The sequence below is a fragment of the Heloderma suspectum genome, chromosome 5 (genome assembly GCF_057233095.1).
Source record: "Heloderma suspectum isolate Gila_16-S chromosome 5, 16-S_ref, whole genome shotgun sequence".
NCBI classification, from domain to species: Eukaryota; Metazoa; Chordata; class Lepidosauria; order Squamata; family Helodermatidae; genus Heloderma; species Heloderma suspectum.
This window is the reverse complement of record NC_139462.1, coordinates 45,642,278-45,751,709: the sequence shown is the minus strand read 5'-3', so window position 1 is coordinate 45,751,709 and position 109,432 is coordinate 45,642,278. Positions and strand designations below refer to the sequence as shown.

General features: G+C 42.7%; 2 protein-coding genes and 1 long non-coding RNA gene across 4 annotated transcripts; 2 read left to right on the top strand and 1 right to left on the bottom strand.

Moving 5' to 3' along the window:
• Positions 1-27,697: 27,697 nt before the first annotated feature.
• FABP2 (fatty acid binding protein 2) lies at positions 27,698-34,855 on the top strand. The gene is made up of 4 exons (XM_084855918.1): positions 27,698-27,825; positions 30,406-30,578; positions 30,683-30,790; positions 32,028-34,855. Exons 1-4 carry the CDS (start codon positions 27,759-27,761, stop codon positions 32,076-32,078), a joined length of 399 nt encoding a protein of 132 aa, XP_084712044.1. The 5' UTR covers positions 27,698-27,758; the 3' UTR covers positions 32,079-34,855.
• A 1,410-nt stretch (positions 34,856-36,265) lies between these two features.
• On the top strand, positions 36,266-47,965 carry LOC146343842 (uncharacterized). The gene is made up of 2 exons (XR_014792051.1): positions 36,266-36,750; positions 46,258-47,965. It is a non-coding gene; the product is annotated as an uncharacterized LOC146343842 (long non-coding RNA).
• USP53 (ubiquitin specific peptidase 53) lies at positions 47,345-99,871 on the bottom strand. 2 transcript variants are annotated; one of them, XM_084855914.1, is made up of 16 exons: positions 99,729-99,871; positions 82,702-83,359; positions 77,582-77,674; positions 77,246-77,380; positions 74,339-74,452; positions 74,155-74,237; positions 72,049-72,154; positions 70,974-71,120; positions 69,389-69,538; positions 68,801-68,972; positions 67,347-67,496; positions 59,446-59,589; positions 58,504-59,227; positions 56,391-56,467; positions 54,690-54,786; positions 47,345-51,984 (listed from the first exon to the last, which is right to left on the bottom strand). In XM_084855914.1, the coding sequence occupies exons 2-16, from the start codon at positions 82,843-82,845 to the stop codon at positions 50,985-50,987; spliced, it is 3,336 nt and encodes a 1,111-aa protein (XP_084712040.1). In that variant the 5' UTR covers positions 82,846-83,359; positions 99,729-99,871; the 3' UTR covers positions 47,345-50,984. The 2 variants fall into 2 exon arrangements, with proteins under 2 accessions (XP_084712040.1, XP_084712041.1); XM_084855915.1 differs by having other exon boundaries at positions 83,147-83,359; positions 99,729-99,830.
• Between the last annotated feature and the right edge of the window lie 9,561 nt (positions 99,872-109,432).

Genomic DNA, 109,432 nt, shown 5'->3' with positions numbered 1-109,432 from the left:
AGAAGTTCTGAACTGTATTTGACCTTATACAAACAGGCAAGAGGGTTTGTTTTTCTCCTCCTCACCCAACTCTTTGAGAAAACTGGGTTCACATGGTTGCAAAGGAAGTAGTCTAGGGTCATTCTGTTTATCAGATGCCATTATCCAGCAAGATGGTTAATGACAAGACAGGTAATTTTGGGTGGGGACATATTCATTCTACTCATTTATACCATCTTATGCATCTGTGCTCATGAGGAACTGATCACTTGCCTACTTCACACAAGGACAAACAACTTGAGCCTGGACTGACATATGAAGCTGTTCCCTGGAATGGAAAGGCAGAATAGTTAGATTTAAAAGGTTGCTCATAATGAGCAGTAGAATGGCCATACTCTTTGTATTGTAGCTGATTTCATGGATGAAATCAAAAGGACAAGAGGAAAAGAGCACGATTCTGTATGCATCTGTGAATACAGATTGAAGAACAAACCATGGATAAATCACAGCTTTTTTCTCTGGCTTGTCAGGGGAGAAACAAGTTAGAGGTCTGGGTATAGATGCAACACTAAACAACCCAGGAACTGAGCATCTTTGGGATATTTAGCCACCATGGCTTGTAGCAGGAGTAAACTGGCATAACAATCCCTGGGCTGTTACGACATGTGAACCGGGCCATAGAGTTGAATGTTAATGAGTAAACTCTAACACCATTTGCTAGATTCCCATATAAAATCACCCGACAGCCTTACCTCTATATTTAATGGGATTCCTCTGGACCTCTCCAGGGCTAGAAGACAGAAGAGGAGAACAGCAACTAGGAAATGCAGCCTCATTGTGTCTAGATCTTAGTCTTTCTGAAGCAGGGCTTCTTTGGGTTCTTAAGACCCTATTGTGATGTTGCCCAAGTCTAGGTTTCCTTCTTATACCCAAGAGAGAGCAATAAATGTTTTAAAGGTGACCAAATACTTCCTCCTCTTACACTAATCCTCCCCTCCATATGCCCATTAATGCATATTTCTCATCCGTTTTTCCTTGTCCTTATCTCTTTCCTCCTGTATTCTATTTTTTCCTGTCTTGGCATTCCTGGATCCTTGAGCAATACCAAGAATACCTAAGAGTAACAAAGCAGGAGCTCCTGATACACCCGCAAAGTATATTGACGTAGCAGTTCAAGAGTGGTGTTTGTGGGGGGAATGCTATAATCTTTCACCAATGTTTTGAACAATTTACATAAAGAGGACAAGTGGAATTAAATATTATATACACACACACACAAACACACACACATGATTGCATGTATAATGAAACAGATAGTATTCAATGTTATTTGGTAAAAAAAAATTATTTACGTTTTACTGAATTTTGAGCTGTTTGCAATGTGACAGACAGAACCAACAATTATTCATTTATCTTTTCAATCTTTATTGGATTTACTAAGAGAATGAGGAAGATAGCTTAGTTCTTTCAAATGTCAGAGATCTTTGATAAATATTTTATCACATTGTATTTCAGGGTTTTAATTTTTGTGAACTGCCCAGAGAGCTTTGACTAATGGGCAGTATAGAAATGTTAGAACTTAATGAAATGGATCCTAGTTAATGCTTTAGCTAGGATCCAAGGCAAACAAATGCTGTAGAATTGATGAGGCTTATTGAACTATTTAGCAGAAAGGGTTAAAGGTAAGGATGCTGGAGGAATTCAACACAGGCTGAAATGAGCTTGGATTTCTAAGAATCTGACCTGCTGAATCTGCTGTGGAGTGACCCCCTCAGGCTGTATGGAGTCTGTGGATTTTCAAATTTTTTTATACTTTCACAAAATTTTTATTTTTTTTTGTAGGAAAATATGCACGTTCTGCTGAAGAAAAGCTGAATGGAATGGGGGACAATACGCTAAATGGTACTAAGGTAAATTATGTAAGTTGTTATGAAACCTCATACGTATTTATTTCTTATTTTTCTGCACAATGAAAATTCTGTCAGTGACTGGACGACGGAACAAAAGGTGCCTGACAATCTGTGAGACACAGAGCAGATTTTACACAGTCTGTACATCCCTAGTTAAAGGTCACAGTTGAAAAGTTCTGTGTGAATCTTATGCAACACTTGTGAATGATGTTTTTGTTTCCATGAATGTTAGTGTGTTTCACTTTCTGTTTATGAGGTCTGTTGGAAGATCTACAATAGAGGAAGAAGGAAGCAATTAGGACAAAGAGGTTCAATGATTCCCATTTTCTTTGATACTGGCAGGTCGTTGGCTAGTTTGGTATGATGATACGGACATTTACTTTTTTCTTCTTAACACTTTTTATTATTTCTTATGTATTACAAAGATCCCAGATAAATACATATTGCATGCATAGCCGAAGTCATGATTCTTGAAATAAACCAAATGGTTCTTCTGCACCTGTAATAGGTCATGTAGAGCCAAACTCAGGTACATCATTTCTCCAGAAAAGTATAAATCCATGTCATTTTGTATAAAAAGGATCAGTGTTTACTCTGTCCTTTAAGCTTGATAAAACATCATTTTCACCCATTAATTCAACATCCCACCTTGTAATTAGCCAATCTGTGATCTCAGAAACCAGCTTCTGGCAATTATTTTAGTGTCCACTAACAAGAGTGAGGCTGCAATCCAATACTCACCCAGGAGTAAATCCCACTGAACTCAGTAGGGCCTTACTTCTGAGTAGACTTAGCTAGAATTGCACTGTAAATCTTCATCCTCTTTCCTAAGCGTCCCTTGACTTAAAAATGCTCCAATTTTCTCCTCTAGACTTCCCTTCTAAGGAAATCCACTGAACAACTAATTTTAACCGATAGGCATGATTATATGGATCTAGGGCCAGAGCTGGACAGAGGACTGTGGATGCATCATTGTCCCATTTGATGCATGGATTTGCCCCCATTAAGAGTATAATCTTGTTTTTAGAATAAGAAAATTAGGACTTCCAGCGGAGGAGTTAGGATACATACCTGAAGGCCAGACGGACACAGAAAGTGGCCAGGCATTGGAAATGGGTTTGTGGAGAATGGATGTACAGTGAGGATGTGGGACTGAAATATGTTACTTCAAGGGACCAGCCTTCAAAAACCAAATAGATGGCAGGACAGGGGCAGAAAATGGCTAGACACTGGATTTGGGTTTGGGAAGAATGGATGTACTCCATATTTGTATTCTGTATGGTATGCTAAGGTTGCAATCATATACACATTTATCTGGGAGTGAGTCCTACTGGAGGCAGTGGGACATATCTCAGGGATGGAGGAGAAGTTCATTCTGTTCACATTTTAATGCAAATTTACCTAATTTTGCACAGTTGAACTAATACATGAACTGAAACTCAGTTATCCTTCAAAATGTCTTTGAATTTTGCAGTGGAGCTCTCCAATCCAAAAATGGACAGAAAAATGCATATATTGGTGAAAATAACATTCAAAAATGCATTTTCCTAGGAAAATTGCATGCCAATAATGTGTATATCAGCATGTATGCATGCACATTTCCATTCAAGCTTTAAAAAATGGGACAAACCAAAGTTAAGATTGGAAAAAGGCGAAACTGAAAGGAATGGAGATTGATTCATCCATCCCTGACTTATTTCTGCGTAAGCAGACATATGATTGCACTTTAAAACAGGTAAATCGAGCACCATGCCTTTAGGGCAGATCTTGATGATCACCAGGATGGGCTCTTCACTGATAACCTTTTCAAAGAAATCCCAACTTACATCTCAGGTGTGTCAGCACATTTTGATTTTGCAGCTTACTTGCTGTGAGAAAATGAAGACCTATGGTTATATGGCTAACTCATAGAAATAGCACAAAGTTAAATATTACATCTTGGAATGTGAAGTATGTGGGTAGCTCTAACAGGAGGGAAGGCATTTTGGATAAGCTCAAATAAAAAATAAAAAAATCATTTTAGCTCTAATTCAAGGAAACACATATTCCAAGGTTAGGCAGAAAACAGATTTCAAAGTGCATGTGGCAGAAGTCTAATGTAATATGGCTTCTAAAAAAGCCAAAGATGTGATGATACTGCTCCATAAAAATTATAAAGCACAGTTTTCAAAATTGTGATGACCTAGTAGATTTCTTATTCTGGGCCCACAAATAGGACAACACTTAGTGCTTGCCAACATATGTGGACCAAATATTGACACACCCCAATACGTAGGAACATAGGAAGTTTCCTTATACCAGGAGCAGTATCCAATGTTTGGGCAAAAACTAGCCAAAACAAGCACTTCTAGAACAGGACAAGTCAGCTGATCTTCCTACCAGGAGCTGTGCTGACTTATCTCATTATTGAACAACTAGTTTGGGGTAGTTTTAGTTGCACTAGAAAGCACTAGTTCCCCCATGGAACTTGCTGCTGAGAGAGGCCAGGTGAGCTCCTCTCTACTGTCCTTTCATCAGCAGGCAAAGATGTTTGTATTCAAGCAGGTTTTTGCTGTGTAAGTGGGTCTGTTGGGTTGGGTGCTGTTTTTATTCTGTTATTTTTGTGTTTTTAATTGTGTTTAAATGTATTTGTTTTATTATTGTTTTATTTTTGTGAATTGCCCAGAGAGCTTTGGCTATTTGGATGGTAATCAAGTTTGAAATAATCAAGTTTTTATTTATCGATGATGGTAAGCCGCCTTGAGTGCCATTTTTTTTTATAGAAAGGCAGGGTACGAAACAAACAAACAAATCTGCTTAAGTGTCTGGTCCATAAGCATATACAAAGCAACCTCATATGTTAGGTGCTTTGCTTTTCCCAATAACAGGAAATGGAGTTTATTGAACTCATTGAGGTTGAAAGGTCCAGACAGGCTATCAGAAGGAAATCTGCCTCTAAGTGCCAAGTTGAAAGGGCAGCATGGAATGGAATGACTAATGCAAATGGGATTGCATCCCCACCAATTTGATGCTGTTTTGCATTATGGGAATGGGAATAGTTCCAGCTTTGTCATTGGAAGCCCAAGTGGTACCCATGCCATGTAGCACCTTTCCAGCTAAGGCTGATGTGCCAGCTGAGGCTCCTCTTGGAGAGCTATGACCTGGCCATAATTATCTATGCTTCTGGTAAGCGCCAGATCAGACTGCTGCAATGCATTGTATGGGGGCTGCCTTTAGAGACTTCTCAGAAATGTCAGCTACAAGATTTCTAAGTGAAATTGGCAAAGAGAACATCTCTCTCCAGTTCTTATACAACTCCACCATCTGCCAGTCCATTTCTGGGCACCATTCAAGTACTGGTGCTTACCTTTGAAACTGCTTGGGACCCAGGTATCTGAAGGACGGCCTCCTTTCACATGAACCTGCCAGTGCATCATCACAGCCCCCCCTCCCCCCAAATCTCTCTGCCTGAAGAGGTAGATCAGGAAGTGGCTGGAGAGAAAGCCTTTTCAGTCATGGTAACCAACATTCCATTCTTGAGCAAGGTGATGGACAAAGTGGTGGCATCTCAGCCTCTCCTTGAACTTTGTCCATGTCTTGTGGTACCCCAGTGTGGCCCAACCCACACAATTGGAACATTTTGTAGATGACTACAAAATGTGCTTGGTTTCGCTTTCCACTTTGTAATAAAGTGTGTGTGTGTGTGTGTGTGTGTGTGTAAAATAAAGCTTATTTGTTTACACTGTTCATACCTTATTTTTTTTTAAGTCTGTTCAACACACAATAGCCCACTAAAAATAAAATAAAAGTGTTTTTGTTATTATTGTGAACCATCATTATAGTTGAAACATAGTGTACAAATATGGACCCTTCATGGATCACTGCCTTGTTGTGGCGAAGGGGATTGCGTAACTCAGTGAAGCCATAAGCTATGCCGTGCAGGGCCACCCAAGACGGACAGGTCATGGCGGAGAGTTTTGACAAAATGTGGTCCACTGGAGGAGGAAATGGCAACCCACTCCAGTATTCTTGCCAAGAAAACCCCATGGAACGTATCACAAGGCTAAAAGATATGATGCCGGAAGATGAGCCTCTCAGGTCGGAAGGTGTCCAATATACTACTGGGGAAGAGCAGAGGGTATTTCCAAGTAGCACCAGAAAGAGTGAAGCGGCTGGCCCAAAGCCGAAAGGACACTCAGCTGTGAATGTGTCTGGTGGTGAAAAGAAAATCCGATGCTGTAAAGAACAATATTGTTTAGGAACCTGGAATGTAAGGTCACTGAATCAAGGTAGGCTGGAGGTGGTCAAACATGAGATGGCAAGATTGAACATCGACATCTTGGGAATCACCAAACTCAAATGGACAAGCATGGGCGAATTTAATTCAGGTGACCATTATATCTACTACTGTGGGCAGGAATCCCTTAGAAGAAATGGAGTAGCACTCATAGTCAATAAAAGGGTGGGAAAAGCAGTACTGGGGTACAATCTCAAAAACGATAGAATGATCTCAGTACGAATCCAAGGCAAACCATTCAACATCACAGTAATTCAAGTCTATCCCCCAACCACTGAAGCCGAAGAAGCTGAGGTTGATCGGTTCTATGAAGACCTACAACACCTTCTAGAACTAACACCAAAAAAAGATGTCCTTTTCATCATTGGGGATTGGAATGCTAAAGTAGGAAGTCAAGAAATAACTGGGATAACAGGCAAGCATGGCCTTGGTGTACAAAATGAAGCAGGACAAACGCTAATAGAGTTTTGCCAAGAGAACACGCTGATCATAGCAAACACTCTTTTCCAACAGCACAAGAGGTGACTCTACACATGGACATCACCAGATAGTCAATATCGAAATCAGATTGATTATGTCCTTTGCAGCCAAAGATGGAGAAGCTCTATACAGGCAGTAAAAACAAGACCTGGAGCTGACTGTGGCTCAGATCATGAGCTTCTTATTGCAAAATTTTGGCTTAAATTGAAGAACGTAGGGAAAACCACTAAACCATTCAGGTATGACCTAAATCATATCCTTTATGAATATACAGCAGAGGTGAGGAATAGATATCAGGGATAAGACCTGATAGACAGAGTGCCTGAGGAACTATGGACGGAGGTCCGTAACATAGTTCAGGAGGCAGCAACGAAATCCATCCCAAAGAAAAAGAAATGCAAGAAAGCAAAGTGGCTGTCTGATGAGGCTTTACAAGTAGCTCACGAAAGAAGGGAAGCAAAAAGCAAGGGAGAAAGGGGAAGATATATCCAACTGAATGCAGAGTTCCAGAGAATAGCAAGGAGAGACAAGAGGGCCTTCTTAAATGAACAATGCAAAGAAATCGAGGAAAACAACAGAATGGGAAAGACTAGAGATCTCTTCAAGAAAATTGGAGATCTCAAGGGAACGTTTTGTGCCAAGACGGGCATGATAAAGAACAAAGAAGGCAGGGACCTAACAGAAGCAGATAAGGTTAAGAAGAGGTGGAAAGAATACACAGAAGAACTATACAGGAAAGATCTTAATGTCCCCGATAGCCATGATAGTGCGGTCACTGAACTTGAGCCGGACACCCTAGAGAGTGAAGTCAAGTGGGCCTTAGGAAGCATTAGTAACAACAAAGCTAGCGGAGATGACAGTATTCCAGCTGAGCTATTTAAAATCCTAAAAGATGATGCTAGTAAAGTGCTGCACTCAATATGCCAACCAATTTGGACCACTCAACAGTGGCCACAAGACTGGAAAAGGTCAGTTTACATTCCAATTCCAAAGAAGGGCAACGCCAAAGAGTGTTCAAACTACCGCACAATTGCGCTCATTTCACATGCCAACAAGGTTATGCTCAAAATCCTACAAGCTAGGCTTCAGCAGCATGTGAACTGAGAACTACGGGAAGTACAAGCTGGGTTTCGAAGAGGCAGAGGAACTAGAGATCAAATCGCCAACATTTGCTGGATCATGGAGAAAGCAAGAGAATACCAGAAAAACGTCTATTTCTGCTTCATTGACTACGCTAAAGCCTTTGATTGTGTGGATCACAACAAACTGTGGCAAATTCTGAAAGAGATGGGAGTACCAGAGCACCTTACCTGTTTCCTGAGAAACCTGTATGAGGGTCAAGAAGCAACAGTAAGAATGAGACATGGAACTGGTTGGTTCCAAATTGGGAAAGGAGTACAACAAGGCTGCATATTGTCGCCCTGCTTATTTAACTTATATGCAGAGTACATCATGAGAAGCACCGGGTTGGATGAATCACAGGCCAGAATTAAGATTGCCGGGACAATTATCAACAACCTCAGATACGCAGACGATACCACCCTAATGGCAGAAAGTGAAGAGGATCTAAAGAGCCTCTTGTTGAGGGTGAAAGAGGAGAGTGCAAAAGCTGGTTTGAAACTCAACATTAAAAAAATGAAGATCATGGCATGTGGCCCCATCACTTCCTGGCATACAGAAGGGGAAGAAATGGAAGCAGTGACAGATTTTATTTTCTTTGGCTCCAAGATCTCTGCAGATGGTGACTGTAGCCATGAAATTAAAAGATGCTTGCTCCTTGGGAGGAAAGCTATGGCAAACCTAGACAGCATAGTAAGAAGCAGAGACATCACCCTGCCGACAAAGGCCCGTATAATCAAAGCTATGGTTTTCCCAGTAGTAATGTATGGCTGTGAGAGCTGGACTATAAGGAAGGCTGAGCGCCGAACAATTGATGCTTTCAAACTGTGGCGCTGGAGAAGACTCTTACGAGTCCCCTGGACTGCAAGGAGGTCAAATCAGTCCATCCTAAAGGAAATCAACCCTGAGTGCTCATTGGAAGGATAGATACTGAAGCTGAAGCTCAAATATTTTGGCCACCTAAACCTAATGCGAAGAGAAAACTCCCTGGAAAAGACCCTGATGCTGGGAAAGATGGAAGGCAAAAGCAGAAGGGGACAGCAGAGGATGAGATGGCTAGATAGCATCATCAGTGCAATGAATATGAACTTCAGCACACTCCGGGAGAGAGCGGAGGACAGGAAGGCCTGGCGTGCTATGGTCCATGGGGTCACGAAGAGTCGGACACGACTTAACGACTGAACAACAACATACAAATATGGTAAATACAAAGATTTTTATAATTATATGTTGACATCCATATTTGTTAAATTGGCATAGGGCTATGAGAGCCTAACTATATAGCTGAAATTAACTTTGTAAAATAACTACTTTCTTGGATGAATATAGTTTTATATTGTGGACCACAAGAGGGTGCTAAAATCAAAACTTCATGAAAGAGAGAGTATTATTTATTACAGTAGTAAAACTGGCAAATAGATCTCTTAAAAAACATGTGAGCGACTGTTTCCTTCCATGTACAGAGAAGTATCAGAGAAGTATAACACAATTATTCAGTAATAAATATTATCGTAAGGCTGCAATTTCATGCATACTTCCTTGGGATACGTTCCACTGAATGCAAAAGCAGTAGTTCTCTGAATAAATATGGGTAGGATTGGTCTGTAAAATGTATCGTCTTCAGCATTAATATTGATAGTACTCTTATTATGTCCAATGAAGGAATCTCCTATTAGGCTCCTATTAAGTTATGGTTTTTGTTGAACTTAAATAGTTCAAATGTCATGACACTGTTGACTCCCCGCCCCCACATCCAGGTACAAAAGCTATGGACAAGGTGTGACATCAGGGCAAATATTCCCACCTCAGAAATATTGCAGACCACCTCTGAATCCAAAGTGATTTTGGTCTGAAATGGTATGAAGCAAAGTGGGCACGGCCTGAGGTTTTGGACTTGCCTTCAAAACTTATACGGTGTTTTTGGTCCTAATTTGATACATTTCTGAACTTCCCCCAAGTTCTCCATAAAAGAAAAATGCTAGGCTGGGGTGAGGTGGGGGAGAGGAGGTGTAGTTTTGTGACTGACAGCTATAGTTTCTAATTGGGAAAGATTTTACCAGGGCTCTCTTGAATCACAGAGATTGGGGGGCAGGGGGACATTGAAGCAAAAGATCAGAAGGTGTTCAGTGTTGCTTTTCACTGTGCTTTGCAAGTTGACTCCCTTAAGGGAAGCAACACTTATAAGAGTTTGTGGAGTTGTTGGTGGCTGTGTTTTGCTTATATGACCTTTCCTTATTCCAGTCCAAAATAATCTATCCCTGAAATTCCATCCCTGACATCCTGCCTGTTCAGTTGCTGCAGTTATTACGAGATATTCTCCTGGTGATTCCTAAGATATCAGATGTCCTTTAGTATCACAGCACTGTCTCTCTGGAACTCCCTACCCATACAAATTTGACAGACACTGGTTTTTCTGGTTTTCAGCACCTACTAAAAACGTACTTGTTCCGTCAAGCTTTCCCAGAACAGTGATCTCATCTTCCTTGCTGTCATGCTGTTGCTTCTTCTACATTTTATACATTGTATTGTTTGTATATTGCTTAGAAATGTCTTTTTAATGTAAGCAATTCATAAATATTGGTAAATCAAATAGATAAGAAATAAACAGGAGACATGAGTAAAGACATTTTGTGCTATTTATTTTTTAAAAATCATTCACAGACTGATGTGGAAACTGGACAGAATAAACTTATGATTGAAAAAATACAAAACTTGCATGAACCAAAATAGGTGCATCCATCCTCCTCTGCGGCTGCGCTGGCTGTGCAGACTGCATAAGGAGAGTCTGGATCGTTGCTGGAGCAATCAAGTGACGTCTGGGATCATTTTGAGTTGGTAGCTACATTACTTGCATGCACTACAGCAGGGATGCTGGACCTCTTTCAGCCTGAGTGACAAATTCCATTTCAAAGAAGCTCTCAGGGGCTGCATTCCACTGGTGGATAGAGCTGAAGGCAAAAGGGGGCAGGGCCAAAGGCAAAAGGGGGCAGGGCCAAAGCCAAAGGGGAAAGTGTCCAAATACCAACCAGCATATTTTAACTTAAAGCTCTTATTGCCAGGAACTAAGCCTTATGAGAGGCATTTCAATCTCTTAGATTGGGGGAAAACTGAACAAAAGCTGGGAAACCAAATAATTGGTGGTTGGGGGGAAGGGAATGGTGCCAGGGGAAGGGGCCATGGCCTTCTGGAGAACATCAGAGAGCCAGCTTTGGCCCACAGGTGGGAGATTCTGCACCCCTGCACTACAAGAAGGACAAAAGCAGAGGCAAGATGGCACGGCGTTATACCAGGTCCAGTGTGCTGCAGCATTTGCACAGGCAGTTCAGCCCTGTCCTGCTGGGGGATAAGTCAGGCAGCATCATGGGCAAAAATGCAGGAGCATATCACACAGCGAGTGAGGAGTCTCCTTCTCAGCTCCCCCTGCCCCCCCCCCCGGCAAAAAGTAGCAGGAGCTTAGGCAGGCCCTCTAAGGGATGGGAGACGGGAGAAGTACGGTGGCACAAGGTTGCAATGGCAAGCCAGATCACCATGTGCATGGGTGAAATCCTGGTGGTGGACAACCAACACAGTGCTCCAGTTCTGATCACTGGGCCTGGCAAAGGTGTTTCAGTTTGTTGCTCCTGCCTCTCTCTCACTGTCTCCATAAATGCTCGCCCACCTCTCTGCCTGCTTCTCTGATCAAGCGACAGTGCCTGCCTGCTGGTAAAGGTGTATGCATGTATATCCCTTTCTATGCCTGCCTACTGTTAACCAAGGATTGGGTGTAGCAGCAGGGATTGGTTCTTCTTTGGAATGCTGGATGTTCAGATTCTGCTTCTACAACATGCCCACGTCTGTCTGAACTGGCTTTGCTTTCTCTGAGTCTTTGGTGCCAATCAATCAAAAACAAAACAAAGTCTCAAGTAGTGTCTTTAATTCATCATAACTTCTTAACCCCTGCACCTGTCCTTCTAAAACCTTTCTAAAACTTACCTAGGGAGACCTCTATATTTGGAGTTATGTTCATGCAAATTGCTAACAAAACCACAAAGGTGGTAGGGCATTACTTTCCCCCCAAATGCAAACTTTAAAGGCTCCTTGCAAAATAAATCAATCCTAAACCTATTTATCTGATATTTGCCAGACTTCATCTCCTCAGAAAGGGCTACTATGCCTGCAAATGTCATCCCATTCTGCCAAAAACAAAAATTAAAAGCATTTGTTGATTTCCCTCTTAAAAAAACAAAACTCAAATTTTGAAGGTGCCTAGCAGCACAAAAACTCTTTGACCTGTATTGTCTGAAAGTTGGCATGTATCATTGCCTGCCTGAACATTTCATCCGTTTCTGCCAGACTTCGAAAAGGTTATAGGTGTTCTTTCATGTTCTCATTCTGGTCAATGAGGGAGACCTCTGAGGATATAGAAATCAAACACTGCATTTATCTGATCAAGTGGACTCTAATCCACAAAACCCTATGCCACAATCAGGGCCTTTTAAGACATGGGCAGGCCCAGGGCAGAATGTTCATTTGAGGCCCCATTCATCCACTTTCTCACAGCACCTTGTGTCAGTATCATTGTTTCCCCTCCGTTGGAAAAAGGTCAGTATCATATAGGGAAGGTACGGGTGCCTGTTTAGGTCCGGAAATCTGTCGGATCGCCGGTGCCTGGGCCCCCCAAGCTGTGCCCCCCGAACTCTCCCGCTGCTCACTGGTCCCCGGACTGCCTTCCTGCATTCGGTAGGCAGCCCGCAACTTCCCCGGGCCCATCCGTCTCTGTCCCAATCGCCATGTTTTTTAAACAACAGCCTGTGCCCATAGACTTATACACAAAATAGCGCTGTGAAACTAGAGTAAATGGGCGACGCACAGCACTATTTTGCGAATAAGTCTATGGGCACGGGCTGCTGATCGCCATGTTTTTTGAAAACATGGCAATCAGGATAGAGATGGACAGGCCCGGGTAAGTTGCAGACGGCTTACCAAGCATTGGGGAGGGCTCGAGTGCAGCCTGGAGGGCCAGTGAACAGGGGCAGGGGCTGGGCGGGCAGGCATCCAGAGAACCCAGAGGAGGGTGCGCATCCATCCCTAGTATCATATAATGGGCAGTATCCATGGTGACTGTCTGCAAGCAGCCAGCCCCACCAATTCTGTTTCACAAGTGGTGCCCATCACTTGAGCAATGGAGATTTAGTGCTTCCAGGGGCAACCCGAAATGAGCAGTAATACTTGTTTCAGGAATGGGCAGGTCAGCAGAGATCAGATAAGGGAGCTCTGCCAGCCTGCCTCATTCCAGAAGCAAGTGCTCCCACTCATCTCAGGTTGCCTCCAGAAGCCCTAAATCTCTGTTGTACAAGCAGTGGGTGTCGCTTGCAGAACAGAATCAGCAGGGCTGGCCACTTGTGGTACAGAAGCGACCGTGGGCCCTGCTCATGGACAGGCAGAATGGGATACTCCCCTAATACTTTCAAAGAACAGCCATATTTGACATCAGAATGTTAAGGTTTTATGACTCAACGAAAACATTTACTCACAGGGATGTATGGTTTTGTAAAATCCGTTTTATCTGCGTTTTGGAGTTTGTCGCATGCCATTCATTCAATCATCCGCTCATTGATGGAATTAGATTTTTTTCCGATTTCCTGAAGTTGTGCAAATTCGCACTTGTGAAAATGCACAAATCCGCCCTAAAATGCACGGATTCCCCCAAAATGTGCGTTTTCATGCTTTAGCCTATAGAGGAAATGTGCATTTTCAGCTGGTGCTTTTTTATTTTACATATTTTTCTACAACTAAATTTGTGTAAAATTCCAGGAAGTTAAAAACAAAACAAAAACTGGTCCACAAGTCTGCAGAGTCCATGCAACTCAGGAAAAGTTGGTCCCCTGTAGAATCTATGGGTCAGATTCATAGACATCCGAACTCATATGATTCTGTTACAGATTTCTCCTATATCCCTACACACAATGACAAACTACATTCAGAATACTTCAAAAGTTATCTTGTCTTCGTTTTTCTACTTTTATTGTCAGAGAGGAGATTCTGAAAAGATATTCCTTTCAGAAGATCCCATTCTTTGGATAAAACAGATAATGATGACAATCTTGACTACAGCATTGTGGAACTTAACTTATTTTTTAAAATAAAGGCTAATTTGCATAATGCTCTTTCTCCTTCACAATTCGAAATTGGGAGAGTTAGATAAAGACGGAGAGCTATGGTAACATTCGGAAAAGCTTCAAACAGGTCCTCACTGTAAATGATCTTTAAACTGCTATGTGCAGTAGTCTCAGATCCTTCCCTCTACAGTATTCCAAGAAATGCATAAAATGTTTTCCATCAGAAGACATTTGGGTAACTTCTCACTAAAGTTTCTGCATCCCTTTTCAGTGTACCATGATTTGGGAAGAATAGTCCAGTTTTGTCAGGAGTCCAAAGAGATCCACAACTTCTGTGTAAGCACAGGAGCACTTCTCCAGTTCCATTTGAAGAATCTAAGACACTTTAGCATGTTTTCACCCTGAACTTATCTCTGCCAGTTAGTTTGCACTCCCTTTTCCATCTGGGAAAACTGATTTGTGTCTCAGAGCTGTGGATCTTCAATCTCAATATGTGGATTCCACTTGATTACTTTGCCTCTTTTTCAATGTCTTCAAAGTTGTTCTGCATGCCGTGGATAAATGAGATGAGAGAAGAAAGCCATTTCCCCCCAATACAACATCAAGGGGGTTTTCTTCATGGCAACAGAAGAAGATGGAAGGAGAAGCCAATCGTGGCTTACCCAACTTTCTCAAGGAGCCGGCTTTGCTCTGCACAGGGCTCCACACGCAAGTGTATCGCACCAGTAAAAGTTGATTCACAGAACATACTTCCAGGTGTGGGGGGGAGTTGGAGTGAATGTCATCTGAGGGTCAGGGGCTGCTCAATCAATAAGAGAGGCTCCCTGCCTCCAGGCTCTCCCCCTCTTTCACCTTTGATAAAATCCCAGGAGGTGTCCTCCTGTGTCGCTACATAAATCTCTCTCTCTCTCTCTCTCTCTCTCCACACACACACACACACACATTATTTACTCGATTAAAGAACAGAGGAACACAGCGTGCTCCTTCCTCTGAAACTGACGATGCTGGGAATAATCTCCTTCTCCCTCCCACCCCCCCGCTTTATTTACTCCCTTGAAGAACAATCACTAAAAGAACACAATGTTGTTTCTGCCCTGATCAGCTGATGATGCAATCAGTCAAAGCTTTGATGCGTCAAAGCTTCGACATTAAGGCTTCTAAATGAGTTATTTCAATTCATGGGGATCTAGTAACTCCAGGAGTGCGCATTTCGGGGAGAAGCCACAATGGGATTTACTTCTGAGTAGACACACATATGTTTGTGCTGGGAAAGACAGAGGGGAAACGAAAGGATGGAAAACCAGCCCGCTTTCTAACCTGATGCTGCACAGGATCCGGTGATCGAAGGTGGAAGTAGCTACTTCTGAATGGCAATAAATCAAACAACAGAGAATCGCAGCTTCAGGAAAGCGCTTTACAGCCTTTAGGGAATTAATGCTTTAAAATCTGCTGTTTCGGTTGAGGGGGGGTCTCTGTAAATGGTGGTGTGCGCATTCAGGGGACAAGCCTCATTGACCACAATTGGAGTTACTTCTGAGTAGACACTAATTGGTTTATACAGTTATGGGAAACACACAGGAAACACGCCGTGACCAGGGTCACAGTGAAAGGCACACCCCTGGGCAAGGCTAGCATGCCTGAGGTAACTGTGGGAGTTGGGGCACACAGCAACTATATCAAGGAGAATGTGACTTAAGAAAAAGAATCGGACTTTGAGCAATCGCAGAAAATCCAGTTTTCCCATGATAAGCTCCGGGGTGGCTGCTGGATGGCCACGATGTCATATGTCCCTAACAACCTCTAAACACAGTCAGCTTGGAGTAAATTGCTCATGGAGACACCCCCAGTGCCTTGGTTTTGTAGGATTTTTTTGACACAGTCAAATCTGTGAAGGACTTTATGCCAGAATGCTGCCATAAAAGATATTTCAAATGCTTTTAGGGTGTTTTTTTTTTTTTTTTACCAAAGAGTTTGCTTTTAACTTAACCACTACTTTCTCTTTGGAATAATTGACAATCTTTATTAAGGATTCCAAAATACAGTCATAAATGATGGCAAGAGTTTGTGTGGGAACTTTTCTGCAGGACCATCTTGTTTGTGACAGCTTTTTCAAGGTGATCTTTGGTGTATTCTTTTTTTTGGACCAGAAATCGATATTGTCTTTAAATATTTTCCATCTGTGGGTAGATCCTGAAGAGAAAGCATATGAAGCTAGGGCTGTGCACCGCTTTGTTCCGAAGCCCAAATAACAAGGTAAAGTGGGCTGATTCGCAGCTCTTTTTATGCCTTCTGAGCAGCTCAGACAAGCTGTCTCCAAAATGTATCAACTTCTGAAAGATCATGCGGAGGAGGAAAAGGAGGGGTGGGGAAGGTGAGAGGATGCGGAGGTGCCAAATGTATACATTTGAGAGAGATCTGGCCACTGGGAAGAGCAGAAGACGAGGAGGGAGGGGGAAGGGCGGAGGAGGAGTGAGTGAGCTTTGCTGTGAGCCAGCCTCCGTTTGCTCATTGTGAGAGAGGTGGTGTTAGTGGAGAGGAGGGGATTGTCTGAACGTTATTTGGCTAGAGCAGTGGTCTCCAAAGTGGGGTGCATGCACCCCGGGGGGGGCACAAGATGATCCATTGCGGTGCGTGAGCCTCCTGATAATTGAGCAGCCTCCCACTACCCTGACGAGCTGCCACTGTGTGCAATGATGGTGGTGGCGGCAGCAGCAGGATGGGACTAGAGCTGAGAGGGAAGCTTCATGGCATTTCTCTCTTGGCTCCAGTCCTATCTAGGGGTGAACGAAAGTCACTTACCTTTTCTCGCAGCTTTTTCGCGGTGGGGGGGAGCGCTTCGCTGCTCCCCCCGCGAAGTTCAGGCCGGGGGGGGGAGGCTTCCCACCTCGCCCGGCCGAAATTCAGGCCGGGGGGGGAGGCTTCCCGCCTCGCCCGGCCGAAATTCAGGCCGGGGAGGAGGCTTCCCGCCTCGCCCGGCCGAAATTCAGGCCGGGGAGGAGGCTTCCCGCCTCGCCCGGCCGCGAACATGAAAGTAAAAAAAAAAAAAAAAAAAACGTCCCCTGATAGGCTACGTGACGATTCACGTAGCCTATCACGGCTAGATCTGGAAAGTCAGCCGTGATAGGCTACATGAATCGTCACATAGCCTATCACGGGTGACTTTAAAAAAAAAAAAAAAAAGCGCGTACGCGAATGGCGGCCCCCATAGGGAGCCGCCATTCGCGTTCCTTATTTAGTTGCTGTAGTCTACGTCAATGTTTACGTAGACTACGGCGAAAATAAGGGCAACGCAAATAGCGTTGCCCTTATTTTCGCCGTAGTCTATGTAAACATTGACGTAGACTACAGCGACCAAATAAGGAACGGGAATGGCGGCTCCCTATGGGGGCCGCCATTATCCGTACACACTTTTTTTTTTTTAAAGTCACCCGTGATAGGCTACGTGACGATTCACGTAGCCTATCACGGCTGACTTTGCAAATCTTGCCGTGATAGGCTACGTGAATCGTCACGTAGCCTATCAGGGGACGTTTTTTTTTTTTCTTTCATTGCAATGGCGGGGGCGGCAGCCGGTCGAAAGACCGGCTGCCGCTCCCGCCCCGCTCGAACACCGGACGAACCGCCAGCCGGACCCGCCACCGGGAGGGACATTCAGGGAAGGTAAGTCCCGTCCCGGGGGGGGGCGGGGGGGCGGAGGATTTCTCCCCGAAACTTGTTCGGGGGGCCGAACACGTTGGCGCTCGGCCCCCCGAAGTTTCGGGGAGAAATTCTCCGCCATCCCTAGTCCTATCCTGCCTCTGCTGCGGCCACTGAGAGCAACTGCCCCAGTTTTTGACAGGCATGGCAGAGGAAGCCTTAACCTGTCCCACTCTCCTTTGGCAGAACGAAGCCGAGAAGAAAGTGTGTTCTATGACAGCTATGTTAATGCCTCCCCACCCTTCTGTTATAGGTTTACTGATCATTCTTATTGTTTGTTCATTTAAAAATCCAGAAAATTTCACTGTAGTTGCTTAACTCCCCCGCCCCCCCACATGCACCTTTTCAGTTCTGTCTCAACCATTAATTTGCCATTACTTTGATTCTGTCTAGATAAATAGACAGTACTTTCCTTGTTCTTGGCTCCTCTCCACCTCTCCTTCTCAATTCCTGTATTCCTTCTCTTCCCATTTTTTATCTCTTTTCCCTAAAAAAATAAAAATAAAAACTCTGTTAGGGTTATACTTAGTCCCTTCCACTTTTGCTTGTCGTTTAGTGTTTGCTTTTCTTTTGCTCATGTGTGTATGTTTGTATGTGTGTGTTCTTGCGCTGTGTGGACAAGCAAACAGTGTGTGTCAAGGGAGTACACACAGTCCACAATTCCAAAAACAGTGGGCAAAGCACTACACACATCAACAGCTATTATTTAAATAACATAATACTACACCGTGTGTTGCAAAGCAAGCCAGCCCAACATGAGGCATCTTCGGGGTCCTGGCAGGGGCAGAGGTGGGCGAGGTGCTGCTGTGCCCTCCTGGCAGGGTTGCTGTGTTGCTCCCTGCCTCTGTCAGCCCAGCAGACAACTGTGGCTGCTCTTCGTTCGAGCCAATGTGCCCACCTGGCAGGGTCGCTGTCTTTGTTTGCTTCCTGCCTACCAGCCAGTCTTTTCCGAGGCAATTCAGCCAAAGAGACCCCGAGGTTATTGACTGTGAATAGGAAAGCAGTACTATCTGCACTTCAAAGAATCCTGCAGCAGAGTTTAGGGCTAGTGACCTCCTCACTGCTTCAACACCTAACTTGATTATCCCTTTATGAACTTTAGTTTGAAGTTTCTGAGAACAGCACATTTTACCTGCACCTTGCACAAAACCTAGTGGGCCAAACTGTCTGAGGTTTGGCAGGTGGGATGCCCTACAGGATTCTGCAAGAAAGGAGTTGGCAACAGTGCAGCAGTGGCAATGTTCATGTGTCCCCCTACATGTGTGAGGGCCTCCTCATAGGGGAGTCCTGGAGTAATTCACCCCTGTGCCTCCCCCAACTTAAAATGGCCCTGCTGCCATAATAAATGTGTTAGCCTTTAAAAGTGCTACAGGACTTTCTGTTGCGTGTGCTGCAACAGACTGACATGGCTACTCTTCTGGAAGACTAATCCTTTTATTGATCAAAAGCTAGAGAAGCTAAATGTAAATATGGTTGCATTCATCCAGAATCTGTATTCCTCACCTTGCTCAGAATTGGATGGTAGTGGTGGTGGTTAGTATTTGAATGAAGATAAGTCTGTGTCCAATTATACAGGTATATGCTTAGAAAGATGGACTGATGTTTTAAAACTGTAGGAACAAATTCAGTTTTGATCCTACTCAGTTCAAGCATGGGCTCAGCCATTTCAAGTTAGGGTTCTTTTTCCTGTGGCAAATGATACGACTTTTCAGACCTTGAAAGAGAACCTGATCTCTGATCTTTGGATTGTCATTTAGTTTTTGTGGTGCAACTTTAGGCTATATGCTCTTGATTATCAGCGATGGCTTGATTAGATGTCTTTGTTAGTTAATAATTACTTCCCATTTGCCTAAATTAGATGGCAATAACTGGCGCTGTAGGGAAACCTTTCATCTGAAAATTATTCTTGGGCAATCAAGGACACGCAATCTCTATCTCAGTGAATATGCTCTCAAGATGTTCCTTTAGAAGTCATTGACCTCAAAATATTATCTGGGAACACAAATTGACAGTTAAAACATGGAGTCAAGAGAACCCCAGCAGCTCTTGCTGGACTGAAGCAATGCAGATTGGGAGTGTAACAACCCCGCCTTTTTTTGTGCCTTTAAGAGCCAGAATTATTTGTCTGTACCCAGAAACTGTCCATGCAATTATCTAAGAAGGATAGATAAGTGCTTCTAGATGGAAGGCTTCTAGAGCTACTAATCAAAAGGCGTTGTGCAGCTATTCCATCTTTCCTCCCTTAACATATTTTTTTTTAATAAAAAGACAAAAAGATGTAAGAAGTGTTGAGAAAACATGGGAGGATTACAAATGGAAGGTAATGATGTCTGGACCCCCTGTAAAAATTCTGTGAATGAGGCAAGGCAATTTCACCATGAAAGCTTTGTCTGGAAGCACCTACAGCTTCTCCCTCCAACCCACAGAGAATGTCCAATCCCTGGGCTGCTTTATAGCGGTATTGAAGTGCACTGATAACTGTTGGGGAATATGACACATTCGATATACCGCTTTTGTAGTGATTTTTATTCCACGTCATCCAAAATACCACAACAAATGTCACTGTGTGTCCTACGAGGTATAAATGTGCAAGAGGTATATAGCGTCACCAGAATGGAATCGTATCAATATGACACACGGTGTAGATCTGGCCCTGTTTGGCAGGAAAAAAAACAAGAGGAGATGGTTTCCATTCATACCTCTCCAAGCCACTTCCATGGGGCTAAATCCGGGTTTGGCATTGTGGTACCTGTGGATCGCAATTGCATTACATCCCCAGACATCTCCCTTGGTGCCCTCCAAGGTGCTATACACCTCCTAATCATTCATTCATTCATTTATTTATTATCATTATCATTATTAATAGCTTCATTTTCCTGGTGGCTAGGGATGTACGAAAGTCACTTACCTGGTCTCGCAGCTTGCTTCGCGGTGGGGGGGAGGCGCTTCGCTTCTCCCCCCGAAGTTCAGGCGAGGGGGGGGAGGCGTCCCTCTTTGCCCGGCCGAAATTCAGGCCGGGGAGAAGCGCCCCGTCTCCCCGGCCGCGAACTACAAAAGTAAAAAACAAAGAAACAAACAAAACACCCCGTGATAGGCTACGTAACGATTTACGCAGCCTATCACGGCTAGATTTGCAAAGTCAGCCGTGATAGGCTACGTAAATCATTACGTAGCCTATCACGGGTGACTTTGAAAAAAAAAAAGCACGTACGCAAATGGCGGCCCCCATGGGGCGCCGCCATTTGCGTTTCTTATTTGGTCCCTGTAGTCTACGTAAAGATTTACGTAGACTACGACGAAAATAAGGGCAACGCTATTTGCGTTGCCCTTATTTTTGCCGTAGTCTACGTAAATCTTTACGTAGACTACAGGGACCAAATAAGGAACGCAAATGGCGGCGCCGCATGGGGGCCGCCATTTGCGTACGCGCTTTTTTTCCCCCAAAGTCACCCGTGATAGGCTACGTAACGATTAACGTAGCCTATCACGGCTGACTTTGGAGATCTAGCCGTGATAGACTACGTTAATCGTTACGTAGCCTATCACGGGGTCTTTTTTTTTTTTTACTTCAGCTGTAATGGCGGCGGCGGCAGCCAGTCGAAAGACCGGCTGCCGCCCCCGCCGAAAGCCCGCCGAACCGCCGCCAGGACCCGCCGCCGGGAGGGACATTCGGCTACGGTAAGTCCCATCCCGGGGGTGTGGCAGGGGTGTGGCGGAGAATTTCACCGCTGATTTCGGGGGGCTGAATGCGTTGGCGCTCGGCCCCCCGAAGATTCGGGGAGAAATTCTCCGCCATCCCTACTGGTGGCTAGAATCACTTCCAAGTCAAACTCTGGTCTCCAGCCACCACCATCTTCATTTTGCAAGAATGCCTCTGAGTCCCACATGGGCCCAGAGATGTTCTTAGGAACTGAAGCTTGCCAGTAGCTGCAAGCCCAGCCACCCGGCAAAAGAATATACATATATATATATACACACACACACACACACACACACACATACACACACACACACACATACATACATGTATCTCTGCCGCTGTTGCCTTGTAAGCTGGGGGTGGGGCAGGGAAGGGTGGCAGGAAGCCAGTGGGAGGTTTGGGAAGCCAGTTGGGGAGCTTGGGGAAGGTTAGTTGGGGGGGGTAGGGAAAAGTAGTGAAAAGCCAGTGGTGGGAGTGGGGGTGATAGGGGGAAACCAGTGGGGGGAGGTTTGGGAAGTCACTGGGCAGACTAGGAAAGCCAGGGAAGGTTAGTGTGCCTGTATATCTGTGAATGGATGGTGGGTGCAGGTGCGAGTGTGAAAGTTTACGAGCGATCCAGAGAAAAGGAGCTAATTTGGGGGAGGGATCCTGAGAAAGTGTGTGTGTGTGTGTGTGTTTGTAGCATGGGGTACATGTATGTTTTTGTGTATGGGGTGAGTGCATCTTGTGTGCTGGGAGTGTAGGGTGTGTGTGCGTGAGAGACTTTTGGAACAGTGATCCGGAAAGACAGAGAAAACTGTGGCTTTAAAGAAGTGGTTTTGTATTCTGAGGCTCAGACCCCTACCTTTGTCTTGTATTCAGGTTCTTGGGTAAGATACTTGTCTTTTAGCGTTACCAGTTTGTCAGTGAAATGGGTGTTTTGTGACTGGCCACGCCAATCACAATAGCCATTTTGTGAATAGGCACCCCCCGCCCCATGGCAGCCATTTTAGTGATGTTGCCCATGACACTTTCTCAAAATTCCAAATGTGCCCACCAGCTCAAAATGGTTGGAGACCCTGGACTAAACTGTACACTAGACATTACCATCTGTATGGATACGAGACACCTCAGATATTCCCAAGAGAACTGTCAGGAGCGCTCCTGCTGCCTTCTGAAATCCTCAAGTAGCCAGAATCAACACACAGATAAAAGGGCTCTTTTCCAAGGCTTTATTTCCATTCAACCTAATGACGCTTACAGATGCTAATTGCCTGAGACTAAGTGGAAAACTCAAAGGAGCAGCCTACCAGGGGATTCTAAGCGTTAGGATGTCAGTTGGTCTCTGTTTGGAGAAAAGCGCGGCAACTCTCTGAACTTAAGGAGTAGGAGGGGAGTGTCCCCCCCTTTCCTGTGGGGCATTGGGGTGCAGCTGTTGTCATCGCCCCAAGCGGGCTAAGCACCTCCTCTCAGTGCCCACCTCCTCTCGCTTGTCTCTGCACCTGTGCCTCGCATCTAGAAGCTCAAGTTCTCCCTCCCTCCCCATGCCAGGATCACTGTCGCTCCCACGAATGTGAACGGGGGGGGGCTCTCCCTCCAGCTGCGCCTCTGAAAAACGAGCAGGTTCCTCTCCCATGGATTGTATCTCTTCCTCAGAATCAGAGCTGCTTTGGGACTCTGTGGGCTCAGATCCAACCCTGACACTACCCCTCCATCTGATTAGGCCAGGATTCCCTTTTTCTCACCCAGCACCCCCTGCCCTGAATCTCCAGAGATAAAAATAATCACTGTTTCAAAACTCTTTGTCTTTCCCTGGGATGCTTTCCACAAATGTGGGGATGGCTCCTGCTGTTTTGCATGTCAGCTGAAGCTATTTTGTAAGTCACTAAGCTTGCCTTAGATATTATGTAGTTCTGTTAGTGAATATAAGTTTTATTTCTTTTCTTGTCGCTTTGTACTTCTTCCATTCTCTTATAATGCTTTAAATACATCTGTTCTGTACCCTGATTTTGGGCTTCAGTTCTGAGTGGCAATATCTACCACTGTAGCATGGCACTCCCCATGCAATTCCACATTATTCAGTCTCTATGGGAAAGGATTGGCAGCCCTGCCCAGCTCAGTGGCACTTGCCTGGTCCCCTGCTCTTGCCATTGCTTCTGCTAGTCAGAGGAAGGGATGTTTGGGAGGTGGTGTGTGTGTGTGTGTGTTAAGGCATGTGTGTACCTTGTTAAAGGGGAGATCATAGCCAAGCTGGAGGGTGATGGAATGCAGAACGTTGGAAGAAAGAATGGCAAACTCAAAGGGCACTGAATGTTGAGCATGGATACCAGCTTCCACATCTCTTTGTTGGGCATTTTGATGGACATCTTGTTCATCCAACCATTTGATGCCCAGCAGCAGAAGGAAGGCATGGGCAACTCACACTATCTGGCACTGGCAATGCCAGTGACAATTGTAGGCATGGTTGGGTACCTGCTGAGGTCACGGGGCCCAGCAAGGGCACGCTGACAAGAGCCTCCTGGGGTTGCTTCTCCTCTTCACCATTGCAACTGCTTGTTCACCTGCATCTCGCTCTGTCCTAGACCATGGTGGTGGTGAAAAAGAGGATCAATAGATGCTACTGCACACTTGCTCACTGGCTCTCTGTCAAGCAAGCAAGCAAGCAAGCAAGTGGGAGCAATCATGAGAAAATGAGGAGCAATAGCAGCTGGTGACAATGGTGGTGAGAAGGCAGACTCACTGAGGGAGGAGGTCTATTGACAGTGTCTTGCACAAGGGCCTTCAAAAACCAGGAACTGTCTGTCTAGCAGGCTCACCTTTGGATTGGCTAGGGGCTCTCCCACCTGATCACAAGATCCTCAGGCAGCTTCACTCATGAATAACTAAGGCTTTAGTTTATTTTCACCCTCAAATCCTCCGTATCCCTCCACATTTCATTCTGTGGGGGATTTGTTGTAGTGCTGTGAAATGACAGAACTGAATGGCAGTGTTCCTGTTGGGAACCAGTTATGAAATGACCTTCTGATATATCATGTGGTTAAAAATCATTGCAAATTATCGAAATTTCCTACCAGAGGTGCCATGAGCTGTTTCTTAATTTCGGCAATTAGGGTAGCTACATCAATAGGCTGTGTCGAAGGAATGATTGATCATCATTTCTGCCATGATCCTCAAACTACTTATCTGAGTTAGTCGGCTGAAATGTAGGGAAGTGCTTATCTTATCTCCCTGAGAATATGGTTTGAGAACTGCAACTGAGGTGTACCAAAGTCCGATGTGGCATCCTGCCTGTGAAACAGCTCCAGGGCCAACATTTACCCAGCCAGGTTAACATAGCAACCTGCACCTCTTCCGGAGTAGAGGAGTAATTGTGACCTCATAGCTGTGGTAGGGAAGTGAGATGGGAATAGGGGAATTTGACTGCAAATATGAACTTAGAGCTGCTCTTCCCAAAGTTCCCTAGCTGTATGACATCCTATATTTCAACTGTACGATGTACCTTGGGAAACATGGTTAAGAACTGGCTATGAAACCAAAGTTAGGTTGTTAGGTAGGGGAAAAAACAACACATAACTGTGTATGTTTAAACTGGTGGCATATATTTTAAGTTCCTGATAGGTTTATAGATGTGCAAGAAAGGTTGCTCCTGAGAAAGTCAGAAACGACTTTCCACTAGAGCTAAAAATAAAACAAATTAGGGCGAAATCCTATGCATGTTTAGACAGAAAAAAGTCCTGTAACTCCCTACATGCATAGGATTGTGCCCTTAGATGTTTACAGTGCAATCCTACAAATATGTAGTCAGAAATCAGCCCCATTCGATTCAGTGGGACCTACCTGTGATCCCATACCCACTTACCTGGGAGTAAGTCAATGAGGCAAACAGAGGACAGGTGGCTGCTCTGGAGAGACCTGCCAGCCGCTCTCTTGTTGTGGCAAATGCCACAGAGGGAGAACAGCTGGTGGGGCTCTCCAGAGCAACCACTGGAGATGGCCGCAGTGGGTCTTCCTGGGGAGGCGGTGGGGGGAGTGCTGCAATTTGCTGCTCCTCCTGCTCCATCACTTGATGCGGGCACCTCCCAGTGCTTCCTGGGAGGGCTGGCCCTGCTTCTGAGTAGGCATATATAGGACGCACTGTGCTCAACTTGGGGTTCAAAAGTAGCAATTTATTGTATATGAGATATATGTATTGTATGATGATATATCATGATATATCTCATATATATATCTCATATATATATATATATATTTGTATATGAGATATATTGTATATGAGATAAATTGTATTTCTATTTACATTTTAACAATTATTTCTAAATGTTCATCTAGACATGTATAAATTGGCATATGCAAATGTTATGCAAATTAATGCATAATGTCTTCTGTTTTGGTGATGTGTAAATGACAACTGTAGTTCCAATGCTACTGTTCCACCATTTTTATTTGTATCCTGACCTTCCTCCAAGGGGTTCTGGGCAGCAGACATAGAATTTTCCCCATTGTTTCATAACAACTGTGAGGAACGTTAGTGAGTAATAGGCCCCAAACCTTCCACTCTAACCACTGTACCACACCACTACTCTCTTTCCCTGGCTGCTGAAGCAAGCAGAACTCCAGTTTTACCTGCAGTTTTACCTGCAGTTTTACCCCGCAGCAAAAAAAGAAAAGAAAAAGAAAAGAAGAACAAAGAAGTGGTTTGCTACTGAATTTTAGCAGCAAACTATTATGGAGCAGAAATATTAAGTTGATTGAATTGAATAACATATTAAGGCTAAAATTGGATTGATTGTGCCCTTCCTGCTTGGAAGCCTCCAAACTCGGAGGCTTCCGAGATTCCTGTGCCCTGCTGGGCTGAAGCTGTCAGGGCAGGAAGTGATGATCTTCAGCTCCCTGTCCTCTGTCTTTGGAGATTTTCACTAGATGGGCTTTTCAGCCCATCTAGTGAGGGTGCTTTGGAGGGGAAGAGAAGGATGCTAGTGGACGCTCAGGGTATCTCATATCCTGGCCTCTCTGGTCTCCTCCCCTCCCCACCCCACCCCACCCCACCCACCAGGATGCCCCTTTCCTCCTCCTCTGAGATTACTTTTCTGACTGTGGAGGGCAGCCGGCATGGATCTTTCTGCACCGACTGTGAGGAGGCAGGGCAGGGGGTTTGGATCTCTGACTCCAGAGTGCTGTCTCTGACCCTGGGAGGGTTTTCCAAGCAATCCTATAGTCCCTGGGACACTCTCCCAGGGACCGTAGGATTGCTCTCTACATCGATCAAGCTATCAACTTCATATGTTATTCTAAGCTGCCATATAAAAAGGTCAAGCAAAATGTGTCCTTTTCACTGTGCTGTAGTGGTTTGCCACTGAAATTTGGCAGCAAACTGCCAATTCTTTTGCTACCGCGAATTTCAGCAGAACGACAGCAGCAAGGGGGGGGGCATATGCGGTCCTCAGGACATGAGTTGCTCATGTGTTGCTTTACAGGCTGGTGGAAGAAAAGTGCAGAAGGCGGAACCTGCACCCTGTCCCATTTGTCTTGGGACTTTTAAAAGAATATGTGCAAGGTGTCTGGGTTACAATCTGACAACCACAGATTGTGTGGAGCAAACCTCCCTGAACATCTATTGCCTGAACAATTTTTAAAATACATGTGCCAGTAGTTTAAGAAATATGCTAATTACAATATTGCTCTTAAATCAGTCCTATATTGAGGCTCATGTTTGCCCTATGAACACAAGACTTACACACCCCTCAACAACACACAGGTTACTCAGCACAATGTGAACTTGTTTGACTTGGCTAACCTCCTTCAAAATTCAAATCAGATAACAACCCTGTATTTACCTCTTCAGAATTTCAGAACTGGAAAAGCAAAAGGCACAAACCTAAGGTGTGGGCAAAACATAATGAGTGGTTTCCAGAACAAATACAGCCAATAAATAGTTCTCCAGTTGTCTTTCCCAACCCTATTCTACACAATGGGACAGCGTCCAAATGCAAGCTGGATTTGCAAGGCAGAGCGGAGAAGGTTTGTGCTCTTTGCTTGGGCAAATATTTAATTTCTCTCAGTGATATAAGGACACTACAAAAAAAGCACTGATGCAAGTTTGCTTGCTAAAATAAGAATTTCAATTAAATCAAGGCACCGCCCTGAGTCTTTTATTCTTTCCTTCTCCCTCCCTCCCTCCCTCCCTCCCTCCCTCTTTCTTTCTTTCTTTCTTTCTTTCTTTCTTTCAACAACCAATTTAATAAGTTCTCCTAAGCTGCCCTATAAAAAGAGTTCATTTCAGCAAGCATAGAGACAAGAATTTTATAAGCTACATTTCTAATAGAGTGAAGAGTGAGAATCAATTGCAGCGACTTGACCTTACAGGGTCATGTGACTAATTGCACTTTAGTCAGCCACATCAGTGTGTGAATTGCTTTCAAGATAAGTGAAGGCATAAATCCCCCTTGGAAAGCTGAAGCCTACTTCAGGTTGTGCAGAGAAACCACCTCTGTTTTAAGCTCCCCCTCTTACAACGGACAGTCATGACGTTCAATGGCACCTGGAAGGTGGAGAAGAGTGAAAACTATGAGAAGTTCATGGAAACAATGGGTAAGATCTGAGTTTCTTTTACTTCCTGCAAGAATATTCTTTATCACTGCTATTCAAAAGGCTGTTACTGGATGTAGTTCCTGCCCATTTTTTTTCATGGTCTTAGTCTATGCCATAGCATGCTGTTAGTCCATGACATAGGAACTACATGGTCCACCTACTAAGTCCTAGTCTTTTGTTCTAAAGCATCTCTCTTTTGCCCTCCAAAGGGAGTTTTCTTCAAAATACCATGCCGGTAAATCCTGCATAACTTTTAGGGTTGTCTCTCCCTTTCTGTCAAGAGCAACTTCTAGAGTTACTCCTGTGTTGAGAAGCCTCTCCTAGCATAGGAGATGCAGTGATATGGAAATGCTTTGCCCATATAATTTTTTGTCTGTACAAGTGTTAAAGGTACAGAAATGGCTACAAACCCATATCGCTCTATCAAGCAGTTTAGAGCTCTAATAAAAGAACAAAAAGATTCTCCCTTCCCTTTTTTCATTACATGTTTATCCTGTCCTTGAGCCAAGGAGCTCAGGCTGTCATGCATGATGTCCCCTTCCCTACCCCAGCACACAAACGCTTTTATCCCCACAATAACCCTGTGAGGTAAATTAGCCTGAGAGATAGTGACTGGCCCAGAAACACCCTGTGAGCTTTATGGCTGAATAGGGATTTGAATCTGGATCTCCAAGCTCCTAGTCTGACATTGCCTAACCACCTCACTAACTCTCACTTTGGTGATGGTTACCTTCCATACTAGTCTTGCAAACCTTGGGGAGATGTTTCTGTGTTTCGAAATGCAACCTCTCCTAAGCCCACAGGCATTCTTGGGAAATGAAGGTGGTGGCGGTGGCTGGCCAAAACTTCACTTTCCTAAGCCCGTTTTCAGAGCCCCTTGAGCACAATATAAAAATCCACCAGTCCATGCTGCATTACGTTCCCCCTAGCAGAAACTACTTGGGTCCCAGTCTTTCTTTTGCTTTTCTAGGCATTTTAGCCCTTGCTTTCATCCTGCTGTTATAGGCCAGTCAAGGCATCTGTGGCTTTTTGCAGCTGTCTCCCAAAACTGGCTTACTGGCCCAAGCTACGTGGTTAGTTACACCTAGTCACTATCTACACATCAACTTTTGCCATGCCCAGGAATTTTGTGTGTGTGTAACTATACCCGTTGCCTGCGTTCAGAAGGATTTAGGGCAGATACGCTAATCCATTTCTGTAATCGATTTATGCTAATTAAGGCTGCAATCCTATACTCACCTCTGTCATTGAACTCAATGTGACTTACTTCTGAGTAGGCACATATAGGATTTCACTTTTACCCCTTTTCCTTGAAGAGAGTAAGGCAGAGGGACAGGAAGTTATCTACGCAAAGTGCCATGAAAGTAACAAAACAGGAAAGAGAAATGGTCAGGTAACGGAGGTGGAGATACAACAGCATTAGTATGTCCAATATTTTTCCTTGGCTTTAGTCTGTGGCAAGGTGCACATCACATAATTTACACACTGACTAAACATCCAACAACAGCAAGAGGATAAGACAAGAGATATATCTAAACTGGGCACGTTAGCACTGAATTTATGTATTTATTACTTTTTTATATTGCCCAATAGCTGAGACTCTCTGAGCAGTACACAATTCAAACCATAAAATACAATTTGAAAAAAACATAATATAAATCTTTTAAAAGTTTCAAAGTACCAGGTAAAATCAAGGTAAAACCCAACAGCAGCTACATCCCAGGGAAAGCTTGTGTGAAAAGGTGTGTTTTCAAGAGGTGTTTAAAAAATGTTACATTTTCTGCCTCCTGAAATGAACACACATGAAAACTATTTCAAAGTAGGGATGGCAGAGAAATCCGCCATGGACTCCAATGAGGCTGGATTCTTTAGAATTCGCCCCCCCGGAGTCCGTGGCGGAAAGGACTGCTTCCCCCCGCCACCCCGCGAAGTCCGGTCGGGACAGACCCTACCTGGCACCGGCTGGTCCGGGTCCGTCGTCTTTGGTCCGCAGCCATCTGCTGCTGGGCTGCGGACACAAATGGCATCCGGCGTAGTGGACACCATTTGCGTCCTTGCCCTTGACTGTGATAGGCTACGTAAATATTTACGTGATAGATATTTATGTAAATACGTAGCCAATCATGAAAAGAGCAGGGATGCAAATGGCGTCCGCTACGCCATTTGCGTCCCTGCTCTTTGCCGTGATAGGCTATGTAAATATTTACATAGCCTATCACAGCCAAGGGCAGGGACGCAAATGGCGTCTGCTACGCCAGACGCCATTTGCGTGGCAGAGGACGGAAGTCCGGCTGCGGATGGGCCTGGCCGGTGGCTCCGCGGACTTGCCGCAGAGCGGAGCTGGCCAGGGAGGATTCCGGGGGGAGGGACAGATCACCTACCCCCCCTGCGGACCCCTTCAGCGGACTGGTAAGTGGGTTTCGTGCACCCCTATTTCAAAGGTCAAAAGCAAGGGAGGATTGGATCCAACCTGTCCAATTCTAGCCTTCCACTAGTCAATTTGCATACGCTAAAAACGGGGTTTTTTTGGAAAAAAACCCTCTTCTGTGCGCCTCATTTGCTATCCCCTTACATTCCTAGGTATTAATTTTGTGAAGAGAAAGCTAGGAGCCCATGACAACCTGTCGCTCATAATCCAACAAGAAGGAAACAAGTTCACAATAAAAGAATCCAGCAATTTCCGCACCATAGAGATAGTGTTCAACCTGGGAGAGAATTTTGACTACAGCTTGGCTGATGGAACTGAACTCCATGTAAGAAACATGTTCTTCTGTGATGCAATCCCTGTATAGACCTGCTTTGGTTTGGGAGAGTTACATAGCCTCAACCATATTGAATGCCTGCCTTTATGTTTTAGGGGAACTGGGAGATGAAAGGAAGTCAGCTGGTAGGTACATTCCACCGGAAAGACAATGGGAAGGAACTTAAGGCACTGAGAGAAATTGTAGGAGATGAAATGGTTCAGGTAAGTTCATCTGGGCTAACTGGTGGGTCTTTTCATTGGTAATGTTACTTACTGTTAACAAAAAGTCATGTTAGCCTCTCAACAAGGAATGGAGGAAACATTCTCAAGTTCTGATCCTAAACATCTACTTCCAGTTGAAAGGGAGGAAATAGAGGGGGATTTCACTTTCCTCAGCAATGTAAAAGCATTGGAATGACAGCCTGAGGGAGCAATCACTTCTCTCCTCTAAAAGTTGAAAACTTGAAAAACTTTAACCTGTTAAAAATAAAGATATCTGTTCATGGCAAGTGAGTCCTGCTGCAAAATGTTGCCATGTGCAGTGGTCCTATTCAGGATTCCAGCCAGCCATGCCCTCTTCCAGAATACTCCATTACAGACACCCACAGAAACACCCACCAGTTTTCTGTTTTTCCCCTCAACAGCTAGTCATTCTGTGCCCCCTAAGCATGCCCAGTTCTCACTGGGCTCTTTTGGGAATTTACAACATTGTTCCCCCCTCCCCCATTTTCTTGGGTTCCCCCAAGCCCACTGATACTGTCTCTTGTGCAGGGATGGCCTACATAGGGATCCACAGTTGGGGAATTATGGGAGTTGTAATCCAGCACAATTGAAGGACATCATATTGCAGAAGCCTGGTATATAGGATACGCTTCCCCACTCAACAGTGCTCCAGAACATAAGATTCTCTTTTGCAAGGGGTTATTCTAGAGCCCCTTCCTGTGGCTATGAACTTTTTTACACAAGGCTGTTAATCTGCTGCATCTACTTTTGGCTTCATCACAGAATTGAGATGTACACTAGGAGTGTTTCCTTTTCTGCTACATAATCGCTAGGTGGCACTGTGGTATAGCAGAATAGCACAAATACACAAAAGGAAATTGTACTTTCTTTTGCTTTCACAATTAAATGCCGCATTTTCCCTACTCTAAAAAGGCTTGCGTTCAGTGAGACTCCCAGGTATGACTGCAGACTTATTGTGGCATGAGCTTTCATAGGCAAGAGCCAAAGATGATTAGGTAATAGTGATCCTGTTGCAACAGGATCTTGTGCTATCCATTTATATGTCTTGATTGAACAATAATCTTCCAGTTCGACCTAATCTATGCCTCCTTAGAAAGACCTGCCTCTCACTTCAAGAGATGTTGAATTTTCCAGGGGTGGTTTCATTCCACATTGTAAATGGAATCTCTGTAAACATCAGTGGCATTCTGACCTGTGTTTTGTTAAACCATTTCAGACTTACACCTATGAAGGAATTAAGGCTACACGAACCTTCAAGAAAGCTTGAACAACAGCCCAGAACTGGAATCTGATGGAAGAATTGCTGTACCTTGTTTATAGCAACTGTGTTTCCCACTAGGCCAAAGTAACTGTTCTAATATTCTTGTCTGTGTTCTATAGCTGAAATGCAATTAAGATCTATTCATCTTTTATGCCCATGTTGGTTTAGGGAAATGGTGTTGCTAAGGCTGCAAACAATATTTACCTTTTATAAATGGGGAAAAAATAAACATAGTTTCTACTCAGTTTTTCAGGAGACACATTTGTCTTTCATCATTATACTGTGTTGGTGTTGGATAAACTTAAAGAAAATAGATTGCTCCCTACACAATGCAAATCCTATCAGAACTGATTAACCTGATCCACACAGCATGGAACTAAAATTCAACTGGCTTAAGCTGCAATCCTATGCATGTTTAGACAGAAGAAAGTCCTACAACGCCTAGTATTCCCCAGCTAGCCATGCTGAGAGTTGTAGGACATTTTTCTATCTAAACATGCATGGGATTGCACCATTAGAAATAAACGGCATTACCCAGTCAAAGTTTTAAGCCCCATTGAGGTTAGTGTGAGACTGAAACATGTGCTTAACATTCCAGTTGAAATCAATGGGACTTAAAAGGTGCTTTATTTTGGTTGAATCATGGTATAAAGGTACAATCCTATGCATATTTAGACATAAAAAGTCCTATAACTCCCAGCCTTCTCCAGCCAATAATTCCTTTTCAAAAAGATTACATTTACATGCCAATAGCCTGCTTCACATAGAGATCATGTCTGATTACAGCTAGTTTTAGTTCAACTCCGTGAATGAGCCCTTTAAAAAAATATTGCTACGCCACCCCACTATGGAATTTGCTACCACAGAATCTAGTGATGGCCACCGATTTGGATGGCTTTAAAAGGGGGTTGGACAAATTTCAGGAGGAAAAGACTATCAGTGGCTACTAGTCCTGATGGCTACGTGCTACTTTCAGTACCAGAGGCAGCGAGCCTATGTACACCAGTTGCTGGGGAACATGGGTGGGAGGGTGCTGTTGCACTCATGCCCTGTTTGTGGGTTCCTGGTTGACAGCTGGTTGGCCACTGTGTGAACAGAATGCTGGACTAGATGGACCCTTGGTCTGATCCAGCATGGCTCGTCTTATGTTCTTAAGTACCACTTCCCTTTGATTATCCTGAATTTACCGCCAGTAAACACTCCAACAGATAGCTAGTCCACTGCTCCCACGTATTATTTAATGGCATGTCTAATTTGGCCTTAACTGTGAGCATCTCTACACCAGCCTAAAATCCCGCATTTAAAAGGAGGCTTTCTGCTTCCACTTTAAATGCAGGATCACGACAGACTCCCTTTACACACACTTCCTTCCCCCTCCCTACCTGTCCCATATGTTTCATTGATCTAGCTCTTCTTCTTGGGGCTTTTCCTTTTTCACAGAGGGAACTCAGGCGGAACACAAACGGCGTATTCGATAGCTCATTATCTCCGATCTATTTAAAAATGGAATAAAGGTCATTTAGGGTGCAATCCTATGCGTGTTTAGACAGAAAAAAGTCCCACAACTCCCAGAATGCCCCAGACAGCATGGCCCTTAGTGTGGGAGATGCCCTGGAGGTTGACGACATCATCTAAAGGGGCCGCAAACTTCTGTGAGTGAGCAATCTTAATAGCAGGATAAAAGCTCTGTGTGAAGAAGCCGCGTGTGCGTTTCAACTTTTGTCAGTGCAAATACAGACCATGGTCCCTATATTCCAGGTTGGAGGGGGCTGAAGCTGAGAGAGTGGCTTACAACAGATCTGCAGTGTAATTCACTCAGAATATTGCAGGTTGGGAATCAGACCGAAGGGCGTTTTTGTACTTTTTTTATTTTTCAAAAGAAAATACAAAAACACATTAATATTGATTCAAAATCCCTCCCCAATCCATCCCACGGGTCAGTTTCAGGATTTTTCTTCTCCCCTCCTTTATTTTCTATTTCTATTCCAGGGTAATATATTAATTCATCCTGTTTCATTCCTTTATTATCTTCTTCTTTTCATGAGTCCCACAAATTTCTATGAGCTTCTACCAAGGTTGTTCTGTTCGACTCTTTTCATAAAGTCTATATATTTTTGCCAATCCTTCTTGAAGGTGTCTCTTTTCTTTATTCCTCTGTGCACTGTTAGCATTTGTGTCAACTTTTCATTTGTTGCTATATCCCAGATTCTCTTTTTCCACAAAGGTATTGTCAGCATCTGGGCTGTCTTCCAGTTACTTGCAGTTAATTTCCTCGCAACTGAAAACAAGAAACTGATTAATATTTTTTTATTTAATCAGAATCCAACTGAAGTGGTTCACAATCAGCATAGTCCAGTGGTGGTATTAACATCTATTGAAGGCTGAAGAGTTGGGCTGAGGCCAAGACAGTAGCTTACAAAAGACTTGCAGTGTTGTCTAGTGCTGTCATCTCACATTGCAGGTTGGGGGATTCGTGCAACATCCCTGCAATGTAGTGCACTGTTATTATATCCTCCTACTGCAATTTAGCCACCATTGCTGAGAGAGAGTAGCTTACGATAACCCCGCAATGGTGTCCGTGGTTAATACTGCAGGTCAAAGGTGGGGCTGAGGCTGATTTGGATTCGGAGCCACCCCCCCCACACACACACAGATTGCAGCAAAGGTTAGTCTTCTTAAATTGCCCTTTCAGACCCCCTCCTTGGGCAAATCCAATGTCAATTGCATGCAGAAGCTTCGTGGTGCATTAAATTGCACACAGACAGGTTGCCCTCTTAAATGCTAAAAAAATAAAAATAAAGAATTTATTTACACACACACTAGGAAAAAGCCAAGCTACTAAGAGTGGAGGCAAGGTCTCCTGTCTTTGCCACTCCCTTCTGTATGGAGTGTGTGCGTGCATGTGCGTGCGCGGGGACTACTCGCCCAATTACAGATTCATCTTGGGATCTTTCTATTGGCAACTCTCACTTTTGCCCCCCAAAAGAGTGGTGGTGGAGCAGGGGAAAGAGTCTGCTGAAATCAGGGCATCTCTGTCTTTCTTGTGGCATTCTAATGTCTAACCAGTTTCACTATGGCATAAGCCAAGATTCAGACTTCCGGCTTGTGGGTCTAATCTGGTCCAGGGAGATTCCCCATCTCAACCCAGTGGCATGGGCAACCTCTGTGGGCCCCACCCTCTCCCCTCTCCAAGCCCTGCCTTCTGGCTGGGAGGGAACTGAGGTCTTGGGGAATACCGCCAACTGGAGATTGCAAAGGGATTCCCCTTAATTTGTGCTTGCTGAAACTCCTGCAAGGGCCAACTGAGTGCACTTTGCTCCTGCGTTTCTTTCCCCGCGTGAGGAATGAGAAACAGGAGTGAAACGTACTTGGCCATAAACGTTCGTGGATTAGAGCAGGGATGGACAGAAAGTCGATCTCCAGATGTTTTGGACGTCAACTCCCAGCATTCCTGACCAGTGACCACTGGCCATGCTAGCAGGGGCTCCGCCATGCCCCCTCTTTAATGAGCTTCCGCCGTGCATTAAAAACATGGTTGTTCAGGCCGGCATTTGGGGTGGGTTAGGGTATTTTAGAAAACGTTTTTATTGTGGAATTTTATTGTTTTAAACTGTTTTATTGTACGCTGTACATCGGCCAGAGTGGCTGGGTGACCAGCCAGATGGGCGATTAATACATTTAATAATAATATTAATAATAATAATAAAAAAATTGGGAACTGACGCCCCAAACATCTGGAGATCGACTTTCTGCTCCTCCTGGCTCAGAGCGCGCGCCACCAGATGCACGGAGCGGGCTCCTCACATGTCGGGCTTTCATTTGCACGGCTTGAGAGGAAGATAGAAAGAAAAGGGCAATTCAGTTAGAGCTCAAACGTATTCAGGGCGACCCTTTACAGCAGCAGGAGCTGGTGATAACGCCACGCAATCATCTCAGCGCCGCGGAGCAGATTAACACCCGCAGCGGGACAGGAAACCACTGTCCCTGTTCAGACGAGCGGAGCGGAATCTACGAGACCCGAAAGAGCGGGACCGGGCGGCCTGGGGGAGGTCGCAGTTCAGCGCGGGAGTCTCCCTTCGAGCAGCGCTCCCGCTTCCGCAGCGTCGCTACGTCCGCTGCGGCACAGCCGCGGAGACGGGGAAGCCGGGGAGCGCGCGGCACGCCGTCGCCGTGGTGGGCGGCGCTTCCGCTCTGCCGCTGAGCCGGTTCCCCCGCGCCGGCCTCCGCCGGGAGCACGCCGCGCGCCCCTGGCGCTTTGCGGCCGCCTGCGCGCCACGGAGGCGCGGAGGGAGAGCGCGACGCCGCCCTGTGCCGCGGGGAGCCACGGCCCGCCGGCCCTCGCCTCTCTCTGCGCGCGCAAGCCCTGACGCGGCAGGGCCCTCGCCCTCGGCGCGAGCGGGAGCCCGGGGCGGGCCGCTTCCTCTCCTCTTCGCCTCTGTCCCCTGCGCAGGACGGGCCGGCGGGGAGAGATGGAGGCTGCGGAGGGCGCCCCGGGGCGCGAGCGCGGGCGGGCGGGGCGCGGGCCGCAGGCAGCGGCAGGGGGCCCGGGAACCCGCGGACCCCCGCTCTCCGGCACGTCCTACTGGCTGGACTTCTGGATCCTGATCCTCTTCGACCTGGTGCTCTTCGTCTTCGTGTACCTGCTGCCCTGACGGACGGGCGCGCGTGGGCCCCGCGGGTGAGTCGGAGGGGCGCGGGAGGGGCGCAGCCGCGGAGGACGCGGGCCGGTGAGCGGCTACACAGAACAGCAGGGCAGCTCTCCTGTGTGGACGCAGTTAGGTTGGGGCCGGCCCTGGCTGAAGAGCGCCCAGGGCGAGGAGCGCCTTTGAGCGTCGCTTTGTTGTTGTTGTTCAGTCGTTCAGTCGTGTCCGACTCTTCGTGACCCCATGGACCATAGCACGCCAGGCCTTCCTGTCCTGCGCTCTCTCCCGGAGCGTGCTCAAGTTCATATTCATTGCATCGGTGATGCTGTCTAGCCATCTCATCCTCTGCCGTCCCCTTCTCCTTTTGCCTTCAGTCTTTCCCAGCATCAGGGTCTTTTCCAGGGAGTTTTCTCTTCGCATTAGGTGGCCAAAATATTGGAGCTTCAGCTTCATTATCTGTCTTGAGCGTCGCTACGCCAGCCCAAAACCGGCGTCTAAAACAGGGCTTTCCGCTTGCTTATTTATTTATTGCATTTATATCCCGCCTTTTTCCCTCTTGCAAGGAGCCCAAGGCAGCTTACACTATCCTCCTCCTCCTCTCCGTTTTATCCTCACGACAACAACCCTGTGAGGTGGGTTGGGCTGAGAGTCTGTGACTGGCCCAAAGTCACCCAGTGAGCTTCCATGGCCGAGTGGGGACTAGAACCCGGATCTCCCGGCTCCCAGTCCAACACTCTAGTCACTACACCACACTGGCTCTCACTCGCTTCCGTCTTAAATGTGGGGTCACAACAGACTCCCCTTTCATGCGCTTCCTTTTCGCCTTCGCCTCTCCCTGTCTCTCTCCCCCGCCCGTATGTTTCATTGATCTTGCTCCTGTTGCAGCTTTTCCTGTTTCACAGAGGGAACTCAAGCGGGACACAAACGGGGTATTCGATAGCTCATTATCTGCGATCTATTTAAAAATGGAATAGAGGTCGTTCAGTGCAGGAGACACCCTGGAGGTTCACGAGGTCATCTAAAGGGCCCGCAAACTTCCGTGAGTGAGCAATCTCAATAGCAGGGTAAAAGCTCCATGTGAAGGAGCCCTTTGGTGCCACTACCCCCGACCCCTGTGGTCAGCTTTGCAGGGCCACCCAGAGGGTTTATGGGGCCCTATGCCGGTGTGATGTTGGGGGCCCTGGTGCTGCCCCCCTCCAAGGACCCAAAGCTGGGGGCTGCATGCAAGACATGCACGGACTATATCTGACCATTCTTGGCTGCAGCGACTCCTTGCCCTGGGATCAGGCACAAGGAGAGATGTGCTTAATTTTTTCTTACATGGGTATAAAGGAATAGGGATCAGGTTGTGCTTCTCCCGAGTACCTCCGCCAAATTCCAAAGCCCTTTTGGCAGAGCTTCATTCTGCTTCCAGGGGCTCAGTCTCACAGGTCTTGTGGCTGTGGCCTGCAGCTGGCCTTCACTACTCATTGGGAGGATTCCTCCCTGAAAGCCTGGCATCACACCACAAGCCTTTCCTTGTGATAACAGAAAAATACTCTCCAGTGGCACTTGGCCTGGAAATCATCAGTGGCGTTCAGTCACTCACTCTTTGGACTCTCCCCGGCAGGCCTGGAGCTCTTTTTTTGAAAAGAACGGGCCTCCTGCTCTGCCATAGAATTCCTCCCTAAAGCCTTCCTGTTCCTTCTGTGCCTACAACCAACTCTGTAACTGGGGTTATTTGGCCTGGGCCAATCATAAGCCTACCTGACCAATCTTATCTCTATTGCTGCCCAGACATAAAGATTAGACATTACTGTGATGGGTTTCGACTCCCTGACGGTTGGGCTGCAGGCCTAGCTAATAAGCAGCCTCCTCCCTCCCCTCCAGCCTCCAAACAATGCATTTTACAGCCAGCTTAAGTCTCAATTTAGCATCTACGCTGTTTCATACACAACTGTGTAAAACGTTTACTTCATCATGGCCAGGGAGAGGTCCCATTTTGCCACAATTACATGTTGAGATTCAGTGTCATCTGACACTCCATTACACCATTTCTTCTTTTTATGAAATGCCAAGAATTCTGGTGAGCAATGTGGCAGGGTCAGGGCAGGAGCCCACGATACCCACAGGAACTGAGGCAGGGCCCCCCTTGCTTTGTAGGGGCCGGACACTTCCAGTTTCACCAGTGGCGAGCATAGCTTCTCAGACTTGAAGCTGATCGAAACACACTTGCGATGAGGGGCTCACATCACTTGCTACCCTATCCATCAAGATCGACATTGCTCGAAACCTTGATCTCTCAGTCACTGTGCTGCAGTTTGCACAAGCCATAGCTTGAAAGCGCATTCTCAGCACTGGCAGTGCAGTGTGCAACACAGCAGGGCTGTCTGTCACAGGTTTCACATTTAATTTTGTTCCGTAGCAGCTCCTATCTTTTGGGAAGCAGTCTTTATTTTAGAATATCCATTATTTTTATCTTTAAAAATAATCATGAAAAGTTATAAATAAAAAAGGTATCCAGCTGCCCTCCTAGGCTTATGGCTTTATTTTATTATTATTTCTATAGTTCTTATCGTGTTTACAGTGTTTGAAGTGCTCAGTAACATTGCACTAAATAACTGCTTCAGTGCTCAATCCTACGGGGACTAGTGTATAAAAATTAACATCTCTATATGCAGCCAACTTCAGCAGAAATTAAATAGCTCAAGGACAAGGATATTCCCTCTGTAGACAAATGGCATGAGTGGATCTGAACACATCTTGATAGATACAGTCATGTGAAAAAGAAAGTACACCCTCTTTGAGTTCTATGGTTTTATGTATCAGGACATAATAAAAATCATCTGGTCCTTAGCAGGTCTTAAAATTAGGTAACTACAACCTCAGACGAACAACAACACATGACATATTACACCGTGTCATTATTTATTTTACAGAAATAAAGCCAAAATGGAGAAGCCATGTGTGAAAAACTAAGTACACCTTATGATTCAATAGCTTGTAGACCCACCTTTAGGAGCAATAACTTGAAGTAAGCATTTTCTGTATGACTTTATCAGTCTCTCACATCGTTGTGGAGGAATTTTGGCCCACTCTTTACAACATTGCTTCAGTTCATCGAGGTTTGCAGGCATTTGTTTATGCACAGCTCTCTTAAGGTCCCGCCACACCACTTCAGTCGGGTTGAGGTCTGGACTTTGACTGGGCCATTGCAACACCTTGATTCTTTTCTTTTTCAGCCATTCTGTTGCAGCTTTGCTGGTTCGCTTGGGGTCATTGACCTGTTGCATGACCCAGTTTCGGCCAAGCTTTAGCTGTCGGACAGATGGCCTCACATTTGACTGTAGAATACCTTGGTATACAGAGGAGGTCATGGTCAACTCAATGACTGCAAGGTGCCCAGGTCCTGTGGCTGCAAAACAAACCCCAATCATCACCCCTCCACCACCGTGCTTGACAGTTGGTATGAGATGTTTGTGCTGATATGCTGTGTTTGGTTTTTGCCAAATGTGGCGCTGTGCATTATGGCCACACATCTCCACTTTGGTCTCGTCTGTCCAAACGACAGTGTTCCAGAAGTCATGTGATTTGTTCAGATGCAACTTCACAAACCTAAGCCGTGCTGCCATGTTCTTTTTAGAGGCTTTCTCCTGGCAACCCTTCCAAACAAACCATACTTGTTCAGTCTTTTTCTAATTTTACTGTCATGAACTTTAACATTTAACATGCTAACTGAGGCCTGTAGAGTCTGAGATGTAACTCTTGGATGTTTTGCAATTTCTCTGAGCATTGCAATCTGCCCTTGGGGTGAATTTGCGGGGACAGCCACTCCTGGGAAGATTGGCAACTATCTTGAATGTTTTCCACTTGTGAATAATCTTCCTCACTGTAGAATGATGGACTTTAAATTGTTTGGAAATAGCCTTATAACCCTTCCCAGTTTGATGGGCAGCAACAATTGCTTCTCTAAGATAATTGCTGATGTCTTTACTCTTTGGTATTGTGTTAACACACACCTGAATACTCAAGACCAGCAAACTCCTGAGACTTCCGCTTTTATAGAGGTGGTCACACTTGCTGATGATCAGTTAATCAAGGGCATTTGATTAGCAGCACCTGGCTGTTACTTGGCCTCTTCATACCTATGGAAGCAGTAAGGGTGTACTTAGTTTTTCACACATGGCTTCTCCATTTCGGCTTTATTTCTGTAAAATAAATAATGACACAGTGTAATATATCATGTGTTGTTGTTCATCTGAGGTTGTATTTACCTAATTTTGTTGTTGTTCAGTCGTTCAGTCGTGTCCGACTCTTCGTGACCCCATGGACCATAGCACACCAGGCCTTCCTGTCCTGCGCTCTCTCCCGGAGTGTGCTCAAGTTCATATTCATTGCATCGGTGATGCTATCTAGCCATCTCATCCTCTGTCATCCCCTTCTCCTTTTGCCTTCAGTCTTTCCCAGCATCAGGGTCTTTTCCAGAGAGTTTTCTCTTCACATTAGGTGGCCAAAATGTTTGAGCTTCAGCTTCAGTATCTGTCCTTCCAATGAGCACTCAGGGTTGATTTCCTTTAGGATTGACTGATTTGACCTCCTTGCAGTCCAGGGGACTCGTAAGAGTCTTCTCCAGCACCACAGTTCGAAGGCATCAATTCTTCGGCGCTCAGCCTTCCTTATAGTCCAGCTCTCACAGCCATACATTATTACTGGGAAAACCATAGCTTTGATTAGACGGACTTTGTCGGCAAGGTGATGTCTCTGCTTCTTACTATGCTGTCTAGGTTTGCCATAGCTTTCCTCCCAAGGAGCAAGCGTCTTTTAATTTCATGGCTACCGTCACCGTCTGCGGTGATCTTGGAGCCCAAGAAAGTAAAATCTATCACTGCTTCCATTTCTTCCCCTTCTATATGCCAGGAAGTGATGGGGCCAGATGCCATGATCTTAGTTTTTTTAATGTTGAGTTTCAAACCAGCTTTTGCACTCTCCTCTTTCACCCTCAACAAGAGGCTCTTTAGATCCTCTTCGCTTCAAGAAAATCCAATTTTCTTGAAGAGATCTCTAGTCTTTCCCATTCTGTTGTTTTCCTCGATTTCTTTGCATTGTTCATTTAAGAAGGCCTTCTTGTCTCTCCTTGCTATTCTCTGGAACTCTGCATTCAGTTGGATATATCTTCCCCTTTCTCCCTTGCTTTTCCTTTCTTTCCTCAGCTACTTGTAAAGCCTCATCAGACAGCCACTTTGCTTTCTTGCATTTCTTTTTCTTTGGGATGGATTGAGTTGCTGCCTCCTGAACAATGTTACGGACCTCCGTCCATAGTTCCTCAGGCACTCTATCAGGTCTAATCCCTTAAATCTATTCCTCACCTCCACTGCATATTCATAAGGGATATGATTTAGGTCATACCGCAATGGTTTCGTGGTTTTCCCTACATTCTTCAATTTAATCCAAAATTTTGCAACAAGAAGCTCATGATCTGAGCCACAGTCAGCTCCAGGTCTTGTTTTTACTGCCTGTATAGAGTTTCTCCATCTTTGACTGCAAAGGAAGACCTGCTAAGGACCAGATGATTTTTATTATGTCCTGATATGTAAAACCATAGAACTCAAAGAGCGTGTACTTTCTTTTTCACATGACTAGATCTGCAGGTTGCCTAGTGAATTCTATAGCTTACTAGATTTTGATTCATGCTAGACCTGTGTGAGTTAACTTCATTGAAATAATGAAGCCTGGAAAACATAACACTGTGCAGCGTACTTAGAGACACGTGCACCGTGCTAGTTTTTGTTACCCAAAATATCAAATCCCATTTCGAAGCCTGAAGATGAGGCTTTTTCAGGAACTATTTAGAGCCTGGCTATGCTGTAGGGTTGCTCAGGAGAGAAGCAGCCAGTATTGGCTTTTCAGAATTGTGAAGGTCTTCTCCACATTTTCCCTAAAAGGCAAGGAAAGCTGGAGTGGGTTGAAGAACTGGGTCGTCCATCACTTTTAATTGCCTTCCCAGAAAGGAGAGAGAAGCTAGCTGAGTCAGAAAGAGAATAGCATAATGTCCTCTTGCTGCTATTCTTTCACTAATATACCCATGCCCATTGGAGAAGCAGCAGTTAATCTGCAGTTGCAGATCTTCCCAGAAGATAACAACAAAAACTCAGCTAGTAGTGAGATAACATTGTGACTCCTTCCTGTAAGGAAGACTGTTCCTATTCTGAGTCACCTGGGCTCTTTCCTTCCTGGGTGTACAGGTAAGCCAGTAGTTCAAGCCAGTCTTGTTTAGAGATGTGAAGGTGGGGGTGGGGCATAAAAGACTGTGGTGAAAAAAGGGTTAAAAATCATGGTCTTCCCTGTTTTTTTAAACAGGCTTTCACAATGTCATGTACCAAACGGGATAATTTTATGAGCAGACCAAGATATGCAGAATATATTTTAGGTTCCTGTTTAATGTCTGACCAGAAGGAACACCAGCGTGTAGTCCCTGAAAAATCTGAAGCATCCTAGAGGCCGGAAGAACTGGAGGCAAAGGAAGGCTGGTGTAGAGCATCTGTTCCTATTTTTAATGAAATTTAGGGAAATTCCTAAACCTGTTCCTGTTTGTGGGGTGGAGTTTAGGGAAATCTGATCTGAAGGAAAGCCTGTCGAGATTTTATTTAGCAGGGAAAGACTCAGTTTAGGAATGGTAAGCAACTATATTTAAGAACTTTTAAGCAATCTTAACCTATTTTGAAGAGTGATATTTTATTCACTTTTGTAAATAATTTCCATTAATGAACATCTTTTTTCTTGTTCATTTTGAAAGGTGGTCTCTGGTGGTGGTGTTAATCCCATGCCTGTGCCATAGGAACCAGGCTATTGGTTTCTTTTAGGTTGAGAGGCTTTATTCTAGTGGCAGCAATTAAAAGGTTTTATAGCTCAGTCAGCATTCCCTAGTGGCAATGTCCAACTGAGAACTTACTAAACACTGTGGCAGTGAGTTCTATAGCCCAAAGCCTCCACGTTAATTTTTAAAAAGGTGGGATAACCTACTGTGTTTTTTCACATGTGGGTTTTAGATTAGAACTACATTAATTGGGTGCTACAGCATCTAAACAGAATAAGTCCAGAAACACAGGACTCTATAGAACACAACTCAAACTGTCAAGAATGCACATTTTCTTCCATATTATGATGTGGTGATTCTACTCACATGTTGGGAAACTGAGCATGTCTTGGAGCATCCCTAAATGTCTATCAGTAAAAGATACATTAGATCAATAATTTTAATAAGGAATAGAAAAAATAACTGCAGGGAATCTTACAGAGAAGATTAAAAAACATTTTTCCCACAGCTTCAGTATTTCCAGACATTTTACATCTCTAGTCTTTCTGTAAAAATCTTATTACGTAGTTTTTAGAAATCATTTTGGGAGGAGTGAAGGCTGGGTAACAATATATAAACACCTTGTCTTAAATTCTAAAATAAAATGTTTCATAATCTAAAGCTGTTCAGTTTTTCCAATTTTTCAGAAAAACACAAAAATGGTCGTTAAAAAAAGGGGGGGGGCTTTTTCCAAGTATTTCTGATTTTTTACTGGGACATCACATTTCTATTCAGGAGGATGGGACTGGCCAGGAGGCTCAGGAGGAATGGCTCAAGGGGCTACCACCACTGTCTCACCGCACCTGCTGCCTGAGACGAATGCCTCACTCTGCCTAGAAAGATCTTCTGGGTTCTAAACAGTCACACTCCATGTGAACCACTGTAATACGTAGCCAGACTTTCAGCAGGTCTGCCTTTGGAAGATGCCTGTAGTGGGGGTGGACTCATAGTAAGGCAATTTCCAAGTGGTCCTTAATGGGAAAAGGTGTACTCCATCACATTGATTGACTTTGGAGATGCACCGGAGCCCACTTGGTGGCCATTCTTTCTCCAGGAGCTTTGTGTAAGGTTGGATAAATAGCTCTGTATTGTATTGCTTAGTCTCATTAAGGGACCCAGGGCTGTGTATACCCTGCAGTAGGATCCCATAAGAATTCTGTGACAAAATTACACTATTTCCAGGCCCAGAAAAGCTGGAATCTGTGACCTGTGTCCATGGCACAAATCTACCCTTATGCCAATTTAATTTTTTTTTTGTTTAATTCTGCGCTTGGCAGAATAAAGCAAGGAGACTTAGCTTCTGACAAATGAGAACCATTACTTAGTTTTTCTGCCTCTGAGGTCTTACAAGACATTGGTACACACCCTCAAGGCTATATTCACAAGCTGGGAATATACTTTAAACAAACACACAGCTGAGATACTAGGATGCTGGAACCTTCATCCATTACTGAATTCTATAGTTGTATTTTGTGAGTTGGTTTAAACTTTCTGCAGATCGATGTCATCAATAGTATCAGTGGGAGGGTAGAACATAACCTGAAGTCTGAAATGTAAGGTATGTAAGTTGGCTGCAACCCTGTCCTCACACTCCTGAGCATATGAGTTCCACTAAATTGAGTAGCAGCTTTGAAAGTGGCTTCAAAAGTGTAACTTCATTCAGATATTGTAGCTCTGGCAGTGTTTCATATCCCATCCTATCCTCTAGACTCAGGGTGGATAGGAGTAATTTCTTACATGACCCCCCCCCCCCCCAAGATAGTATGCTGAAATACTATCCCTTAAAGCAGGGGTGGGCAAGTTGTATGGTGCTGAGGGCTATATGAAGTGGGCACCCAGGGGCCGCATCTTCACTCACTGCTGGTTAAATCTTCCCCCATCTCCCCAGTGATCTTACCCATCTGCAGAAGCATCAGCCATAGGCAGCTGTGATACTACTGTCCTTATTTTGGAGTGTGGTGGGACGTGGGAGAAGAGCATAGCCTTTTTTCCCCATGGCACATGGGTGCTCATGAATGGCCTTCAAGGGACACATGTGGGTGGGTGTTGCCCATCCCTGCCTGACTCACCACCTTAAATTAACACACATCCTTGTAATTGTGCCACTTCAGTATCATACACATCTGCAGCAATTTCTGGCATAATCAAAGCAGGCTGATTATGTAGGACTTCTCCACAGCAGGAGCTTAATCTCAACAAATATTGATTGTTCTTACAGCTGAGGCTGCTGGGTTCTGATTGTGGAGACAATGAATGTCCTCTATTGGACAGGGCACCCTGTCTTGATATCAAGTCTTGGAGACAGTTGGTGCTGCCCAAATGATAGCTGAAAAAATTATGCATTTTTTTCTCTCATTATACTAGAACCCAGTGGGGAATTCAAGACACCACATAATTAACTTGGGAAATTTGCTGCCACAAGGTGCGATGATAGCCACTAGCTTAGATGACTTTAAAAGGGAATTAGACAAATTCATGGCTATTAATGTGCATAAGTTGTGACAACTGCATACTGCCTCCATGTCCAGGGGCAGCAGAACTCTGAATTACCAGTTGTTGAGGAACAAGCTCTAGCTGGTCACTGGGGGAATTCCAGATGATGGATTAGATAGGCCTTTGGTTTGCTGCAGCAGGGCTGCTCTTATATTCAAACTGTACAGGGCATGCTTGCTGGATTAAAATGAGTCTAACTTCAGTTTTCTTTATCCAGCAGGGCAATCGGATTCTGTGCCAGAACATCTATCATTGTCACTCTTCTATCAGCCCTTCTGTTCAGAACAGAAATAAGAACGCCAGAAAATTGTTACACGCAAGTGGATGAAGTGATGCCTGCAACAGCTGTATTTGAACCTTTAGCACATTTCGCTGAGCCTGCTGAATCATGATTAATGAACTTGGAGCTGAGATGTTGTTTGACATTTATCCTTCAGCCTGAAGTACAAGTTGTGCCTTACGTTAATTGTTACTCTGCTGTTGAAGTGGTTTAAGGTTTTCAGCTATCTTTAATAAACAGTAATTTGACATGGCCTCAAGTTCAAACACATCTTCTGGAGCAAATGATATCCAGAACAGTTCAAGAATCTGTTGTATAGGTGGTTTAGGATAAGCTTATAGTGTGATAAAACTGGGATATATACGCTGATCAATTCTTAGGGTCAAACTAGACATTATGGGGCAGCTAGGCTTACCCTGCGTGTAGCTGATGTGTTCATATCTGAAGCTTGGTACATTCTTACAATAACCACCACCCCAGCTTCAACACTTTTTGTAGCCTAGGTTATATCAAAAGATGAATAGGAAATTGTTTGAAGTGATGGGCGTCTCCACACATAATGTGAACGCTACCCCCATTGCACCTAGCTTGGGCCACAGAACCACCAGGTATTGTTTTGCACTTGTACTGAAAGCATCTGTAACTAGACTGTAGAGGATAACAAGTATTTAGCAGCCTAAGAGCTTTTATATTCAACTGTACATGTTTAGAGATGCCTCGGACACCAGGCAGAATTGTTTCTTGAATTGTGTTTGGAAGAGGATTTGGTACCACCACTTGAACTTGACTCGTGGCAAACTAGTTGAATGGAAACTGACAGAGTGTTTAAAACTTCGGTAGGAGTAATAAATACAGTGGGACTTAGTCCTGAAATGGACATGTCTACATGAGCGGTCATATGAAATAATTCAGCATTCATGTAATGAGCTCTTACAGGAACACAAGTCATTCAAACACAGTGGGTGAAAGCTACTTGCAAATAAATAGATGCAATGCTGAATAATGCCACAGGGCAGAATACAAGTTGGTAAAGAACTTTTTTTTATATCAGATGATTTGTTCACTGTATTATCTAATGGCAAGGGTTCAACAATTCCAAACCAAGGGTGATTTCACAGTTGAGTATAATGCTAACACAAACACCCATTGGGATGCTCCTGCTTTGTTGAGACAACAGCAGCAGTAAAAACAAATCTTACTGGAAATGCACATACAGAAACATATAGGTTACCTTTTTATCTGGCCACTGGAATAAGCAAAAAAAAGAAAAGACGCAATTTCAGATTGAAATTTTCTAAAGACAATGAAAATATCCTTTACAAGACATGTTAAATGAATTTAACATTACAAAAGTCATACAAATCTATAATCTGAAGGGAACAATTATAAAAATAGGCACCCTGGAGAAGTCGAAAATCAGTGTGTGGACATTTGCCAGCAAATATCTATTTAAGAATGCAAGGTCAGTTATAAAAATTGACCATGAGTTATGATGAAATAAGTATTATTATCTGGTAGTCACAAATCTGTACAAAAGGTTGTTTAAAAAGACTGAAACAAAGACAGTATTTTAGTTCCTTTAAAGGCCATGTACACTTCAGAATGTATACTATTCAATGACTTCCTAATAAACAGAATAAAAGTACTATTTGTGCTCACTAGCACTTTAGAAACAAATGTACAAGTTAAATATTTCTCATTTGTACAGAAAGTGAACATTTGCTATGCACATTTTTAAAATGTAGTAATGCTCTTACAGCAGGTCATTCACATTAGTTTACATAAATACTGCAAATTCAGATACATAATTTCAGTAAGAGCTTTCAACTGTACACTTAAGATTCCAGAACTTGTTACAAATCCACTTCTACCTATGAAGGCTTTAAGCTATTACACATTACCTGTGTATGAGGAATGAAACAAGATTTTAGAAGTTCATTTAAACTCCCCCCATAAGTATTAGAAACAATAACTTTACAATGCTACTTTTAGATGAAATTCCTTCTGTCCTATATCAAAGGGAGAAGGTTCAATTTCACTTGCAGTCAATAAATGTGTTACATGTACATGCTTTAAATAAAGCAATACTTTTGTAGAAACACTCTGAAGCACTACTGAGAGGGAATGGAGGCAACAAGTTTTAAAGCAACTGCTGTAAGATATTTGGTCTGCTGCATAACGGTAAGTAACAAATCTTAGGTTATATTCATGGTTAAGACACTCTCAGCATAAACACAAGAGGCCTGTTCAGACATTACTTTGTCCCCATAAATCTACACAGGGTATGACTAGGAAGTTCAGAAAGATCCCCCATTCAAATAAATGAGGGATCTCACAATGAAGTAATTGCTTTCTCCCCATGGCAAGGAAGCATGCCAGCTTCTTATCTCACAACAGGTTGAGTTCTGGAACCAAGTTATGTCTTGAATAGGCCCAAGGTCTATTGACCTTGGGTAGTTATACCATGATCGTCACCATTTGGTTAAATGCACAAACTTGCATTCTGTATTTAATCCAGCTCCAGTGCAAGCATTTGATTTTAAAATATACCAACTTATCACTAGGCTTTAAACTAAAAGGCATTTACATTTTCTTTCCCTTGGAACCACTAACTTTTTAGGCCTTGCCTTAATCAAAACGCTCATCAAAAGTGATTTAAAAAGAGAATTGTGCCATACACTTCATTTTTATCCTACAATGACTAGATGGAAAATCCATTTAAACCTACTAAAAGGAATTACTTCAAGACCAGCTAACTGATCCCATGACAGGAGCTTCTGAGGAATGTTTTTCCTGTACCCCTGCTAGTAGTTTTAAATAATATATCAGGAAAACCAAATAGTGTTTTCCACAGCAATTTAGTATAAAAATATACAATTCATGGTATGAATCTTTTCTGCAGCACAAGTATAACCCCTATTACATACAATTGCTATGCACAATCTGCAATATTTAAAGTATGCTGTGTGGAACACCAACTATTGCTATTTTTAACTCTAGTTACCATTTTATTACAATAAAATTGTCAGTCATTAAGGCATCATTTCAAATACTAAAAACTGCTGGGCAGATCTGTTAAAGAGAGATTCAGGGCAATGGAAAATAATTGACTCAAGGAACTTGGATAAATTGTTAATTTCTGACTACTATAAAATATTTTCATAACATTTTTCTGATTATATGTACCATTCTGTGCATAGTTCTGATATCAGCATATCACTCCAGTATTTAAAGGATTCCAGGTTAGACTAAAATACAAGTTTTAAAGTGAGCCTACAACAGCAAGAAAAACCTCCATCTTACCAGTTTAACAAGGCAAAAAACTGTACTTTTTATTAAGAACACCTGAATGTAAGGAAAAGTCAAATCAACACTCCCATTAAATGCACTTCACTTTTCACAATCTTGCAAGGGGTTCTTTCTAGTCTAGATGGAATTCTTAGGCAGAGGCCTTTATTCTCTGACTGTTCAGAACTCAGCAACAGCTGGTCTCTCTCTAGGGAAGCCCACCTCATACACTGATAATTGTGTACACAATGTTATGTAGGGCCTGTGAAGGTTTTTGCCCTGGTAGTAACAAGCTCACAGGCAAGTACCTAACTACATAATGATATCACACAGCTATGTAGGCTTGGAAAAGTAAACTTGAAGGGTCAGATGCAGCATGCTGCCCATAGCTGTCTACCCCTGAACTAAAATATTTCCCTTATTTTGTGTATACTAAAGGTAGAATTAAACATGCTGCAGTGAGGTAGTAAAGTTCATGTGGGACTGTAACTGTTCAGTTTTACATGAAGAGTTTGCTTGAAAGTGCCTCCACAGGGGAAAAAATTTACACCCCATGTAAAAACTCTTATCACAGAGGAAAAAATCCCTATTGTGAGAATTTTACATAAGGGACACAATTTTCATGTGGAGGAAAAAACTCCCAAATGATCCTGAGGTGTTACAGCCCCCTATGAAGACTATACTACTTTGTTATCGCATGTATCCTTTGGCTCTAAGTTTGCAAGTATAAAAACAATAAATAATCCTTATAACATTTCACCATGGTTCATTAAGCCAGGTTATGAGAAGTTATGGATGGATTCCACCCCACACACTCCTATTCCCCAAACCATGGAATAATATTGTATGTTAGAGAACACTCAAGATAAATATAAATAGTTACACTTAAACATTTCAAATGGTGTAAACAAAATGGTGCTTGAAGATTAAAGGATACATGATTTATATTATGTAACGTAAAGAAAGTGCCCTAAAATACAGATTACTAACTAATCAATTCAAACAACTGAGATCAGAAGCAAAAGGATGGTATTTCATATTGATCTAAATGAGTTATCTTGAGAAGATGTTCTATACCAAGTCATATTAAAAAGGAGCAGCAGTAGTTTTGCAAAAAGCAAGCTGTTTTAACAGTGTAACAATTCTGGCTGAATTCTGCACTAGCTTATAATGGGTGTAAATAGTTAAAGCATAAAAATGACAGATCCACGAGCACAGGACCAAATGTCTTTGCATCTTTCTTGATCACACATGCATGTGCAAAACACAGTTCAATAGCAGTAACTTCTAGATGAAGTATACGTGAGGTATAGAAACCTAATCACCACATCATGTTGGAGTGCAAGGATTTATGTTCAACTCAGGACACACTCATTTTACCTACTGCAGTGCACGTTTCCAATGGTAGGTTTATGTCTCTGCTCAGCTGTGGGATAATTTGATTCAGAAGTACTGTGGTATGAAGTGTTCAGCAGAATTCCAGTTGGTGGCAAAGATGTCTCTTTGTTTAACACACCAGCATCAGCAAAATACAGCTTGGGTCTCTGGTGGTATTTCATCCTATATGTATCAGTCATGCAGTTGTCAACTGAAAAATAAGTAGTAAGAGATACAATATCATTTGCATTTGCATCCAGGGAGCTAGCATTTGGTCCTTTAAGGCAAGCCCTCTTATCTGTAGGATTACTGGATACAGCCCATAAATCATTTACTGATAAACTTGATGGAAAATCTGTCTTGGTGGACTCATTCCCATGAAATGATACTTTAAGTCTTTCTTCATCTGGAAATGGACTTGCTTCAGGTGTAGCTTTTGAAGTAATACTTGCAACATGCCTTTCAATATTTGAAGGATTTGTGCACAGTACTTCTGTTCGTTTTAAATCCACAGTGGATTCATGTTCTAATCCATGCAATCTAATCAGAGCGTGTTTCTTTGGTGGTAAAGGAGGAGGAAGATTTTGGTAAATTGCTTCAGGGGTATCATTAGACTTGCCACTATACAAGTGAATTTTATGTTCAGCAGGTGAAGCCGATTCAGTATAGGATGGTTTGGATATATTCTGTTGTAAGAAAAATGCCAGTGCTGGTCCCGATCTCCTTGTCCTTGAGTGTGGTGACTGCAAATGGGAAGCTTCGCTGCTGTTGTGAACCCTTTCAGGTATGGTTAAATTCTCACCATTATAAGAACAAGCTAAACTGTCAGTACTGTGTACTGGTATGTTTGTTTCATCAAGCGTATCTTCATTAGGCCACCGTGCAGAGCTTTGCTCACTTAATGCACTGTTCTTCATTTCTCTCTCAGTGTGGTCTTTTAAAGTTGTTTGCAGAGTTAACGTTGGGAAAAACTTCTTATTGCAATCAGGTATGTCAGTCCTAGAAAATAATGTAAAGTATTAAAGGACTTGTGACCCAAAATGGCAGTTAAAACAGCAATCTAATTCTAGTTGGTCAGTAACAGAAATTTCATGCCACTTCAGTTGTTCTGGTTGAGCTGTGTATTTTAAAGAGCTAAGCCAGTTTCCAGTCATTGTCATACTACAGAATCCAGGATGGAATATGCTAATTAGGAGACAGGACTATAAAGATATGAGCAGGCTTGATTTTCAACAGCTGGGGTCACCAGCGGCAGAGAACAAATTTAAAAACTCAATCCCAATATAGTCCTTGAGCACAACCCGCGTTTTTCCAAGCAAGTGATGAGTTGCCATTCATGCCTCTGGGGAAAGCAATACAAAGCAATACTTTCAAGGACACTTGTGGGGAGTGCAATGTGTTAGCAGGTCTCCCTGCAATAAATAAGTCCTCTATCTACACAACCAGCATATCATGTTGCTACATTTTGCTAGTTTTTAATAATCCTTAATTCTGTATTTGATGGATGATTTTCATTCTCTCTCTCCCTCTTTTTCTCATTCTCATATATATATATATATATATATATATATATATATATATATATATATATTTTATCCATCCTATCCATGTAAAGTCACAGATGGAGCAATCCTATAGCCCCTAGACAGAATCTGGGGGGCCATAGGATAGTTCAGATTCCTGGATCTGAAGCTGGAGACAGCACTCTGACTGAGGAGCCAGGAATCCGAACTCTTGCCTTTTCCCCCTTGCAGCCAGCATGGAGAGAATCATAAAGGTGCCTCTCCGAACATGCAAAAAAGACCTCAGAAAGGAGGGAAATGGGGTGTACTGGTAGGAGGAGAGGAGATTGGGAAGGCCAGCTTACTCTGTACCCCCAAGCTCCTCAGCCTCTTTCCCCAATGCTCCACAGAGCCCCAGCTGGACAGGTGAAAAAGCCCATGTAGCCAAAATGCAGAGTGGGGAGGAGTGTGGCGGCAAAGATCTCCTTTGCTGCTTCCCCCGCTCTGCACTGGATGGCCATAAGCTTCTGGGTTTGGAGGCTTACGGCCATCCCGACAGGACTGCACTCTTAAACGATACTTAATAAATAGTTACAATATATCATATTAAGAAACCAGAACTCAATTTAGAACACAATAATGAAAAGATAAACCGTCACCCTCAAGAGTGTTGGACTAGGAGCTGGGAGATCTGGGTTCTAGTCCCCACTCGGCCATGGAAGCTCACTGGGTGACTTTGGGCCAGTCACAGACTCTCAGCCCAACCCACCTCACAGGGTTGTTGTTGTGAGGATAAAATGGAGAGGAGGATGATAATGTAAGCCGCCTTGGGTTCCTTGCAAGAGGAAAAAAGGCGGGGTATAAATGCAATAAATAAATAAAAAATACCTGGCGTTGGAAAGATATAGGACTCCACATGATTTTTTTTCTGCAAAGGCTGTTCTAAAGCCTGGGTAATACCAATGAGAACGCTCTATCTCTGGTTGCCATCCACCCAATTTCTGATGGCAGGGGCACCCACAGCAAGGCTTCCATTGAGCATAGAATATGGGCAGAGAAGAATGTATGATTTATGACCTTATAGGTCAACATCAGCAGCACTTTGAACTGCACCCGGAAAAAGACTGGAAGCTTATACATATCTTTAAACACAAAAGCAGGGTGGGCAACATGTGGTCACCACAGCCTCCATCACTCCTGAAATTGGTTGGGGGCTTAAAAATATCTTTTTAAAATGTATTTTTTGGGGGCAAAGTGGCATCTGCAGCTGCTACAGAGAGTCAAAAAGATCAAAATGAGCTTGTTTGCAAGTTCATTTTGGCCCTTTTGGGACTCCATAGCAGCTACAGAGCATGAAAAGGGTCAACATTAGCTTGCAAACAAGCTAATTTTTATCCTTTTGGCATTCTGTAGCAGCTCCAGATGCCATTTTGTATTTATTTTTAAATTTCCTTTTTTAAGCACCCATGCACTGGGGTAGTGCAGCCTATGGAGGGGCAAAAATGATCCCTGGACCTCCCAAAGTTACCCATTTGTGCACTACAGTAATGTGCTGAATGCCAGTTAATAATTTTGGCTGCCAAATGAATTGTAGTTTCCAAATGTTCCACACAAAATTAATTATAGTAATGTAACCTGAAAGTTTCCAAAGTATGGATGGCAGTACAAGATTGCCTTAAGGTTTTGTAATCTGGAAAACGTTTCAAGGCCAACATTCAGGGCTTAGTTTTAACCTACATTAATATCCTACTTGAAAACCTAGTCATTGCTGCTTTTAAAGAGTAGAAGTGAGGATCTTGGTTATCCAAATTTTAGCAGCAAAAATCTTTTAAATACGTAAATGTTTTCAAGACACTTGTTGCCTGAGAGTAAGTTTCATTTATTTTTCAAAAGCAAGTTTTCAAAATATTTGTTATAAGGTAACAGAACTAGGCTTACAACCACCACATGTGAACTGCCCAGTGAGCCTCAGCTATTGGGCAATATAGAAATGTAATTAATTAATTAATTAATTAATAAACAAATAAACAAACAAACAAGGGAAACCTACAGGGAGTGGTGGAGGAGGGTGAGTATGTTTGTGGGGCCCCATTCACCAGCAGCCCCAGCCACTAAAGTGGCTGCCAAAGCATTCCCCAACCACTAATGTGGCCCTCCACCCAAAACTGTTTTCCCACCTCTGCTCATAGTTAAAAGAGTCACCTTTTCAACGGTGGACTGTGCATTGGCAGCTGAGATGCTGAAGGTAGGTTATGAGGTCTGTAGTTAATATGGGTATTCACCTGATCTTTCTTCAAGGCTGCAAAACACGTGTTCATGTTTACCTTCAAAACACTACAATATTTATTTACATTATTAAAGATTAATTGCTTTACACTGGTTTTCTATAAATGCAAGGGGAAAGTATTACCAATACCACTAACAAAAAAATCTTGCATTTTTTTTACTTTTTTCTTCTTAAGAAAACCTCTTGAAATTGCATGGTTAAATGTGAATAAAGTGCAAAGTATTTTAAGGATTATTTTTAGACTCCATGGAAATCTGCCAAATTTAACTCCTTTTAATAAGTCCCTGATGTTGATGTAGCCCATTTGCTATCAAAGTTGGCCACCACTGCATTAAAATACAAATGTTTGTGACCATGTTCAGGTGGCAAGTTGAACATATGGTTTATTGACCTGCCTCACTATTCATAATTTTTCTTGCTGATGTTTTCACTTTTTTCTGCTGTTGAATTATGCTGATGACTGTAAGTTGGCTCAAGATGGGGGTGGAAAGTGTAGGATATAAATATTTGTATGAATAAATCTGCAATATGCTTATGAATTTACAACACAAGTTATAACACATTAAAAGATAGGAACCATACTGACAGTGTGTTCCTAAGATTTGCTGCATTCACAAATAAGTGATTTGAAGGGCGCTTATTGCTGACCATTTTGCTGACAAAATATCATTTTATATTGACACTGAAGGCAGATGCACATAACAAACTTTTAAGAATTGAGGTGCCCAATACAAGTCACACTGCAAGATATTGTTTTGAAAATATTTTCTGCATTGATGTTCATGCCAACATACTTAAGTTTTCAATAGCGTGGTGCTGACATAAGTTGAATAAAAGTATAAATGGCCACGTTCTCTACACAAAATATCCTGAAGTTTCAGAGATGAGTTCCTTTACTAAATTGCTGTGGTTTTCACTGTGTAGTTACATGTACTCAACAGAAGGAGGCAGGGGAAGCTTACAAGATGAAACTCCTATACAGTATCATGATGGCAAGCATTCAATCAAAACTGCTCACTGACACCAGGAGGCTTGTGCCTTCAGAATTCCAGCTAATTTAAAAATAGATGTGTTATTTTTCTCTGCTGCTGACATGAAGATCCATGCATGGTTAAAACCAGAGACAGTCCAGTAGGAATTTTAGCTCTTCGTTCTAGTCAAACTAAATATGGCTGATGATAGGCATGCATAGGAGAGGCTCCACAATTATCAATGAAGCATTAACAGTTTAAACAGTACAGGTAAAATCTTCGCTTCTGTTAATTTCAGAACTTGTTTGAGGAATTGTTTCACTGCAGGAGGACTTTAAAGCTTTCCTGGATTGGATAAGATTGCTGCTTCTCTATTTGAATTAGTGAGCTGTCTTTTCAGAAAACAGTTCAGAATATAAATGACTGAGATGATTTCTAACAATTTTATATCCGAAGTTAGGAGGCAACAACACATGTTAATTTTTTTGTGTACAAAGGGATCAGACGGAAGCAAGAGTGAAACTAGAACTGTTAACGTTACATATCTGTAGCAATTACAACTATAGAGATACCCACTAAACTCTTTAGAAAGTAAAGCATCACTTAAAAGTTGAATTTATTTAGGCAATACAACTGAATTCTTACCATCCAAAGAGTTTTTGTTCTGCTGAGAGGTAGACTGCAAGACACACCCAGGATGTCTGACGGACAGATTTCTATCACTATGAAACAAGATGAGGTAAATATCAGAACATTCAGATTCTACCAAAAAGTACAACACATTTAACTAAGCCTGAAGGACCAAACAATGTTTCACTGAAAAATTTATTGAGCACCTAGCATATCCAGAAGAATCTTTGGCCCCATTTTCGCCTGACTCTCTACCCACCCCATCTGCAAGAAATGTTTGTTACCAATGAAATATTTGTTGCCAATTTTGTCATACGATTTGTCCATCTTTCATCAGAAAACAAACAGCAAATGCAAAGGCACAAATATAGAGCACCTAACTAAGGAGAAGTTAAATTGGAAAAAGCAAGCAAAGAGATTTACAAGGTCATCATCTTCTCATTCTGCGCACGTGCACACACCCAACCACAACATATTCTGTTTGTGCCGATGGAAAAGTAGGCCTGATTCTGCTTTGAATATGCTTGAGCATTTGCCAGCAGTTGAAATAAGAACAATTATTGTCTAAGCTGAATCTTATGAATAAATACAATATGAGCAGCAGAGTTCTCATTCCCACAAATTCAGGTGCACTACCTTGTAGTTTATCACACTGAAAGACATCCCCTGTTAATTTGTGCCTTTATCATAACATTTCCACAGAAAAATATAAGCAATTCTATTTATTAGACACCCAATTCTGTCATTCTCTCCTCCCAAAGTTTGACTACTATTGGAGCTTTCTGAATGCTGAACAATTTGTCTATTACAGTTCTAGAAAATAGTAAGCTAGGTTTTGAACAGTTTTTTTCAACAACCAAAAACTGTCATTGTACTATCGACAGATGTTTCCTTAGTCAATTTGGCATAAGGTTTCAGACAGAAAATTTTTCATGCTGGCAGTGTTATACGTAACAGTGTGGTTCGGTCTGCACATCATGACAACCCACCCTGCGAAATAAGCCATGTTGTGCCCAAGCAACCCACAGTGAGCCCACCAGTCGATTGAGCTGACCATGGCTTGTTCTCCCCTTCCTTCCTCCTCAGTCCTCCAGCAGGTATCCCAGGGGACTTGGCGACCGAACCTGTCTTGTCTGCCACCAAGTCCCCCTCTCTGTGAGAACTGGATCCCCCACTGTGTTTCCCAGCTTCCCCCAACTCTGACATTTGCACAAATTGGGGCCAAATATATATCGGCCCAGTAATGTGTGCAGATCCCCATAATTTTTTGTAAGCAGCTGACAAAGGTTGCTGCAGTTAGTGTGAAGGGGACAGCTGTCAAACATAGCTGCGGCTAAGGCAAATGGTGTGAAAAAGAGGATGATTTGTACTTCTCTACGAAAATGACTTGCTTTGGGCTTTGTCAAGTGGGGATTCAAAGCAGCTATCGCCAAGGATCAAGGCAATACTTAAAACCCTGGGGATCACCTTGCTAAGGGTGTGATCTGCATCCTTTTCCCCCACCCTGTCAAATGTCAAAGGCTGCATAATCTGCCTAAATACGGTCCCCTCTTGTCAGTTACCCTGTATGTTTGACAGCTGGAATGTACAAGGCACCAAACAACGCAAGCCTGTCTCGAGGGAAAAATAAAAAGAAAGTGTTCATGAATGAGAGACCCCCCCCCCCCCCCGAAGTGCCGCTTGGGCACATTGGAGGAGCTATTACTCACAGACAAGATTGCTTGGCAAGAGCAGCAGGGGTTTCTGCTGCTCTTGCTAAGCAGTTTGCTGCCAGATGCCAGCGACCCATGCTGGGTTGGCAGTGCTGGGTTCGGACGACATGCCAATCCACTGTAGGTTCAACAATCCTAGAACAAGACATGGGTTGTTAGGGTGGCTTGTTGTCCATGCACTAACCACCCTGCAGGAATCTGTCCGGGTGCTCATGACATGACAACCCACCACAGCTTGCCACCCATGATGGGTTGTCGTATCATGCAAAACCTCTGTGTGTGTGTGTATATATGTGCGCGCGCGCACACACACACACACGCGCACACACACACGCGCACACACACACACGACAGATAAGATAGATAGAGGTATCTACTAATGTTACAAGGCACCTATTTACTTTTGTTACTATTACCTGCAGGAAACAGTTTCTTTAATGGTGGTGTCAACTGGGCTGGTTCCTTCAATGACAGGTGAATCCAGGTTAGCAGATGTGTTGCTGATATGATCACTACTTTCATAGCCAGATTCAGTCCTTTGTATCTGCCAGCTGTCAGTATGAACTTTTCTCTCTGTAAATCCTTTACCTTTTTCTACATTTCCTTTCCCTTCTGAATCTAAGGAACTCCGGCTCCCTGTCTGTTTTGTTTCATCTTCATAAATAGTCATCAAGCCTTTTTGACTTGGATTGTGTTTTGGCCAGTTGTTTGAACTCTGTTCCTTTTCATGTTTAAGTTTACTGCTTGCATTTAGTTTGGGTTTTGAACTATGCTCTTTTTTCTCTGGCTCATTAAAGATGCTATCTACATTTAATGTTTCTCTCATGGGTCTCCAACCTCTGCTTCGACTTCTGCTGCTACTGATACTTCCTTTATCTTTGGAGTCTTGGCTACTGTCTGTATCGTAACCAGTGATGCTGTCAGCCTTTATGCGGCTCATCTTCTCTCCATCAGAAAAGCCATCTGTTTGTTTTGAGCTCAACATCTGTGCACTGGCTCTGATTTGGTTGTGTGCTTTTTCCTGTCTGTAAGGTCCTCTCCCCTGACTACCGTACACACATTCATTAGAATGCTGCCTAAATCCATTTCCAGGTGGTGGTGATCCTGGCTTTAAATTAGTGCGGATTTCTCCAGACAGATCTTAAAAAATAAAAATAAAACAGCTTTTAAGTTCTCTACAGTGTTAAAAAATCTCCTGTTTAAACTTTAAAGGCAATTTATTACTCCTGCTAATACTTCAGAATTTGTGTTTGAATTCTCATTCAAAGAGAACATTTAAAGACACAGGAGTCTGTAATCAGGGCGTGCAAGAGAGATTAGTGAGAGGAATTTTCCATTTTCAAAATAAGATCTCTTACCTCTCTGTTTTCCAGATTCTCTCTTTGATCCTCTGTCTGCATCTTTTCTTAGGGAGGATGAGCTTTTCATCTCCGCTACCTTCTGAACACACTCTCTGGAAATGTTCTTTGCCTTTTCCCTATGCTCATTATGCCCCAATTTACCTGCAACAATAGGTATTAATTTGCATTATAGATTTACAGATATGGAAATGACCAAAAGGCAGTCTGGTCCAAGCACCTGCCACGAGAAAGGACCATCCACTCTGGAGCCACCAGACCTATATGACACATAACAGCATGCACCCAGCAGAGCAGATACATCTAGAGCTATTTACAGTTCTGGAGAATAAGTATATAAGTGACAAATATTCTACAGCAGAAGCCCAGCCACCACCACCCATTGCAGGAAATTTCAAATTTCAAGCACTGTAAACTGTCAAAATAAGGAAGAGTGATGCTAATGCTTCTTAATCATTTAGGGAGCAATCCTATGGGATTGCTGCCCTTTAGATGGACGTATCCAAGCTTGAAGGCTTCAGAAAATACTATACCCTGCAGGGGTGTTGCAAGCAGGGCTGGAGTGCCTCCCATTCCTCCTCAAAAACAAAGTCAGATAGATGGGCCTCTAAGCCCATCTAGCTCACTTACCAGCAGAAGGTGAAAATGGATGACATGGGATCCTGGAGATCCCAGCCTTTCTTCTCCTCTCCTCTCCCCACTCACTGGAATGATCCCTGTTTGACCTCTATGAGATAATCCGTGGTCACTTTTCCAACCTCGGAAAGCACCCATGGCAGCGCTTGTGGGCTGCAAGGGAGAAGGATCCAATCTCAGATTTCCTCTTCCTCGGGTCATCGGAGTGTCTACAGCCTCAGGAGGGGGAATCTGAAATATCCTATGGTCCCTGGGACACTCTCCTGGGCCCTGTAGGATTGCTCTCTTAGTCTCCTAGGAGGCATAGATTTTAAGGTGTTTTTGGTAAATATTTTTTTCTTATGAATAAATTTTATTCTTATGAATTTTTTTATTTATTTAATTTATTGCATTTTATTCTTATGAATTTTATTCTTGTGAATAAAATTTGTCTTTTAACCTGAGGCATGTGAATTCATTTTCATTTCAGGATGAAAACTAGCTTCCCTGGCTACCGTCAAAAGATGTGCACACTTCAGGTCCACATGCACAACCAGTTTCCTATTTGGTGGCCTGTACAGCAACTTCTCTGCTAACACACTATCTCATCCAACTGCCTTTGAATAATGTTTAAGAAGCGGTTTCATAACATAGCACAGAAGAGCTGAACAGAATTGGAATGAGAAATTGATGTGCACATGCTCACTTCTTTGCACACATTACTTTGTTCGATGATGGACCCTGCCTGATTTATTTCATCTTCACAAATCAGGGAAACCTTATTTTACCACATCAGATGACTAAGTAGCCGATTTCGTTTTGAGGCAGCACAGTTTTAGATTTTTTTTAAGTTTTCAAATTTTTCAAATTTATTGTGAATTGCTGAGGGTTTTTATTACGTTCAGCAGTATATAAGTGTCGCAAATGAATAAATAAATATATAGCATTGCTGAATACAATTATTTGGAAAAAGAATAACCATCACCGTACAACAATGTGTTCTGAAACTGCAAGTTGTCCATGGTCTGTATTTATTATTCATTTTAAAAATTTCAAAACGATTCACAACATATTACAAAGCAATACACCATTAAAAGCATAACACAATTTAGATAAGATAATGGTTGGGAAAAGACAGGGTAAACAAGTAGGTTTTCAGTAACCATCAAAAACACATGATTGTTGATACCTAATGTATTGCAGGGGTATCGCGGGGCCATGGTGGCTTAGTGGTTAAGACGCTGAACTGCAGACTGGAAGGTCGGCAGGACAGCAGTTCGAGACCTGAGTGCTGCGTGACGGAGTGAGCTCCCGTCTTCAGTCCCAGTTTCTGCCAACCTAGCAGCTCGAAAGCAAGAAATTGCAAGTAAATAAATAGGTACCGCTTCAGCGGGAAAGGTAACAGCGTTCCGTGCACCTGGGTGTTCAGTCATGCTGGCCACATGACCACAGAAGCGTCTTCGGACAATGCTGGCTCTTTGGCTTAGAAATGGAGATGAGCACCACACCCTAGAGTCGGACACGACTGGTTGGGGACACCTTTACCTTTACCTTTTTTTTTTTTTTTAATGTATCGCAGATGGGGAGGTCATTCCAGCAGATTGATACACTCTTAAACTATCTTTTTTAAGAGTCCTTTCTCAAATAGGGACAGGATAAACTGGAGGATTTGATGTAAGGAATACCGGAGTGGGTGAAAATCTTGCTCTTGAGCAAAGGAGGGGAAAACAGGCATTTCCTTGTATAAGAGTGCTCTGCGAAAGGCTTAGATACAAAGAAAGCGAGGATTCTTTGTATCAATGCTGAGATTGGCTCAGTTTCTGTCACCTGATCTTCCACACCATTAATCGAAGGGTTACTGGATCTGGGTGTCAGACTCTCTCATTCTCCCTAGTAAGGATGCGACAGGAGATAATGGTATTGCCTTTGTGCCATCCTGAGCAGCGGGGTGAGCCAAGGCTGAAGAGGCCACCACAGGGCTATGAGTATGTACTCGGGACCGTCTGTTCCAATCTTTGCTAGGACCTTTGTAATCACTGGAAATGGAAAAGGTGGCACAACACTCCTGCCCATAAAGCATCTCCCAATGAACCCGTAACGCGGCCTGCCCGGCTGTGAAACACCTCCAGCATGCCCCAGCACTGAAAAAGTGTCCTCAGGACTGATCTGTCCAACTCCCATTCATGGGAGGTAAGCCTGGTCTGACTGAGTTGATCGGCCAGGACACTGCCCACTCCAGCAACATGGACTGCGACCAGTCTGATCAGACGAGGCACACACCATGGAAAAATCTCAAGCGTCAGAGCGAGGAGTGGAAGCGATGTCATACCTCCTTGTTTGTTTTAGTATGCGACCACCGTCGTGTTGTCGGACGTGATCTGGACCAGTCTGCCCACCAGGTCCAACTCAAAATCCTGAAGGGCTTTGTCCACCACCCTGAGCTCCAGGAGGTTGATGTGGTCTCTCGCCTCCATGGCTGACCAATGCCCCTGGACTGTGCGGCCCAAGGAATGAGTTCCCCATCCTGAGAGTGACGCATCCGTAGTTACTACTTGGAATTAAGAAGGCTGAAGGCTGGGCATGCCCTCTGACAGGTTGGCTGGCCCTGCCCACCATCATAGGGAGTCTCTGATGGTCTGTGAAAACCACAGCCTGGCCCAAAGGGCGCCCCTCTAGGTATCGAAATTGTGAGCCGGTTCTGGAGAGGCCTCATATACAGGCAAACGTAATAGACAACATTCATCATCTAGGCCATCAGGCCCAGGAGATGCTGAACTTTGAACACCGAGACAGACTTGTGGAGGACAAGTTCGGCTCAGCGTGGACAGGATTCCAGCAGCGCCACAATAAACTGAAGGCTTTGGGTAGGCTGGATTTCTCCAGGCTGAGGCAAAGTCCCAGGCACTGAAGGAGATTGTACGTCACCTCTATCGACCAAAGAAGACAGTTCTGTGTTGATGCCACTAACAGCCAATCCTCAATATACAGGTACACCTTGACACCTTGCGCCTGAAGATGGGAGCAGACCACCAGCATGTACTTGATGAATACTCTCAGGGTGGTGCTAGGCTTAACGGTAGCACCTTGAACTGGTAGGTGTCTGTACCAATGACAAAGCAGAGGTAGTGCTGGTATGACTATGGCAACGTGAAAGTAAGCGTCCTTGAGATTGATAGAGGCAAACCAGTCTCCCGGGAAGAGAAGAGGGAGAACAGACGCCAGAGAAACCATGCAGAACTTCCTGGATGAAATGTACAGGTTTAGGTCAAAGATCAGCCAGAGTCCTCCATCCTTCTTCGGTACTGTGAAGTACCTTGAACAGAACCTGTCGCAGAGCTGCAAATGCAGAATGGGAACAATGGCTCCTTTCTTGAGGAGCGTAGTGATCTCTTGATGGAGAACCGGTGATGGATAGGTTACTTGTATGGTACTGAGGGGAGGAAGGGCATCGAATTTGATCTGTAACCCCTCTGTACAAAGGAAAGCACCCAGAAGTCCATGGTGATGTTGGTCCAGGTGGACAGAAAATGGGACAGAACAGTGCTGAAGACAGGGGGCTGAGCAGCTGGATGAAGAAGATGGCACCTATTTCCTCTTATCAACTTTTTGGTGGAACAGATCATATTTTGAAGCCAAATTAGGCTTCTGCTGTTGTTGCTGAACACCAGAGGTGTAGGCCTGGTACGGGACTGCAGTATGTCTAAACCACCAATGCTGCCGTGAAGCTGGGAGCTGTTGCTGAAACGCCATCTTATGGGCTGTGGCTCTGGACTTCTAGACAGAGTCGAGTGCTTCATCTATCCTGGCACGGAATAAGCCCTGACCATCAAAAGGAAGGTCCTCTATTTGGGGCTGAGCCTCCTGTGGAAGTCCCACTGAGTGAAGCCATGCATGTCGGAGGAGGGCGATGGAGCTAACCAAGACTTTGGCATCACAGCCCACCTGATGACTGGAAAGCTTAATCGCCTCAGTTTGGAAATCATGGGCCATGTCTTTCTTTTCCTCAGTGAGGTGTTCCAAAAATTTCCCCACCTTGTCCCACAGGAACATCTGACAGGCCAACATGGCTGCCTGATAATTGGAGACTTTCAGGCCAAGGGCAGCCAAGGAATACATCCTCCTTCCGAGGAGGTCAAGGCACTGACCTTCCTTCTCCACCGGTGAAGGAGAGACTTGGTGAGATTTTCCCCAGGCCACTTTGACCACAATCGAATTTGGGGTGGGGTGATTAAAAAGGAATTCAGCATCCACTTTCTACAACCAGTACATCCCCTCCAGCCACTTAGACATGAGAGGCATGGGGGAGGGGGGCTTCCACGACTATTTTATAGTGTCCCGGATTGCGGGGAGAAGGGGAATCTCCACAGGTTGTGATGACTGTGTTGACAGAGTCAAAAACTGGGTCCTGTACTGCAGGAGCAGCTTGCTGGGTAGCAAGTCCCAGTGATTGTGTTAGTCTCAGTATCTGATTGGAGAACTGTTCAATTTCCTCCCAATGGTGAAACTGCATCTCAAGACCCAACTGCCGCATCCAGCGAAGACAGAGACAGATGATGCAATGAAACCGAAGTGGAGCTGAACTCGCAGCTTTCTGTGGCTGACATCGGAGATCATTCTGTAGGCAGTGAAGGGGCGACCTGTCAGTGGTTTGTTGCAACTGTAATGTGACCAAGGGCAGAGGCAGTGTTGGGGAGCAGGTGGCAGCTGGAGAGCCAGTGGGCTGCGCAACTCCCTTGAGACTGGTGGAGGAGTGATGAATCTTTCCTGTGGTTCAGGAGCTCTCGACACCATAGCTGATAGCTGGGTCAGTACCGAGAACGCTCCCAATCTGAAGGCCCTTCATGGGCGTAATATCAGTGTTGGCTGTAGGGGTCATCCCTATGCTGATCCCAATCTCAGGGCCTTCTGAATGGCAGGTCCCAGTTGTAGTGTCTGCCCCACTCCGAAACCGGAGACCTAGACTGTTCCCACAGCTGCTCATACAATCTGGGGACTGACTCTGCCTGATGGATGCAACCGAGAAGAGAGAGTCAAGTGAACCTGTGTGTCTATCTTGAGTTGGGCATTCCCTTGGCGAGCAATGAAAAAGGGGAGACAGAGCAGGTGGTTTGAGAGGGGAGAAGTCCCTGATCTCACTCTCTGATGTCAATGTAATCAGAATCAGATCTGATCTTGACATTGGTATCGCCACTGGGATAGGTGAAAGAAGGTATCACCTTCGGTACTGGAGATGCCGGTCGATCCCAAGGCCCTGCTGGAGTGTCATTGACAACCGTTGACGTCAGAAGCTTAAGGGGGTCCCGAGGTTGGGGCCTGGCTCAGTCCCTAGGGAGCCTCTCTTAAAGGGTTTTTTTCTTCGTCTTCAGTTCTGAAGACTGAACCACCTGCTTCAGCATTTTGGTCTTTCTTGGTAACTTTTTGACTAACGAAAGTGTCAGCGGCCGCCCCAGAGTAGAGGGCTGAGTCGCACTCAGAGAAATTTATGTGGGACGTGGGGGGAGGGAATACCCCCAACCCTTCTGCAGTCATAGACAAGGCAGTTAAGGGATTAGAGACTTGGACATCGGTGGGTCTGCAACTACCCCAAGTGCTTTCTTCGAAAGTGCAGCTTTCAGCCAATCAGCACGATTTCACCGGCATGTTTTGACAATGCATGACAACAAGGACAAGGCTCAACAACGTGTCCTTCTCTGAGACAGAAAGGACACAGAGAAGGTCCATCAGAGGGCAGTAACTTGCTCCTACAATGGGAACACTGTCTCACTGACACTTTGAGGGCCATACCCTCGCAAGAGCGATCACAGGATCATGAAACAAAAATAAAACAAATAACGCAGAAGATAAAGACAGGCATATAAAAGAGAGAAAGAATGAATAAAACCTCGGCTGTTAAAAGTAATTTTAGCTTTCAAACTGAACGCAGGAGAAGTTCCTAGACAAGGCTACCACAATGGCAGTCGAAAGAAAACTGAGGGAATCAGTTCTTCGTGGTCTCTGTGCATCACACATGTGGGCTCTGTCCTACTAGGGCCATGTGTACTGGGACAGTGGGGGAAGGTTTCCACCCAAACTCCTCAACTATAGATGTTTCCCAAATCAAGGCTCTGCACAGGCTCAGAGCCTGTATGTGCGATGCACAGACACCACGAAGAACCAACTTCAGCAAGCCTAAAATAAAAGGTTTGCTTCTTGAAACATAACAATGTTTGACTTCCAACTATGATTTCATCTCAAAATTAGTGATGAGCAAGCTCCCCCTAATTAGCCCCCCCCCCCATTTTTCCTTGAAACTCTTAGAGAAAATTGGTATCTTTCTGAGCTTTTTTAGGGAAAGTCTGGGAAAACTAAGCCTGGGAAATTGCATCCCCAGTCCTCCCCTCTTGTTCTTCCCATTCTGAAAGCTCAGCCAGGCAAAGGGGCATGGTGGGTGGGGGCCAACATCAGGAAGGATTTGTGTAGAAGGATTAAGCCAAGTGGAATTGGAAATTATTCCCGATTGTGGCAGAATGGTAATTTCTGAGCATTTTCACTAGAATTCTGGATAATCTAAGCCTTAAAGATGATACTAGTGCCACTCCTAAAGCTGTCCACTACTATTCCTTCCCCTTCAGGTCACATTTTGAGAAAGCCGGGAGCTAATAGAAGGAAGGCTGTCCCGTGAGATGCCACCAGGGCAGGCCATCAGAAGCCAGGTCCAAACATCAGGAACATTTAAGTTCGATTTATTTTCGAACCTAAATGTTTAGTTTAGTTTCCAAACTTCACCAACTCCACCATCATTACATACAAATAAAATGGAGTTTGTTCCACTTTGTACCATGAAGGCTCAAATTGTTTAAGCAATACTTTCCTTACATGAATGTTGACTGTGGGGGTGGGGAATCATGATCATTTGTCAAGTGGCATGTTATACAAAATAGTTGCAAGCTACGGATCCACAATTTCATTTGCCATGTTACGTGTGCTGCCATCCTGTGGCATGAAAAGCCTCCATCCAACCTTAGAGCTGCAGAAAGGGGCAGAGTTCATCCACTCAGATGTATGGTGCTTCAAGGGGACTCTGAAGCCCCCCAGAACAATTGTGGGGAAGATTCTCCCACTGCCCACCCTGCACCAAGGTTGGGAGGGAGGCTGGGAGTTATTTTGGTCTAACAGATCAAATATGTGTCACATAATTATGCAATTATTTATAGTGGATAAGAATTTTAAGAATCAAGAAAACTATGTATGATAAGCCTTTTAAGTAACATTATCATAAAATAATTCAAGAATTGTAAGGTACATACCTGACCCTCTGGCACCACTAGCTTGAAAATGGTTGCGGCTAAAGGCTGGGTTTTCTGGCTGAAATTTTTTAGTGATCTTTTGTGTAGCAGTTTCTCCAAACCCATTTTCTCTTGTATGATCTGACTTAAGCAAAGTAGACTTTTCAAATCCTAGGAAAAGCAACATTAAACAATATTGATGTTTTTTAAACAGAAAGCTTACCCATTTCTTAGCAGTCTTATTTAAAGTCAGTGTAATACACTGAAAAGAAATTCCAGCATAAATATGTGATGATCTGGAAGACATACAAGAGTACTATAACCAGAATCCAGCTTCCTACATACCCAAAAGTTCAAACACTTCAAAGCTCTCCTACATCCTCACCTTCCTCCAGCAGGAAGACTGCAACTACTTTCAATCCATCTCTCACATTCTCCTTTAACAGGGTAGATTTACAACTAAGTATCATTCTTACAACCAGGCTGTGGATCCCTGCACTGTATAAATCTTGCATGCTTTCCTTTTTTTACCTATAATGTCTTTAAAATATTTCCATATTTACAACCAGCACCCATGACAGTTTGTGAGGTTATATATGGAAATATAGGAGCTTATGCATTGGGCAATTTGTCTTCTCTAATTTCCAGTGTTGCTCCTTTCTGTCTTAGTCCAGCCCCACCCTCACAAAAGCAAAGTAACAAACAAAAATGAAATACCCATTAGTGATTTTTAGAAGTAAGGTCTGTTAGTTAATGGGAAGACGAGAGCTGTTTATTTTCATCAGTTGACTATGTTTGGTAGAGTGCAAATATGCACATTTGAGAAATTATCAAATTGGTTCTCCATTTACATAAAAAGGCCTCGTGTCTGGGAAAGAGGCACTGAGTCTGCTTAGAGATGTAATGTAGGGTTAACGTGCTTATTACCAGATTTAATATCAACATAGTTATTCAAGAGAAGCTTAGTATTTTCAATTTATAAATTTTAAAAATCTGATGTTTTCTTTGAACAACTGATTTTTTATCCACCCTGCTCTTTAATATTTGCAATACCTCCATTATATCACCCCACTTGGAATATAATAGCCCCCAAGCCCAATGTTCTATCTCCCTCCATCTAACACTCCATCTAAGAGTGGATCTATGTTGCTTTCACCACAGAGATGCTAATCTGTGTGGCAAGTTTGCCATTTTCTGGCTTCATTATGAAGCAGAACTCACCACACAAGTTGGGTCTACCATGTAGTAAGTTTCCATGCTCTATGACTTCCACTGAAATAAATCAGGAGGGATACAGAAACTTGCCACACAGTGGCCAGTCAATTCTACCCAGGAAGAAAGAATCAAGAGGACCCGCTGTTTCTCTCTTCCTAGCACTGATCTCAGAAAACACCAAGTGCGCTATGTACAAATTCAAGGTTTTCCTACATATTATTAAATAATTATTAATATGTAAAATGTAAAGTGTTTATTACCAATTTCTTCTCCATTTCCTGCAGAGGCTTTATAATGTGACCAGTGAATTATCTGCCTGGGTGCATCTTCTGTTGATACAGGCGTCCCATCTGGGTTTGCATAAAATAGCAGCAACGGCTGAAAGTGACACCGAATACACTTGGATACCACATCTTTCCATTTTGTTCCAACCTAAAATGTTTTCACCAAATACAGAAGTAGTTATTTAATTCAATTAAGAAAATGTTATAATTCAGTTATAATAAACTAGAGATAATCTATAGACATTTAATGAATTTCAACATCTATCTCATTGAACAGATTATTCAGACATATGAAGAGATGACTACTTTTTATGTCCGTGTTTGCCTTTCTTTTGCAGTGAGTCAGTGACGTAGTAAATTCCCTGCATAATTCAAAATAGAGAACAGCCCTTTCATTTAAGTACCACCTTGTCAGAAAGGATGCACAATTTATAAAACTTCAAATAATTTGCATCATATCAAACTTTAAGGTCACCAGAACTTTTATATAAAGTCTCTCATCAGGTTTAGAATACATAGAGGTGCTTCTGTACAAATACCAAATATCAGAACAGTCACGCTTACCTCTTTCACATTAGCATCGTCAAACAATACCCATTTGCAACTCTTGGTATGCAAGGCAAAGGCACAGTAATGTTTGCTTGCGTAGCAAATCATCCCCACAAGATAAAGCTCACTATTTTTGGCATGTTCATCAGTAACCCTATAGAACAGCTGCAAAAATGATTTTGTCAGTTAACAAGAAGCATGGGAGAGGATAAAAAGCTTGAAACCTATGTAACTAAGTTGAACATTTTGATACAGTTCTTTACTGCAATTAGTAGAACAAATATGAGCTAAAGAATAGCGTATTTCAATTATGCTTTTATATTAATATCTTATATGGCAATTCTATAAAAGTAAGTCCCATTGCTTTCAGGGAGAATGATTCCCAGGTAAGTGGCCATAGTATTGTAGGCTTAATCTAAAATCATCACCATCTTTTAGTAAAATGCAACGTTTGGAAAAGTATTACAAATTATGAATTACAAATCTATGCATAGAATGTACCTTGTACTAAGATGCCTCTTGCCCATAGATGTGTTAATGCATGCACTGATAAAGATCAATAATGTTTAAAAAAATATCCATTTAATTGGGAGTACCATGTAATCCAAGTATTTTAAATCTATTATTCTGACTGTTTGACTAAACAATTAACCAGGAGGCACCAGTTGTGGAATGCTCTCCCAGGGAAGTTCCACTTGACACTTTGTTATCCTTCTGGTGCCAAGTGAACACCTTACTTTCCCAAGACCTTTAAATAAGTTTGATCCCAGACAAAATTTGTTTTATGCTGTTTTTATTTGTTGTCAGTTTTATGTTTAGTCTGACTCAACTAAGTCATCATCTGAAGCCTTCCCATGTCCCCCAGTCATCTGAATTTAGGGAAGTGGTGACCAAGGAGAGAACGTTTTCTACAGTGATTCCTTATCTATGACATGTCCTTCCCACCCTGCAAGGGGTTCACCTGGAACCAATATTGATGTCATTTTGGCACTATGCAAAGACTATTTGATTTGCCTGGTCATTTCAGAGTGAAATGTAAGCTAGTGCTGATTTGGTCTTAACCATTCTGCTGAATTTTATGGGTCTGTTTTAATTCACTATTTCTGCTACTTTATTTTTTGTAGCATTTTATATATGTTTTGGTTATTATTGCATACATCCTCAGGGTTTTTTTCACTAACTGGCAGCATAGGTACTTTCAAATTAAATTTTAAAATATTGTTGTATTTTACCTCATTGTTTTATAAAGCCACCTCAAAAGAATTCTTTTGAAGCCTAGGATAAAAATCCCTTAAATCAAAAACACTGCAGCCCTAACTATAACAAATGTGGTAATTGAAGAGAGGAGATTTCAAATGTTAAGTATTTTTTAAAATTAAAAATAAAGATGCTTTTTTTCTTCTGAGGCTGCAATCCTATACACGCTTACCTAGGAGTCAATCACACTGAATTCAATGGAACTTACTTCTGAGTATAGGACTGCAGTGACAGACAAGCAGAACTGCATCTCTCACACACAAAGCTTTCATAGAATTTAGAAGTACTTTAAAATGGTGACTGTGCAGAAGAAAAAATATATTAAATGTTGTTATTTAAATACCCCTGGAAGATAAAGTTGAGTTGCGAGGTTCCGGATGACATCTTCTGTCAGGTCAGAATGTTCCGAATCCCAAACTAAACCAATTGTGACAATTTCAGGACAATTCATTAGAACACGACGGATTTTGATTTTTTGGCCACAGTTACTCTAGAAAAAGGGGGGAAATATAAATAATATTCAGTGTAAGTTTTGCAATACACAAGTGCTCGTTTAATCACATCATGTTACTTAATATGACCAAAATAGTAAGTAGCTAAAAATAGTAGTAATTATTCCCCTGGTCATCTGAGAGACAGAGGTAGATTACTGTTATTCAGTTCTCTGATTACTACTATTTGACTGTCTTATATATTTCTGCAACACAGCCAGACACTGACAGAATGGGGATGGACAACTGCTGAAAGAAAAAGGTTATTTTTAAAACAAATTGTAAGGTGACTCAAATGAAAGACTATTAAGGCATACCACTGTGTTTTGTAGATGTAAACCATGTTCAGTTTAACTAGGATACCTGGTTTATTAAGCGACTTATGATAACATAATTTAGGCCTGAAAGGTCTACATGACAGTAGTTATTTTAAGGCCATTCCCCAAAATGACCTTTTCTATACTTGTACGTTTGAGTGTACTCAGGGTAATATGATTATAAATTCATTCAGCTGTATACACAGCTGTATGCACTTTAAATATGAACATAAACTACATACAGAATTTAAGAGACATAATTTAATTATGATGATAAATTGTATCCCACTTTTCCATCTCACAGAGATGCCTAAAACACTTTATTTCATTAAAGAGACAGAGAAAAATAATCAGTAATCCTCATCCATTTTTCCAAGTGGACACCTAACTAGTCTGGGGCCTTGTCCGTATACTAATAGTGTTCTAGACTAGAAGTGCACTAATCAAAAGCAGGTTTACAATCTGAGAATTTGAGGGCAGGTTGTAGGACAGTACACTGACCTGCAAAGCTAAATTCAAAAGAAGATCATATTCCTTTTCCAATTCTGTGTTCAGCTTCATGGTTGTCAAAGGAAGCCCAAACAGAAACACAATTCTATAGTTTACTTACAGGACAGTTCCTGAAGTCATCAGTAGTATTTGCAGCCTGGAGCAGTTCTGCAAACATTTCAGGCTTGAGCCGCTCATGCCTTTCCAACATTCTATCCACTTCATTGCTGTAAAGAGGAATCAGTAACATTTCAACTTAGCATATACAACTATAGCAGTAAACACGATTTTCAGCTATTTTGATCATGTATTTTACAGAAAGTCCTACAAATTTTAAAGGCAAGCAGCAAACCAATCATAGCTATCACCTATCTCACTTACAAATTTAGTTCTCTTTTGAGCTCTGAAATATTAAATAACCATCAGGGAACCTAGGGCCACTGGGAGGCTCTATCCCCTGCTTTCCAGGAATAACATCAAGCCAAGGGGTAGATCAAACTGGCCCATCTGCTGGCCAGAGAAGGAAAAATTATAGGGCGCGCACTCCCTCTCCCTGCCAGAAAAAACACTCGGCTCCAACTGAGTGTTGCCCTGGGACTGCAGAAAGGGAAGGTTCGCTCTGGCCTCATTCATCAGCCAAACAAACAAGAACCACCAATTGCTATTCAAGCAAGGCCACCAGCAAGGGAAGATCAGCCTGGCCCAAAGTGCATTTAAATGCCCACTTATAGCTCACCACCTTCTTCTGGTCTTGAAAAACTGACCTCCCTCCTCTTCCTTTTCCTAGCCATTCCAGAGGAAGTGACTTTCTATAAGTCCAAACTGTTGTCTTTGCTCCTGAAGGAGAAAGACAAAAGTTGAGACAGTGGCCTAGTTTGGACTTAACACTAAAACATAGTTTAGCATTATGCTCAAGCCTTGGACTCAAGCACTCTCTCCTCCAGTAGACACCAGGAAGGTAAGATCAGAACCATCTGCTACCTGTTTTAAAATTACCACAATTTGTCCTTGTGCCTGCACTAACTTTGATTAAAGTATGGTTTGTTGGAAGAAGCCGGCTTCAGAAATTTAAGTGTGAAGTGTTACTATAGAAGATTACATTTAAGGTATTTCAATTTTCCACCAGACTTAGATCTATGGGTTCGTTTTTTGTTTTTTTTTTTAAACATAAGCTAATTTGATTGCTTCCTCCAATTTCTTTGAATCCTTAGTGATCCAGGCCTGGTCTTACATTTTAATGACTAAAGTCATCATCTCCCATAACTACCTCTTTTGTTGTGTTAGATGTATCCAAGGTTTTCCAATGATGAAGAACAAGTGATTTAACATTTGGAATAATATAGTTAAACAGAATATTATGAATGGCTATTTAGCTCAATACACCATTAATTTATTCATTTATAATAGTTCTATACCACCTTTTTAGATCAATTAAGGGCGCAATCCTAACTAGATAGGTGGGTGCCTCCAAACTCGGAGGTGACCACCTATCCAAAGCAGGGCAGGAGAAGCACGGAGGGGATCGTTCCCTCAGCGCTTCTCCTGCCCTGCTTTTTTGGCTAGACAGCCGATTGCGGGGAAGGAGGCTGCTGTATGATACATTGGATGTATCGTACATGCAGCTATGCACTCCCCGCCCCAGAACACCCCCAGCCAAGCCCCTTTCTGGCCGTTCCACACTCCTCTTGTGAGCACAGAAGACAGAACTGTTCCGCGCTGCCTCGGAGACAGTGCGGAAGTGGGGGGAGGTCAGTTCTCAGGGAACTGACCTCAGAACACAGGCTCCGAGGTCAGTTCCTGGAAAACACCATATCCTATGGCAGTCTAGTCGCTGTCTAGTGGCCATAGGATTGCTCCCTTAGGCAGTTTACAAAAAGGTCCAAAACATAAAACCCTTTTTTTACATAACTTTTTTAATAGCCTTTAAACATAAGGTGCCTCAAGAAGGCTAGTTTCAATACATACTTGATCTGCATGTAACAACAGATGTTATGGAAATCTGTACAATATAGACAAGTACTCCCTAAGAGTTTTCAATTTAATTTTTTTTCAGTTTTGAAATTTTCCCCCCAGTTTTTTCTATTGTTCAGTAACAAGACAAAGAAGTAATCAGATCATTCATCAAACCAGGTATATTCAACACATCCATCTAAACTCTGCTGTTAGAATTCACAGTTCTCATGTTATAAAGATCTAGGGAGAGAGAAAAGAAAACAAGGTCTCTTACCACAGGGCTGTTGTTGAAATATAACGCACAAATTCTGTGAAAGGCAAAGGATCTGAAGATGCTCCACAACTGCGACATACACACTATAGATGAAATAAGGTTTTAATTTTCACAGCTTTAAAAATGTCAAAGACAATAAATTATATAATATAAACAAATTATATAATATAAACAAAAGTCTAACCTGTTCATATAATGTCATAGCAAACTTCTGATGAGTAATGCAGGATTTAGAAGTGCACATATCTGTTTCACTGCTTGGCACTATGTGATAGTGAATCCTCTCAAGGATATTTTCCTAAACAAACAAATATTGTGACTTATTTTAAAGACTTACACCCTACATTTCCACCATGTTGGTCCTCAAGATGGCTTACAACAGGCATAAGCAACCTCTGACCTGTGGTCCAAATACAGCTCGTGGGGGTTCCCTATCCAGTTCACCAAACTTCTTCCCCAGGCCCCACCCCTTTCACTAGCGGGGAAAAGGGCTTACCTCTGATCTGCTGCAGATTGGATATAAGTCCTCTCCCCTGCCCCAGCATTGACAGAGGTTGTGTTCGGATGTTACTTTAAGCTATGGTGGCTTAATAACTTATTTATTTATTAGATTTATTGATCGCCCATCTGGCTGGTCACCCAGCCACTCTGGGCGATGTACAACATACAATAAAAACAGTTTAAAACAATAAAATTCTACAATAAAAACATTTTCTAAAATACCCTAACCCACCCCAAATGCTTGCTTGAACAACCACGTTTTTAATGCACGGCAGAAGCTCATTAAAGAGGGGGCATGGCGGAGCTCCCTAGGGAGGGAGTTCCACAGAGTGGGGGCCACCACAGAAAAGGCCCTCTCCCTCATCCCCACCAGTCTAGCTGTCCTGGCTGATGGGACAGAAAGGCCATCCGAGGCTGATCTTGTTAAGCGGCCTGTCTGGTGTTGCTGGAGGCGCACCTTAAGATAGGCTGGGCCGGACCATGTAGGGTTTTAAAGGTCAAAACCAAAACCTTGAATTTGGCCTGGAAAACAACTGGTAACCAGTGCAACTCCTTCAGCACTGGAGTGATGTGATCTCGCTGGAAGCTGCCTTTAATCAGGTGAGCTGCCGCATTCTGTACCAGCTGCAGCTTCCGAACCATCTTCAAGGGTAACCCCATGTAGAGTGCATTACAGTAGTCTAAACGAGAGGAGACCTGGGCATGTACCACCGATGGGAGCAGATGGTCGGGAAGGAAGGGGCACAGCCACCGTATCAGATGGAGTTGATACAGTGCTGTCTGGCTCACAGCTGACACCTGAGCCTCCATGGACAGCTGGGGGTCTAAAATGTCTCCAGACATTTGGACAGGGATTCTACGGCCAATCTTGGTGAAGATTTGAACGAGAGGCAGAGCTGCGTGTCATCCGCATATTGATCACACCGCACCCCAAACCTCCTGATGATAGCCCCCAGCGGCTTCACATAGATGTTAAATAGCATCGGGGAGAGGATGGAACCCTGTGGCATCCCACAAGTGAGTGGCCATGGGTCCGAAACCTCTTCTCCCAGTGCTACCCTCTGGTACCTGCCAGGGAGGAAGGACCGGAACCACCGCAATACGGTGTCTCCAATGCCCAACCCCTCCAGGCGGTCCAGGAGGATACCGTGGTCAACGGTATCAAAAGCCGCTGAGAGGTCGAGGAGAACAAGAAAGGAGCATTCACCCCTATCCAGAGCCCTCCTCATATCATCCACCAAGGCGACCAAGGCCGTTTCTGTCCCATGCCCAAGCCTGAAGCCCAACTGAAATGGGTCTAGATAATCGGTTTCTTCCATTCTTAGCACTCATAGTAGCTTATCTTTTAAATAGTTACGATGCCCTGCCACACAACCGGGCTAGTAAGCTACTGTGCCTAATCTGACCCATCCCCCTCCCCCCTGTTCTGCTGCAGTCCTCCCGCCTGAGCAGTGGCACTGTTTCACCCATTCATTACATCACAGCAGGGGCTACAAGGAACGATATCCTAGTGTGCATCAAAAAAGGGGGTGGCAAAAAAAACCCTTGGAAGTTTGCAGGATCAGGACCAAACTTGACATACAGCCTCTCCTAGTCGGGAGGCACCCGATGCACCATCAAATCCTGCGCAATTACCCCAGACGAAGGAAAATCCCAAGTCCACCAAAAAAAGGGGGTGGAGGCTGTAACACCTCGGAGGTCTGCAGGATGGGGACTAAATTTCACACACAGCCTCTCCTAGTTGGGAGGTACCCAATGCACAATCTAAACCCTCAACTGCGCATTTCCCCCCATAGCCATTGCTAGCATAGACATCTTTAACTGTTCCCAATATCACTATAGCGCTAAAGCCTAAAATGCAATAGTGGATTTCCTCACATAGCCATTCCTGGCATATAGGGTTTTAATGGTTCTCAATATGGCTTAAGTGCTAAAACCTCAATATTGCTAAAACGCTGTAATGCAATTGTGCATTTCCCCGCATAGCCATTACTGGCATAAGTGCTTTTAAGTGTTCTCAATTGTACATCCCAGACCGCGCTGAAACAGTTGATTTAAGGTGTTCTCATTATGCAGACAGGCAGCAGTCTGATTCGCTCTTGCTGCACAACTCTGTAGGTGACTAAAATAACCCACAGTGCCTGACAGACAACACGATAACCCACGGTCGTTTAAATAACCCCTACTGCAGACTGTGAGTTATAAGAGTTGGTTATTTTGGCCAAATAAGACATTGTGGGTTAAAAAATTCTTGACGGACGACATAAGCTACGATGAGTCAAATAAATCATCGTAGCTTATTTTTAACTCATCGTGGGTTATCGTGACATCCAAACCCAGTCAGAGGTGCCTTTCTCAGTACAAGGGCAAAGAAAAGGGCTTATCTCTGATCTGCAGCAGACTGAAGATAAGCCATTTTCCCTGTCCCAGTATTGAGACAGGGAGCCTCTCCTAGTGCTGGCCAGGAAAATTCCCACCCAATCTGGTCTGCATGTGAAAATGCAGGGGTGCATGCACCATACCCAGTACAACCACCACATTGGACACCAAATATCAAAAACATTTTCTTAGAAAAACTTAAGGTACTTACAAAACATTCTGCTGCATCATCCATGAAACCAAGTTGAAATCTCTGCTCATCTTTAAAGCTTTCAGCTAAAGCATGCCTCATATTATTTGATGGGAGTGCTTTTTCTCGACTGTGCTGGAACTGAGCAAATATTGTCTGGAAGTCAATAGTAGTGTTACTTAATACTTTTGTATATTCACTGTTTGAATAGTATACCATATCCCAGTGTTTCATAACAGAAGAAAATTCATCTAGAAGAAAATTCAGTGATGCTAAACAGTGTATTTATCTAATATCTAATATTGAAAAAAGTAGTTCCGATTCTACATAAAGCAGATAACACAATTCTAAATTTACCTTTAAAGCACAGAATATGCAGGCATCACCCTGACAAACATGTCCTGTGAGACCTCTTAAACTCCGTCGGAATATGTCAAGTTGCCATAAAACCTACAAGAAAGATGAGAAAGCCAAAGAGAACAAAAGCTTCAGTTTCTTTCCCCAAAGATTTTTCTGTCTAAAACTCGAAGGCTTGCAATAAACTGACCTTCCAAGCTACAGGTAAACCATGATAAGGAGCATTAGAAAAATTACACTGGCTTAGAGACAGCATGTTTTACTTAATTTTTTAGTAAATCTGATATAATTCCATGTGACAAATGTAAAGCAAATGATTATCAATGTTTACTATCCCATTTCTTCTCTCCTGCACAGTTCATTACTACTCCAGTCGACAGATAATTTTTTTTTAAAGTGGTGGTAATTACTGTTTTACTTAATACTTGTCTTGGGCTTTTACTGATATTTATTTACATAGGAGTAAGATGCATCTATATGGATCAACTTGAATGGTGCACCAATAGTTGCTATTAGATTCATTGAACATATGTTATGAATGACTTAATTTTTGTGGACACATGAAAAATTCAGAAGCTGTTGTTAGAAAAACTGGATGCTGCTTGCACATGCTTTCAGGTTCAACAACACTGAAAGATTAGAATTTTCATTGAAATCGCATAGCCATATTTTCTTGTGAAAACCAAGTCTATGAAAGCTTGGTATTTATGCAAAAACACATTAGGAAGGGACAAATGGGATGGAGATGGAGCAAGCAGCAGAATCAGCAGAATCTAATTGAATAATAACGAGCAACAGATATTATCTGGGATCCAAAGTCATGATATGCACCTGCAAGAGAATCACACACACACAGTTGTTTCAGTGGCTGAGCTACAGTTCAGTTGTCTCCAAAACAGCAATTCCAACGGCTGAAAACATAAAATGAAACTTGGTCTACACATCTAGTTCTCCCCATGCACAAATCCCAAATCCTCATATCCTTGCTATCCTTTCTAAACCGCTACTAGAAAGGAAAGATACAATGTCAAAGTGCAGACACATTTAAAGCAGGAAGATGAAAAAAATCGCCCAATTGGGCCTATTTAGATGCATGCAAAAAAATGAATGTCCACTGTACACTTCATTGATCTGTGTTCAATGAAGCTGAACTTCAACTGTATACGTACTCTAACATTCTCTCAATTCAACATTTACTTCCAGAGAGAATGCCAAAAGCTCTAAGGGATTTTTTGTGTTCACACTGTTCTTGAATGTTTTGGACCTGTGTGTGGTCCTTAATAGGTTAATAAAATAAATGTAATTTAAGGCCTTTTAAAGAAGAAAATATTTCTTACATAAGCAAAGCTTATGGAATTCTGATCGACTGAAGAGAAAGGAGCTCTCCCATTACAATCCATTTGATCAAAGCAACGATCCTAGTTTAATTATTATATGGCATCACTTTGCTAAGAAGTATAACCACTATTACTGGATCAATTACTTAAAGTATTAAAATCTTAAGTACAAATATTTGTCTGGAATGGATTTTCTGTATCAGGGAATGTTATGACATGATGTAGGCCTTAAAAAGGTTAATTTGTGTTTTTTTAAAACACTGCGTCCAACTATTTGTACTGAACTGTGTTAAATGGCAAATGTGTACATATTAAAGCTATAATTAAAATTGCCTATTAAAGTACAAAATTAAAATAAAATTCAATTCTAACTTAAAGATTTTTTTCCAAAATGCATAGAAGACCAATTATGGAGCTGTACAATTTAAGTATTAGTAGAATGAGGACCAGCTCATGTAAGCAAGCAGAAATTCTCTTTACATAATTATAAACACACCTTCATGAAGAATCTTTTGTGCATACTAGCCAGATGCAAAGGAGAAAACTACAGCTTTTTTGGAGATTGCAACAGCTCAAAAATGGAAAGCGATAATCACAGAAATGGCTGTGGCAATCTTGTGTAAGCATTTAGTGGTGATAACTCCACTACTTGTTTGGGTAAACTAGCCTTAGATTAAAAATAAAAGCACATTTCATATTACAGGGAAATTACTTATTGGTCTTAACTGCACTGCTTAGCAAAGATTTTTCAGTCTTGCCCAACCTGGTGCACTCCAGATATTTTGGCCTCCCATAAGCCTTAGACAGCATAGCCAATGGTCTAGAGATGGGAATTCTAGTCCAAAACATATATATATGTATATAGAAATAATACAAGGATTTTAAACCAATAGGTTGTGTTTTGCGTAAGTTACCTTACATTTGGAAAAAAGTTTTAACCATCTTCTCTAGTATCTGATAACACAGCAAAAAACATATTAGTATATTAGCACTATAATATCAACCCTGACTGCTCATTGGAAGGACAGATACTGAAGCTGAAGCTCAAATATTTTGGCCATCTAATGTGAAGAGAAAAGTCCCTGATGCTAGGAAAGATTGAAGGCAAAAGGAGAAGGGGACGGCAGAGGATGAGATGGCTAGATAGCATCACCGATGCAATGAATATGAACCTGAGCACACTCCGGGAGAGAGCGGAGGACAGGAGGGCCTGGTGTGCTGTGGTCCATGGGGTCACGAAGAGTCGGACACAACTTAACGACTGAACAACAACAACTATACTTGCAACAGACAGTTTATTGAAGCACCTTTGGTAGAGGATTTTTTTTAATATCATGAATATAAGATGAATGTTGGGGATTTTTCGCCATTGAACTAAATTATATACTTGAGTAAAAAAGACTGACTTGGATTATTATTGCAAAATATTTTTTTTCAATAGTTATGTTGGACACAGTTGTTGCTTTTGGTTTAACTGAAAAATTGGATTTAAATAACTTCAGCTGACTCTTACGTTTAGTTTTCACATGAAGGAACTTTTTAAAATAAAATATGTTTGGTTCATTTTGCAACTATAGCTGCTTAATTTTTATGTGAAACTGTTAAGAAACATTTTCAAAGATAAATTTATCCACTTAAATTATGTGCGTTAATATATTAATACATTTCAGAATTGGAATCTTTCCTCTGAGCTGTACTAAAATGGTACAAACTGGAGACAAATGGGGGGGTAGGTTCAGAGAAGAGCAACGAAGATGATCAGGGGACTGGAAACAAAGCCCTATGAGGACAGACTGAAAGAAATGGGCTTGTTTAGCCTCGAGAAGAGAAGACTGAGGGGAGACATGATAACACTCTTCAAGTACTTGAAAGGTTGTCACAGAGAGGAAGACCAGGATCTCTTCTCGATCATCCCAGAGTGCAGGACATGGAATAATGGGCTCAAGCTACAGGAAGCCAGATTCCGGCTGAACATCAGGAAAAACTTCCTGACTGTTAGAGCAATAAGACAATGGAACCAATTACCTAGGGAGGTAATTGGCTCTCCCACACTGGAGGCATTCAAGATGAGGCTGGACAGCCACCTGTCAGGGAGGCTTTGACTTGGTTTCCTGCACCGAGCAGGGGGTTGGACTCTATGTTCTTATAGGCCCCTTCCAACCCTACTATTCTATGATTCTATGGTTACAGGATTAGTTCCAAGGCTTTGCAAGTATTTAGTCCTGACTCTTTTACTGTTATGGTCCCTTTCAAAATGTATAGTATAAAGCAGTGTACCCCTTTTTGGATTGCAAACCGGATGTCAGCAGTGGGCTTTGAGACCACACCTGTGCGTGCATGCACACTGCTGCTGGGGAAGCTGAAGCCTCCTCCACCCACCCCAACTGGCATTGCTGCGTTCACACTGCCATTAGCCAGCTGCTTTTGGGTTGCCAGGAGGTGGAGAAGGCTTTAGCCCCATTAGCAGCACGAAAGCAGCAATACCCACTGACCTGGGGGTGGGGGGGTGGGGAGATCCAGCCTGTGGATTCTGGATAAAGTGTGGGTAACTTTCTTCCTGCCTCCACTCTGAAGCAACAGTGGGTTTACTTTTATTTATAGACCTGCACATACAGGTCTATAAATAAATGTATAACTGACATAATCTCATAATGTATTATGTATAACTGACATAATCTCAGGTTGATATATCTGAGAATGGTTTTTCAGATTAATTAATATATACATGATTCCTAGAAACAGCTTGTTTTCTCTCAGAACATTATAGACATGAAATAAAGAAATACATTAAAAGTTTTATAGTAGGCTTGCATTCACTGTCAGCTCCAGATTTTGGGGGGGGGGGGCTTTGAGTAAGAGGCCTGAAGATGGGCCAGCCCCTTGCCGTTGTCACCACTGCCGATTCACCTGCCCTCATCTTCTGGGACCAGTTTGCCCCAAAAGAGGGGGCACTGGACCTGCTTGCATTTAATAAATGGAATCTGGGATTGCAGATAGTTCCCTGGCATTTATACAAAGTATAAAGGATTTTAATACTTTTCCAGTTTGATGAACTCGTGATTAGAAACTTTTGAACACACATACATTTGAACTAACCTTATGTTATGTCCCCCCCCGCCTCCCTTACAAGACTTCGGAACTTTGAATGGTATTCTACAATCATGCTTACTCTAAACAAGCTAAGAACATTTATCAGCTGTGAAATTTTTTGGAAGATAGAAGCTCAGCTCATCATGATAGATTGAGCAGTATTGACTTTGATTCAACTGTGGTTCGGGGAGAAGCCTGGGAGTCCGCATTTTACTCATCAAAAGGATTTCACTATCCATATGAAATTACATTTGTATGAATTTTGTATTTATTCCTTATAGATTAATATCATTTTAATAGTATGTGTTTAATACAAATGCTCTGCTTGGGGGCTTCTGAAAAGCACTGTGTGAAACAAGGTCCTGGACTCACTAGATCTTTGGTCTGATCCAGCAGGACTATTTATATATTTATATTATGTTTATTTGTTTAGATTAGATACACTTTGAGGTGACTTTTTGTACATTTGTATATTTGTCATAAAGTCTATCTTTTCTCTGCCTCCCTTTACTGGTTTTTCCATTACAAAGGATATACACGTAATTAAAACTATTCATTGGGAAAACCTCAGCATACTTTTAGCAGGAACCTAGATTAATGTAAATAGCATTAAAATAGTCTTCAGTACATATACTGTTAACAGTTATAACTTTTGCATTAAATGTAAGGATTTTCAGCATCTTCCTTTCTTACCTGTACAGCACTATTAAGAAAACAACTGTTTTGTCCTGGTTCATTTAACAAGCCCTTGGTAGGAGCCAAAGACATCACACTTCCAGGTTGATAAACTTTTCCAAGGTTTCCTCCAGGTTTCCTCAGGAATTTTACCCACGCCATTGTTTAGGAAACAAATTATATTTATGAAATAAGCTTTAAGGATTCTGAGTGGAGCAAGGCAAATAAGTTCTGACAACTGCCTTTAAAACGTTTCTGACATTGTGTTCAAACAGACTTCCGACTCCTCAGATTGTGCTAAGCCAATATTGCTTCAGCTTTATTCTATTTATGAAAAAGTTTTTAAAATCTTGAAGACAAAACAGAGCATGAAAACCGCAGAGGCTCTAGTGAATAAATTAAGTTAAAATACACTAAAAAGCCATAAAAATACTTTGACAATCTTCATAGCATTTCACTTCACCTTTTAGTTGAGTAGTGCAAATCACTCTTTTGAAGAGGATTTGTAAATAGTATGACAGCTGTTTATTACAAAAACAGGAGTTCTTAGCTAGTATTATGTTCAGTTTCTTTCATGCTGACTCTTCCTTTTTAGTTTAGGAATAAATCACATTCTTCTTTTGGTTTGCAAATGTAGCTCCACCATGTATACTTCATATCTTTCTTCTTTCAAAATCTGTGAGGGAGGAAAGGGAAAATAGTTCCAAAGTTATGATAGTATTAACTAGAGAGACAAAGTACAAAGCTGAATATAGGGAAGACAAAACATACAATGGGCACACAGGATTGTATCCAATGGGTTATATCCAACATCAGTTTAACTTAAGTTCCATTCATTTCAATGGGTCTACTCCAAGCAGGATTAACACTGGATACAACCCTCATAGCTTTCAGCCCAATTCTTTAATTTGGCCTGCAGATTCTTATTCCTGAAGATCCAGGAGTGAAAAGGAGAGAGGGTGGAAGTCTATTAAGAATTTAATTTTCTAAGATCAATTCAACATTTGGAATGTGATCCCAGGATTCAGGCAGAGGAGCATTCAAACAATGCAATACGCACTGTCACTTGCTCTTCTGACAATACATGTATTTTGACAACATTAGCCTATGGAACTGTAGTATACTGCATCTACCAAGTGGTAATTCCAAAAACATCGTCTCACATTTCACTACAGTCAAACACAACCACAATATAGAACAGAGCTGGCCAGCCATGGCTGACATTTACCACGTTCGTACATGTTTTACACTAACTGTACTGAATGCTTCATTCCACTGAACTGAATTACTCTTTAATGCAGATTTCTCTTGATAGCATATATGGGAATTAGTAACAGCCACACTGCATGCATATTTCCAGCGTGTCTCTCTAGAAGTTTAATACATCATGGAATTTACAAAAATGGTACAAAAACACATTCTGCATCTCTCCATCCAACATACTTTATTAGTGTAGAACTGTGGTAAGAATCTTGTTTTATTATCAATAAAATATAAGCTGCCCTGGCCAAAACGTTTAATTCATAATACAAATTACTCTCCTTAACTTTATTTTCCACACAAGCAACAATATGATATATTGACATATATAGCAGAAAAGGGGCTCAAAGTAGGTTTAATTCATGTGTTAAAACACCCACACACAGCAGTTGTCAAAAGATAATGATCTAGTAAATGCAGTACATTTTGGCACTAAGAAATATAGATTCAAATATTATGGGCTCATTTAGTGCCTTTCACCATGTTACTAACTTTCGTCAGATGGAAAGAGTAATGATGTATAAAAAGAATTTTAAATCACTCTCCAAGAATTAGAGTTGTACTATTAAGTGAAAGTCTGTGAGCTAATTGGGTGTGTGTGTGTGGGGGGGGGGGGAGAGATAACAGCCTGGATCCTAAGGTAACTTAAGGGAGAAAAAGTAATGATGTTGGCAAAAAGAAAAATTCCCAAATAAAAATGTTAAAATCCCTATTAGCATAACACCTTGTGACCCTTGAGGCCAACAAAATACTGTATAAGCTTGAAGTTTTTCAGACCTCTTCAATAGGCAAGATAGTAAACAAAGCAGAAAAAAAAGGGGGGGGGGAGATGGCTGATGTTAAAGCCATAGAATCTGCTTTTTCTTTTTCCAGTCTTAAGACGAAAAGTGGAAAGGGGCTGCAGACATTCAAATTAAGTTCTACCAGGTACTGAGATAACTTCAGCTTACACCTGGGACCCTCCAAAGAGTAATGGAAGGAAAGTCTCCCTATCCCTGGTCCCCCTGCAATCTCCAAAAAGCTTCTCTGGAGACCTAGAAGCCCTCCAGAATAATGCTGGATTGGGTGCAGGGGGGGACAGGAAACTCTCCTTCTGTGAATTTCCTTAAATTTATCTTAGGATTCAAGCCATTTAGCTTTGGTCGAATCCTAAATTTAGATATTGATAGTTTAACATAAGGCTCCTTGAGCCCATATATCTAGCTTTCAGAGAAACTTACTAAAGAACATTTAATGCATAGTCTCTTGTCCCCCATATCTCTTTGCAATACATACATTTCCTGCTGTTAGTGCCCCAGTTTTAGAGAGTAAATTAGAAGTGTTAGCATTAAAGATCAGCAACTAGAGTTTTAGCCAAGGTGCTGGAATTTTCCCCAGACAATTTATGGGTTGAAAGGAGGCAGTGCCCTCCTGTGCTTAGAGAGGAGGTAAACATTTGTTGTTAAGATGTTCTGTTTCATGTGCTCTAGATGTGAGTAGCAAATGCCTCATTCTCATGAAAGTTGTATTGTTTTGCATTTTGGAATACAGGACAGAAAACCGGGAGGTGAAATTAATCACCAGGTGAGGAGCGATATGCAGGTACAGCTTCAATTTCTTGTAGGCAATATTTCTGAGCTTCTGAACAAATTGCTAGTGATATTCTGACTGTTGTTCACTACTGTTCATTTAACTATCATTTTAGATCTACCATTTTCAATCAAAAGGGTATACAGGCAACGAGTAAATTCAGAAGTGAAAATAAAAAGTAATAGTGGAATGACTGTTGAGAACAAAGACTTTAGTTACTTTGAACTAAAATTTTGAATGTTTAAAGTATTTTCCACTCAGGTTTCACGTAACTGTTTGTACCTGTGTAATGTGAAATTAATACAACTTAAACTGAAGTTCCTGTAGCAATTTGTTATTTCTGTCCCTCTGCCAAGTCTGCAGGTATCTGTACTGAATGTAATGCTCCAGATAAAGACCTATGCACATTTCAAGATGAAACTGAAAAAACCACAACATCAGATGAATGGACTGCAACTTGATAAAACAGTACATCATTACATTTTCAAACATTTAATCTGCCATGTATATTATATATTGTTACCTCCCCACCCCATGCATTCTGAACTGCACATTCTTTGTGCTTCTGGACTCAGATTCAAACAAGAGTCTGAAAGTGTTTCCTTATGTGTGATTGTTGAAGATGTTTCTGCAATTATATTCAAACATGATTAGAGAAATCAAATATGAAAGTAGCCTTCCTTCATTTGCAGGTGTCATGGGTGGTCTAGAAACAAACACTGCATGTTCTCAGAAAACAAGTAATTTCAGAGATGTCAGCAAGTACACCAAGCCAACATCTTAAAAGATCTGAACATTTTTACTGTTTGACTCCAAATACTGATACAGATTGGGATCTAGCAGAACACATCCAAGTAAGACATAACGGTATTAACACAAAGGTATGAACTATGCCCAATGTATGGCAATGACTTATTAAAATTCCAGAAATGAATTTGTCCTATGCTTTCTACAGGAATGAACAGAAACTGCGGGCAACATTTACCATTTAACTGTATGCCTACATTAATTATGTTTCCCTCTTGACAACTCTCAATGCAATATTAACACACATCATATTTAAACACAGTCTACTTACAGTTTATGTACAATTATGGCAAAATGACACATGCCACATTGCAAATATTCCTGGCATTTGAAAATCTGCAACTTTTCCAGGCCATGATTTGAAAAGCTGTATTAAGCAGTCATGAATATCTGATCTATAACTGCCAACTCACACACGAAAGATCCAAGAATGCCACCAAAAGCAGACTGTCCTCAAATGACATATCCCAATAATTAAAAAAAAACACCCCAATATCTATATATCCCTTTCTGAAGTTAAGTTCAGAAGGTTCTGTCTTTGGACAACTTTTTATTTATTTATTTATTTATTCTTTATTTACAGTATTTGTATACCATTCCACATACAAAGACCTAGGAGCAGTAAACAGCAAACAGAATAAAAAGTAAAAACACCATGTTAAAATAATGTAGATTTTTTTAAAAAAAGAAAAGAAACATAAACAAAATTCTGATAAAACCAAGTTTAATAAACCGTGGCAGTCACTCAAGGAAGGCTTCCTGAAATAGCAATGTTTTCAGGAGGCACTGAAAGCAACGCAACATTGGCACCTGTCTGACCTCCAAAGGCAGGGAATTCCATCGGAAGGGGGCCACCACACTGAAGGCTCTTTTCGTGGTGGACTCCAATCAGGCCATAAGTCCATGTGGAACAACCAAGAACACCTCAGCGACCAGGCAGGTTGGTAAGGGAGAAGGCACTCTCCCAGTTATCCTGGTCCCAAGTTGTTTAGGGCTTTGTTCACTAGTACTAAAACCTTAAACCTGGCCTGGTGGTGAATAGGCAGCCAGTGCAGTTCCCTCAGCAAAGGAGATGCACGTTGAAAAGAAGCCACTCCTGATAACAGCCAAGCTACTGCATTCTGCACTAGCTCCAGCTTCCAGACCAGTCTTAAGGGCCACCCCACATACAGTGCATTGCAGTAATCCAGTCTTGAGGTTACTAATGCCTGTACCACCATGGTCAAGCTATCCATGTTCAGGAGAGGCTGTAGCTGGCAAACCAGCCAATGCTGGTAAAAGGCACTCCAAGCTACTGCAGCCACTTGGGCCTCCAGCAACAGTGATGGATGTAGGAGTATCCCAGACTACGAACCTGATATTTCAAGGGGAGCGCAACCCCATCCAGAACAGGCAATGAACCTATTTCCCAAACTCAGGAACCACTCACCCACAGGGCTTCTGTCTTGCCAGGATTCAGCTTCAGTTTTACTTTTGGGGTATGAATGTGGTAAATATTAATGCTATCTTAAATATAAATATTAATAAATATTAATGCTATGGTATCTTCTATTAGTAGTAACTTAGCATCACAATACTTGATTGTTCAAAGCACTTTAAGGCTGCAATTTGAAACACTCTTACTAGGGAGTAAGCCTCATTGAAAGTAGCTGGACTTACTGTCGAATAACATATTTACGGTGCAATCCTCACAAAAATCCCTTATTAGGTTACTATTAACACCTGCATGCAGATGGGAGGCTGAGAGTAGCTTGTTTAAAGCCGCTGCGATAATGGCAGAGGGCGAGATTAAAAATTGAGGACTTCCTAATTTGGAGCTCAGTCTCTTCACCCTTATCCTACAACAGCATAGGACATGTCCATTTAAAAACTGATAAAATGAGATAATTTCAAAAAAGGAATAAAATCAGAACTAAATTTCAGCAACAGTGTTCGAAATCTCCAAAGCTTTTGACTCCAAGAGCTCTGGCTTCAGTTGAAGTAAGTCCTTTCTAGCTCAACTGACGTGTTATACGTATTGTGTATCAGATCATCAGTGAAGAAGACCTAGAAACTGTATGCTGTTGATGGGAAGGGAGGTAGGACTATAGAAATGCTGATCAACCGTTAGGACTGTGTGAAGTTTGCAAGTATAGGAGTGGTCTGTAATTTAGAGCTGACTGAAACAGCTCCCACCAGTTTATCACCCCATTTGTAGATAGCACCTGTTTCAGGAGTCCCTACTCAGTTTCCAAATCTATGAGTTATTTATTTATAGTATTTTTATACTATGAAAAGCAGAAAGTATTGTGTGGGATTATTGTGAATAGGGGAAGTGGATCCAAACTATATTACATAAACAGTGTTTACAGAGTTTCACTTATTTTAATCTATTTCTAAGGCCTATACTGAATGGGCACTTAGTTCTGAAGCAAAAGAATGGGAAGAAACTAGGGAGCATGAGATTCATTTGTATGACCAACAAAGATATCCAATTAGGACCAAAGTTTTAAACTGAATGTCAGTTAAAAGTAGAAATAACAAAGTTTTACATGCTCTACAACAGTGGTCTTCAAAGTGGGGTGCATGCACGATGATCAATTGGGGTGTGCAAGCTGCCTGATAGTCAAGCAGCCTCCTACTGCCCCAACCAGCTGCCACTGTGTGCAATGATGGCGACGGTGGAGCCAGCAGGATGACACCGGAGCTGAGACAGAAGCTCCATGGCATTTCTCTCTCAGCTCCAGTCCTATCCTGCCTCTGAAATGCCCACTGAGAGCAACTGCACCAGTCTCTGCCAGGCATGGCAGAGGAAGGTGCAGTTGCTTACTCAGCCGCAGCACTGGAGCAGGTGCCATCCTGCTGAAAGAGAGTAAATTTGTTCCAAATTTGCTGACCTTTTCTGTGATGACAAGTGGCTGTCAGCAGTATGCTACCTCGCACGTATTTTTGAAAAACTATATATACTTAATCCGTCCCTTCAAGGTAAAGGTGACGTTTTAACAATGAGTAAGAAAGTAGCTATTTTTCAAAAGAAACTCATGCTATGGAGAGAGCTTTTGAAAATGGATGTTTGGAAATGTTTCCATCAGTATGTGATTTAGTTGCCGAAAACAATGTAAGCTTGTGACCTATAAAACTCTCATATCTGCACACTTTAAAAACTTAGAAATGGAATTTTCTAACCTGTTTAAAACTTTTCCAAATGAAGCATTTCAGTGGGTTTTGAACTCATTTGTTAAAAATATAAAAACGCAACACCTTCCAATGAGTTTGCAAGAACAACTGACATCAGGGAAGATGGAAATTTACTAGATGAATTTCAACAAAAACCTTTTCATAATTGGTGGATGGGATTGAAAAATGAGTATGATTTAGTACGCACAGCTGAAGATGCACTTGGATTCAATTCAATTTGGACTGAAATATTTTTGTGAGGTGTCTTTTTCAGCTATGATAGCCATTAAAACCAAGTATCAAAAAACCCTGAACTTAGAACCAGACCTTCGAATCACTGTATCACAAAGTGTTAAACCAAGGTTTCCAAAAATAATGAAGCATATTCAATCATATTGCTCTCACAAAAAATATTAATAATATTTTTTAGTGAGAGCAAAAAGGGTTTTTAAAAATAAATGTTAAAAATACTTTGTTTCATATTTATCTCATCCTTTTTAATGTCTATTTTTTGTGTATGTTTTGCAATGTATATAATATATTAGCACAGTAGTACATGTGTATCATTTATAAATAAATATACATATATTACAGGTGTGTGCTCAAAATTTGCTATTGATAGGCGTGTGTGATCAAAAAAGTTTGGAGACCACTGCTCTAGAACGTTTTGTTCAAGCATTAATACCTTTTTGCTATGTCCTTTGTCTAGTTCAACATGACTTAATATAAATCAGCATACTTCACTTACTGCATATACACCAACTCTTATAAAAGTAGCATGATCCTCCTACCATTAAAGATTGTAACACTGAAATCCTTGTTTCAAACTGAATAATGTACTGTGGCGCTCTACTCTTTATAACCAAATGATGCGCATCGAGAGAGAGAGAGAGAGAGTTGAATTAACTCCCACAAAGAATCCATTAAATTATTGGCTCACAGACCTACTTTTATTATTTATTTAAAGTTGTTCCTGTACTGTGTATGCAAAAAACTGCAATTCTAAGCATCCTTCCAAAAACAAAACAAAACCCAAGTCCCATTGAGCTCAGTGGAATTTTGAAGTGAATACACTCAGGATTGGGTAGTAAATTTCTGTGGTTAGAGACCTGATCAAGAGATTTAGTAATTCCTCTGCTTTTCCAGTAATTCTCTCTGTAGTCAGGTCTGAGAGAATTACAGCCTCAGTAGCATTTGCTTGTGTATAGAAAACCTTACTGGCTCAATTTGGGTCATTTTTTGTTGCATTTAAATTTTATCCAGCTCTTTCTAACCTGAGGGGAATAAAATATTATGAAACTGACCCTGGGCTGATCTCAACTGTGAAGGATAATTTCAGGACAATTTTTACGTAATGTTTAGCACTCATAGGAGGACATTATGGTGGGAAAAAGGTCAGATATGGTATCCACACGACTTCTCTGCTTTTATCCCACAAACAACATCAACAGAATTTTGGGATCCCCTTACTAGAAAAACTGTGTATAATCCATTCACAATTTAAGTTTCTGCATGTGTACATACTTCAGAAAGTAATTCCAGTGACACCATCATTATATAAGAATTAAATATTTGGAGCATGTACATGTAAACAGGATGCTGTTAAACTAGTGCAAAGATTATTACATTAAGATTGTTCTAGATTCTAAGTTTTTTACAAAACCTCTCTGATAACCCAATCTTATGTGTGGAAGCATTCAAATTTCTAGCTATGGATCATGGTGAATAGCTACATGAAAACATCAACTGAGTGTACACAGCAGTAGCGAAAACATGGAAAATTCCAAGTTAAGCATTATTAGTAGAAGGACTGAAAATAAGACAGCCAGTACCTTAATGAAGAAGCATTTGCAATATTGTGTACATTTTTGGAACTCCCCTCTCAAATGAGGGTATCAGTGTTGGAAAAGGCAACTAAAATGATCAAGCAACTGGAGCACCTCCCCTAAAAGGAAAGGATAATGTGTTTGGGACCTTTTTTAATTTAGAAAAGGGATGACTAAGAGGAAACATGATTGAGATGGTTAAAATTCAGAAGAGTGTAGAAAAAACTACCAGTGAAAGACTACCAATCTCTTTGAAAGAGATGGTGTTTTGGCCTCTCTTGAAGAAGCTAGGGTTAACTCCAGAGGATGTTAGTAATTTTAGACCAGAAACCAATCTTCCATTTTTGGGCAAGGTGATTGAGGGAGTGCTTGCTGGCCAACCTCAGGCCCTTCTGGATGATACTGATTATCTGGACCCATTTCAATTGTGTTTTAGGCCTGGTTTTAGGGTAGAGACTGACTTGGTCGCCCTTTGGAGAAAAACAGAGGGAGTGTCTCTCTGTTGGTTCTCCTAGACCACTCAGTGGCTTTTGATACCATCGACCATGGTATCTTTCTGGGGAGACTGAATTGGGAGTTGGAGACACTGTTTTACAGTGGTTCCTGCTCTTACTTGGACAGCCAGTTCCAGAAGGTGGTGCTGGGGGACTATAGTTCTGCCTTGTGGAGACTCCATTGTGGCATATCTCAGGGCTCTATATTTTGTTCTCCATGCTTTTTAACATCTACATGAAACCAATGGGAAAAATTGTCCAGAAAGATGGAGTGAACTGTTATCAATATGTGGATGACACCCAACTCTACTTCTCCTTTTCATCAAATACAGGTGAGACACTGACTATCTGAACCAGTGCTTGGATTGGGTAAGGGGCTCGATGAGGGCCAATAAACTGAGACTCAATCCAGACAAGATTGAGTATTGCTGGAACAGTATTGCTATTAGTAGGTGGTTCATCTGTCCAGTTAAGTAGCATTCAACCAGCTCTAAATGGGGTTGCACCCCTCAGAAAGAGCAAGTTCATAGTCTGGGAGTGCTCATAGATCCAGCTTTATCACTTGAGTCCCAAGTGGCCTCAGTGGCACAAAGTGCCCTTTATCTACTTTGGCTGATACACCAGCTACGGCTCTGCCAAGACAGAGATAGGCTGGCTACAGTTATCCATGTACTGGTAACCTCCTGGCCTGGATTACTGCAATGCGGTATATGTGGGACTACCTCTGAAGATGGTCCAGAAACTTCAGCTAGTGCAGAATAGAGCAGTGAGGCTGCTTACTGGGACTAGCCGTTTTGAACATATTACCTCCAGTGAGGCCAGTCAGTTTCCAGGCCTGATAAAAAGTGTTGGTGCTGACCTTTAAAGCCCTAAACAGACCAGTCTACCTGAAGGAACCCCTTCTCCCATGTGTTCCTGCTCGATGCCTAAGTTAGTCTCTGGAGGCTCTTCTCAGGATGCCACTATTCACAACGGTGCAAATATGTGGCTACTAAGGAAACAGCCTTACATGTAATAGTTCCCCAACTGTGGAATGCCCTGCCCAGGGAGATCTGCCTGGCATCTTCATATAGACATCAGGTTAAGACCTCCATTGTTAAACAAGCATTTCATCTTTAATCAGTTATTCTGATTATTTAAGTTTACTACTGGCTCTTTAAGGCTAAATATGTTTAATGTTTTTAATGTTTAATATTGTATTACTCTGACACTTTTATTGCTGTATATTTTGCTTGGTTTGTTGTTTTGTTGTTGTTGGGTTTAAGACTGTAAACTGCCTCAAGGGCATTTGCCACTTGGGTGGTATAAAAACCTAACAAATAAAATAAATAAAAAGTGAAAAGTATTTCTCCTTGTCTCACACAAGCACTTGGGCATTTGACTGGCAGTAAATTCAGGATAATCAAAGGGAAGTGGTACTTAAGAACATAAGAAGAGCCATGCTGGATCAGACCAAGAGTCCATCTAGTCCAGCATTCTGTTCATACTCTGGCCAAGCAGCTGTTGACCAGGAACCCACAAGCAGGGCATGAGCGCAACAGCACCCTCCCACCCATGTTCCCCATCAACTGGTGTACATAGGCTCACTGCCTCTGGTACTGGAGGCAGCACACAGCCATCAAGACTAGCAGCCACTGATAGCCTTTTCCTCCAGGAATTTGTTCAGCCCCCTTTTAAAGACATCCAAATTGGTAGCCATCACTACATCCTGTGGTAGCAAATTCCATAGTTTAACTACGTGTTGTGTGAGGAAGTACTTCCTTTTATCTGTCCTGAATCTCCCATCAACTTCATAGGATGACCCTTGGTTCTATTAATTTGAGAGTGGGAGCAAAACATCCCCCTATCCAGATTCTCTACACCATGCATATTTTGTAGACCTCTCATGCCTTTCTTCCAAGCTAAACAATCCCAGCTGTTGTAATCTTCTCTCATAAGGGAGATGCTCTAGCCCCTTGATCATCTGAGTTGCCCTTTTCTGCACTTTTTCCAGCACTACAATATCTTTTTTTAGGTGTAGTAACCAGAACTGTACACAGTATTCCAAGTGTGGTCGCACCATAGATTTGTGTAGGGGCAGTATGATGTTGGCAGTTTTATTCTCAATTCCTTTTCTAATTATGCCTAACATGGAGTTTGTTTGCTTTTTACAGCAGCCACAGCTGGGTTGACACCTTCATTGAGATGTCCACCACAACCCCAAGATCTCTTTCCTGGTCAGTCACCACTAGCTCAGATCCCATCAAGCTATACTTGAAGTTGGAATTTTTTTGCCCCAGTGTGTATCACTTTACACTTGCTTACATTGAACCACATTTGCCATTTCAATGCCCATTCTCCCAGTTTGGAGAGATCCTTTTGGAGCTCTTCACAATCCCTTTCGGTTTTAACCACCCTAAATAATTTGGTGTCACTTGCAAACTTGGCCACTCCACTGCTCACTCCTAATTCCAGATCATTTATGAGCATGGTGGAAAGCACTGGTCCTAATACAGGTCCCTGTGGGACCCCACTATTTACTTCCTGCCATTGGGAGAATTTGCCATTTATTCCTAGTCTCTGCTTTCTGTTCTTTAACCAGTTACTGATCCATAAGAGGACCTGTCTTCTTCTTCCATGACTGCTAAGTTTGCTCAGGAGTGTATGGTGAGGGACTTTGTCAAAAGCCTTTTGGAAGTCCAGGTAAACAACGATGCATAAACATGGAATTTCTTGCCATAAGATGTAACAAAAGTCAATGAATTAGCCAAATTCACAGAGGATTGGTTTATCAACAGTTCTTAGCCATGATAACTAAATAGAACATCCATGTTCAAAGGCTACACATCTCTGAATACTAGTTGTTGGGGGCAAACAATGGGGAAAGGCTACAGCCTTTATGCCCTATTTGTGGGTTTCCGGGAAACACCTGGCTGACCACTTTGGAAAACAGGATGCCTGAGGAGACAGATCCTTGATCTGATGCAGTACGGGTCTTCTTATGTTCTTAGCTAATGGCAACAGGCCATCTAACACCTGCTGATTAAACAGAGTTCCTGACAACTTCTCTGCTATATCAGCCACCACTACCTCTACTCCATTACAATAAAGACAGCTCACAACATGAGACCGCAACTGACTTGCCTCTTCCAGTTAAAACTAACATTGAAAAAACAAATCTGGTCACCATCTTATGCAACAACTTCCATTTCAACAAAGCTGAAATAGAATCACATCATTTACTGCCCCTTTTTTAGTTTGAAATGCCATTTTGCCTATCTCCTCCAATCTCTCTTAATTTAAAATGTAATGCCCATGAATTACCTCTGTTCACCAAGCACTTTATTCCTCTACAAACAGAAGGTCCTTTATTGATCATTAATGGCAGCTTTAGTAAATATTTTTTTTAATATTTTAGATATTCTATCATCTTGGGTAAATATTATTTTAGCTAGTCTATAGGTGTAGAGTACTGATACCTTCTGCATTGTGACATCTTCTGTATTTAGATTTTGCAGACATAAATCTCCCCATTTATGAGTGAAAACTGATACACTGGCATTATTAAAAAAAGGTTACTCATATTTGAGTGTTGCAAATTGAAGGCACATGGGGCAGCCATCTTGCTGAAGCTAAGCAGGTTTGGGTCTGGTCAGTGCTTGGAGGGGAGACTACCTGGGAACCACATGTAGCCTCCCTGAGTTCCACAATGGAAGAAAAGTGGGATATAAGAGTAATAAATAAATAAAAATTTTGTGTGACTGAGCTAAACAAGTGCTGGTGCATCCATCTTTCAAGCAATGAGAGTAATTGATCAGTTAAGTTACTTGGCTTATGGCTCCTCACAGCAATATATTTAAAAAGCAAAACAGAGTAAATACTCACATTTCAGCTCTGACAAATTTATATGGGTAGGGTATACCAAAGAAAGGTATACCATTTGTAAATGCAGAAATTATGAAGATCACAACCTACTAGAGGCATGGCCTTATAGTGGTATAATCTTAACACACTTTAATTTAAAAAACATCCATGTAATCGATGTTACACTGAACATCCGTTAACATCCGTTGAATGTTACATTTACGTTCAAGATGCCAATAATAATCTTTCTATAGAATATGAAGGGCTGGAAACAGTCCGAAGTCTTCATAGAAACATAGTTCTACGTATTTAGGGATCTGGATTATTCTTGCCCACCAAGAAATACTAAACCTTTAAATGAAACTAAACAGTTTGAAGCCACTAAATATTCCTACCATTAAAAATAAATCCATGTTCTTTCTCTGTTTACCTTTTCTCTTCAGTCTTAAGAACAGCTAGCTTCTTAAGTAGGTTAGATAATGAAAGTAATGTTAACTACAAATTTATTTAACATGTTCAAATTACTAAATATAACATTACATTTAGTATGAAATATTTTGGTAACTATTAGGGATGCTAGAAATATCCACGGTTTTCTGCTCCTGAGGTGAAAATGCATATTCACTCCTATAGATAAATATTCCGATTAAACAGAAAATTGCAAATAATTTTTGCAAATCCATAAAAGGCAGAAAATCAAAACTGAAAATATTGCACAACTGAATCAGTAACACTGTCTGTGCTTTCAAACAGAAAATGATGCATTACTGTACATACAATAACCAGTGATGTGCAATATTGATTCAGGAGACACAAAAATCCTTTTGGTGTAAAAGTCACATACCAAGTTTTGTAACTATTTGTTCCAACCATATGATGCCAATCTTTAGGAAGGTCGAAATATCTATACAAATAAATGGGAAGGTTCTGAACATCCCTAGTAACTAAGGCTAGAGAATTTCCCATTCTTACATTGCCAAGTAGTTGAAAGATTACCTGAAACACTGACTGAATCCAGCGTTTGTGTATCTAATATTGAAATGCTTCCAGGTTTATGGAGAAAGGGAGTATTACTGGCAAATTATTCGACCTGCTTCATTCACTACAAAGTATGAACTATTTTCACTTTAGACAATTGCTCTGATATATTTATTACTCATGGGTGTTTTCAAAAGTGACAATTATTTGATAAGCTATAATGATCAGAGTATTTGATTTAAAATGGCTTTTCCATTTTATTTTTGCATAAACAGAATAGACACACTGAATATTAAATTTCACAGGAGAAAACAGCATTGAACTCAATGAGCTTATTTCCAAGTAAGTACGCATAGGATCATGCTGCAATCCTAAGTATGGTTACAAAGAAGTCATCCTACTGAATACTTCCAAATAAAATTTTAGGATTGGACTGTAACAAGCATTCTTAGACTCATATCTGAAAAAGCCTTCATGCCAGATATTGTTTTAAAATTACCTTAAATAAGTATTAAATAGAAAGCAACACACACATGCAATCCCATTTCTGCTCAAACTGTCCCCCAAAAAGGCTCAGGATGAAATGTGAAATGGAAAAAAGCAAACACAGCAGATTTATTTTGTAAAATAAGTTCCAAAAAAGGAATTGTACCAAAACAAGTATAGCTAAAATATAATGGCTTAGATCCAGAATACCCCTAGTATTTCTGATCACTGGGAGGAGGACCTCCCTGATTTCTGCTGATTCTCCTGCCCCAGCTGCAACTACCTGTGCTACACTGCATGCTATTAGCAAGGGTCCCTAAGCCTCAGGGGTGGCTTTCAGCAGGTGCAGAATAGCATGGTTTTGGGATATAAATCAGTGTTTATCCTCTGTCCACTATCTCACATAACATACCACCAACATTTTGGTGAATTTATTTTCAAATCACCAACCTAGCCTTTTAGAGGTTCATACCATTGCCCACATCAATCTGAGGAAATGAACGGGTTAATGCAAGTATTTATTTGTTCAGCACATACTGCTATATAACCAAACTTTCCTCCATGGTTCACAATAATATGAGAGTTTGACCTCTGAAAATTATTTCACAACATGCAGTGTCCATTTTACTGCTCAATCAAGAAAATAATTTTAAATAAAGTAAAACTGCTAATAATTAAGTCACCCCTTTGTTTTAAAAAATTAGGAACAAGCCACAGATAACTAGCCTGTAAATTTAAAACACTGTTTCCTTAACTAAGTTGTCAATCAGGTACTTCACCTCCTGCACTGAACAACCCCTTTTTACTTTGAAAATTAAGCACTTCTATCCAAGACAATGCACTCTGCAGACACAACATATGCATTTTTGCTAAATATATCAGGAAGCAAACACTTCAGTGAACATGTTTACAGAGCATTTCAGATCTAAAATAATGAGACATCTACTTCAATCAAGATTATGTTTGTATTACCTCCTAGACTCCATGTAATACATTTGTAATTTTTAAGTTACTCGAGCATTTTTAGAATTTCTATCTTGACCCTGCATCTTATGCTATGTTATAACCCTAACATTTCAAGCACTGGAAATCTGACCCAACATACACACACACCTGCACTAACATTTCCTGTTTTCAAAGAATGTTTAAAATGGGTCTTATACACTTCCCCTGAACATGCATGGTGACATCCAGGTTAAAAATTAACTTCATAGTTTAAAATTTACAGAAGTAGTTACTAACACTTATTCATGAAGGTAGGAGCATACACAAATCCAAGTTTTGTTAATTGCAGGTACATAAATATGAATACTGATAGGTAGTGTATTCCAAATAGTCTTTATACAAATCACATTTATTTTACTTTTTTAATAAAAGTATAATACACCTCATGGTAGTACCTTTTGATGTAAGAATGCCAAACACAGAGAAAATAGAAAAGTAAAATAGCACTATGCATCTACTGACACCCCCCCCCCCCCAACATACACACAAGAACAGCAAATCAACCACTGGATATAGTGTAGAGCCTTTAGACAGAAAACCTCATTAATCTGGATCTTTTAACCTTTGCAAAATCTATCTAATGTAAGTACAGACAGAATAGGATACTAACCCCATCACTGCAATAACCACCTGCAGATCTCTCAAACCTGGACCATTCCTCATCTGAACTGGTATTCAGATCCCATTCCCTGCCTTCCTCCTTTTAAATCTGAAATAGTTAATTAGGGATAGGGCTTTTGGGAGGAGGAGGGTCGGGAAAAACGGGAATCCGGTGGTATAGTGTGATGAGAACCACGAGGCAGCATGCCGACACTTAAGGAAAGCTCCAGATTATTGAACAAGAGATTGGGGGGGGGGGGAGTAGTCATTTGCCGAGCCATTTCAACAGCCAATAAACTGAGACGGAGCAGGGACTGGCGGAGGAGAAAGCGTGAAAAGTAAACAAGGAGGAAGAGTTATAAAAGCTGCTGAAGGGCTCAGCAACCAGGAGGGAGACGAGCATACTCCCGGGAAGGGGGGCCTGGGGGGAGAAAGCAAGGTCTCTTCACACGCCTCCTTCCCTTTTGACACCCTTGCCAGTAAGGGCCCCCTCCAAAAGCGCGAAGGGCCCGAGGAATCGCGTGAGAACGGGGAGGCGTGCGTGTCTAGGGTTTCTCACAGAGGCTTGGCCACCATCGTTCACACACAAACATGCACACACGCATTCATTCGGGCTGCGTCGCCGAGCAGCTGGGCAGCCGCGGGCACCTGCGGGTCGCGCTCTGGCTCGCCCTCGCCCGCGAAGGCTTTCGCCTCAGGCACCTGCCGCCCCAAGCAGAAACTTTCCGCGCCAGGAAGTTCCCGGCCGAAGGGTGTGCTCACGGGCAGGCGCAAGGAGGCCCCCCCTCCCTCCCCCGGGGTCGCCGCTCTCCGCCGCCCCGCTTTCTGAAGCGCCAGGCGCTGTACGCCTCCTCCCACTCCCCAAGTCGGTGCCTCCTGGCCGGCGCCCCTCTATCCCTCCGCCCGCTCCTGCCTCTCCCCCCTTCAAGAGCGGCGCCAATTAACCGCCCTGGAAACACACGGTCAGCCGGCCGGCCACCTCCGTATGCCCCATTTCCTGCTCTCCCCGAGCGGGACTCACCTCCGGCCCGACGCTGCTGCTACCGCCGCCACGCCAGCCGCTTCTCCCCATCCCTACCGCGGCTCCGACCGACCGGCGGGCGACCAGGCTGCGCCTCGGGCTGCCAGGCAGCTCCTTCCCCGCCCACCACCGCGCGACAGGCCCCGCCCCCTGTTTCCCTGAGTAACTTTCTTCCTCCCGCTTTGAGCGGCGCTCGCGCGCCCTCACTGGGGTGGGGGGAGGGGGGAGGACTCGTGAGGGGAAGGGGAAGCAAACGGACGACAACAAGCCGGGAGTTCTCGCGCTCTGGTTGGTTGGGCGGGGCGAGCTAGAGAGCGCGCGCGCGCGCGCAGGCACGCGAAGCAGCTGACTGGTGTGGGCGGGGCAAGTAGTTCGTCGTCTGCTTAGTAAGCTTCTGGTTATTCCGATGACTTCAGACGCCGAGAAAGAGAGGGCGGCCTCCGATTGGAGGGAGAGGGAGGCCATAGGGAACAGACGCGAGAAGTGATTGGAGGTGTGGTCTGTGACGTCATCGCGAGAGGAGCCAATCCGAATGCGGGGGCTCGCCCTCCCTCCTTATCGTCCACCGAGAGCCTGGTCCAGCGGTGGGGCTGTGTGTTGCAGATGGGCGTGGTGCGCAGCACGCGAGTAGCTGATGATGATGCACATGGGAAGAAGCTGAACATGGGAAGAAGTTGCTGATGGGCGGGCGATGAGGTTCACAGCCCTTTCCCCTACTAAAGAAGCAACTTCCTTCCATTCCTGTTTTGTGCGCCCCAACCCAGCCGGCCCCCTAAGCAGCGTTGAGGGCAGGGGCAGAGCCTCCCCCCGCCCGCAAATAGTTTCCTTCCCTCACTAACCCTTCTAATAATGCCTTTCAGAAATCTAACGTGGGATAAAGTTGGCACCACGTGAGATGCTCTTTGCCCCTGCTCTGTTCCCCAATATTTTCTGGTGCTGCCAGTGCATTCGTAAAAAGCTGTCCAAGGGTCAGCAGCAGTAGCTAGCACCACTGGACGGCTGCTGAGGCCCCAGTGCCAATCCCTGACTATGACTACCTGCCTCTGAGGAGCAGCAGCCATCACTGCTAGTGGGAGGGACATTGGACATAGAAAGCTGCCTTAAACTGAGTCAAGCCATTGGTCCATCTAGCCTGACCCTGACTGGCAGCAGGGAAGCAAGTGGCAGTTCAGAAGAGCAGCTGCCTCTGCTCTCTAGCCTGCAGTGGGTGGCAATGGGGATTGGGCCCAGCAGTGCTTCCCAAAGGGAATGGATAGGGAAGTCAAGGTGCGCAGGAGCAGCCATTGCCGCAGAAGATGGGTCTGCTCCTTACAGCCACCTCCATTGCTAGGTGGCGTCTGGCAGCGTATGGTACCCTCCTCTTTCTGAGCAGTGCAACAGGGAGGATTGGGCTTATTGCACCCAGTCCCTTCTGGGACACAACTCAAAGAGAGCAGAGATGGTGGCACTGGCACTTGCTCCTTGCCGCCTGCTCAGTTGCTTGTTTATATGAGCAAGTGGTGGAGGCAGTTGCAAGAAGCAGCAGCCACAGTCTTTGGTCATCCTCCCTCTCCCTCTGGGCAGGGAGGATTGGGCCCTTGGAGGAGCAAAGAGGGAGGAGGAGGATGGGAGTTCACCAAGCCTTTTTACCTCCCAAATCCTGGAGCCAGCCTTGCCCTGTCTCTGTTTACTTTACCTTGAATCCCTTTACACCCCTCCCCCCAGCTCAACATTTTTCTTTCCTCTATTTATTACATTTATATCCCACCTTTTCTCCTCCTTAAGGAGCCGAAGGCAGCATACATAATCCTCCTCTTCTCCATTTTATCCTCACAACAACAACCCTGTGAGGTAGGTTGGGCTGAGAGTGTGTGACTGGTGCAAAGCCACCCGGTGAGCTTCCATGGCTGAGCGGGGACTAGAACCTGGATCTCCTGACTCCCAGTCTGACACTATAGCCACTACACCACACTGGCTCTTCGTTCTGCCCCTATGTACCCTAACTCCCGCTCAGAACAAGCCAGCCCAGGGGTATCACACCCTCTGACCTGTAAATCCTGGCCCCATATCTTGGAACTAATTGATGAAGAAAATGCATTCTCATCTGTATATCAGACATCATGGAACGTTCATAGGCATTACGGTGGCTGAAGGAATGAAACTGTGAGCTACAGAATGATTGCAAAAAAGCAAGCTGCTCTGAGGGAAGCAAGAATTTGCTTGGCCGAGAATCCCAGGCCCCAGGGACAGAAAGAACTGTGGAAGGGATGCTGGGTGGAAGGAGTTCCGAGAAAATGAGGAATCAAGGCATAAGAAACCCAGGCATGGAGTGCACCAAGGAAGAGTGCAGAGTAGTCATAGGACTGTGGATCAGAAACCTGAGGGAAGGGCACATTGTGGAGGGAGCAGTTACTGGAAAGAAAGGCAGACAAATTAGTTCAAGGAACTGAAAGGAGAAATCTGTGAGAAAGTGAAAAACTCTTAAAGAAAGGAGGGGATGTATGCTGTTCACTGAGGTATGATAAGGTGGGGAATGTGGGGGGCAGAGGGGTTGAACAGCATGATGACAAAGAGTGCAATCCTATGCATCTTTAGACAGAAAAAGCCCTATAACTCAAGCATGGCTGATAAATGCTGAGAGTTGTAAGCCTTTTTTCTGTTTAAACATGCATTCAATTGCTCCCTAAGTGTCAGGATAGCTGGAGTAAGCATTACAGAACAGAGTGGGCTGCAGGGCAGATACCTGAGGCAAAGCCATTGGTAGCATGGAGTTGAAAAAGGAGGTGCAAAGTACAGAGGCAAAACTTGATGTAGGGCTTAAGGACTAGAGGGACTGTATATTGGCAGGAAGGAAGTGGGGAGGTAAGAAAGATTTGGAGACCCAGGGGCCTTGGGTTGTGTGATTGCCAGGTCTAGACCATGAAGAGGCTCCTGTACCTTTAGGAGTCATCTACCAGGGAGAATTCTGCAAGGTGTGCCTTCTCCCCTCACTAGAATGGGGTGTCATCATGTGCAGATCCCTTGATTGGGATCTGATGGAAACAATGTTACAGAGGAAATTTCAGTTGGGCAGGGTGAGACAGGAGATCACAAATTCCTTGTTTTACCACACGAATTTCAGCAACAGCAGAGAAGAGGTTTCTTCAGGGCTCCACTGTCATTATTCTTATCTCTTCATGTGGACAAAGCAGAAGTTACTTGGTGAAGCTAGATGGGGTTCCTTTGACGGGAAGGAATGTCCTCTGCAAACTATCAACGCCCACTTTTGTGTTCCTAAATCCACTTTGAGCCTTGCCATGCCTGTGCAGGCAGCTCAAGACAATTTGCTGCCTGAGGCAAAAGACAAGATCCCCAACCCACCCCATTTCATGTACAGAAGTCAACTGGACTGGTTGTTGAATCTTATTTCAACACTGGTGATGGGTCAGCATCTTCCATACCACCTGAGGACAGCAGGTTAACTGAGGGCAAGGGTACAGAACCTCTGTCAGACTGAGGGCTGACTTCCATTTCAGAGAACCTCTCGGAGACTACATTCGAATTGGGGGAGGGGGCTGAATGTGAAAGGGGTGGGTCCAAAAATACAAAATATTCCAGCAATTTTTAGCTTAAAGCTCTTACTGCCAGTAGCTAAGCCTTGGGAAAGGTGTTTCAACCTTTTAGAATAGTGGGGAAATGCACAAAAGCCAGGAAACTGCCAAATGATCAGTGGTTGTGAACTGCCCAGAGAGCTTTGGTTATTGACCAGTATAGAAATGTAATAAAGTTAGGGACAGGGGAAGGGGCATGGCTTTCTAGGGGCCTTGGAGGTCCGGATTTGGCCCCTGGGCCTGAAGTTCTGAACCCCTGGCTTAGGGGATGCAGCAAGCTGTGTGTCTCACACAATTCCGCCCTCCAAAACCTTGCCTCCGCCCCCTGCCCTCCAGCATCTGCTGCCCAAAGCGGCCACCTCACTTGGGCCGGGCCTGCCTGCATTTCTTCTTCAGCTCAGTACTCGTGTTATTCTGGCAGTTTGTGGAAGTGTCTAGAGCTGCGCTCCTTCCCTGCCACCAGGTTGGCACAAGAAGCTCCAGACCATGTGAAGGTAACCCACAGCGTGGCTCTTCTCCATGCAAGCATCAGTCCTTGGGAAACTGGATTAATGCTGGCATGGGGCTGAGCTGCGCATGGACACCTCCAGAATGGTCCTGGGGTTTGTGTGCTACCTGCCTGCACGGGAAGGACTAGCGCTGCTGGAGCACACACGCTGCCAAAGTATTGTGAATAGCAGGCCTTAGATCAGGGGTGTGGCCCTCTAGATGTTGTTCAACTCCCATCAGCCCCAGTCAACATGTCCAATGGTAGGAATGATGGAAGTGATCATCCAAAGAATTCTGTAGGGCCACAGGTACCCTGCTCCTGCATTATGACTCCACCTCTGCATTATGACTGTGTCAGCCTGAATTATTCCAGGCTGATACAGCTTGCAAGAATAAAGCAGGGGCTGACGAAAAAGCAGCTTAGAAAATCAGGTGTGTTGAAAGGGATTAGATTGGGGGGGGGGAGAGATATGTCCAGTAGTTTGAGGCTCCTCCATTCAAATTTAAAATGTACTTTTTCTTAAGGTATCAGATTAGGAAAGCATAATTTTTCATACACAAGAAAGAATGCTGTCTTTCTGAGGCAGTCCAAGTGACAGTAAGCTTCTTACAGCTAGTTACTTATATCATTAGATTATCAAATTAAAGAAAAATTTGATTTTGTATAGAAGGGAATAGTTATGCATTATATACATTTTATCCATTCCAGCAGTTGAATATGGTTTGGTCTTATTACTCATTAGAGAGTGTCATTACCCCGCCGCCGCCACCGCCGCCCCCCCCCCCCAATTTATCAGAAGAATATAAGCTTTTTGTATTTTATTTCTTATTTCCTGTTACTATGCTTGTGATGGTGAGCAACCTTGCAAATTAACTCACTTTGTAATGTACAAAGCCCCATTCTGTGGTTCTGCTGGCCTAAGCAGTATGACATCTGCACCAAGAAGTGAACTCTCCAGGGTAACACATTCTGGCCCTTTCTCCCTTTATTCAGTATTTGAGGCTTGCTAGCCAATATCCTAAGAGAAATATCTGGACCGTATCAGCAAATTTGTATGGATGGTGCAAGGAATGAAAAGACCAGTTATTTAAGGTCTAACACTTGTTATATTTTGTTAGGAACACACTTTCACAATAACATGCACTGTTACATCACGCAATAAGATTCCTGTATTTTGCACAGTAGAGGATGATAAGAACTGTAGAAACAAATGCTCAGAGAATTGTGAAAGCCTTATTTTTTATCACTGAATTAGAAATCAGATTACTGAGGAAATAAATAATCTGTTTGCAAGGAATATGCAGCTCCCTTTCCACTTTCCCTTGTCCCTATTCAGCCATGCAGACACAGCTGTTGTTCCAAGCCTGTTATTATCAGTAATCTGGAATAAGAAAATAAAGGTTTCCCTTTTCATTCTTGCAAATGTTGGATGACTTTTAAAAGGCTTTTTTTTCTGGCAGGTATATGCCTAAGGATTTTTAGAGAATATATAAAAGGTTTTTTAAAAGCTTGCAGAAAGTTAAAGGCTAAATCAACAGGGATTGAAATAAACAGTGGGAGCAAGGCGTATTACGTGTCTGCTGCTGCTTTGACTACTGGGAAGTGGACAGGAAGGAAAAAACCCAAGAGTGAATGTTTAAAGTATTTACAAGTGTGCCTGCAGCTAAGCTCAAAGGAACTGGAGTAAACACAGAAACATGTTCCCAAGAAATGTACAAAATAAGCTGGGAGGTAAAACTCTGAGCTATGACATAATGGGGAGTGCAGCAAGAGGATAATGCCCAATCAGCAAGGATCAGAAAAGAATAAATCAATAATAGGCCCCAAAAAAGAATGTATTAAATAGATAAGAAAGTCAGCAAATTTCATGCTAAGGAAGGCTCTAAATCAAGAAGGGGAGAAGCTCTGATCTGATTCTGGTTACATATCCTGATTAATAAGCAGGTATTACATGTTTCCCAGTTTAGATGTGATGTGAAACTATGCTTTAAACAAACTATGATCTTGGCACCGAAGCCAGGCATCTGAAGGGAGATATGAGTTTTCAGACTAATAAACCAGTTCATTACATCTGAACCTGGTCAGAGAGTTAAAATCTTATTCTAAAATACAACTATTGACAGAGAATCTCTTCGCTCCCTCCTACTGCCTAATAATTCTGTACATAATTCCCAGGTACTAATCTGAAATATCTGCAACATTAAGGTTGCTTCCATAACTGGCTCGTGGAACTACCCATTCATTGCTCTTCTGTTGTAAACTGCAAATAGAATTGCAATTGACTTTCCACACTATTGAGGGTATTACAAGTTTTCTATTTGTAGATGCTGCTATCTCCCACCCATACCAGTAGGTGTGACATAGCTGCTGTGGGTGGGGCAATTTGAAGCTTACACATTCGCTATAATCCTTGTGGTGGGCACCATTTTTTGAACCCATTAATTTTTTCATTAGTGCTAATACACACACACACACACACACATATATATGCTAGATATCGCTATAAAGCTTGCATGGTAATTTTTATATTATAGTGTTAATGGGTTGTATCCAATGGTGTCATTTCTCCAACGGAAGAAAACATGGTGGGACAGATTTCTTCTTCCCCTGTTCAGTCCCCATATTTGCCCCAAATATGCTCTGAAGGGTTCAGAACCCTCCAGAGCAGATTTAGGGCAAATGTGCAGGGCTGCAGAGAGGAAGAGAGGATGGGAAAGTCCCATCGTGAGAGCAGACATCTGCTTGTGCAAGGGTTAGATCAAACCCATAGTTCTATAGCACTATATAAAATAGCCTTCCGCAGTCAGCTGCCCTCTAAGTTGGTCCTGAACAATGGTCAGGAATGCTGGGAGTTGTAGTCCAAAACATCTGGAGGGCACCAGATAGAAGACTGCTATAATACAATTATGCTAATTTTAGCAATGTGGTTATTGGTTGTGACCGGAAAGAGTATTTTTTAAAAACATGTTTTTAGAAATTGATGTTATAGCATGATGATGTTATATCGCTGTACCTCCCTTCCATTATATATATATGGGAAAACTTTTTCCCAGTAATTAAAATATTGGGTTTTTAAAAGGGTCAAAGTCATGCCCACCACAATGGTTATGATGAATGTATACTGAGCTGTGATAAATTCACTTTCCCGATATGTCACTGCCCATGTCAAAATTCCGAGAACCAGTGCTAAAAGCATCTGCATCTGTGGAAACGGTTACTCTTCCAGGTTTTTAAACGTTGGATTTTCTTCAGTAAGAAAAAAAATACAAAAACAGAACCAGAAGAACCACAAGGAAAATATAGGATGACAATGATTGGAGGACAGCATCATGTAGTTGCCCTATAAAAAGTGAGTGAGGAAAGTATGGCAATTCCACACGAAATTACTAGTATGGAAGCACCCTAAAAATCTTATTTAACATGAGGGCTGTATAGGTCATGCAAAAAGCTCTCTCACCACTTCCTCAGGATTGAACTCAAAATGTCGACCCATTTCATCTTCTCCTGTCCCACCAGACCAGACGTAGCTCCATTTGTCAGCAGTTTTATCAGGCAGCTGAGTTTACTCTGGGTTCAAAATCTGAGATTTTTACAGCATTTCTGAATGCAAAGGGACCACCTCAGTAGAAAATGGAAAATTGCAAATACCCCAATTTTGGAAGGGAGAGTGGTGCTTCTGCTTTTCACTTTTGTTATGTCTCTATTCAGACTATGGAGTCTTATAAGCACATGGACAAATATAACCTGAGTTGGGTTTATCAAATGTGAATGAAAAAAATACACATCATATGGAAAACAATTTTGATTTATTTTCATAATCACACATTATAGTGGGTTAGAGGAAATAATTAAATGGAAATAATTGGGACATGAGAAAAGTGGACTTGTGATTGGGGAAATTTACAGTAACACTGGATAACATATTTAACATGCAAAACTGCAGGTAACCCCATCAGACCACATTATACAAGCACTGTATGGTATGAATCCTGCCTTTTTACCCACCTGTTGAGAGACTGAATTACTATGATGTACTGGCCACCATTTTGTGCAATTTTCCAGATAACGTGATTTAGTTAAAAGAGAGCACATCACCAAAATCATTTCGTTTTGCTTGGAATGTAAGACGATCCAGTTCTAATTAAACTCAGGTCCCCTTGTATTATTCTTATATCCACATTCAGGGTTTTGTGGTACATGTAAAGGCATATTAACAGCACAATCCTATACAGCTATGCCCTGTTGAGTTCAATTTAATTCACTCCCAGATAAATGTGTATAGCTTGCAAAATATGATATGCAAGATTCTGAGACCAAATAAGAACAAGAGATGGTATTTTAGATCAATATAACATCCTTTTAAATCAGTAATTGATATTGCTCCACCATCTTGCTTTATCACCCAAAAAATCTTACCTTTTTTTCTCTTAAAACATGTTCATTATTTGGAAATTCTACTTCCAATATTTCCTGTGTTATCCATCTTTTGCTAAAAACAACATATAGCCAAACCCTAGGCGTGTTTATTTCAAACTAAGTTCAATTAGACTTACAGACAGATAAATGTGCATAAGATTGTATCCTCATTACTCTGCAAAAGAATCCAGTGCTCACTTATGTGGCAGTTAGCCCCGTGGAACTCAGTGGGGCTTACGTCTGAGTAAACATGCATAAGATTGGACTGCACACCTGAGTTCCTCTGTTGTAAACTCCTGAAATAATTATGTCCAACCTTATTTGTATTTCTGTCAGCATTAATGCAAGACAAGGATTTAGGACAGGGGTGAGCAATTGTGGCTTTCCAAATGTTTTGACTTATGACTGTTGACATGCATCACTATTGGGTATGCTGGCTAGGGCTGATGGGAATTGTAGGCCAAAACATCTGGATGGCCAAGTTCCCACCCCTGATCTAGGAGATTGACATGGAACCAACTAGAAAGATGCAATGGTTGTGGTTCAGACCAAGATAAAGAGAAGGAAGGAACAATCATGGTCAAAGACCAGGCCAGAGTTTGTATGGGAAATCAATCCCTAAATGGTGAGGGCAAATGCTAGATTGAAAAGGGTTGTTTGCATGCAACCTCAACAGGAATCCAACTGGAGAACAGTTGGGGGAAGGCAGATTTGGAAGATTTGGTCGAGGGAGGCAGCAGCAAGGTAGAAATCAACTCTAGAGGAATGGCATCCCTAGAGAAGGGATCAAAAAGTCAACTGGGAACCAATAGAGCAGCTCCACTCATCCTCTGGCAATCAGGAGTCATTATGAGTGGGCAATAAGCCCTTGGAAAAAGCAGGCCAGTTACTTGACATGACTGGACTATACACCACATGAGAAATTCCCACAGTATTGATGAAGGTGGCAGTGGTACAGGGGCTCTGGGTAAGTTCTCTCCATTTGCTTGCTCTGCTCCCCTCCTCCCATCAAAGGACGTTTTTTCATTCCCCAAAAGTTTAAAATCTGATTCAAGAGCCCGCCAAAGATGGAGTCTGCTGTGCCCCTCTGAACAAATCTGAATAATTTTGGTTCCTGGTGCTCCTTCAAAATAAATTAGAAGTTGAATTCTGAGAATTATCCGATTCCATGTTTTGCAGCACAGATATTCAAATGTGGCCAGTACTATCAAATTCAATAAAAACAGGAG

Coding starts and splice junctions, on each gene's coding strand:
- FABP2 (XM_084855918.1), top strand. CDS start 27,759: ATGACGTTCAATGGCACCTGGAAGGTGGAGAAGAGTGAAAACTATGAG. Junction 27,826..30,405: donor GAAGTTCATGGAAACAATGG/GTAAGATCTGAG, acceptor TTACATTCCTAG/GTATTAATTTTGTGAAGAGA. Junction 30,579..30,682: donor CTGATGGAACTGAACTCCAT/GTAAGAAACATG, acceptor TTTATGTTTTAG/GGGAACTGGGAGATGAAAGG.
- USP53 (XM_084855914.1), bottom strand. CDS start 82,845: ATGGCGTGGGTAAAATTCCTGAGGAAACCTGGAGGAAACCTTGGAAAA. Junction 77,381..77,581: donor GCATATTCTGTGCTTTAAAG/GTAAATTTAGAA, acceptor ATTGACTTCCAG/ACAATATTTGCTCAGTTCCA. Junction 72,155..74,154: donor ATTTCAACAACAGCCCTGTG/GTAAGAGACCTT, acceptor TCCTCTTTACAG/CAATGAAGTGGATAGAATGT.